The sequence below is a fragment of the Chiloscyllium plagiosum genome, unplaced genomic scaffold (genome assembly GCF_037043375.1).
Source record: "Chiloscyllium plagiosum isolate Xiang-an unplaced genomic scaffold, Cpla_swu_hap1 HiC_scaffold_13, whole genome shotgun sequence".
Taxonomy (NCBI): Eukaryota; Metazoa; Chordata; class Chondrichthyes; order Orectolobiformes; family Hemiscylliidae; genus Chiloscyllium; species Chiloscyllium plagiosum.
The window spans coordinates 71,412,298-71,556,476 of NW_028270151.1; the positions used below are offsets into that span (position 1 = coordinate 71,412,298).

Here is a 144,179-nt window from a genome sequence, read left to right on the forward strand (position 1 = left end):
GCAATACAGTCGTTGTTCCATTACATTAGTCAATATTATATGGGATTCAGATTAAGGCAGCAAGAACTAAAGGTTATTCTCAGCAACAAGTGAGTTCTTAAAGTCTGAAAATTTCACTAATATGGTACAATTGAAGATTTCCCCTGAAGACTGTAAGGCAGTTACTACTTCATCATCATTTGGAATCCATAGAGTGTTGTGATATTTTATGCTCTGTTGAGTATTTGAAGTATGAAGTAGTAACCTGGTATGCACTTAATGGAACACTATGCTACCATGGGATGGTAACATTCAGTGGCACACTAAATTGTGAAATCCATTTAAGAATGAATATGCTAATAAACAGGATATGGAACATGTGACTAGCAGCTATTGTCAATCTCATTGCAGCATGCACGTGTAAGGGTAATTGTCTGTAACATGTACTGAATTTCTGTAACAAATCTGTCTGCTAAGTTAACCTATAATTAGGTCCTCAAACAAGCACAGCCTATATTCATTTACCAGTCCTTGAGAGAGCTTGGAAACTTTGTTAGGAAGGCATAAAAAATATACGAATCAACCTTGAACTTACTAAATTCTGCAGATGCTGGAAATCTGAAGTGAAACCAAAATTCTGGAAATACTTAGCAGGTCAGGCAGCATTTACTGACAGAAATAGAGTTAACAACTCAAATGATGATGACCAGCTGAGGAAAGATAGAAATGGAGTAAGTTTTGAGCAAGTGAAAAGGGACAGGGGTAGAGTCGACAACAAAAAGGGAAGGTCTGTGCTAGGTCTGAAGGCAGAGACATGAAATGACAAAAAAAGTGTATGGCGGTTAATGGACAAACCCAAGAAGCAATAGGTTGTGTCCTGACAAGAGGTAAAGGGCTGAATGGAAGCTGTCTGAACGTAACGTGAAGGAACAAAGAAAGAAACGAGAAAAAGCCAGCCAACCCAAAATGAAATAAATTAAGAGCAGATCTAAAATTATTTAGCCCAGAAATCTGAAGAGTGTCACGTTGAAAAATGATATGCTACTCCTCAGGTTTGCGTGAGAGATTCATTGGAAAACTGCAGCAGGCCAAGGACAGAAAGATCAGAGCAGGGAATTGAAATGAGAAGCAACTGACAGCTCAGGGTTACTGTTACAATGAATTTAACCTAGAATTGAGATTTGGCAGGAATGAGGCTCATTTAGGTGATATGGTATGCAAATGTCAGGCATAAATCAACTTTGATAGGAAGTTAAAAATAGGACATGATTTTAGACAATTGGAACATGCTTCGTTCCAGTCAGGTGGATTAGGTTCAAATGATTCAAATTGTCACCACTCCTTTCAAGATAACTTCTGATAAAAAAGGTCAATGATGTAGAAAGTTAACTGTTTGTCTCATTCAAATACTGCCAGGCCTGCTGAATATTCCCAGCAGCTCCTACTTTCACAAGTCTTACAATTTACTATTTGCAGGTTTCAAATTGAGCTACCTTTCTTTTTCCACTTAAAATGATGTGTTCATCTCTGGACCGAAATACTTCACATTGCAGAGCAGCAGCAACACAATGAACATAGCAAGTGAAGGAACAGGCTTACCATTACTTTCTTAGGATAACCAAGGTGGGACAATAAATACATTATTGCCATCATCTACACCCCAAGCAGAAATGTATTAAAAAATACAAGCTTCTGCATCAAAATGTTTGATCTCCTTAATGATGATTGCAAAAATACAGAAAAAAAAAAATCACAAATTTAAAAGTATAACACGGCACAAATTTGTTTTTGCAAATGCAGAATTTCATTTTACCATTAACTCAATCAAGAATCTCAACTATGAAATAAGTCTGTAATTTAGATACATTCTTAGTAAGCATAACGTTTTCAACAGAGAAATGGAAAGGCATGTCTCAGAGAATGACTAGTCAAGACTAGCATGTGGTCCCTAACTTTACAGCCATTAATTCTTATGGTTGGAAAATCATGATCTTTAATTGTACAATTTCTCAATCCACACTTCTGATGAGTGCCACTCCTTACTGACAACAACTGAAGGGGGAAGGAGAAATTTCAGTAAATCACCTGAAGGGGAGAAGACTTTATTCATATGGAGATACATGGAAAATTAGGATTGTTCTTCAAACTGCAAAGAAAAATGAGAGAAGTGCTCAAAATGTTGTGTCCATTTATCCCTCATAAAATCTTAACTCTTCCACTCAGTTCTCTTCTTTAAATTGCATTAGGCAAATCTGCAACTAATGAAAGAAAGAAAAGAGACCATTCTCTGGTACATACAATCTATCAATACAGGTAAAAGACTTAACCTATTGTTGATGGTACTGTCACATAAGAGCAACAGCACAGTTATTCCAACTGTCACTGCTGCATTTCTTTGCAATGAATTATTGCTTCAGTTGCCTTCGTGTATATACATTCTAACAGCTTGAGCTTTTGTGGTTCTCATCACTCAGCACATTTAAACAGCTAAGCAAACATCAGCAACTTTAATTTCAAATGTTGTTAATATAGAAAGGCCACACAAATATGACTAGTCTCTGGGAACTATACAACTCTTGGACAATAGTCTCTTTTCCTCACTGATTGACTGACAACTTCCTTAACTGTTGACTTCACTAGATTACTGAACCAACATAATATCTGGTGTTACCTGAATAAATCCACCTCGTTAAGTTCACAATTCTCTGATTACTGACAAGTTGCTGCACAAATCCCTGTTGGAGTTTGATTATTTATGAGAACAGTGTAAATTGATCTCAGTTTTAAAACTTCTGTTATAATATAAAAGAATTAATTGAGAGACGTGGAAGTAATCCATCATTTTATCCATCACTCAAAGACAGCTATGTATATATACACACTGAAAGCAAACAATGCTGGAGATCACAGTGGATCAGACAGCATTCAGGGAGAGAGCAAGCTAATGTTGAGTCCAGATGGCTCTTCAGAGCATGCAAGTTATTTCTTTTATTATTACTCGACGTTGAACATTACTGCAGATATGGTAAACAGACCACAGAGACTTTCTAAATTGAAATTTTTGCTTCTTAAACACACATGTACTTAACTAAGTGGTAGTGCCAAATCTTTCCAAATATGCAAAGTTATCAACGTAATTCTATGTCTGCGACTGAGACAGACAGGTGAGGGTTGTCTCAGATTTTATTGCTGATCTGTGCAGATCTAGCCACACTCAGCTCAACTTGCCTCAGCACCTCAGGGTGATTGAGGAAGAAATCAAATCAGGCAACTGAATTAACTTTGTTGGAAGACATGGATCAGGTGAAGTTGAGATACATTCTATGATGAAATTACTTGCTTTCACTAGCTGTCCAGATTTGTGGATAAAAGCGATCATCCTGGGATGTGAGGATATATACAGCCAGGTGACAGATCAGTGGGACTGTAGCCACAGTCAGGAAAGGGTGAATAAAGCCAAACCTTCTGGAAAGAAAACCCCTTACTGTTTCCGATGTCAACAGCTTTAAATTCAAATGGTTTAGAAATAGAATTGCCAAAAATTTGATTTTCCTAACTTTTTCACCTGACAAGAACCTGGGAAGATTATGAAGACCCCAGGTAATTAGTATTCACGTGAAAGGTTTTCAATTAAGGTTATATTTGAAAAAACCCAAAAAAAAACAAAATTGCTGGAAGAACTCAGTCGACCTGGTAGCATCTGTGGAGAGGAAATGAAGTTAACATTTCAAGTCCAATGACCCTTCTGCAGAACTTTAATACTGAGACTGCTCTGTCATTTGATTATGGGCCGATGTGATCTCAACCCCATTCTCCTACCTTCTCCCCTAATCTTTAATGTACTTACTAATCAAGAACCTCTCTATCTTGATCTTAAATACACTCAGTGGCTCAGCTGTCTTCTGCAGCAATGCGTTCCACAGATTCACCACCCTCTGTCTAACGAACTTCCCCTCATCTCAGTTCTAAATGATCATGCCTATCCACCAGGCTATCACCACTCTTCATCACTACTGATTAACTGACAATGCAATCAAGGACAGGAAGTTCCTGCTACAAGTAATTCCTTTGTTGGTGGGGAAGTTGTGATAATTAATTTTATTAAATGGCAAAAATTGCAGTAAGTTACATGTGAAAATAATTCACAGGCCTATTTATTTTTACTAACAAGATCCACTTAACATTTTGAATATTTCCGATCTTCAATTACATCAACATTTTGCAACAAGCCTCCCCAATGAGAAAAAAACCTTATTTTATAAACAGGCAAGTCTTATATAATTCCCTTTCCAACAAACATTACACAATTGACTAAATCCATAAGCACTCTAATATGCTTTTAAAGCTGATTGAATGTCCTGCGGTTGTCATAAATCAATGCAAAAAATCATAACTTATTCCTCTTTGTACTGCTTTCCCACTTATAATTTTGGCTTGTAGTAATTGCTATAATGGAGCATAGTTGGTAATTGAAGACAGCAATCTAGAACATTTTTGTAATAATGTTGTTTTTAATGAATCTGTTTCCCTTAACATAGTGAGATTCATAATATCAGACATTGCATTTCATTTCCTGTGAATGTCAATGGTCATTCAGAAGCCAAGTGTCAAGCTCCAACATGGGGATAGCTTTAAGTGGAATCTAGTTACTCCTGAAGTTTGGTTTAAACTGAGATTTCCGCTGCTTATATTTATTCAATCTTTCATTCTTCATCGTTTCCACATAAATAGCTTCCTCACGTTCACTCTGTCAATTCCTGCCATTTGAGTTCATTGAGAAGTAAGCATCACCAGCAGGGGCAGTATTTTTTCCCCTTCCTGAACTGATCTTGCATTGTCTGTGTGGCTCATTTGGGGCATTTTGCAGTTAACCACGTAACTATAACTTCAGATCCACTGTAGACAGGTAAGGATGGCAGATTTCTCTTGAGCCAGATGGGGTTTTATGCCAATTGATGATTGTTTCATAGGCACCATTACTGAGACATGCTTTCCATTCCAGATTTTGTTTCCTTTTTAATTTGAATACTACTCAGTACTATGATGGGATTTGAACCCAGAGATATATCTGGCCTCTGATTTACGTCCAAGAACATTAACACTGCACCATTTCCTTAGGGAAGGGAAAGAGAGAGTTATATTCTTTTTTTACAGTTTACTATCAATTGTTTTGTGGATCACTACTCATTATCTTTTCTCTTCTGACCTCAGGCCAGGTGTTTTGTGGATGGGAGCTGGCATTTCTTTTCCTATTCGTGTTTTATGACTATGCAGCATCCAGGGAACAGGAGAATCGACGTTTCGGGCTATGCCCGAAACGTCGATTCTCCTGTTCCCTGGATGCTGCCTGGCCTGCTGCGCTTCTCCAGCAACACATTTCCATCTCTGATCTCCAGCATCTGCAGACCTCATTTTCTCTTCTTTTATGACTATGCCTCGAGTTATTGCATATCCCAAATGATCTTGAGGCGGTAGTAGTGAACCACCTCTGAAGATCCATCCACAGACTTGTTATTAGGGAGGGGAATGAGGGCCAGATTGAAGAGACTGGATTTAACTTGTATCTCAGGCTGGGCATCAAGCCATCATTCCTCTGTCATTTGGAACATTTTGGTTGCAGGTTAACTTTCTAAATGAGGACGCATCCAGGTAGTAAATGATTTCGAGAAGATGCGTTAAAATGTAATTGCTATGCTGCCTTTACTTGCTCACTCATGAGTTTGCATTCAATGGCTCCTCGAGCCTAAAATTTTTAATTGGCTTAAACTCGAATACTGGAACACTCGATTTTTGACAACGTCCTCATTAATAAACTGTGTTGTCTCTGCAGATGGTGCCTTACTAGGGCGACATGAAATATTAAGCCCAAGGTGTTTCTGCTGTAGGGCTTTATCGCTGACACAGATCTCTGGGCTGAATGGCTTGTTTCTGTGCTGTACAATCGGTGTTCCAGCTATTTCTGTTTTCCTGCCGGAGGTCTTTTCCCGATGCCTTTGTAACATTCACTGAGCCCGTTCCAGTGTTCTCTCGCAACCCCTATCACAAATACCAATGGAAAATCCGGCCTGAAAGGTTACACTGTAGAGCACTTGTTTGACAGAATTCAATTAGCGGGACCTCACCGAGTATTTTTGTTACATTGTATCCCAAGGCGCCAAAATTAAAGTTTCCCTGGTGCAGGCCCAGTCTTGCCGAGCATTGATTCCGCTGCCTAAAGGGCATTTAGTTTTCTAACGTCTTTAAGTCCTTTCCCTTCAAATTAATCTCACAAAAAAAAGTATCTGAATTAAACAAGAATAAGCAGGCGAAGGGGTGTAAAGAGAAATCACACAGAAGCTCTGTATCAGCTCTGCACTGGAGGCAGCATTGCAATATAACAGAATCATAACAGGCGCTCCTTCGATGAAACTATTTTTTTACAACTATGACACGAGATTAATTCAGATCAGACATTCCCTCACGAGAGATTCAACAGAACCGAGCGACAGTACAAAGATTTCTGGAGTTCGGCTTGTAGCTCCTCCCACTGGCAAAGACTACTCCCTCCTTACAGGTCCTGCACACACCATTACAACCACCAGGGTCCACATACACACACAGGGATATGGCACCAGCAGATAAAAGGCATATGGTCAAACAGATTGCAGCCCAACCACAGCATCCCCGATAACTGATGCACCCTGAACAACTGAATGCTTTTGAATAAAGAGTGTAGGTTCTTGATACGATAGGTTAACGAGCCTGTCAGGACCATAATTGGAAAAAAAAACACTGATGTAACAAGTCTCAGATCTCACGGATAGTTTTTCCATTGTTGTAAGAAAAACGTAGACAGCAAATCGTTTCCTCAGTAAAACCAGATTTAAAGACAATGTGAATGGGCAAAAAACTAGGAAGAGAAATCGAAGTGCCGGCAAATAATGAAAGCTAAATGTCCGATGTAGTTGTTAAAGGGGCAGTGTCATCGAGAAAAACGGAGAGGAATTGAAAGGAGTCAAAGTGTGTGATCGTTTCGTCACACCGATTTCACCTAAAATTGAGCGACCCAACCGGGGGGGAGGGGGAGAAAAGGAAGAGTTTCCCAATTTTTAAAAAAAAGATAAAGTCAATATCTCTTAAAGTATCAGACCTCAGGGAGTCAGATAAAGGCTACAATACTGGTACTTAAGCAAGGGTTTCAGATAACATTTATAAACTGCTCGGGCGACACTTACTTTTTATGATGCCATCTGAACTCCCTCGATTAAATTACACACAGTCTGGCCACTAGGTGTTCAACTATTTTATAAATACATCTAACAGACCCCCCCCCCACCACCACCAGGACAACATGCACTGTCGAGCAGTAAGAGACTTGGTCACGTGGATCCTGCTCACTGCCCTGTCTAACACTGTTTGATGCTGTGAGGCATCAGCTACACTTGTTTGTTTGTTGTCGCTGTAACTATATTGTGTAAATGGAGATAGCTCTCGGCGTGACACAGCGAAAGCGGATTTGATGGGACTGGGAGCGCGCGCGCTGGCAAGCAGAGCCATGCTCGAGGTGACACCACTTCAGAACACCCATCCCTGTAGACCAAACACACTTTTCAATGTCTCCAGGTAAGCAGATCGTCAGAGTAACTTCAATGCTGCCCATCCTGCTCAGCACGAAACTTATTTCTATACAATTTTGTGATAACAGCACCCCGATTACTCAGGATTCAACACAGCTCAAAGTATAACTAAGAGTGTTTACTTATACCTTTAGGAATCAGTAAACCTTTCTCCAGATACCCCTCTTCACTCTAAACGCTCTGATAGAAGCCCTATAGCTTCTAATTTCAATCTCATAATTACTTAAACACAAAACAAGCCGAGAGCAGTACATATAAATGTCATGCTACCGGGAGCTCTCTTTAACACATATTTTCACAAAAGGCTTTCATCATGGTTACAATAAGAACAATCAAAGCAGCACTGCTGCATCCAATTCATTTGAATAAATCAGTCTCCAAGACTCATTTTTTAAAAAATGATCATAAACGACAGTTTGCACAGAACATGTATACTCCACATACCCTTTAACTTTCAGTGATGTTCTTCTCGCTTAGCTGATGAAGGGACTACACAGTTTTATAAAAGAAAAAAGTCTTGAGACAGCTCCTGCTGTTTGCCTCGGGACTTTTACTTTCTTTTCTGGGTGAGGTGTCTGCAAAAAAAAAGGGAGGAACAGACTTCCACTGGCAAGCTCTGAGAGCCGACTACACAACCCTGCTGAAACTCTTTAACTTACTCCATTCTAACTGGGAGAGTCATAGGCAGGCAGGCAGATGCCGTAGAGGAGATTTCTCAGAGGAACTCAGGATTATGCTGGTGTTGGAGGGGGAACCTCTGAGGGAGTTAATGAGAGCCAATCAGAGTCTGGAAACTCTGGAGCGACACTGAGAGTACCACATGACTTGGCTGGAGATAGTGTACACACTAGGATTTAAAAACCAGTTCAGACTGATCTATTATAAACGTACTCTAAAAATGGCTTTCAGCAAATCAAACCAAAAGCAGCGTGCATGCTTGAAGTTTTTTTTTACTCTGAGTTTATGCGACATCTGTTTTCAGAAAGAATGCAAGTAACATCATGAAAAAATATTGAGTCAGGATCTGTTGAATAATTTGTAATTTTCCCTTTAAGTTTTTCTCACTCTTCGAGTTTACTAGGAGATGGGACAACTGCTGTTGATGAATACCTGTAACAACTATTCTTCAGCTCAAAGTCTAAATGGAAGGTGCTGATAGGCTGGTTAATCATGGGAAAGGGGTGGGGAGGGGGTGGGGAGGGGGTTCTCAATCCAGCCTCTGAACTGATGCCAACTTAGTGGGGGTCGCTGGTCACTGATTTGGAATTAAAATTATTGTCAATTGTATTTTTCATTAACTTAAATATTTTGGGGGGGATGCAGTCCTGAAATAAAACTAATGCAGGCTTGGATTTATACAGATAATGATCCTGACCACTGAGTGTTTCAAAGCTCTTTACATCCAGTGATGGACTATTGAACTTGGAATATATCAAATGTGGCAGCAAACCTCCACAAATAGCAATGTCATATAGCCTTACAATCTGATTTTTGTGATGTTGATTGAGTAAATGCCAACTAGGATAGCAAGGATAAAGCCAAAATTCACACAACACCAGATTATGGTCCAGCAGGTTTAATTGGAAGCACACTAGCTTTCGGACTATAACCTGATGAAAGAGCATCGCTCCGAAAGCTAGTGTGCTTCCAATTAAACCTGTTGGACTATAACCTGGTGTTGTGTGATTTTTAACTTTGTACACCCCAGTCCCAACACTAACATCTCCAAATCAAGGATAAAACTGATAGTGTCCAATTAGAGTCATAGAGGTGGACAGCACGGAAACTGGTCCAAATCATTCACGCCAACCAGATATCCCAAACTAATCTAGTCACATTTGCCAGCACTTGGCCCATATTCTTCTAAACTATTCCTACTTATATATCCGTCCAGATGCCTTTAAATGTTGTAATTGTAACAGCCTCCACTACTTCCTCTGGCAGCTCATTCCATACGTGCACCACCCTCTGCATGAAAAAATTGCCACTTACATCCCTTTTAAATGTTGCTCCTCTCAGCTTAAACCTATGTCCTCTGGTTCTTGACTCCCCATCCCAGGGAAAAGACCTTGTGTCTTTATCCATGCCCCTCATTATTTTATGAACCTCTATAAGGTCACCCCTCATCCTCTGATACCCCAGTCTATTCAGTCTCTCCCTAGAGCTCAAACTCTCCAAACATCAAACACCAAACACCATGGGTGGCACAGTTGTTAGCACTGTTGCCTCACAGTGCCAGAGACCCGGGTTCAATTCCCACCTCAGGAGACCCTCTGTGTGAAGTTTGCACATTCTCCCTGTGTCTGTGTGGGTTTCCTCCAGGTGCTCCGGTTTCCTCCCACAGTTCAAAAATGTGCAGGTTAGGTGAATTGGCCATGCTAAATTGCCCATAGTTTTAGATGAAGGGGAATAGGTCTGGGTGGATTACACTTCGGTGGGTTGGTGTGGACTTGTTGGGCCGAAGGGCCTGTTTCCACACTGTAAGTAATCTAATCTAATCATTGTAAATCTTTTATGAACCTTTTCAAGTTTCACAATATCCTTCCTATAGGAGGGAGACCAGAACTGCAAACAACATTCCAAAAGTGCCCTATCCAATGATCTGCACAACTGCAACATGACCTCCTAACTCCTATACTCAATGCTCTGACCAATATAGGAAAGCATACCAAACACCTTCTTCACTATCCTACCTACCTCCACATTCAAGGAGCTATGAACCAGCACTCCAAGGTCTCTTTGTTCAGCAACGCTCACCAGGACCTTACCTTTAAGTGTATAAGTTCTGCCCTGCTTTGACTTTCCAAAATGTAACACCTCGCATTTATCTAAATTGTTCTCCATTATAATGTGAATCTGTTTACTATTGATATCTGACTTTATTTGATTCCGTAAACCCAATGTGGACTCAGAACAAAAATGAACAAATTAGTAGAAGCTGCTGGAATCTAGAGCTGTAAGCATGGAACTGACATTTTAAAACAGTGTGAATAATTCTGCTGTGCGTACAAGTTGGTGTGTCACCGTTCACTGCTCAGAAATACTACATTTCATTTTCTCTTTTTGCTTTTAAAATAATACCATGAGATCATTTACATCCATTTGAGAAGGGAGCTTGGAGCCTTGATTTAAGATCTCAACTGAAAGATGGCACTTCCTCTAGCACAGAACATCCTCAGTATGACATCGAATATCAGTCTTGATTTTTGTTCTCACGTCCTGGAGTTGGGCTTAAACTGAGAGCCTTGTAATTCAGAGGTGACAGTGCTGTCAAGTGAGCCACGGCCAACATCTAAAAATATTCCTAGCCAAAACTTAGTACATTCAGCAAAGGTCAGAATCTCTGCCTGCAACTCTTTGGCTTTGATTGACTTAGTTTCAATAGCTGATCACTTCCTTGAATCAAACTCAATTGATACTGCCCTTCCACTCCCAACCATACTTCCTCTGCACCCTTGGAAAAAAGAACTTTTCCAATTCACCAACAATTGCACTTTCAAAATCCTAAATATCTTGCCATTGGCCCTCTGTTCATGACTACATCCATGCAAGTTATCAACCTGCTGAGCAATACCCTCAGCTCCACTTTTGATACCGTGGTCCCCGTGAACATCATTACTCTGTCATGTAGCCATTCCCCTCTGTTTGGTCCTCATCCCTATTCCCTTAACTCCAAGGGGCACAGATTTTACTGGATACTGCAAATAACTGGTTCAGCCATTCACTGCTTGATCTGCATGAACTGCATAAAGCATTATTGGGTCCTCTTCTCATGTGCTGAAATTGCTTACTGAACTCGGATAATATTGGAGTGTAAAGATGCCTCAACTTCTTTTATCTGCTGCCAACTCTCAGCTGAAACCCCTCAGCTGTCCTTTCGCTGCCCTTGCCTCCAACAATCAGGCAACTATAGATCAGTGAGCCTGACGTTGGTGGTGAGCACATTATTAGAGGGAATCCTGAAGGACAGGATGTACATGTATTTGGAAAGGCAAGGACTGATTAGGGATAGTCAACATGGCTTTGTGTGTGAGAAATCATGTCTCACAAACTTAACTGAGTTTTTTGAAGGAGTAACAAAGAGGATTGATGAGGGCAGAGCAGTAGATGTGATCCATATGGACTTCAGTAAGGCGTTCGATAAGGTTCCCCATGGGAGATTGATTAGCAAGGTTAGATCTCATGGAATACAGGGAAAACTAGCCATTTGGATACAGAACTGGCTTAAAGGTAGAAGACAGAGGGTGGTGGTGGAGGGTTGTTTTTCAGACTAGAGGCCTGTGACCAGTGGAGTGCCACAAGGATCAGTGCTGGGTCCATTACTTTTCATTATTTATATAAATGTTTTGGATGTGAGCGTAAGAGGTATAGTTAGTAAGTTTGCAGATAACGTGAAAATTGGAGGTGTAGTGCACAGTGAAGAAGGTTACCTCAGATTACAATGGGATCTAGATCAGATGGGCCAATGGGCTGAGAAGTGGCTAATGGAGTTTAATTTAGATAAATGCAAGGTGCTGCATTTTGGGAAAGCAAATCTTAGCAGGACTTATATACTTAATGGTAAGGTCCTACAGAGTGCTGCTGAACAAAGAGACCTTGGAGTGCAGGCTCATAACTCCTTGAAAGTGGATTTGCAGGTAGATAGGATAGTGAAGAAGGCGTTGATATGCATTCCTTTATTGGTCAGAGTATTGAGTCCAGGGTTGGGAGGTGATGTTGCGGCTGTACATGACCTTGGTTAGGCCACTGTTGGAATATTGCGTGCAATTCTAGTCTCCTTCCTATCGGAAAGATGTTATGAAACTAGAAAGGGCTCAGAAAAGATTTACAAGGATGTTGCCAGGGTTGGAGGATTTGAGCTATCGGGAGAGATTGAACAGGCTAGGGCTGTTTTCCCTGGAGCATCAAAGGCTGAGGGGTGACCTTACAGAGGTTTACAAAATTATGAGCAGCATGGATAGGAAAAATAGACAAAGTCTTTTCTCTGGGGTGGAGGATCCAGAACTAGAGGGCATAGGTTTAGGGTGAGAGGGGAAAGATATACAAAAGACTTAAGGGGCAACATTTTCACGCAGAGGGTGGTACGTGTATGGAATGAGCTGCCAGAGGAAGTGGTGGAGGCTGTTACAACTGCAGCATTTAAAAGGCATCTGGATGGGTATATGAATAGGAAGGATTTAGAGGGATACGGGCCGGATGTTGGCAGGTGGGACTAGATTGGGTTGGGATGTCTGGTCAGTATGGACAAGTTGGATCAACAGGTCTGTTTCTGTGCTGAACATTTCTATGACTCTGTGTGCTCGGAGCTCATCAATGTCTATGTTGTGAGAACAAACAGGCTGTTCAACAGACTCTCCAATTTCCCTCCCCTGCTTGTCTCATTCCATAAAGTAATTTATACCCCCCAACTCTGATTCAGAGCTAATTTAGATTGATATTTCCCTAATAACTTCTGCCTGCTGAGTTCAAGCCAGCCAATTCCAAAAACATGTAAAGTTTTGGGCTTCAAAGATTTACATAATCATCCCTTGGGTTCAAAACTGCCCAAGAGTGTCACCATCCTCCACGCACACTCTTTAATTTTAATAAACCTTAACTATGCTGTAAACATCATGGATATTTTAAAGATCTGGGATTTTTCTCTTCAGAAAATATACTTCCACATTTCAGAAAGCATCTTACGATATTAAGATCATTTCAGTTGCAATTAAAAACACTTAACCCAGACAATTGACTTCAGTTATTGTAATTGAGATGTACAGTACAGAAATCAACCATTCGGTCCAAATTGTTGATGCTGACCAGATATCCTAAATTAATTTAGACACATTTGCCAACACTTGGCTCATATCCCTTTAAAGCCTTCCTATTCATATCCCCATCCAGATGCCTTTTAAATGTTGTAAATATCCCAACTTCCACCACTTCCTCTGGCAGTCCATTTCATACACACACCACCCTTTGCTTGAAAAAAATGCCCCTTAGATCTCTTTTAAATCTTTCCCCCTCACTCTAAATCTATGCCATCTAGTTCTGGACTCCCAACCCAAAGAAAAGACCTTGTCTATATACTCTATCCATGCCCCTCATGATTTTATGAATCTATATAAGGTCACCCATTATCCTCTGATACTCCAGGGAAAACAGTCCCAGCTTATTCAGCTTCTCCCTATAGCTCAAACCCTCTAACACTGGCAACATTCTTGTAAATCTTTTCTGAACCCTTTCAAGTTTCACAACATCCTTCCTGTAAGAGGGAGACCGGAATTGCAAACAATATTCCAATTTTGAACAGAAACTCTCAGACAAATCACTTTTCACAAGTAACTTTGTACTAAAACTATTAAAAGATCAAATCTAACAGAATCCAGTTTGATCTTGATTTGGAGATGCCGGTGTTGGACTAGGGGTGTACAAAGTTAAAAATCACACAACACCAGGTTATAGTCCAACAGGTTTAATTGGAAGCACTAGCTTTTGGAGCACCGCTCCTTCATCAGGTGGTTGTGGGCTGCTCCTTCATTTGGCAGTGGTTATCCACAACCACCTGATGAAGGAGTAGTGCTCCGAAAGCTAGTGCTTTCAATTAAACCTGTTTGATTTTGTTTATAAATATTCAAGAATGTCTAAGAACATCAAGGAATAGCTAAGAATAGAATACCTATCAATATTTAGAGTTTTACCTTCAAGTCCCAAGCAAGTGTGATACCTTCTCTGTTGGGAGAAAATTTCTTCTGTGAAGTAATATCTAAGAGTTTCTAATACATCCCAATTTCAGCAAAAGGATCTTATTTTTGTAGTAATTTGATTTCTTCTGAGCAAAGATGGGTGTCAATGCTCTATATGGGTTTCTCCCAATTTGAAGTGGTGTTGTATCTATTAACATTGTACCAATTTCATTGTGTGAAGATTCCTGATTGTGTGAAGATTCAGACTACCACCTGATGAAGGAGCATCACTCCGAAAGCTAGTGTGCTTCCAATTAAACCTGTTGGACTATAACCTGGTGTTGTGTGATTTTTAACTTTGTACACCCCAGTCCAACACCGGCATCTCCAAATCATTCCTGATGAAGTTGTGAACTATTACCTAGTCAATTTATTTGTGATGTTTCATACACCTTTCACCTCTCCCTTATTTTTTTAAGCTTAAAAGAATCCTTTGTTAAAAGTTTGCCAATAAATTTGTTTTACTTTTGTAAAAGGATCTTCCTTTCATCTCTACCTTACTCTTTCAAGCTTAGAGTAATCATCATTAAATGATTATCAGTAAAGCATTTTAATTTCTCTCTCTCTTTGAGTTTTGTTTTAGCCTGTTTTCTAATGGAATTCTTGTGATAAGGATCTTTGCCATTCTTAAAATTTGATGGTCTCAGTATTTTATCTGTAATTAACATTTTACTTTTATGCCTGGGTGTGAGGTTGCCAAGTGTCTCTCTAGGCCTTTGTTAGCGATTAAATTATTGCTTGCTATGGAGCACTATTTTAACTCATAGAATGTGTTTATGCTTATTATGTTTATTTATTCTAATTGGTTATGCTTTTTCTCACTCAAATCTATGTTCCTAACCAGATATCATTAAATCTCCACTCTTTACCAGAACTGAACTTGCATATTTCTTGAGTTCCTCCCCTGTTACCCATCATACCTTCTTCAAGTCCTACGCTGCCTCTCCCAGGCATGAACGTAGTCACAGAGGAGAGAGAAATCAGTTTAGTTTTCGAATGCCCACACCAAATCACCTATTTCACAAATTAAACAATTAGTAAATTACTTTTTGTAAACACATTTCCTGTCGTGGGACAATCTAGAACAAGGGGTCATCGTTTTAGGATAACAGATAGCAGATTTAAAATAGCGACGTAGAAATTACTTTTCTCAAGGGATTGTGAATATGTGGAATTCCCAGCCAGAGTATCATGGTTGTCAAGACATTGAGTAAATTTTAAGGAGGAGATAGACATTAGTCAGTCATGGGTTAATGGATTATGGAGCGCGTGCACAAAAGTGGAGCTGAGACCAGCCATGATTGTATTGAATTGTGGAGCAGGCTTGAGGGGCTGAATGGCTACTCGTGCTACTAGTGCTTATATTCTTATGTATAAATACTGCCCAGAAGTGTGTCATAGCTTGTGTAAATAGTTTGCTTTTAAAATGAAAAAGAGCTGAGTTTCATTTACCCTTTATCATTTTTTTGATGATCAGATCAGCCATGTCTTCATTGAATGGCTGGAGCAGTCTCAAATAGGCTGAATGATCAATCTCTGCTCCTACATCTTATGGTCTCAATCCAACCCATTAATTTGACCTAAGGTCAGACAGAAGAGTGTTCCTCAGTTGCAGTTGATTCCCAAATGTATCATGACCGGTTCCTGGGTGAAGTTCCCCAATTTGTGATGATGCTGAAAATGAAAAAGAGCTGAGTTTCATTTACCCTTAAACATTTTTTTGATGATCAGATCAGCCATGTCTTCATTGAATGGCTGGAGCAGTCTCAAATAGGCTGAATGATCAATCTCTGCTCCTACATCTTATGGTCTCAATCCAACCCATTAATTTGACCTAAGGTCAGACAGAAGAGTGTTCCTCAGTTGCAGTTGATTCCCAAATGTATCATGACCGGTTCCTGGGTGAAGTTCCCCAATTTGTGATGATGCTAGGTGAGAAGAGATGCACAGGCTCTCTTTCTCTAACCAACTGCCTCCCTCTGTTGGCTTATCAAAGTTACCTTAAAATAAAGGATCCCTTCTTTTGCGGATACTTTTCCGAATTCTAATGTATATAAGTTTCCAAACGAATCAATGTAACAAGGCTTTCTTGAGTTAAAACAGAGTGAGTTTATTGCTTACTAAAACATGAATAAAAATTAAAGATAACACATATGCAAATATTAGAAATGAGAAGGGATTAAACAAAATACTTTAAAAGAAGTTCAAATCAGTCATTATGGAGTAGATGGTAAAACTTTGTGGCCATTAAGTAGGATAATTCCAGTAGCATTGACTTTTGCAGCTAAGCAGTCATTTTGGAGATTCTGTGGTCTTTACATCTTAAATTTTAGAAGAATCCCTACAGTGTGGAAACAGGCCTTTGGCCTAGCAAGTCCACACCGACCTTCCAAAGAGTAACCCACCCAGATCCATTCGCTTATTTTCCCTGGCTAATGCACCTAACACTACTAGCAATTTAGCATGGCCAACCCACCCTGACCTGCACATCTTTGGATTGTGGAAGGCAACCGGAGCACCCAGAGGAAACCAAGTGAGAAAAGTTGTCCAGTTTCCTCTTCAACTGTAGCTTTTGATGGGTGACGTGCTTCCAGCAATCAGAGAGAGAGAGAGAGAGAAAGGTTGTACATTCTTTTCCATTTTGCAAAACATATACAGGGAGTTTGTAGGTCTCCTTCAGCTGTAACCTTCACAACACTCTAACCTAGTAGGCTGGCACACACAGAGACCACTGGTGCATACGAATTTTAACCCCTGCTCTTGTGAATTGCTGGCAAGAGGAAACAGACAAGTCTGAAAACTAGACTGCTTTCTGTTCCAACACTGCCTAGGGATGAAACTGACACAAGGTGGCTCAGGTTTTTACATTGTACCCCTCCTGTAAAAGTGCCTCTTTGAAATTGCCTGACACTTTTCCAGATCCAACACTCCATGATCTCTCTCGACATGGGTGACAAGCACACAGGAATTTAAGAGACAGTCACTGAATTACATTCTTAGCCATCTCTGCCTCATATGCTTTTTTAGCCAAAGCAACCTATTTTACTTAACTATTTGATATGTCTGTATGTAATTCAAGGGCTCTGGTCCATTGTCATAACAATACAACACTCATTATTGCATTTAAGTTATCATGTCATCCCATGAGCGTACAATGGGGCCCTTTTGTGTAAGGCTTCTTACAAGATGCAACAGTAACTTTTCCTGTTAACTGGAAACCAAGATGCATTCTCAATTTAGTGATAACAGACAAAATTTACCATCATATTGTTAGAGAGAGCTGTTGCTATCTGTGTTGCCAGGTTCATGCTTCCAGCAATCAGAGAGAGAGAAAGAGAGAGAAAGGCTGTACATTCTTTTCCATTTTACAAAAAGCATACAGGGAGTTTCTAGGTCTCCTTCAGCTGTAACCTTCACAACACTCTAGCCTAGTAGCACTAGAACAGTAGACTAGCATAACAACACTAGAACATAAGGCTAGCACACAGGTTCAGGCTCTGGAGTGGCAGCGAGATCTCTTCATTACTCAATCTCCTAGAATTGATAACAGTATCATGGCATATACTTTGTTCCACAATGAAACCGAAAGCACGAGAACTGTGCTTTCTCAACACAACACTTGCAACTTGTATTCACATGGCCCTTCAAGTAAAATGGTTTAGGGTGTTTTACAGGAACATTATCAATATTTGATTCTGAGTCATACAGTGTTATATTGTGAGAGGAGATATAAAACTTAATCAAACAAGTGGCTTTTCAGCGGCAGTTAAAGGAAGAGAATGAAAGGTAAAGAGGTTTAGGGAAGTAATTCCAGAATTTAGGATCAAGAGACTGAACTGTGACTGCCTATTTTGTGGTGCAATTAAAATCGGGGATGCACAAGTTCCAGAAATGAAGCTGAGTAAATATCATGGAACGTTGCTCAGCAGAAGGAGGTTATCTGGATCAGGAGGGGTGAAGTCATGGAGGATTTGAAAACAAGGATTAAAGTTTCAAACTGAGGCATGGCTAGAATACCAGCCAATGTATGTCAGCAGACACATTGATCTGCACAATGAACTTTCTGCAAGTTAGAATGCAATTAGTAGACTTTTGAAAGAGCTTGAGATTGCAGAGGGTGGAAAATGGCAGACCAGCATGGAAACTGCTGGTATTGTGAAATCTAGAGATCAACAGATCAGCTGAGACAGGTTGAAGTCAGGTATTGGTTCAAAGCTGGAAATAAGCTGTCTTAGTGATTGTGTAGATGAAAGACTTAACAACAATTGAGGTTTGTTAAATATGTCATTTTACTTGCATGATACTGTAATCTTTAGCTGTAATTTTTGTGTACCATGGTCCTACTACACAACCATCTGAAGAAAGAGTGGCGCTCCAAAAGCTAGTGCTTCCAAATAAACCCTGTTGAACTATAACCTGGTGTTATGTGATTTGTGCCTTTCATTGTGTGGAAGCTCAGTTCAGGGTCAAATATGGCATTGAGTTGCAAACAGCCTGGGTTAGCCTCAGAACTTGCCACAGTGAGGTTTGGAGTCAGTGTTCGTGGCAGGGATCAAAGGCTTCAGTCTTACCAATATTTACTTGAAGTATGTGACATTACAGTTTGTCAAGTTAGTGCTAGATCTTAGTGGTGTAATAGGATAGCAGGTCTTGCTGCCTTTGTGTATAGAGGTACAACATATCTTAATCATCTATTGGAATGAGATATACTAAATGCTGTCTGCAGATGCAGATACACAGAAGTCATTGGGTAGGCACACACCAATGCTTATGCAGACTAGAATTCTCCATTGATTTTTCTTTCCAATGATCTCAAATAGGGAATTCCTATTGATGGCAGTATGTTGCTAGAACAAAATATATTTTTCATAACAACTGAGCAAACAAAATGAAGAAAAAATGAATAAGGTATGGTTGAATTATGTTTACATTACTGTCAGTATTTACTTTCCCTTAGCTTATTTTTACTCACTGGCCTTGAATGCCCATTTCTCCTGGATACAATTAGCAATGGAGGTCCTGCATACTGGAATATTGGGAAATAGTGTTCAAGGCATCTTTGTTCTCAGTTTAACATATGAATGGGCAACATGTTTGTTTGCGATAAGTCCATCTTACATATTTCACAATTACTTATGAAACATTAAGGAGACGTTCACCCTAACAAATCTTTCTCTTTCAATTTTCTGATCATGATTACACAATCTATGAGCGCTATCATTTCTTCCTACAATCAGGATGTTCAAGCTGATGGGTTTCATTTCCAATGAAGCTTCTTTTTTTTCAAAATTTGTGCAAATGTGCGAGTATACAGATTTAGTATCCTCACCACTAACACTGATTAAGCATAGAAATATGTTCTGGTCATTGCCTGATGATTAGACAACTTTGATTTAAAATTAAGACTTTGCAATTCCTGTATAATTTGATGAGGATACATGGTGCTGAAATAAATCATAAAAATAGGCTTGGATGTGGTTAAAGTAATTGGCTATTTTGTTACAAGTTTGTCTACAATCACACATTTGACATTGACAGTTTGGAGTGGATAGAAATCTGAAACAGATGTGTTTAACAGACACTCACTATCTTGGACACAAACATTATACATTTCCCTTATGTCGATTAAAGAATAAAAACTGATGTAGTTAGATTTTACACTTGTCAGCTGGGTGTATATCTGTGTGTAAGATTGGCTGCTCATTGGAAATATAATGGAAATGAAAATCTTTTTTATAGTAGGTGTCCAGTTTTACACCTGTTGGTGAATTATTAATGTATCTGCATTCCTGTCTACCCCATAAATAGATGAACTTTGAAACAATGGCAATTAAAAAATACTCAAAAATGTATCATATTTCCACCTTGGGTAAATATTTTTCCAGAATTATTCAACTATTTATTTTATTTGCTTGTTGTGCTTTGAGACTTGACAACTATTATTAACTAGATTGATAAGGAGAGTTGCTGGAAACAATTGAATGTCTTTTGTTCATGTGTATAAGTGACAAATGCAACATTTTGAATTGAGTAATTTTACAATTCAGTAATGACTTTAGGTATTGCGAAGATACTGTATCTTGTGCAATTTCAAAAGATTTTCCTTTAAGATACCACAGTGAGACTGGATGCATTGTTCAATGAAACAGATGCTTATTTTAATGACTGCAACTACATCTCACAATGGAGAAGCACTCCAGATATCAGGGTCACATGCTCCCCTACAAAGAGGGACAGGAAATTGAAGAGAGACTCCTTTTAAGCTACTCTTAATTATTATGCATGTATTTAAAGTGCATATATTTAATACAGGAAGGCGAAAGTGAGGCCATGTCTTTCACACAGACAGTAGTAGACACCTGGAACATGCAGTCAGGGGTGGTGGTGGAGGCAAATGTGATTGGGGCAAAAAAGGGGCTTTTAGTTGACTACATGTATAAGCAAGGAAGAGAGGGATATGGACCAAGGGTAGGTAGAAGGGATTAGTTTAATTTGGCATCATGTTTGGCACAATATTGTGGGTCGAAGAGTCTGTTCCTATCCTGTACTGTTCTATATTCTATTAATAATTATTAATTATTACTGATAGCTAGCAGAGGTCAAGGGGCATGCAAGTTAAGTGAAGCTTTACAAATAATTTTTTCACTTGTTACCTGAATAGAATTGAATATTATACTACATTAAGAATCAGAGACCAGCAGTGAAATGGTCACTCCCATCACCAGTGGAATATAGATAGCATGATTCAATGACTATGAATGAGCTACAGGGTTCAACACTACATTCTTTGACCTTATCCTAGGATTTGCATGTCCGAATGCCTATCTTACTCACTTGAGTTACTTGCGAATGCAATGTGATGGCTGATACAAGTGCTGAAAAGTGAGAGAGTACAGGCTCAAGAAGCCACTCCATTGACACACCAGCCATAAGGGTGCTGACAATAAAGGACACAGGAAATAAATGTGAAATGTTCACCATCATGACAAAGACCTGTAGCATTTTTGATCCTGGGGAGAGGGAGGTGTAAGCATAGGGGCACATCCGAAGACAGAGGAAGAAACATGGGAGCAAGGGAAGATGGCTGCCATGATATGTGGTGTGGGGAGTTGTGAGTGTGAGAGTAGAAAAACATAAAGAAAAACAGAAAATCCTAGTACAAACACATGTGCATAAAGAATGGATTCACAGGCTTCCCGAAGGCTTAGAAGATAAATACACCATGCAATGTGGTATTAATTCTCACAGGCTAACAACTCTCAGATTTGATCCTCATGTCTTAAATTAAGCTGTGCAAAGATTTGAATGCAAATGCCTTTTCCATTTGCTTGCTATTATAAGGAGTCACTACTTCTGTTGAAATAGCAGATAACGGGGGAAATTGCTTCGGAATGTAATAAGTTTGAATATTAATATACACATAGCAGAAGTTCAAGGACTTTTAATCTGCACTGAATTATCAAGAAAAACACCAGCCTACATTACTGCTCCCCCTAAGCAGCTCTCTGATCGACAACAGAGGCAGCTGGAAAAATGCATTGACCTAAAAGGCATTAATGCCAACAAGTTTATTTTCCTCTTTAAAAATTGGTTTTGCAGCATCAGGAAGATGGAACAAAGATCCAAAGTGTGCACTTAAATATATTAAAACTATTGTGTTTATTTAAAAATATCTGATTTGAAACTGCATGTGAAACATGTAATTATAATTTATCTGAGCTGGCCAAGCTCCAGTATAGCAAACAGCCCAGAGGATTAGGAAAATATTATCTTCCCACCACCAACTTGCCTTCATTTTCTTCCAGATTTGTGAACTGAAACTGTATCCATGACTGAGATGTCTGGTTACGACTCAGTTCCCTATCTCCTCTCTTTGTTTCATCTAAAAATCAAGATGTCCTGTAAGGTCACGGTGCATAATGATTTCACCATGCATTCACTGCTACAGCCTGGATAAATAACAAAACTTAGGGCAGAGTCGTATAAGGTCCTGAATGACACGGAGTATGACGGGAAATCTGGGAGAACTGAATAAGAAGTCTAATGAGACCTATCTTGATGTCACATTTTCCAGAAAGAAGTGATGAATGAGATGCCTATTTGCAGGGATTAATGCTCATTATCACCCTCACCAGTATCAATTCTTGCCTTAATGTACAGATTCCAGTTCTATCAGGGGCTGCTTAGAAACGATGTCAAGAAATCCCAACATGAGAGCTGGAGTGGGTACTTGATGATGCCAGCTCATGACTGCTCCTCTGGACTACCATCTTGGACACTGACACCAGCATCTCAGGGTACACTGTACACACCCCATATCCATGGGTCTTGACATCTGACACAAAGGCATGGCTATCAGCTGGCATCAGCTGAGTGAGTGAATGTGTTGGTGGATGGCCATCTGCTCCGTGAGTCTCACATCTGCAACATGTGCCACCAACTGATGCACCAGGCATACCATGTGTGTTTCAAGCAAATTGTCATGGGTCAAGGGAGATACTTTTCAATGAAGGGGTCTTGGCTCAGTTGGTCAAGGACAGACTCCATTACCAGTGCAAGGGCTTGGGCACTGTCCGGTACCTGCCCTGCCTCTTTCTGCCCTTTGTTCTATCTTCTCCTGTGATGAGACAAAGGGAGGGATTGAGTACAGTGGAAGTTGGTGCCACAGCTGTTAGGGCTGGTTGGGGTGGGGGAAAGGTGGTGAGGTGATCCAGTTGTGGTGGTTACGCTGCACAGAGCCCATGCAGTGATAGGAGTCAGGAGGATTGTGCAGCTGGGAGCAAGTAAGGAAGATGCTTCATGCAATAGTGAGAGTGATAGAGCATGAACCTTGGGAGGAGGTGGGTGCTGTAGCAGAGAAAGAGTGATTGTGAGGTAGCAGAGAGAAGGTGGTGGCACTTACCCCGGCCAAGCAGAGAAGATAATTGGCCTTCTTTCGAAACTGCTGGGCATTCCTTCACAAGACTGAGGCTTCATTGATCAGGTTGCAAGCCAGGACCAGACTGGCATGGCCTCCACTAGGTATTCCAGGTCCCTGTCTGCAAAGCAGTGCACCAAATACCCTTTTGCTGTTATGTCTGAGGCTGAGGTCACAAACTATATAGGGCAGCTCCGAACTGCTCGAGGCTGTCTGGGACACATCAGCCTTTTAAAGACGACAATATCACCAGTGTGACAGTCTAATCCAAGCCTTTCCACAGTGGCAAGTTCTTCTGGCTATGCCAAGTGTAAGAATCAGGCGAGCATTGGATGAGAGAAATGTCAGAGCGACATGGCAGATGAGGTGAAAATAAAGCTCCAAAATAGGGCAAGATTCAGCCCATACAGCCCATTCATATTGATAGGACCGGGCAAGAAGTGGCCATTGCATGTTTTAGTAACTTCCACTATGACTACGTCAGGCCAACCTTGAATGGGAAACTCCAAGACCAATTTCTCAAGTGGTTACAAAAATTATCAAAGAGAGGTATGTAACATTTGCTGTCTGAGTCATAAAGCACAGAAATATCTTCACATCCACTTGCCAGTCAGCCCTTTACTTGCCCTTTACAATGTTTGTAGTTATTTTATTGCGTTTAAAGTCAACAGTATATAATGTTTTTATTTACCTTTCATTTAATTAACTATCAACTTGTCTTGAACTTTTTTCTAGTTGGAAGATGAAAAACAGACCCAAATTAGATGTTGAAGATGATTAAATGAGTTGATAAGGAAAATAGAGCCATAAATTGTTTCCTTTGCTGGGGGAGCCTAAAACAGGGCTGTAATCTCAAAACTAGAGATAATTCTTTCAGAGGCAATGTCACATTATCACACACAATGGCAATTTCCCTCAGGAAGGTGTTGACGTTAGCTCAAATAAAAATGTAAAAAAAAATTGATTTTTTTTTGTCAAGCAAGGGAATCAAGGTGGGTGGATGGAGTTAAGATACAGAGCTACCATGATCTAATTGAATGCTGGAACAGCTTTGAGGTGATGAATGGGCTACCACTATTCCTGTTGTCCTTTCCTTCATCTCACATACTTTGGACCATATTCAATCAAATCTTGAAAGGTTGAAAGATGCAGTCCCAGCAACTGATCCTCTGAAAGCATTCATTGTGATAAATAGAAATCTCAGCTCTGATTTCCTGCCACTGTCTGTGAGGAAGAAGTGAGGGGTCTCTCTAGATTAATATGGCCAAGGTAGTAAAAATACTTGAAGATCAATCTCATTTGCTCTTGCAATAGCACTCCAGAATACTCCCTCATTAAAAAAAACCCTTCTTTATATCTGTTTCTGGTGACAAAGATTTCATTGGCTTATTATTTCACAGCACAGAGGATTTCTATAAGTAATGTTGTTGCCATGGAGACTCTATTGTAGCAAAATAATTTTTTTCCATGTTTTCATTTTATTTTTTGTGTGAGCACGCTTCCTGCTACTCTGAGCTTTCTCTTGATTGATATGGAATATACAGAGAAATATGTCATCTATTTAATCTATAGAAAATTGTTTGATGCACAGTCATATTTTTTGATACATCTTTTTCTCTTTTGACTTCAGGGGTAGGAGTTGGCATGATCTTCTTATTCAGTGCCCAGTTAAGGTGCCATGCCAAATCCAGGCAGCAAGTATGTCATGAGAATTGAAGCTATTTCCCGAGCTGCTGAGAGTTCCATTCCTGAACACTGTGGAGACAGCCCTGTGATTTGAGAGTCCTGGCATGACATAGCAGCATTGGGGAAAATACTTTAATCTGTGAAATTGATGAAATAGAGGTTTCTTTGACGGTATGGGATTCCAATGTGGTAAATCTTTGACTGTATCATTACAAGATCCAGTGGTGAAATGTTCCTTTTAAGGACTTGGACAGAATTCACCAGCAATTAATTTAAAGGTCAAGGGAGAAATGTATTCCATGAAGTGGATTCATAAATCTACTAAGAAAGAATACAATTTTTCACGTTCTGCAAATAGAAACAAAGAGAAAATCATCCTTTTATATTTTCATTGTAGAAATGATGTCAAATAACCATTGAGTGTAAAAGTTGGCATATGATGTTGATGTTGTACAGGATTATGTTGAGACCACTTTTGGAGTAATGTGTACAATTCTGGTCACTCTGTTATAGGAAGGATACTCTTAAATTGGAGAGAGTTCAGAAAAGATTTACCAGGATATCGCCAGGATTTGAGGGTTTGAGTTACAAGGAAAGGCTAGAACTTTTTCCACTGGAGTGTAGGAGGTTGGGGTGACCTTACAGAGATTTATAAAATCATGAGGAGCACAGATAAGGTGAATAGCAAAGGTCTTTTCCCTTGGGTAGGGGAGTTTAAAATTGGGGGCATAGTTTTAAGGTGAAAGGAGAAACATTTAAAAGGGACCTGACAGGCAACTTTTTTTATTGAGGATGGTCCATGTTTGGAATAAACTGCCAGAGAAGAATTGGATTAGATTACTTACAATATGGAAACAGGCCCCCACCAAACCTAGAAAGAGCAACTTTCTGCCACATCCACCCATGACTAATGTACCTAACATGATGGGCAATTTAGCATGGTCAATTCACCTAACCTGCACATCTTTGGATTGTGGGAAGAAACCCACACAGACACAAAGAGAACATACAAATGCCACACAGACAGTCACCTAAGATGGGAATTGAACCCAGGTCCCTGGCACTGTGAGGCAGCAGTGCTAACCACTGAGCCACCATGTCATCCTGACATTTAAATTACATTTAGATAGCACATGAATAGGAACAGTTTAGAGATGGCCAAACACAGGTAAATGGCACTGGTTTAATATGGGAAACTTGGTTGGCATGGATGAGTTGGAATGAAGGGTCTGTTTGCATGCTGTATGACTCTATAATTTGGCTACTGACCAATTTTAAACCCTTGAGTTAGTCAGTTCTTTTTTATGCACAGATTCTTTTTAGCCTATAGTTCAATTGTAGCCCTTTTAATTACATGGAAAATACTGCAAATGCCAGAGGTCTGAAAATGAAACGCACAATTCTGGAAAAACGGAATAGGTCAATGAGCATCTGTGGAGGGCATGTCTGACGTACTGCGTGTGTCTAGGCTATGAAGAGAGAGACTGACAAATCTGCTGCTTGTTTCCAGCTTTTTTTCCTCAACTAGCCCTTTGAGGCAGCCCGAGGCAATGCTATTTGTAGCTGCTGCTCATTAGGCAGGAAATGCGCTATGCATTTAGATTGGCTTATTTGAGTTATTGACTCTTCAATGTTGTAGAGTGAGCATCATTTAATAGTAGCCTGTGGTGAGCTGGACACCTGATAGAATTGCTTTTCAAATACTACAACACTAACCTATGCAGAGGGAAGTTTATCATTTACTTATTGAAAACAAAAGGTTATTTTGTATCTGTGCCTGTTTTACTTCTTCGACTTAAAAAAAATCTACCAAACTAATAACATGTATTGCCACACAAAAAAAAATCCCTTGGTCTTATATTGCTGAATGTATGCACTACCAGAAAAGAAAAGCTTTCAAGGTTAAAAATGAATTTGCGCAAGGAAAACCTACAAAGTAAAAGTGATTACTTATTGATAATGCTTGAATTGCTATGTCAAGTTATATTTCCAGTAGCAGTCACTGATTTATTCATATAAGGCAACACAAGAACAATAAGAGTAATCTAGCTCAGTGATGTTTGTTGAGAGCTCAATTTCAGATCAGGATACAGGGAGAAAATGCATTGCTTTTGTCCAAACTAATACTGTGGGATATTTTATACATTTTTAATCAACCCATTCAGACATGTTATGACACACCTCTGAACAAACAAGACTTGCATTTGGATTGAGAGGGCAGACATAGCCACATATGAATTAAGAAGCAGAAGTGGACTATTCCATGCTTTGAGCTTGCTCTGTCATTCAATAAGATCATGCGGATCTACTTGTGTTTCTAATTCCCAACTCCTGATAACCTTTGATTTCCTTGCAAAGCAATCATCTACCAACTGCTGCCTTAAAAGTATACATCCTTCAGATAGAGTGTTAAAAAGTCACACAATCTTCTGAGAGAAAAGAAAATCAACATTTCTGTCCTAAAACGGTAATCTATAATTTTAAAACGTTGCCCCTGGTTCTGGACTCACCCACCAGAACAACAGCATTTCCTTGTTCATCTTGTCAAGACTGTTCAGGACTTATATAATTCAATCAGATTACCCGTTGCTTTTCTAAACTTCAGTGGGAAAAAAACAAATCTTTCCAGTTTTATCTTAATAAAACTAACTCATTCCAGGTATCATTCTTATAAATGTCCTCTGAATCTTTTTCAACACATTTACATCCTTCCTAAAATGAGGAGACCAACATTGCACACAGTATTCAAGATGCAGTCTCACCAATTACCTGTATAACTGAAGAAGCACATCTTTACTTTTATGTTTAATTTATATTGTAATGCAGATTGCATAAAGATAAGCTTCTTAATTACTTTCTGCTTCTGCCTACTAACCTTTTATGATTCATGCATGAGACAACCTGGATCCCTCTGCATTCTTATACAAAAGTAGGCTCCTCCAATCAGTGCTGCACTCCCCCACTGATGCATTGAAATGTCAGCCCAGATTTAATACACTGGTGTGGATCTTGATCTTAACACACTCTGAATCAGAGATGAGAGTGCTACCACAAAGTTACAGTTGACATATGAAGTTAAAAATCACACAACATCAGGTTACAGTTCAACAGATTTTTTTTTGGAAGCACTAGCTTTCGGAGTGCTGCTCCTTCATCAGGTGGTTGTGGAGTATAAGATTGTAAGACACAGAATTTATAGCAAAAGTTTACAGTGTGATGCAACTGAAATTATACATTGAAAAAGACCTGGATTGTTTGTTAAGTCTCTCATCTTTTAGAATGACTATGTTGGTTTCAGTTCTTTCATGCACATATCCCAAATCTTTTTTAAGATTACATTTTCAAGTGAACTTTAACAATAGGCCCTGGATCAGTGGTGCTGGAAGAGCACAGCAATTCAAGCAGCATCCGACGAGCAGCAAAATCGACGTTTCGGGCAAAAGCCTTTCATCAGGAATAAAGGCAGAGAGCCTGAAGCGTGGAGAGATAAGCTAGAGGAGGGTGGGGGAGGGGAGAGAGTAGCATAGAGTACAATAGGTCAGTGGGGGAGGAGATGAAGGTGATAGGTCAGGGAGGAGAGGGTGGAGTGGATAGGTGGAAAAGAAGCTAGGCAGGTCGGACAAGTCCGGACAAGTCAAGGGGACAGTGCGGAGCTGGAAGTTTGAAACTAGGATGAGGTGGGGGAAGGGGAAATGAGGAAGCTGTTGAAGTCCACATTGATGCCCTGGGGTTGAAGTGTTCCGAGGCGGAAGATGAGGCGTTCTATGGTGGAACTGGTCCTCCTGGGAGCAGATACGGCGGAGGAATTGGGAATACGGGATGGCATTTTTGCAAGAGATTGGGTGGGAAGAGGTGTAATCCAGGTAGCTGTGGGAGTCAGTGGGTTTGTAAAAAATGTCAGTGTCAAGTTGGTCGTCACTAATGGAGATGGAGAGGTCCAGGAAGGGGAGGGAGGTGTCAGAGATGGTCCAGGTAAATTTAAGGTCAGGGTGGAATGTGTTGGTGAAGTTGATGAATTGCTCAACCTCCTCGTGGGAGCACGAGTGGCGCCAATGCAGTCATCAATGTAGCGGTGGAAGAGGTGGGGAGTGGTGCCAGTATAATTACGGAAGATCAACTGTTCTACGTAGCCAACAAAGAGACAGGCATAGCTGGGGCCCATACGTGTGCCCATGGCTACCCCTTTGGTCTGGAGGAAGTGGGAGGATTCAAAGGAGAAATTGTTAAGGGTGAGGACCAGTTCGGCCAAACGAATTAGAGTGTCGGTGGAAGGGTACTTTTGGGGATGTCTGGAGAGGAAAAAATGGAGGGCTTGGAGGCCCTGCTCATGGCGGATGGAGGTGTAGAGGGATTGGATATCCATGGTGAAGATGAGGCGTTGGGGGCCGGGGAAACGGAAGTCTTGGAGGAGGAGGGCGTGGGTGGTGTCTCGAACGTATGTGGGGAGTTCCTGGACTAGGGGGGATAGGACAGTGTCGAGGTAGGTAGAGATGAGTTCAGTGGGGCAGGAGCATGCTGAGACAATGGGTCGGCCAGGGTGGTCAGGCTTGTGGATCTTGGGAAGGAGGTAGAACCGGGCAGTACGGGGTTCCTGGACTATGAGGTTGGAAGCTGTGGGTGGGAGATCGTACGCCGTCTGCCTCACATAGGGCCGCTCACACCTTCAATGCATTATCTGAGCTGACATGGCACCTAATGTTAAAGTTCACTTGAGAATATAACATTTAAAAAATGTTCTGGGAATTACATATGAAAGAACTGAAACCAACATGGTCATTCTAAAAGATGAGAGACTTAACAAACAATTCAGGTCTTTTTCAATATGCTATTTCAGTAGTTAAAAATCACACAACACAAGGTTATAGTCCAACAGGTTTAATTGGAAGCACACTAGCTTTCGGAGCGTCACTCCTTCATCAGGTGATAGGAGTGGCGCTCCGAAAGCTAGCGTGCTTCCAATTAAACCTGTTGGACTATAACCTGGTGTTGTGTGATTTTTAACTTTGTATACCCCAGTCCAACACCGGCATCTCCAAACCATTTCAGTAAAGTTTTGTTCTAAATTCTGTGTCTTATGATCTTATACTCCACAACCACCTGATGAAGGAGCAGTGCTCTGAAAGCCAGTGCTTTCATATAAACCTGTTGCACTATAACCTGGTGTTGTGTGATTTTTAATTTTGTACACCCCAGTCCCACTCCAGCATCTCCAAATCTTGACCTATGATGTATTTTCACTCACACTTTAAAACAATTGTGGGCCATACCTTTGTACCCTACTGGCGGGGAAGAGAAATGTGTAAATGAATTGAAGCATCAGTGGGGGAGGGAATGAACATTTGTGGATGTGTTTTACCCACACCCTCCACCAACTCAAAGACTTCAACCTCGGTGAGACCTTTATCTAGGTTAGAACCAGGAGCAGAATCTGGTAAGCACATCACTAACATGTCTCTACAGCTGGTTGAGGAGGAAACACCCCAACTTGCTGGCACTTAGAGGACTGCTGGAGACCAGGCACCTGCTCAGGGCCAGGCAGCGTATCATGTCACGGTGCCAAACATTAATTACTTATTTGCAAATGCACAGAGAGGCAGAGGAATAACAGGCAGGTCTGCCTCAGGCGTTCAATAAACTTGACCAAACATTGGAGGAGCCCATCGATATGATGAATACTTTGTTTGCTCCTCATCTGGGCAGACCATTGTGGAAAGCCAGATCTAGCAGAATATTGTTTGGCTGTCCCAGCATCAATGGGGGGGGGTAAGAGAGGGAACAAGAAATGTCAATATTATTCCAGGTGCCCCTTCTGCTCAAATACAGCATGTGGTGCCAGCAAGCTCCCAGACTGAGGTGGAACCACGTCCAAGTCCTCCAGACTGTGATTCCCAACCCTGCAGAAGTTGTAGTCAAGGAGAAAGGGTCTACATCTGGAAAAGACACTGTCAGCAATTCTCAGAACTCATGGCAGAAATGACTCCACGCAGATACTCCAGGTTAGCCGCAGGGCAGACTGCCTCCTCTTTAGCTGCAAATCCCAAAACTGAACTTGGACTTCATGGGAGGGCAAGGAAGAAAAGAAAGCCATTGCAGATCCATTGGCTGATGGATTGCTAATTTAGCTGTAGATATCATGTCAGTGTTAAGCAGCCTCTTCATACATCTCAAGGTTGATAGAAATTGTGTTGGTAAATCATTACTCATCTCTGACAAGCATCGCAGATTACAGCAGATGTCAGGAATCCTTCAACCCTTGCATTCATGAGTGCAGATAAGGTGTTGTATTCTTTAATGAGGAGAGCACTGAGACCACAGTTAATGCGAGTGTCTTGTGACGGGGCCTAGCCGCAATTCACACTCCACACTTGTGGTCATCTTGTGTGTGTCATGATGTAATCATTCATAGTGCACACATCTCTGGAGGGAAGAATTTATTTGTTTTGCAAGGGCGTGTGCACATTCCTTCAAAGATGGGCGATGTCTAATGCCCCATTTACATCCAAACCCTACCTTGTAATACATTGTTCTGGTGGAAAAAGATGCTGAAAGTAACCTCTTTCTGAATGTCAATGCTGTGGCGTAATATACTGACGTTGTCATTGCCCGTTCAGCAGTGTATGTGAATTCATAAATGCTGAGGACTGAACAACAATTGGAAGGTCATAAGGGTCTGCCTCAAGATGCCTCAAACTGATAATAATCCATAGGAGAATTCACTTGGATTTAGTAACGTAAATGAAACCTTAAGAGTTAACTTTCCTCAGCACCATTCGATATTATCTTGTCTGAATGATAGTTTGGGAAAATGTAGCAGTCAACAGAACATACAATGTTTTCATTCTTGGAGATGGGAACAGCAGTTGATATAAAGTATTCAAGCAGTTTTATTGGAAACTTAAACTTAAATGTCCTCATCTTCATCCTCGGAAGACTGCTGCCATTTTCAGCATCCATAACACCTATTCTTTGCTTGTTCCAGCTGAGCACAGCATAGAATGCCAGGGCTATGTGGCATAATCTAGCTGCAGCGTACAGTAAAGCCCCACTGCAGGATTTCAGGCATCGGAACCTCAGCTTGAGGAGCCCGTTGGTCTGTTTCATGATGACTCTAGTGGAAGAATAGGTTGAATTACATCTCATTCTTCAAGGGTGGCTTGGGACATTAAATGCCAGTGATGCCATGAGTGAATAAAAAAAAACACCCTGCATTAATTCTTGGGTTCTGTAAGGCTGTCTTCAACTACGTCTCTCTGTAGACATTCATTTATAACATGTGGACCTTAGAATGAGGCAGGAATTTGAGAGCTATCAGGAATATAGGCTTCATTGTGGCTCTCAAGATACCTGAAGAGAACCTCCAAGGTGTGGCAGTGATGATCACAGATGAGTTGCACAATAACTGAGTGGAACACGTTTTCTGTTAATAAATTCTGTAGCATTGTAATATGGAGCTTTCAAAGAGACATGGGTACAGTCTGTAGTGCTCTGTACCCAGGGGAAACCAGCTACAGAGGAGAATCTCACAGCTTGGGAATGTTCGACTGACCTTATCATGGATTAATAAATTTTCTTCAGCATGCCAAGTCCTGCAGGCAGCATGGCACCATTCCATTGTGGTGCTACAGAGTCAGTACCTGCAGCAAGCTTCAGACATCTAAGATGACAAAAAAAACCATACAAAGTAGGAACAGAAGTTGGCTACTTGGCCCCTCGAGCCTGCTCTGCCAATCAGTAAGATCATGGCAGGACCAACATTCCTCACGCCCACTTTTCTGCCCTTCCCCATAACCCTTGTTTCCTGACTGGCCAAGAATCTATCTACCTCAGCTTTAAACATAAATAAGAACTCTATCCCCCACCGGGTCTCCGTGACAAGGAGTTACAAGGCTCTCAACCCTCTGAGAGAAGAGATTCTTCCTCATTTCAGTCATAAATTGGTGGAAGAAGTCACAGGAAGAACAGTAGACTCTGCATGTCCTCATCCTTGTCTGTATCCTAAGGGACTTTCTGCTGTAGCTTCTCCCAATAGAGGATGTGCTGCTATGGCTGGAAATTCCTTTTGGCTTACAATCCCAGCTAATGTTACTAATGGACAAATCATATCCCAAACTGAAATCTGGCTGGAGATATTAATTTTTTGGTTGATTTATATTCAGCCATGTGGTCTTTCACTGAAACACAAACACACAATATTTCAGATTTGCCTCCAACAACAAAACAGAAGCTTTTTGTACAAAAGAAACAAAGAGAAAAATGGAACCAACCAAGCTGTTTACATCTAACACAAATTGAAAGATTCCAAAACACACAATCTCATCTGTCCCAACTTCACTATTTTACAGTGTTAGCATTAAATAAGGTCTGAAGGGGTGAGAGAACAAGAGCAGGGATCTAATGAAACAAAATAACAGGTCATGGATATATTAATTACGGGTAAATTGGCTGAGTATTTGTGGTATAAGTGTTGGGAGCTGGTAATTATTGATCTGTGAGTTTTATGGAGTGTTATTACCTGAAATAAAACTCCCAACAGAAGTGTGGACTTGGACTCTATTTAAATACAGTTGTCTCCTGGTGTATAACATACGTTTCTCAAGTATAAAAGAAAGTAGCAGTAGTATGTTCTGATGAAATTATTATAGCTTACTATGGATTTGCTTACAGTTAACGTACTCCTTATTTTGTAGGATTTATAATTCTGTGAGGTAAAATGCAATCACTTGAGGTGAGCAATGTGAAGTGGAATTGCACCATATGGAATAGCAGATCACTTGGTTCAAAGTGCTATCCACAATATGGTAACTGATCCCTACAATTTCCACGGCCTTTGAAGAAAGAGAGGAACAAATTGAGCCAGAATTTCCAATCCTGCTCACGCCTCAAGTTAACTGTGCTGTAAAATATAAATGTGCAGGGTTGAGGGCACGATCAGTTTGCGAAACTGTCTTATTTTCGAAGTTCATTCCAACACACAAAATGCACGATTGCCCATGAAAAATAGCCTTTTTTATGAGAAGTATAGTGACAACCAATGGTTTTGAAATCACATGGGAAAGGGAAATCAAAAATAAAGTTCTTTGATGACACTCAGCGTGACATGCGTTCTTTTAATTTATTACAGAATTATCTAGCAACTGCTCCCGTTTACAAATGACCATTATTTCAACAGTTGCAGATTTGCTCTAAATTCCTAAGTGCTATGTTACCAAATAAGGGTTTGTGCTCATTCACTCATCTTTAAGACAGGACTTCCCAAAGTCAGGGTCAGAACACCCAAGTTGAATTTTTGGGATGGTCAGCTCAGAGCGAGTAATAGTGCCATGTACTGAAAACAACAAATGTTGGAGAGAGAGAGAGAGAGAGAGAGAGAAGGCTAATGTTTATATCAGAGCTCTGATGAAGACTCGAAAAATTAGCTTGCTCTCTCTCCATGGATGCTGCCTGACCCACTGTGACCTCCAGCATTTGTTGTTTTCAGTATTTATTCCAGTATCAGCAATAATTTGCTCCTACAATGGTGCCATGTAACTTTCCCCTCTCCTCACTCCCACAGGTCTTTGTCCCTTGTCCTTGCTCTCAAAAGTCTTCCCACCACACATCCTGCTCCCACAGTTCTTATAGAGGAGTTGCACAGTGGGATACTATAATGTGATTGAACGCATCTGCAGCATCCAAGCTGACTGCTTTTTTTCCCATTAACGGGCATAGAAATATTGTCATAGGTTCTTCTGATGATGGAATGACCAACCTCTATCTCAGGTTCATTTTAATTTCATGCTATGTTAATGAAAACCAGTGATTATGATGTAGTGAATTACTATCCAGCACTGTTTCGAAGACTAGCTTCAATATATCAACCGGCCTTGGATGGAGACTGTTCTTGGATGATCACAGATCGGCACAGGACTGGCAGGAATTGAAGCAGTGCATCCAAATTACTTCAATCGTGAAATGACAAAACCCCATCCAAATGTAAATGAGGAAAACAAAATCTGAAATGATTGGAAGAGCACTGATGCATATTTAATATAAGTAAGTCAGAAGAAAATCAGTTTTTGTCATACAACTTCTGTAGTTTATTACTTCAGCTGAACTCACTGTCCATCTGCCTCATTAGTCACTCATAACCACCTAAAACCATATGTTTTGAACAATACTGTTTAAGCAGACTGTCATCAATCTAAAAATGATAAAGAAGAGCTTTGAACAGACTTCAGTTTTTTTGTCTAAATAGTGCAGCAACAGTTTCCTCCTACTTTATCTTATAAATATATATGGTAATAGTTGTTTAGCCATTCTGTACCTATTTGTTGTTCAACAGCATGCGGAGCTTATTTAGTTAGATGGACTTTTAGGTCACCAAACCTTGACTAGAACAGGAAATTAAAGCAAGCTGTTTTCAGCTATCTGCAGCACTAGAATCTTCATTTGAGAGAAGAGTTCAGTTCTTATTGTGATAGTTTTTAGACAATAGACAATAGGTGCAGGAGTAGGCCATTCTGCCCTTCGAGCCTGCACCACCATTAAAGATGATCATGGCTGATCATCCTTAATCAGTATCCTGTTCCTGCCTTATCTCCATAACTCTTGATTCCACTATCCTTGAGAGCTCTATCCAACTCTTTCTTAAATGAATCCAGAGACTAGGCCTCCATTGCCCAGTGAAGTTTCTCCTCATCTCTGTCCTAAATGGTCTACCCCGTATTTTTAAGCTGTGTCCTCTGGTTCGGCACCCACCCATCAGTGGAAATATGTTTCCTGCCTCCAGAGTGTCCAATCCTTTAATAATCTTATACGTCTCAATCAGATCTCCTCTCAGTCTTTTAAACTCAAGGGTATACAAGCCCAGTCGCTCCAGTCTTTCAGCGTAAGGTAGTCCCGCCATTCCAGGAATTGACCTCGTGAACCTATGCTGCACTCCCTCAATAGCCAGAATGTCTTTCCTCAAATTTGGAGACCAGAACTGCACACAGTACTCGAGGTGTGGTCTCACCAGGGCCCTGTACAGCTGCAGAAGAACCTCTTTGTTAATACTTGCTAGGGATTGTAATGTGTACCAGTTTTGATTTATTCTATCATATTTCATTTCTTCCTTCAAACATCACTGTTTTCAGACTGCCAGAGAGGATTGAACAATTTGAGTCTCAGTTTGTTTCAAACTAAAGGCAGATTTAACCTGTGGATCCTCTGACCAGTAGGTACTGGCCCAGACTGATGGATTGCATTCGCTTTAAAGCTTATTATTCTGTTAATAGAAAATAAATCTTTGTTGCAATTACATAGCAACAATTGATCTCAGGCTGATATATGTGTAGTGGGATAGTTTTGCTGCTCAGTGCATATTGTAGTGGCTCAGCCACAGAGGAGTTATGTGCTTATGTGTTTCCGTATTGAAACTTTCTTCTGTTCTAGCATCTAATTTTTAATGGAAGGCAACATCTACTGGGAGTTTAAGCAAATGCCATTCTCAGATTTCAGATCTCCTCTGGTCCACCAAGCTGCTTTGTGCTTTTGCGATGCAGCTTACCATAAATATGTAGTTAAATTGAAGCTTGTGCAATTCAAACCAATAAGTGACAGTCTCTGGGAGACGAGTTCTGTGACAATAAACCATCTCTTTGCTAGATTACTTATTGCATTTTGTTTTTGGCAGATTATAACACAAGCAGAGTAAAAGTCACCAACAATTAGCTAATTTTTCAAGGTTAATTTTCAATTGAAACATCCTTATGTTATATAAGTCAATGTTGTGCAATTGACAGCACAGATCAGAGAACCAGCACTCTCAATTGTGCAACATTTCCCTTGCAACTCAACTATTTCAACAGGCCACTGGATTCTTGAGATCCCAGTCACAATGAAGAATGAGATTTGCTCAAATATCCATCAAAATACTGAAACAACTGAACCACAGGGGAAAGAATTCATGACTGACATCTCTGGGTCTCTGATTGATGCTGTCACCATGCACGATGTTTATTTACACCAAGTGCTAGCAACTTCAGCTATTGACATGTGAAAATGTCTGGATGGTTGACACTTCCAATGGCCTGTTGTGAAAGGAGTTTCTTTTGAAGAAAGTGAATTAAAGACTCTTTTTAAAGTTGTTGTGAGACACATCGTATTGTTATTAGTGGGTTCACTGCTTCTGCACAGAGGGTGCATGGGCATGGCAGTGGAAGGTCTGAGCAGCAACAGAAACTGAGTGGATGGGCAAGGGAAGTCATATAGGGGTGAGGATGTGTGAGAGATTAGAACTCCTACAGTTTGGAAGCAGGCCATTCAGTCCATACTGACCCTCCATAGTGCATTCCACCTAGAACCACTCCCCTAACTCTGCATTTCTCATGACTATTCCACACATCCCTGGACACTATGAAGCATTTTAGCATGCCCAAAGTACCTTTATACTGTGAGAGGAAACCCACACTGACACAGGGAGAATGTGCAAATGCCACACAGACAGTTGTCCAAGGTTGGAATTGAACCTAGGTCGCTGGAACTGAGAGGCAGCAGTGTTAATCAATGAGCCACCGTGACACCTCAGTCACTGAGACGAGCACTAGAGGATGTGGAATGATGTACCACAGCACTTAAGGGCATCAACAGCAATCTGCTTTGGTACCCAACCACCTTTGTAGCTGCCTCCTAACTCTTTTCTGGCTTAACTGGCTTCACTACAGCCCACACCTCAACTCCTTCAGTGGGAATTCTATCTTTTTCCATACTTTCTCCTGTGGCAGTTGAGATGAGCCAGGAAAATTTCTGAACCCGCCTTGGAAGATGGAAGTCTAGTTCTTTACATCACTGGCCTCTCAATCTTCATTTTGTTTGCTACTTTCATCCTTCACATTTCCAACAGATCCAGATGACTTTCTGTCTCTTCAGTTGGCAATTGTTTAGCTTTCCAGGGGCCTCACCATGATGTGGAAAACAAAACAAACCCTGTGGCAACACTCACATGTAGTTTATTAATATTGTATTAACCACAGAAGGCACAAATAAACTATGTGAAAAAATGTTAACTAATTAAAAAATATGTTGAAATAGAATTTGAAAAGCCATTTTTTATTCAAGGTTTGAGCCATGGGCTTTAAAATAAATCCTTACCTGCGCTCAGTTTTGGGAGGTGGATGGGAGAAGAAATTTGAAATGTATGCACAGGGAAAGCAACCCCAGCATGTTATGAGGCACCTCGTTCCGTGGCCATTTTAACCACAGGGGATATTGGATCATTTCAGAGACATTAAGTGCTTGACAAACATATCTAAATCAGGTTTCCATTGCTCTATTTTAAAGTTAACCATGAGTTTCTCAGAGGTTGTGGGATCCAACATGAAACGGTGATGGGAATGATTGGCTGCTGGGTCCAAAGGAGCAGGAGTGTCTCTGCTGATCCCTCAGTCAAATCTTCACTTTGTACCAGCCCCTCCTGTCCCTGCCCCCCCCTTCTCTTTTCCTGACTGCTGACCTCACCCCTTTCAGCTCTGATTGCTGTCCCCCACCACCACCTGCTGGATACCGACTCTCTTCCTTACAACTGCCTTATCCCATGCCTCAAACTCTGGCTCTGATTATTCACTGAGCCCCTCCTGTCCTCAATTGCTGGAGATATGACCCAGAGTCCTGCCTCACTGAAAATGAAACAAAAAAAAGATGGTAAACCCTGCCCTTAAATTTGGTAAATGTTCAGGTTCTTCAGTCACTGTCTACCTCCTTGTCACCCTGTAGTTTTTGAGGCCATAGTTTTCATGCACTAATTAAATTCCAGTATGATGGGATGGTGAATATGTCTATGGTGCACTAAGGGTTAAAAATATTCAGCAAACATCGACTGAAAATTCTATCTAGACTGAAAACGTATCTAGTCTGAGGATATTAAGGCTGTCTTGACGATGACTATGATAATTATTCACAGCTACCCATCTGACAGTTGAAATACTGTTTACTGCTTCCTCCCATGGTAATTTAAAGCTAATGGAAAATTAGACCATCCAATGAAACGTAATATGAAATATTGCAAATTAAACGTCAGTATATAAAGGATTTTTCGGCTTAGGAAATGCCACTCACCTAGACAGTTGTTTTTTGATTGATTCTGAGGCTACCTAATCAGCTTTAATTATCACCAGCCTTTCAATCTCCTAAATCTCTTTCTCTTTCCAGAAAGACATTGAGGTAGAAATTGTGATGCCTGTTTTGTGGGTTTAAAATGGATCTAATACATACCAGTGTAACATTGCAATAGTTTGTGCCTAACCTTCAGAAGCATTGATTACACTGCTGCCTTCATGGGGCTATGTTTGTAGGTATCTTCAATAGATGTCTAAACCTTGGCCCCTTAGATAAGAATTGAACATTTTTTAACCTATCCCTTTTAAAAATGTAACTGACACTGATAAATGACACAGAAGAATACATATGTGTGAAGAGATGACCAACGTCATTGGTAAGCAATGGAAAGCAGATGCCAGTCTCAAAGATGGTCAATATGAAATGTGCATCTAAGAACAGCCTTCAGATTTATTTTCTTTTATATATAAATACATAAGCAACTAATGCAAAAATTGCCCGTAGTGTTAGGCGAAGGGGTAAATGTATGGGAATGGGTGTGGGTGGGTTGCGCTTCGGCGGGTCGGTGTGGACTTGTTGGGCCAAAGGGCCTGTTTCCATACTGTAAGTAATCTAATCTAGTGCAGGTAAGTAATCTAATCTGATCATGTACAAAGGATGTCTCCCAGTGCTGGCCTTACTCATAGCCTGCTCCTGGAGCAGGCCTCTCCCCATTCCATGTTCCTGACACAGGCCTCCACACATTCCCAGTGCAGCTTTCACTCCTGGTGAAGACCACCCTTTGCCCTCGTGCCAACCTTCACCCCAACTCCTGCTGTGGTAATGCCAAGGGCACATGGTCCCCATGGCTTGTTCGGTTGAGGGCAAACTTACGTCATGGGCCATATCTGGGCCTACATGCCCATTTTGATGTTATGGATAATTGCTTTGTTAACAAATTTGACTCCAAAGGTCATCGATGCAAAGTAAGTAATGAAGTACGTTTTTGTAAAAAGAGAATTCTTTGTATGGAACTATGATGATACTGTGCCTTTAACAAGGTTATGTTCTCCTCTTTTATTTTCTCAGAGGGGTCATAAACACAGAGACTCTGGGAGGTCTAGGCTTGAAGGGTTTTAGGGCCAGTTTGATTATAGCTAACAAATACTGCCTCAGAAAAAGGCTTTCAAGTTTAAAAGGGAAGTGGTCAATTCTCTCAGCTCAGCTTTTCTCTGTTTTGGTTTGGTTTTAGTTTTAGCAAGCAGTCAGTTGTGAAGCTGCTGAACCCAATGAAACAGGTCTATGCTGATCTTCCCTCTCTCTGACATCTCTCCTGTAAGAACCTATGTTGCCAAGGGGTGTTTATGGGGATTGTCCCAAGTATTTGGAACAGCATCATTATGTTGGGATAACCTATTGGATTTTCGGATGGGTTAATGGCATTGGTGGAATCTTATAAAGGTCCAGATGGCATGGGCTAACGTGAGAACTGTGGTAGAGTCATGTGAGAAGTCCCAAGACGCCAATCTTGATATCAGGAGTGACATGATACATCTTGCAACTGAGATTCTTACTGGGCAACAGCCAGTATTAAGGGGGATTATTGCTTGCTGATGACTTCATTAACTGCACACTTCCTGTCAACTTGCAGATTCCTGTCCAACCACCCACTATGAGCAAACAGGATGCCAAAGATTCTCGATATAAGAGTTAGAGCGACTTCAGTCACCACTCCCCATGAATGGCCTCCATATCCCATGCCACACAAAATAACTCAGGAACAATCCATGGGCACCAATTTCATGCACTCCACATCCACAGGCATTGGCATCTAATAATTGCCAACCCCTCGGGATCTTTATGGAATCTCTCTGATCTACTGGCTAGATACTTCAGAAATTCAGACCTGTGCACTGGCAACTAGCATTGAAAGGTTGCATTCAGGATCAGACACTTAGTTCTCAGATTGGACTAGATTACATCTCAGGACTGCCCACTTGCTCTCTTAGCATTTGTTCACTTATTGTCTACCCACACGTTTTCGGTATCCATGCATTACCCGGTTATGCCTTGCCTGTTCATTTCAGCTGGAGTGTAAATGTAGTATTGCTGTAGTACTGCTGTACTATGATGTAAACTTTGGGAATCTGATTCTGGAGTCAGTAACCTGTGCATTTTCTGTACGGTTGAAGTTAATGTAACTATGGCAATTATGTATAAAACAGATTTCGAGGCTTGTTTGTGGATTGAATGGATGTCGTGTACTATCAATGGATGTTCAGATTATTTTAGATTGTTTTGTGTTTGTTAGAGACTCAAGGTTTGTTGGAGACTTCCGGAACTTGGTTTTTAAACTTAAGGGTATTGCCCATAACATACAGATGGTGACTTTTGGTATCCTGTATATACTTTTGTGCTTTGAGCACTCAAATGAAGTCCATGGAAAAGGATGGGCTGCAGACCAGAGTTCCTGAGAAGGGAAGGAGATGTTGTGAACTAAGTTACCTTAGAGTGGAGAGTTAGTGTTAGTCCTAGACCAGAAGCTTGACAATAAAGTGCAAAATAGGTTATTTAAAGCTGAGTGCATTTAAATATGTGTGTGATAGCTCCAGGAAGACATCATCTGTCATTCCTGTCTAAAAGTTGAAGTCACAAGTGACTTAAACCTGTTGAAGAGTTAGCTACAAGTGTATAGTGTGAGTGTAGTATGAGTGGTGTTTTGGGTACTGTACCATGGCTACATTTAGGGTACAATACAAAAGTCATTTTGTGTATTTTCAATTTATGAAGAATGTTTTAGGATTAATAAGACTATAACTTTACAGTGTATTTGAGATCTTTGAATTTGTATTATAGATAAATGATTTAGTTAATTCAATTTAAGTTTGATTTCTTTTGGAAACAAACCTCTGTTTTGTCGTTTAAGCAAAACTTGCAGCATTGTGTCACTATATGTAGCAAGAGAACCACTTCATTAAAACAAAACAAATCATAATATGATCAGGTTCTTGTGATCTGACTTTTCTGGTAATAACTTCAGCTGGGATTTGCTGCTTGGACTTACTCTTTTGTGCAGACACACAGAACGAATGCTTGCCAAAGGCGATCTGTCAGCTTGAAGGGTTGGGGGGGCATCCTGTTGTATAGGAAATCGAGACATCAACGTCGTACCCACAGCAGGTGCCAGCTGCTTGTGTGGAAAACAGACTGCATATTCATTTGACCAAATGGCCATGTTGGAAATTAAATGGGGACTGGTCCTCAGTCCGACCAAAGTTGGAGGGGGCCTGTGGTACTGTCAGTTACAGGCACAGTCTGAACACACTCCAGGGGCTTAACCACAGTCAGCCATCCACACGGGCCGGTCATGGTCAGGGGATACATCTGACTACATTCCAGGAAGCGAGCAACGTTCAGTCCCCTAGGGCCAGCATCAGCAGTCAGGGTTATCGCTTTTTATCAGTCAGCGAGTTGTAAAGATGGTGTTCAGGGATCTGGTCAGTCAGGTTTAGGTTCCTGTTGTTTGAGCCAGTCAGAGGTCCGGGGTGAATGCAGGCCTGGGGATCTGTGCATCTGCCATTGAGGAGTTTGTAAGTGGCAAGGCTGAAGAATCAAAGGGGAGGCAAAGCTAGGGGGAAAGTAGTAGGCGTGTGTTGAGGTGGGGAAATAGTTGGTGATGGGGGGAGGTCAATGTATAAAGGGAGCAAGCAAGAAAACATCAGAGGAAAATGGTAAGCTGCAGGAGGGTTGCAGGAAGAGCGTTGAGGAGCTGGGTAGGCACCCTTAATGTCTAATATTGGTCCCTTCTGAGGATGGCAACTACCCACATTGCTGCCACCATTTAGGCACTGATGACACTGAACCCCTCAGAAGCTCAGGGCCTTTGTAGGCTCCAGACCAAAGTTGAGTGTGGGTATGTGGGGATTCACAGATGGGGGATTGGGGCTGGACCAGGGGGAATCTGGGAAGCTGGGAGGTTGGAGACAAAGGCAGGAAATGGCATTCAGCAAACTGCCCACCCCACTTCAACTTCCTAATGCTTAAATCACCTGAAAATGAACAAACGCATTCCCAAACACACTGAGCGGAGCTGCTGAAACAACGTACAAAAGGGCATTGATACATTTTACACTGAACAAATAACTAGCAAATGAAGTTCACCGCTGATGTATATGAGGCTGTACATTTTGGTGAGAAGAATAGGGATCTCGTCACTTATTAATGGAAGGTGGATGGAGTAGAGGAACAATAGTATCTCAGTTACACATACAAAAAGCAAAAGTGGAATCAGACAGCAGGACAACAGTAAAGCTAAGCAAGCACTAACTTTTTTTATTTCTAGAGAGTTAGAACTGAAAGGAAGGAATATCATAGGTAAGCTGAATATCATATAATAACAGTCATTGTGGTCTACAGCACAGGAAAAGGCCCTTTGGCCCATTGTGTCTGCTCCAGTCCAAGACAATCATCTAACTATATTGAGCTTTTGTGTAAAAATGTTATGGAATCAATGGAGATGTTTCAGAGAAGACTTACAAGGATGAAACCAGAAATGATATCAGGACAGGTTTGATAGGCTGGGTCCCTTTTCTTTTGCATAAAGTGGTCTCATAGAAGAGCTAAGTAAGCCCTTTAAGATTCTGAAATGTTGTGATAGGCTTACATTTTCCAAACATCCATATCATCACTGTGTGTGTAGATTCTCCCAACCTACTGGTGCTGCACGTTTCTTCCAGATCCTCTCAAGGTCATCAAGGAAATGAATGTCCCATTGCAAGAATCTTTGTCAGGGTGGAGTAGTGCCCGCTGTATTGTGGGTCAATGTTTAAAGGTTCAGTTTTTAATAAAGATATTGGTTGATGATTGAATGGGTGAGCGAGTGAGTGCGTATTTAGTTTTGGAGTTATCATGTAGTCACAGGGGTTATTTGAGTCCTATTGGGGCAGGTCAGGGGGTAGTTAGGTTTGGATGGGGTTTAGTTGCTCAGAGGGTTTTCAGATACTGTCAGGCGGCAGACATATCAGGTTGATGCTGTAGTTGTGCCATGTTGGGGTAAAGCTAGATGGTCAAGATTGGTGGTCATGTTCGGTTCAGATGGGCTGGGGCAGGTGGGTAATTGATTGCTGTTTCTAATTAGGTCAGGTTGGCAGGAAGTGGCATGGGGGGGAACAGGGACATTGGATACTGAGAGGAGTATGATTGATTGGGCCAATATTCAGTCTTAGGGCTATTACGTTCATATGTAATATGCTGCTAGGGGTAGGTTGGGTTGGAACAGTGGTTAGGTAGTTGGGGTATGGGGAGAATTCAGGGGAGGGTGACTAGGGGTTTGGTTGTGCAATTACCGGCATCTAAACCAGGTTTTAAACTATCGAACATTGCCTGGTAACTATCCAAGTAAGTACTGTGGAGCTGGACCAGGGCTCTGATTCTAGCTCAGGGTCCTGGGTAGCAGGAAATTGTGAATCAGAAATTTAAATTTCCAGGGTGATTTCCACATTGGTCCATGCATCAGAATCTCAATTAATCCTGATGGAAGTCTGGTCTCAGAAACTGGAAGATTTGACCCAAAGAGTGGATGCAGAGAGAATTCTTCCTTTGTCGGACACAATCTAAATTGAGGTCAGCAAGAAATTCATAAGAAACTTCACTCACAACCACAGGGTTACAGAATGGACTGGTTGTGTGAATGATCTGTTCCTGTACAGTATACCCTTCCTTTTTCCTCCAAGGGGTCTCTGCTGAAGATGGCTCCAGCTCACAAGCTTGCAATTTCCATCACAAGCAGATTGGAGATCAAACCCGTTGCTGCCTTCCCCAAGTCTGCCCCAGGCCAAATATCCAGCCAACTGAACCACCCTCCTTGGCCACCAAGTCTTGGAGTGAGACTTGAATCTGAAGCCTCTAAACACAAGAGATGGGATGCTCCCCATTGTATCCCCAGATCTCCCTACTGTATAACCCATGCAATCCGATGTAATTAGGGAGACAAACAAAGCAAGGGAATACACAATAAATAGTAGGATTATGGAAATACAGAGAAGCCTTGGACTGCATGAGCACGGTAGCAGGAAAACATTTGTGGCACTTTCCATTGTCAGGGTGAAAGTGAGGACTGCAGATGCTGGAGATTAGAGTTGAGAGTGTGGTGGAAAAGCACAGCAGGGCAGGCAGCATCCAAAGAGCAGGAAAATCGATGTTTCAGGCAAAAGCCCTTCATCAGGAATGTGGCTGGGACCCTCAGGGATTGAGAGATAAATGGGAGGGGGGGTGGAGCTGGGGGGAAGGTAGCTGAGAATGCGATAGGTGCATGGAGATGGGGGCAATGGTGGTAGGTTGGAGGGGAGGGTGGAGCGGAAATGTGGGAAGATGGACAGGTGAGACAGTCATGAGGGTGATGCTGAGCTGGAAGGTTGGAACTGGGATAAGATGGGGGGAGGGGAAATGAGGAAACTGGCGAAATCCACATTGATCCAATGGGGTTGGAGAATCCCAAAGCAGAAAATGAGGCATTCTTCCTCCAGGCGTCGGGTGGTTAGGGAGTGGCGATGGAGGAGGCTAAGGGCATGCATATCCTTGGTGGAGTGGGAGGGGGAGTATAAATGTTCGGCCACGGGGTGGTGGGGTTGATTGGTGCGGGTGCCCCACAGATGTTCCCTGAAGTGCTCTGCGAACAGGCGTCCTGTCTCCCCAGTGTAGAGGAGACCACATCGGGAGCAACAGGTACAATAAATGACATTGGTGGAAGTGCAGGTGAAACTCTGATGGATGTGGAAGGCTCCTTTGGGGCCTTGGATGGTGGTGAGGGAGAAGGTGTGGGCACAGGTTTTGCAATTCCTGCGGTGGCAGGGGAGGGTGCCAGGAGGGGAGGGCGGGTTTTTGGGGTGGCATAGACCTGGTGAGGTAATCGCAGATGGAATGTGGAATGGTGTTTACGGAAAGCGGATAGGGGTGGGGAGGGAAATATATCTCTGGTGGTTGTAGGTGGCAGAAATGGCGGAGAATGATGGGATGTATACGGAGGTTGGTGGAATAGAAGGTGAGGACTGGGTGTTATGTCCTTGTTGCAGTTGGAGGGGTAGAGTTCGAGGGTGGAGGTGTGGGAAGTGGATGAGATGCGCTGGAGGGCATCATCAACCACGTGGGAGGGGAAATTGCGGTGTTTCAAGAAGGAGGCCATCTGGTGTGTTTTGTGTTGGAACTGGTCCTCTTGGGAGCAGATGTGGCAGAGGCGGAAAAATTGGGAATTCAGGATGGCATTTTTACAGGAGGTAGGAGGAGGTGTAACCCAGGTAGCTGTGGGAGTTGGTGGATTTGTAGAAGATGTCAGTGTTGAATTGGTCACCATTGAAGGAGATAGAGAGATCCAAGAAAGGGAGGGAGGTGTCAGAAATGGTCCAGGTGAATTGAAGGTCAGGGTGGAATGTGTGTGTGAAATTGATGAACTGTTCAACCTCCTCACGGGAGCACAAGGTCGCGCCAATGTAGCGGAGGGAGAGGTGGGGAGTGGTGCTGGTGTAACTACGGAAGATGGACTGTTCTACGTAGCTGACAAAGACATAGGCATAGCTGGGGCCCATACGGGTGCCCATGGCTACCCCTTTCATCTGGAGGAAGTGGGAGAATTTGAAGAAGCAATTGTTGAGGGTGAGGATCAGTTCACCCAAATGAATAAGAGTGTTAGTGGAAGGGTACTGTTGGGGAAGTTGGGAGAGGAAGAAATGGAGGGCTAAGAGGCCCTAGTCATGGCCAATGGAGGTGTATTGGGACTGGAAGTCCATGGTGATGATGAGGCATTGGGGGCCAGGGAAACGAAGGTCTTGGAGGAAGTGGAGGATGTGGGTGGCGTCCAAATGTATGTGGAGAGTTCCTGGACTGGGGAGATAAGACAGTATCGAGGTACTGTATTGAGGTAGGTGGAGATGAATTCGTTGGGGCAGGAGCAGGCTGAGATGATGGGTTGGCCAGGGTAGTCAGGCTTGTGGATCTTGGGTAGGAGGAAGAATCGGGCAGTGAGGCGTTCCCGAACTGGTTGCGCCTCAACCTGTCCACCCTTCCTCACCCACTCCAACCTCTCACCCTCACAACACACAGCTCTTCACTCCCTCTGCTCCAACCCCAACCTCATCATCAAACCAGCGGACAAAGGGGTGCAACGGTAGTTTGGCGCACTGACCTCTACACTGCCGAAGCCAGGCGCCAACTTGAAGCCACTTCCTCCTGCCGCCCCCTCGACCACGACCTCACCTCCCATGACCAAGCTAATCTCCCAGACCATACAGAACCTCATCACCTCAGGGAATCTCCCATCCACAGTTTCCAACATCATAGTTCGGGAACCCTGCACTGTTGGGTTCTACCCCCTACCTAAGATCCACAAACCTGACCACCCCGGCCGACCCATCGTTTTAGCCTGCTCCTGCCCCACCAAACTCATTTCCACCTACCTCGATATTGTCCTATCCCCTCGGTGCAGGAACTTTCCATGTATGTTCGGGACACCACCCACATCCTCCACTTTCTTCAAGACCTTCGTTTCCCTGGCCCCCAATGCCTCATCTTCACCATGGACTTCCAGTCCCAATACACCTCCATTGGCCATGACTAGGGCCTCTTAGCCCTCCATTTCTTCCTCTCCCAACATTCCCACCAGTACCCTTCCACTAACACTCTTATTCATTTGGGTGAACTGATCCTCACCCTCAACAATTTCTCCTTCGAATCCTCCCACTTCCTCCAGATGAAAGGGGTAGCCATGGGCACCCGCATGGGTCCCAGCTATGCCTTCTTCTTTGACGGCTACGTGGAACAGTCCATCTTCGGCAGTTACACTGGCACCACTCCCCACCTTTTCTTCCACATGTTCTACTTCCACACATGTCACTTACTGTATCCGTTGCTCTCAATGCGGTCTCCAGTACATTGGGGAGACAGGATATCTACTGGCAGAGCGCTTCAGAGAACATCTCCAGGACACCTGCACCAATCGACCCCAACGCCCCGTGGCTGAACACTTCAACTCCCCCTCCCACTCCGCCGAGGACATATAGGTCTGGGCCTCCTCCATTGCCACTCTCTAACCACCTGGAGGAGGAATACCTCATCTTCTGCCTCAGGACCCTCCAACCCCAGAGCATCAATATGGATTTCACCAGTTTCCTCATTTCCCCTCCTTCCACCTTATCCCAGTTCCAACCTTCCAGCTCAGTGCCACCCTCATGACTTGTCCTAGCTGTCCATCTTGCTTCCCACCGACCCGCTCCACCCTCCTCTCCAACCTACCAGCCTTACCCCCACCTCCATCCACCTATTGCACTCTCAGCCACCTTCCCCCCAGCCCCACCCCCTCCCATTTATCTCTCCGCCCCCGAGAGTCCCAGCCACATTCCTGATGAAGGGCTTTTGCCTGAAACATTGATATTTCCGCTCCTTGGATGCTGCCTGTCCTGCTGTGCTTTTCCAGCACCACACTCTCGACTTTCCGTTGTCAGCTGAGGCAGAGGAGAGATTGACGGCTATGCTAGAACTTTATTGTATTAAACAGTAATTAGATCATTGCTAGAATTCTGAGTACAGTAATGGTGACCAGGTAGTAATCATGCTCGGGAAAGTACAGAGAAGATTTACAGGAATTTTGCCAGGAATTGAAACTTTCAGGAATGAGGAAAGATTGGATGAGATTTTTCTTTTGGAACAGAAAAAGCTCAGATGAGAAAGTTGAGGTATATAGAAACGTACGAGTGGGTGGGAAGTAATCATTTCCCTTATCAATATTGTGGCATTGTTTTAATGTATCAGCTGAAGGGTAGCGTGTGGTTGCAGGGAATGTTTTTCAATAAAATTTGTTGGATGATGGAACTGATGGCCTAAAAGGTAGTTAAGATAAAAACTCTCATCACACCTGAATAAGTCTCTGGAGTGCTATAACCTCCAGGTTTGGTAGACTGAGAGCTGAAGAAACAGAAGGAGCTGTTTTTCTGCTGATACAGACACAATGGGCCAAATAGCCTTCTCCTTCGCTGTGAAATTTCGATGTTTCAATGTTTTATAATGTACAGGGATGATGAAGGAAAGCCATAATGGCACAATATGCTAATTTACCACCTTGTGCATTAGCAATCCACAGGAACATTTCACAGAAGTGGCAGTTTCCTTCAGATCCAAGATGTCATGTGGTCATATGTGCTCCCTTCGTTGATGCTATCAAGCATGTCAATAAGCAAGGGTTCTTGTCTTTCAACACACAACCAGTTCAAATGAAATTAACCCTGACAGCTGCCACGATGTTACTTCATTAGAGCATTCCACCTTTCCCACAATCCTAAATGCCTAACAGCAAGCTGCTAAATGTATTTCTTTATAGCCATGGCTAATAAAACACAAATGCTTTACCAAGAACATCTGTGTGATGTGATAACAAGGTTGTGACAATATTACGGGTTGAAGAGATGTATTGTCTTTTTGTTTATGAAGAGAGGTTGAGTCAGAGGCACCAAGTGGTCTGTCCCAAGCCAATAAAGTAAACACCTTGTGAGGTCTTGTTTTTTTTTTATAGTTGGAACAATAGAAGCAGCCTGAATGGGTAGAGTCAGGCTGTCACAGAACCAGGGTTTTAGCTTCACATACAGCAATTATTGGAAGCTGGATGTGGGTGCTGGCACTTCTCTCACTTTTATAATGAAGAGCTGGATTCTCTCAGCAACCAGAATCGCACATGAGACAATCTGTTTTACCCAATTTGTCTTTGTCAAGGGTGTGTTTATGTGGTGTTACTATATTAGAACAGTTACTGTTTAGTAGTTAAAAAGCAACTTTTCTGTTAAGTTTTCCAATAGAGTTAAAAGTTAGACCAATTCTTCTTTCTATAGTTTGTATTTTAACTGTAGAGTAAGAAAAAAGTTTAAAGCCGAGTTGTGTAACCAATTGAATTATATTTAGAACACAGCACCTTACACTTGCCTTTAAATAAGAAAAGTTAGGGTCGAGGCTATCTCTTTGATACATTTGAAGAGGATTTGGTCTGGTCCATAAGAAGGTCCATTTTGTCTGAGTTTTTCAGCTTTTGAAGTTGTGTTTCAAGTGTCTGGATTGATCTGATAGCAAGTTTAGTCCTGAAGGCCTTCGTGATAGCATGGAACATAAGATAGTCAAAGTCCCAGTTCATAAAGCAATCCAAAGTAATGATTAGGCAATCTTGATTGAAATGAATCACAGAATCTCAGACATAGATTTCGACTTAATTTGATAATATAAAATGGTGATAACACATTTTACTGATAAGCTCCTCAGCTTCCAATTATTAATCAGAATCAAACTATATTCTCTTAAAACCAGACTTATACATTTATCCTGGGTCTCTTTTTTTAACTGCATTGTGAGTATACCTGCACCAAATGGACTGCAGTGGTTCAAAAGGCAACTCATCACCTTCTCCAGAGCAAAGTTAAAAATCACACAACACCAGGTTATAGTCCAACAGGTTTAATTGGACTATAACCTGGTGTTGTGTGATTTTTAACTTTGTACACCCCAGTCCAACACCGGCATCTCCAAATCATGACTTCTCCAGAGCAATTAGGGATAGCAAGACAATACTATCCTGCAGAGCTGATATGAATTCTTAATAAAAGGCAAATGTGAAAAATGTCCGGGGCCAAGGGTCTAAACTCAGAAGATCAGACAAAGGGAAGACATTTCATTGTCCCGTCAATTTCCTGTCATTACAATCACAATGCTAACGATTGTAGAATTGAAATGATCTTCAGATCAGACTTTTATTTAGATGGAAAATCAGTTAGATTTCGATCTTTGACTGAAAGCATCAGTTCATGTTTCAGAGTTGAAAGATTTGAGTCTTGGAACCTTCTCAGAAGATACTTTTGGATATATTTTGTTGAGCCAGATCTGTGCAGCTTGCTGTGCTGTGGGGTTTCTTTACCAGGAGAGATTGAGATCTTTCTTTTTCCTGCCAACTTCCTGGAGGTTTATTCCTTTATCTGATATCCCTGGGTGCATACTGAAAAATAGCAACTTCAGTTCAGAGACTAGTTGCTCAGGGCACCTTCAGTACGTAGGCTCCCATCTCTTCCAAGCCAAGTTTGTCAAGTGATTAAAATTATAAAATCCAACCCTTGGCTGTCTTTAAATCCTTGTTTATTGCCTTTCCACAGTTCTTTTGGAATAATATCAAATTTCAAGCAATCAGATTCACTTACTGGAGAAAACATTGCTGATCGGTTGACAAGCTGATTCTGACTGGCAGAGTTAGTTTGAAATTTGATATTCTTGCATTTGTCCTGATGAGTCAAAGACAAAAATCATTGGCAAAATGTCTCTATTTTTAGTAATATTTTAATCTAATATGTTTATTTACATGAGCTGTTGCAGAGTAAAAGCAGACTTTACATCAATTCATGATAGTCTCATGGTCAAGATTTCACTTGCATATTTCTGACTTTCGATTCCATTAACTGACATGGTGGGATGTGAACCCAAATGAGCAGAGCATTAGCAAGGATCTCTCTATTGCTAGTCTCGTGACATTAACCATTACACTACTGTCTTCACTGAAACATAGTCTTATTAATGCACCCCCCCCCCCCCCCCCCCCCAAGAATTGACTGTTTCAGTTCAAGGTTAGATGAGATGTTGGAAAATAACTGAAGCCAATGGAGTAACAATACTGGAAGCTGAGACAGTTCCACTAACAACGTCTCAAATCTCTAGGCTTTGCACTTTCACCCTCGGTGGAAGGTTGAATTCATTTCAGGTCCAAAAGATCCGACCAATGAGAAAGTTTGAATTAAATTGGATCCTAGCTGTCGGAGAATTAGTGAACAGCTTAGTGCTGATTAAATATCTTAATTTACTGTCTGTGCCAAAGTGTGCTGTTGCATATCCTAAAATGTTGCATTCTGCCAGCTGTAGTTGAGAGCATTTACTGACAACATTAACAGCTGCCAGGCTCCATCTTGCTCCTTTCTCAAAGAAGTTCAGTACATATAGGGTTAATATGTTGGCGGTGACAATGTCGCACTGTGCTTTTGGAAGGAAGAACCAAATCAACTTTAATTAACGTCCTGTACAATGTGACTGAAAAGTCAAAGAAGTCATTACTGGTAAAAGGCATATTAGAAAGGCTGTAATAATTGTGGTCATCAGAGTTCAACGGAAAAGATTACGAAACAAAAGTAACAACTCCCCACTGATCTGATTAAGCTGCACTACAGGCAACCCTCAATACTTTGATGCAGCTTCACCATGTCAAGCACCCTGCTGATTTAAGTAGAAGTTTGCCTGTTGAAACTCATTTGAAGTAAACACTGGAAAGTAGCAGGTACAGAAATACTCGAGCAAACCCAGAACAGATGAGGTAATTTGTCCTTTTTTGATGTGTGTGTGTTCTGACTTGTACATGGAAGCAGTGCTGCGGCTTTATGATTTATGAACTTTGGATTTGCATTTATCAAGCCAGATTATGGACCTCCTTAACTGAAGAAAACACTCTGATGAAAAAACATGGGCCTGTCATATTTAATTATTTCAATACATATGACAGGCAAGTTGCTATTCTGTTGCCAGGAAATGTAGTGACCCTCTATTACAAAAAAATCAGCAAAATAAAATGTAATAAGAACAAAACAAAATCACGAATTGTATTGTATCTAAAACCTGGACCCTTCCATAAAACAGATTTGCTTAAACCTTACAAGGATAAGAACAAAAACAGTACAATCCAACTTTTTGACATCTTATTGAAGTAGGATCAAGAAGGGCTAAGATGAATAATGTTACAATTAAGGTTCATGATAGCCCTGAAATACGTGCTTTACCTCTGCTCAACCTCTTCCATGTTGTAAGAAGAATAGCCTATATAAGCATATCGTTCATCGCTACACAGAGAAAGGAGATAAGGGAGCCTGAAGGTGAGACAAGATGGTTGAGTTGCGATGGAAATGAGCAGATCCAATGTATATTAAAAAGAAAGTTTGTTTCCTTCAATCACACAAACTAAATAGTGGTCATTCCTCACCATGGGTGTAGCCAGCAGGGTCCTTGAGGCTCAGAGACCGACACTGGTTGAAATTCGGACATCAGATAACAGAGTTAAAAATCACACAACACTCGGTTATAGTCCAACAGGTTTAATTGGAAGCACACTAGCTTTCGGAGCGCTGCTCCTTCATCAGGTGGTTGAAGGAGCAGCGCTCCGAAAGCTAGTGCTTCCAATTAAACCTGTTGGACTATAACCTGGTGTTGTGTGATTTTAAATTTTGTATACCCCAGTCCAACACCAGCATCTCCAAATCATCAGATAACAGATAAGCATGGTTACTTGCCATGTTGCTTGTGAGAAGCATAAATGATGGTAAGAGTTGGTCCCAATGGCATGACAAACCTTATGGCTTTTATCACTCAATTCTGCCATGCATTCTACCACAGCACATGGTGCTCAGAACCCTGTAGTATTTTGCTTACCATGTCTGATAATAGTCTCCCATGCCTACTGCAAAGCCTAAAAAATTTCCCTAAAATGCACAACCCAAAATGAGATTTAGAAACATGACATTTTGGAGGCTGCTTTGTCCTGGATAGGGAATTAGAATCAAGAATCTCTACAGTGTGGAAACAGGCCCTTCAGCCCAATAAGTCCATAGCAACCATTTGAAGAGTAACCCACCTAGACCCATTCCCCTGACTAATGCACCTAACCTACACTTCCCTGAACACTATGGGCAATTTAGCATGGCCAGTTCACTAACCTGCACATCTTTGGATTATGGGAGGAAACTGGAGCACCCAGAGGAAACCTGTGCAGACACAGGGAGAATATGCAAACTCCACACAGTCACCTGAGGCTGGAATCAATCCCAGGTCCCTGGTGCTGTGAGGCAGCAGTGCTAACCACTGAGCCACTGGGCCATGGTGAGCTTCTTGGGTGCTCTTAGAACTGCACTTGTCCATGCACGTGGGGAGTAATCTATCACATCCCTGACTTGTGCCTTGTAGATGGTTGACAGACTTCTGTGAATCAGGAGGTGAGTTATTCACTGCAGGATTCTTAGCCTCTGACCTGCTCTTGTAGCCACTTTATTTACCTGATTGGGCTAATTCAGTTTCTGCTCAATAGTAATTTCCAGGATAATGATGGGGATTTCAGCAATGGTAATGCTATTGAATGTTAAGGGGGGTTTGTTAGATCCTCTCTTATTGAAGATGGTCATTGCCTGGCACTGTGTGACATGAATATTGATTGCCTCTTGTCAGTTATTGTCCAGGCCTTGCTGCATTTGGACAAGGATTGTCTCAGTATCTGAGGAGTTACAAACAATGCTGAGAAACGTGCAAATTTCAATGATTTGATGGAGCAAAATTCATTGATGAAGCATGAAGATAGTTGGCTACTCTGAGGAATTCCTGCAGAGATATCCTGGAGCTGAGATAATAATTTCCAACTCGCACAACCATCTTCTTTTGGACTAGGTGTGACCCAGCAAGTGGAAAGTTTTCCCCCCATTCCAATTTTCTTTTATTCACTCACAGGATGTGGGCATCTTTGGATAGGCCAGCATTTATTGCCCATCACTAATTGCCCAGAGGGCAGTTAAGTGTCAACTACTTTGCTGTGGGTCTGGAGTCACATGTAGGTCAGATTCAGTAAGGATGGCAGGTTTTTTGTCCTTAAAAAAACTTTAGTGAACGAGATGGGCTTTTCCTGACAATCAACAATGATTTCTTGGTCACCAATTCCAGATTCTTTTACTGAATTCAAATACCACCTTCTGCCATGATGGGATTTGCACTCGGGTCCCAAAACATTAGTTGAGTTTCTAGATTAATAGTCAACTGATAATATAACTAGGCCATTGCCTCTTCTGTAATTTGCTAGGGCTTCTTGATGCCACACTCAGCTAAATGCCTTGATGTCATGGGCAGTCACTCTCCCCTCCTTTCTGGAGTCACATTTGCAAATTGCCTGGTGAAGATTGATAAAATGCTCACCCAGTCAGTAAGTGTATTGAAGACTTCATTGTGATACAAGTAGGTTTCTAAATTGAAAGAATTAAATGTCATCTTTGGTTCTTCTGAGAAAATGTTTGGGCTATGCAAAGTATGAAGGAGATAAAATGCTTGATATTTCTTTAAATTGCCATTTACTCTCTTTCCTTAATTCCTTCTTCTCTTTCTTTCTTCTTGAATAAGATGCATTGCAATTCTATAACTTTCTTTTCTATAATTTCTTTTGGAAGGGCATTACTCTGAAACATTAACTCTGTTCCTCTCTCCCCAGGTACTGTCAGACCTGATGAATATTTCCAGCATTTTCTGTTTTTTTCCCATCCTGGTCTATATTGATTTTGTCCTTGTGTAGTAGAAAGGCAAGGCACAACTATTATTCCCACAGTAATATCACTTTCATAGATCCAGGACTACTGTAAATCTTTAAATTATAAAATTGCTTAAAGCATCATTTTTTGTAACCTGAGATTTATCAGTTATGTGATCATGTGTAATGTAAAATTTACAGTATGCCAGATACCAGACAGAAAAGAGTAAGGCTGAAGAGACAGCTGTAGTACAAATAGTCCCATACTAATCCTGTCTTTAACTCAGTCAGACAGTTTCGAAGTATCAGCATTTCTTCCGGTGTCGTAAATACGTTGTAAATTATTTAGAAATTGGATTGAATCAGAAATAGAACTATTTGCTTCACTCCTCTGGTTTAGCAACTATTCAGAATCAAGCTCTGTCAGTTTTGATTTCATTATCTTTATTCTCACCATTACTGTTTGACAGATCACCAATGATGTTCAATCATTTCATAATTTGGGAAAAAACGTCTCTAAGAAATACTGTAGATTTACAGCTACTCAGGAGGTCAGGAAACATCCATGGCTAGCCAGATCTCTATCTGACCTTGTTTCAGGCCTAAAGAATTGTCCTCAGCATTGGGAGATTTTACAAATGACCAGCAGTTTTAGAAAAAAACATAATTAAGGGATGAGGGGAAGAGAAAAAATTCTTAAAATGTTTGCCAAATGCTGCATTGTAAAACTTGCATTGAAATGCATTACAGACTTTTACGAAAAACCATTTGCTCTACAACTCACTCATGGCATTGCAATGAAAATACCTCACAGCTGTTTTTTTCCTCATTGACATGCTTCTCTTTACAACTTTGTAGAATTACCTGTTTCTACATAAAAACACATCTTTGTCAGTTGTATCTGTAACAGGCAATGAATCTCTACAAACACTGAATTGTTCAGCCTAAATTTTATGCAACCAGCAGCCAGTAATTCATCTTTATTAGAGAAACAGCCAAGATAGCAACAGAATGTCAGACCACAATAAACCGTTCTCAAAGATCAAAGGAGTTGAAGGCTAACGCTGATATACTTATCACTGTTGACTAGCCTTTTATTTCGTCTATGCCTGCTGACTAATACTGCAGGCAGGTCAGAATCAATCACAGTAGGAAGTACTTTACATGAGACAAATCTGTCATCATTCTGTACTACGAGGCTATGCGAGCTACACAACCTCCTAAAATATCTGCATCGTCTATTGGCAGAGTTAGCCATGATGCTTTAAAATAAGCATTAGTTGTAAATAGAGTATAGAACATGCTGCGATTCAATGGTTTCTATTTTGGTGAGTTATTAACTTCAAACCACCTTAACGTTGTAGGAGAGGAGGGGATTAATACAATATTAGAGGATTGAAAGAAGCTAATGGCAATTATTGGTTCCAATCTGTTTGGTGACAAACATTGTGATTTTTCAACAGGAAGATCCAGAAGACAGAAATTTAACTTTCAATGACACCTTTCACTGCCTCACCACATCAAAAATTGATTCCAAGCCAAGGAAAGACTTTTGGAGAGTAGTCGACATTATAATAGAGAAATGTGAATGAAGAAGATAGAACAGGTGCGACATCACATCACCTCTGCCTGCTAGTATTTCGATGCATGCTTCTTAGTTACACATGGTCATTACAGTGGTATTTAAATATTAATGAAAGAAGATAAATGCTGTGGCAGGGGTACAATATTAAAAGAAATAAAATTGATTTTGAAATGATTGCTTCCATTGGGCAGGAGACATGCAGAGTAGAGTTACCTTTTGGTAGTGGTCAAAAGCCTTGAAAAACACACACACACACACAGAGTAAATCATCAAGTTTTCCATGAAACCATGGTGAGCCAACTAGATTCAAGGGCAACAGTGTTGGTGACCTTTTTTGGGGAGTTTTTCTTCAGCTCCGTTTATTGGTTTTTCAAAGCTTCATCATGTCTTATTGACATCACAGGATCCTGAGTTTCACTGATTGGTGAGGCTCCTGGCAAAAATCCACTTCTTCCTGGGCCCTGAGGTTGGATAGATGAATGTTGGAGGGTACCTCCATCAGCCATTTAATGTTGTCCAACAAAATAGTGTCTGCAGTCCAGTGTACAATTTAAAGTGGGTACGGTAGGCATTGACAGCCCTGTCCATGTTCCAATGTTGACTACCTTGGTCTATGGTTTCCCCAAAAACAAAATTACAGGGTGTGCCATTAAAAATGTGTGTTTGACGGTACTTAACATGACCTTCAGTGATGAAGAGAGAGTGCCGTAACTGTGACCATAACTTTCTGTAGTGAGGGCAGAACCTTCTTACTGCCTACAAAGCTGCTTCTTGGTGTTTTCATTCAGCAACTGGCACCATCACTTACCTGGACATCCAAGAAATAATGGATCAGTAAGGGAGCAACTTGGAGCAGAAGAGTATAAATCGGGACATTGAAAGGCTGCCAGCAAGGATAGATCAGGACCCAGATCAAGGTTTGGACAAGAAAGCATCTCATGGTTGCTCACTTGCTTTTAGCTCTCACTCACTTAGTGCCGACCTGCATACTCATGACATTCCTGCTTTACCTTGTTATGCCTTGTCATGCCTGTCAGCCTTTGGCTCTGGCTAAGGTGCCAATAGGTTATTGTCATACAGTCATGAGTCATTCAGCATGGAAACAGAGCCTTTGGTCCAACTAGTCCATGCCAAACATAATCCCAAACTAAACTTGTCCCTCCTTCCTGCTCCTGGCCCATATCCCTCCAAATCGTTCTTATTCATGTACTTATCCAAATGTGTTTTAAACAATGTGATTGTATACATATCCACCACTTCCTCAGGAAATGCATTCCACATGCGACCACTTGGTATTGCTTATTTGGTCTGGCGAAATTCTGAGAGGTGTTTTGTGAACCATTTGTACCAGCCTAGTGACATATACCCCTTTCTCGATTCATTGGATGAGTGTTTATATTTTCCACTTGGGATCACACCAGTTGGAATGAATTATTGATTCAAGGACAAATGAATGGGATCCAAAGGGTGATGATCTAATCCCTGACTTTTAGAGAACAGTCAAGCTTGCAAGGATCACTGACAAAAATTTAGAGCTGCAATGTTGCACTTCAAATGTCAACCATATCTCTTGGTATTGCTCTTGCCTGAAAGTTAAACTTGGAGTTCATGCTCAACTGCAGGGACTTGAACCAATAAAATTTGAATAATAGGCCAATGCATTCCTGAGGGAGTGCTGCATTGGCAAAGGGGCCATCTTTCAGATGAGGTTTTAAACTGAGCTCCACATGCTTTCTCAGGTAAAGATAAAAGTTTCAACAACACTAATTCAGAGAAGAGATGGGGAGTTCTTTCCCAGGCCACGTTCAACAACATTAAAAAAAGATTTGATCCATTTGTTATCTTATTGCTGCATGAGATCTTGCCATGCATACATTGATTGTCAGATATCCCTATATTACAACTAAGACCATGTTTCAAAGGTACTTTGTTGGTGGTAAAACACTTTGAGATGAGAAGAACATTCAGTCACTGCAACTCCCCCTAGAAGCTTGAGATTGCAGAACCACCTTCAACTTCCTTCATTTTTTTAAAAACAATAAGAACAACTACCAAGGATTTTTCTTAACAGACGTGTGAACAAACTTTCCTGGCATGCCACATTCCTAAGTGTGACTGTGAGAGATAAATCTGTAAGTGGCAGTAGAAAGCAACGCTTACAGAAGCGATTCTTTTCACATACTTCGAAAGGTGCTAATGAGTCACTTGACCAATATAAAATTCGGAGACTCCCTAACAGTGGAATACAGAACAGAAGGGAGAAATGACAGCTAAGAAGACCAGCACAAAGCAAGTTTCAACAAAAAACTTCATAAGTATTGGCAAACACAGTCATAAGGAATACAAACACATTTTTGTTGGGCGCAGGTCAACAACAAGTAGAGTGTGGCAATGTGTTACTTCAGGGGAGTAATCACCAAACTCTCTCCAACTATTGGGGCGCTGAGGGTGGTGGTAAATTGGATCAATGGTTAGCACTGCTGCCTCACAGTGCTAGGGACCCAAGTTCAAATCCAGTTTTGGATGACTGTCTGTGTGGAGTTTGCATATTCTCCCCTTGTCTACATGGGTTTCCTCCCATAGCCCAAAGATGTTCAGGTTAGGTGGATTTGTCATTTTGATTTGTCCCATAGTCTTGAGGGATATGCAGGCTAGGTAGATTAACCATGGTAAATGCAGGGTTATGGAGATTTGGGGGTGGGTCTGAATGGGATGCTTTTCTGAAGTCAGTGCAGACTTGATCAGCCAAATGGCCTTTTTCCACCCTGTAGGATTAGATTAGATTAGATTAGATTAGATTACTTACAGTGTGGAAACAGGCCCTTCGGCCCAACAAGTCCACACCGCCCCGCCGAAGCGCAACCCACCCATACCCCTACCTTTACCCCTTACCTAACACTATGGACAATTTAGCATGGCCAATTCACCTAACCTGCACATCTTTGGACTGTGGGAGGAAACCGGAGCACCCGGAGGAAACCCACCCGGAGGAAACCCATTCTATGATTGAACCCTCTATTTCATGTCTATGGGTAGGTACTAAAACTTCACGATCATAGGACTTCAGCTTCTAGTCCTGTTGTGAGACTGCTGTGCAGTCCTTATTTCATAACTTGATCTGTTCAAATTGCAGCTTGAATTTGTACCTGCTTGTTGTCCAGACTGTGAGATTTTCCTCTTGCACTATCAGAGAATCTCTCTCTCCAATACGTCATTGTTTTCTGATGCAAATGTCACTTTAAAGCTTAGTATGAGTATTTGCACAGCACTTGCTTACTCTCCACTCTTTCACCTCATTCTACCAGTCCATAAGTACATTTAACAATAAGAAACAGGAGCAGAACCAAATCATATGGTCCTTGAAACTGCTGTACTATTCAATAAGGTTGTGTCTGTTTGTCAGTGTTACCTGACAGTGGGAGAAGATGGTATTATCACTGGGATTTGAATCCAGAGACCCAGATAATGTTCTGGGGACCTGGGTTAAAATTCCACCCTGGCAGATGGTGGAATTTGAATTCAATAAAAAAATCTGAAATTAAGAGTCCAATGATGACCATAAATCCATTGTCAATTGTCAGAAAAACCCAACCAGTTCCCTAATATCCTTCAGCAAAGAAAACTGCTGTCCTTACCTGATCTGGCCTACATGTGACTCAGGCAATGTGTTTGACACTTAACTGCCCTTTGGGCTGTCTAGTTCGTGACACCCTCATCCTGTGAATGAATTAAAAAACCCTCCATTTTCCTGTTTGCTCATCGTATCTCTTGATTACCTGGGAGAATGAAAATCTGTCTGTCTTACACAGCTCACTTCTGGCCATCATCCTGAACATTCAACTAATATTTAATCTTGCCAGTAGTGTTTTCTGTACACTCGACAATTGTCTCATTCTGACCATTAGCTAGATTCTTTTGGAATGTTTCACCGAGGGTGCTCAGACATGGTAATTGATCTGTGGATGTAATAACTTTGTTATGATCACTCACATAGTTCGTACTTCATTTTGTTCTTCAGCACTTTCATTCCTTGATCACTTGAGTTATGGAGGTGTGCCATTTACCTCTGCCAGCTAATTAAAATCTAACGTTTAGAAATGAATTCTGATTGATCATGATGAGCGAGTAGAACACTGATTGTTGCGAGTGATAAACATTGCTTTATAATCCTGACCTACTACATTACAAGAGCCTTTCCATTCCAAACCGCTATTGTAGAGTGTATCATGTCTCCTCAATGCAGCCTCAGGTGGTCTAATATGATACCTTGTGTGTTTTCCAAACTGAGGCTTCAATAAGACCCATTTCCTTGTGTGTAAAAGAATCAATAAGCAGAAGAAGTTGAGTAAATTTTAATGCTTTCTAGTGCAGGAGGACTTTCACACAGCACAGAAGGCAATGTGGGATTTCACTCATAGACTAATTAAACAAGGTTATATCCTCTAACAATCTGGAGTGAACTCTTTGCATGAATTTTCTTTGCCAGCTCGAGTTGTTGTCGACTGGAGGTCTGTTTGATCATTTTAAATTTCATGTCACATTTCATTGATCATCACATAATTTCTTTCACAAAGTTCATTGATAAAAGCATTTTCAATGCAGTACTCAGTACTCAACAATCATATTTTCACACATGCTTCTAAATCTGTCATTGATAATAGATGGGAATTTGTCAATCACAAACTACAACTGGCTTGACAAGTGGGGTAAGCAAACTGTAAATGTAACTTTAAGTCAATTCTATTTTTCTATCTGACTCTTACTACCTGATGCCATTGAATGGTTGTCTAATCATTTAATAAGAATCATCAGGTTTTGTTCAGGGGATATAATAATGAATTGTCTGGGTGAACTACAGATAAATTGACTATCGAAAATTTGTTGCCTTATCATAAACCATGCCAAATTTCTTTTGTGCTTTTTTCATAGATACCCAACAGCGTATGTATCTCACTCAGCACCAAGTCAGGGTTTACAGGATGGCTGAAAGCTACTTTGCATATGAGTTACAACTCTGCTTAGTGACTTCAATGTGTTGACATCAACAAATGTCAAGAAAGTAGCATTTTTATAACTTGTACCCTTATGTCAATCCTTACTACACCATGGATCTACACCAATCTAACCTACATACTATTGAATTCCAATCACTGGGGCAATGCACTGAAAATCAAGATCTGCTATTCCTGCAGTTATATGAAAAATTAATACAACTATTGAAACTTCCAATTTGGCTCTAACTAACTGTTCCCCTGGATAAGAGCTAATCACCACTATGTTTTTCAGTAACAGTAAAACTATATTTATTGTAATGCTCTTAACTTTAACAAAAAGAAGAAAAGAGCGTAATTTCTAATTTATATGAGAAAATCCAGCACAAGGAGTCATAGTTTAAAAATAAGCAGTCACTCTTTTTGAACAGAAGTGAGGAAATATTTTTCACTTAGAAGTTTGAGAGTCTTTGGAATTCTCTGCTCCGAAAGGCAGTGGTAGCAGAATCTTTAAGTATTTTAGTGGCAGATTTGTGATTACCAAGAGGATGAACATAAGGCATATATGAGAATGTAGATTTGAGCTTAAAGTCAGATCAGCCATGATCATCTTGAGTGGTGGAGCTGGCTGCAAGGGCTGAGTGGCTTACTCTAGTTCCTTTCTATGTCTTCATATTGTGAGTGGAAGGAACAAATTTAGGCAGAGGAACACAGTTCTGCATCACTAGTCCAAAATCAAAAACTACTAGATGGGCGGGTTTCACAGTCTGCAATTCGATGATCTATCTGCAGTTCACTGGTTGAGTGAATGAATCTGTGTGTTTAAGAGTCATTTCTTTCAGCATCTCTGAAGGTAGTTTGTTCTGTTGGTTTGACAAAAAAATTGCATATAGAAACTTTACTGAGAATGGGGAAAGAGAAAAGATTAATGCAGCTCATTTCAGGAGATCTCCTTGCTTCACTCTGTCTGATTCACTCCCTTCGCAGAATCAGTAATAAACTACAATCTGACCAATGGGAAGCTTGTTGCTATAATGAGCTCTCCTGAACCTGTAACCAATGGTGCTAATTGAAAAGCTAATAAAATCAACTGTCTCAGGGCCGTGCACACACACACAAGTGGTGCTATTTTGTTGAAGACAATGTTCCCAAAAAATAACATTGGTACATTTTCACTAATGAGCTTCACTTGTTTTGCCAAAGCTGTAAACACATCCCCGCATTGACCCCTTTTTATAATTGTGTCCTTTTTCTTATTTTCAGCCTCTCGTTCAAGAATAAAAAAAAAGTGAGTTTGAGTCTGCAACTATTACATTTATTGCTAGATTAAAACTTGTTGTGACCACATAAATTGTTCAGATACATTGTTGTCTTCATGATTTGGAGATGCTGGTGTTGGACTGGGGGTGTATGAAGTTAAAAATCACACAACACCAGGTTATAGTCCAACAGGTTTAATTGGAAGCACTAGCTTTTGGAGCGCTGCTCCTTCATCAGATGGTTGTACTGTACTCTAGAGTAAGCCACTCAGCCCTTGCAGCCAGCTCCACCACTCAAGAAGGTCATGGCTGATCTGATTTTAAGCTCAAATCTACATTCTTGTATATGCCTTACAATCGTTCATCCCCTTGGTAATCACAAATCTGTCTACCTCTGCCATTAAAGTACTTAAAGATTCTGCTACCACTGCCTTTCGAAGCAAAGAATTCCACAGACTCTCAAACTTCTAAGTGAAAAATATTTCCTCCTCTCTGTTCCAAAGGAGTGACTGCTTATTTTTAAACTATGACTCCTTGTGCACAATTTTCTCACATAAGTTAGAAATTCCGTTCTTTTCTTCTTTTTGTTAAAGTTAAGAGTGTTACAGTACAGTGTACAGTGTCATAACCACCTGATGAAGGAGCAGCGCTCTGAAAGTAGTGTGTTTCCAATTAAACCTGTTGGATTATAACCTGGTGTTGTGTGATTTTTAACATTGTTGTCTTCATCCTTTTCCTCATATCTTTGTCTTGTGTCATTTCAAAGACCCTATCTCTTCAATTGTGCAACTCAGCAATTGGAACATCTATTACCTGCTGTTTGGACCATCCTGGGATTCACTCACCTATTAATGCTGTTCCAATTCAGTTTTCTGCTGTAAACGCCAGGTCTGCTAAATGTGCCTTTACCTTCATTCTGTTTGTCTTTAATCATTAAGCATTGTAATGTCAAAGTTTGTGTGATAATTGGCTTGTTATTGAGTATCTAAGCTATTTCCAGTTGCAATTCTGGCAATCATTAATTCTTCTAATCTTTATTTAAATGCCTAATTTATTTCACGAAGACTGAAGGAAAGGATTGTTTCCCAGGATATTTTTTCAAGCATCAGATATTGGATACAAAGTCATGGCTGATCTGACTTTAAGCTCAAATCTACATTCTTGTATATGCCTTACAATTCTTGTATATGCCTCTCCAACAGCTGAACATCAATTACAACTAGTAGCCTGTCCATATGAGACAACCATGCAGATTGCAATAACTTAAACGCTAGAACCAATCCAGGAACCCTCAAGTTAAATTTTGACAAGCGTTTATACAATCTGTTAAAGTCCATGAAATATTCTTCTACAGAGTGCCATCTGTTTTTCAATATCCATCAAAATCTGACCATGTCTCAAAAACATTTAATATATCATCCTGCTCTTAGATTGCATATAGGTCTTCTAAACGAGAGTCTAGAATTTCATCACTAACCAATTGATAGGCAAATGTCTCACATAACACTTCTGTTTCTGGCTTTCTTTCTTGCAGAAATTGATAACCCCAAAACTATCCTTTGTTCCCTCTTTGGAATAGATGAGCCTGTCCACATGCACTTAATTCTTACACTGGGCCTGTAGTTCAGGCTCCAAGAACATTAAAGGGCAGTTTTAGCCTAACAATTTCCACTTGCTTTCTGCCATTCTTCACAAATAGCCACGTAAGGGGATAACAACCAGACAATGGCAATTCCAGAGCTGTAACACAGTGACTCCACTTGTTCCTCCAGACCTCCATTTTTCACCGACATCTCAGGGCACAATCCCCATGGCGGCGACTGCATGCATCTCCCATCCAACACGACAACCAGGACCCCCTCGGCAAAGCAGATGCCAACCACCCTGGTATACAACATGTCTGCATCTTGTTTTTTCACCTGGTTTCCAACTATCAGCTTTTGGCAACCATCTTCTGCTAACATTATAGATTCCAAATAACCAGAAAGTGAAGGATAGAACTGGCACCAATCTTCACACACTTTTTATAAACATTGATTTATGTACCTAGATCTCCTCGCACAATACCCATGGGCTTAATCTTACTTGAAATTGGTTTGGTATCATTTTTGGCAAATTTCAGGGAAACATTCTCTCCAGGCGGCCTGGAAAGTTTTCTCATGCTAGCCGTCCAAATTTGCCTCATCACCAATGCAATATGCACCTACAGTGCACTTCTCATCATAAACTCCCAGGTAGCACAGATGGACATACTGGCTACTGCTGGGGCTTCCTGGGATACCTGGCACTATCTTCCTAGTTGCTCACACAGTCAAGAGGTGGCAGTCAGCAGCTGCGCTGCATGGTTTGATTTACTCAATGCAGACATGGTGTACACCAGAGTGGTTGGCATCCTGCTTTGCCAAGGGGGTCCTGGTTGTCGTGTTGGATGGGGCATGCCTGCAGTCACCGCCATGGGGATTGTGCCCTGAGATGACAGTGAATAATGGAGGTCTGGAGGATCAAGCGGTGAGCTGGAGTCATCATGGAATTGCCATTGTCTGGTTGCTATCCCCTTAAGTGTGGGAGAACGGGAAACTACATATCAATGAGGTGAGATTACATCATAATGAGATTCTGATGCATGCCAGCAAACCTCTTGCTACTCACGAGTGAGAATCTTACCTCACTGTTCACCACTTGTTTGGAAAATATGACTTTTGGCTCTTGATGGGGAGATGCCCCTCAGTGATTCTCCCAACTTTTCACCAATGCCCACACAGTTCCATACTTGTGTAGATTCCCCTAACTTCCCTCTTTTATGTTACACCAGGGCACAAGTGAATCATCACTCAAAACCAATCACCTGTATATGATTAAACTCAGTTAATGTGCAGTTAATACCCTGACCCAGTCTTTGCATATATCGATGCCAAATCTTGTTCGGTAACTCTCCTGTGATGTGCCTTGGGACTATAGACTCTATGTAACTACAAGTTGCTTTTGTTATGGAAATGTCTGTTGCTGCTGTCATTGAATCTTTCACACTCTATATTTCGTGTGAGATTTATAAATGTTTCTACATTAGTTTTTGACATCCATCCACCAACAACTTCATCGAGTTTTAAATTAAGAGGTTTGAGTAATGTAGAAGAAAAGGGCCTCTCAGATGTGTCTGATGCTGTTGGAATATATATTCCAGCTGGATAGTTACAGTCTGCACATCATTGGTGCCTGCAATTGGATCCTTCTGCTTATATTTATTTTCTCGACTGCTTGGTGTTAATGATAAAAATGGAACTCTACAAGCTTTCTTATTTTTATCCATCTTTGCCAAGATTGAAATATAGGCTGCCCTACCGGAAACATATTATCAAGGATTAAACTGACATATTACTGTTGAAGTCTCGCTAGCACTAACTGCACCACAGAGATCTCCCTTCTGACAGTCTGTTGTTTATAATGCATACTGGACATATAAAATATAGTTAGTGCATTTTATCAAATTCAGACGTAGCTCTGGGATTGGAAGTCTTGTGAGGTAGAAAACTGACATAAGAAAGTCTTCCACTGGTTTTGTATCATTTTTGTCTGTTGAAGGTTCATTGGTCAGTAGATAAAATTATCTTAATCTTATTATCCGGGAGAAAGTGAGGACTGCAGATGCTGGAGAGTCAGAGTCGAAAAGGGTGGCACTGGAAAAGCACAGCAGGTCAGGCAGCATCCGAGGAACACTAGAGTTGACATTTTGGGCATAAGCCCTTCATCAGGAATGTGGAGGAGGGGCTAGGGGGCTGAGAGATAAATAGAGGGTTGGTGGTGGTACTGCCGGGGAAGGTAGGTGGGAAGGCGGTAGGTGGATGTAGGTGGGGGGTGTTTGTGATTGGTTAGTGAGAGGGTGGATTGGATAGGTGGGAAGGAGGAGGACAGGTGGTAAAGGTCAAGAAGGCAGTGCCGAGTTGGAGGGTTGGATCTGGGATGAAGTGGTGGGAGGGTCCACCGTCCCTGGGAGTGTCCACCCTCCCCACCTACTTATTACAATTACCTCCTACATACATCCACCTATGGCCTTCCCAGCAACATTCCCCCCCAGCCCCACCCCCTATCCACACACACCTTTTTTAGCTCTCAGTCCCCTTCACCCTCCATATTCCTGGTGAAGAGTTTATGTCTGAAACATCAACTATCCTGCTGCTCAGATGCTGCTTGACCTGCTGTGCTTTTCTAGCACCATACTTTTCTACTGTTAATCTTCCTATCCCTTAACCAAGGTTTGGCAGGAAAGTAGAGCAAGGAGAAAGTAACGTTTGCAGATGCTGGAGATCAGAGTCGAGAGGGTGGTGTTGGAAAAGCACAGTAGGTCAGGCAGCATCCGAGGAGCAGGAGAATCGACATATTGGCAAAAGTCCTTCATCAGGAAGGTAGAGCAAAACTTGCTTACAGTTTGAAGTGGTGTAACTACTTTAAATGTGATTCTTTTTAAACATTGCGATGCTGTTATTTCAAGAATAAAAACAGAAATTGTTGAAGAGACTCAGCAGGCCAGGCAGCATCTATGGAGAGGGAAACACAGTTACCTTTTCACGTCAAGAACTTTTTGCATCAGGACCTATTGAGCTGAAATGTTAACTCTCTTTCTCCATAGTTGCTAAGTGACCTACTCCGTATTTCCAACCTTTTCGGCTTCTGTAACAGATTTTCAGCATCCATAGTATTTTGTTTTTGTTTTTATTGTTTTCTAAATTCAGTTTCTTGAACTCTTGTGGATTGTTGTGTTAGTCTGACATTACACTTGTCAGAGGGGCTAAAGGATTTCCAGATAATATGATTGCAATTATATATGGTAACATACTGTCGATTACAGAGAATTAATATGAATAATAAATATTTTTAGCTATTCTTTAACTATTATAGCTATTGTCTATAACCATGCATCCCAAAATCTCATGGAAGTAATGTATTCAAGCAGTACTTTTGCCTAGGCTTTAATGCAACATGGTCTGTTCTGGCATTTGCTTTAACCATGTCAATGCAGATTCTGAATTGCTGACATAATGGTACTGGTCACATTCATTACTGTGTAAAAATACATGATGATGGAATTACTGTTCCTTCTTTTAAGGCATTGAATCATGATGCACACTGCTTTATTTTAATAATACAGAATAATGCAGATTGGTATGACTGGTTGGCGCAACATCGAGGGCCAAAGGGCCTGTATTGCACTGTAATGTTCTATGTTCTATGTACAGCTTGCAACATTTCACACAGCGTCCTCTTGATCGGCAACCCATCTACTCACTTAAACATTCTCGCTCTGCACAACTGAGACAATATGGCTGCATGTATTATCTGCAGGATCCATTGGCAGCACCTCCCTAACCAGCAAAAGGTTGAGTTGACTCAGAATCCATTCCACTCTCACAAAGGTAAATTTAGCACCCTAGTTGTTACTTTGCTATTTTATGTGGTGAAAACCTGATTCAGACAACATAGTATTACAGAGTGGAATGGGCAGAGATATGAAAGAAACCATTATACATTTAAAAAAAAACAGGTGACTAAGTTTATTTGATGCCAAGCTGTTAAAGTTTGATAAAGTTGTCCTGAAGTAGTAGTTAATTAATAACAGGCTTGAAATTTGTACAAGGAAGTCTTTGAAGAAATCCTTGAACTTTCAAACCATTTTTTAAAGTGTCTCCAACAATCCAAATAGTGCAATTGGTAGCTTTTGGTTGAATTGTTGACTCTGCAGAAGCCTTTGATCCTTCAGGAGCTCCGATACCAATTTATGGTGATCACAACGAGAGATAATATATTTTCATAAGGAATGGAAAGGAGCTTGAGTTGCTTGTTTGAATAATGTAATGTTTCTTATCTGCAAGTATAGGAAGTATATGACTTCTACACTAAATCTTTCTAGGTTTATCCTGAAAGTGATCATAAGCAAACACTCCATGCTTCCAACTACTTAAACAGTACTAAAAAAGGATGGCAAAAAGGAATTTAGCTGAATCAACTTCATGTAGATTGGGATAGTCAGATTGGCAGAGTAAGCCATGAGGAAGGATACACTCAGGTCAGTTTCCTAGAATAATATGAGGAGGATTCAACCAGGGATTGGACTCTTTTGAATCTGATGATGTGTAATGAGACTGGTTTAACAATTTATGCCAGATTAAAAGATCCTCAGAAACAGTGGTAATAATATGTTAGAATTTAGCATTCAATTTGAGGGGGAGAAACTCGGGTCAGAAACAACGATGCTAAGTTTAAATAAAGATAACTGCAAAAACATGAGGACAGAGCTGTCTGGAATGGACTGGGGTAGGTGTTTAACAGCAAAAGTTGTTAAGGATCAATGGCATATGTTTAAGAAAATAGTTTATGGTTCTCAGCAAAGATACATGACAGTGAGAAAGAAGAATTCCAGCAAAGTGAAAAGCCAAGCAATGTTAACCAGAGAAGTTAAGGATAACATCAAATTGAAAGAGAAAACATACCATGTAGCAAAAGTAAAGCAGGAGGAATGGAAAAGTTTTAAAAATCAGTAGAAGACAACCAAAAATGAATAAAGGGGGAGAAAATAAACTTTGAGGGTCAACTTGCAAATAATATCAAGACAGACAGCTTTAAAAATATAAAAAGGAAGAGAGAAGGGAAAATGAATATAGACCTCTTAGAGAATGAGGTTATGGAAAAAAAGTGGAGAACCAAGAAATGATGGAGGATTTGAAACAACCTTTACAGTAGAAAACACTATTAGATTCCAAAATTACTAAATATTCAAGGAGCAAAAGAAGGAGAGGAAATAAATGGAATAACTATCATGAGAAAAAAAGTAGTAAGGAAACTCTAATAGTGCTAAAGACCAAAAAAATCCCCTGGACTTGATGGACTGCAACCTAGAATATTAACGGAAGTATTTACAGAGATAGTGGATGCACTGGTAGGAATCTTCCTGGAATCCTGAGATTCTGGTAAAGACCCAGAAGTGTGGAAAACTGCCAATGTAAAATCTTTACTTAAAAAGGGAAGGAGGCATAAAACAGGTCACTGGGTAGGTCAATTGGACTGAATGCCTATTGTCAGAAAAATGTTCATTACTGATACAATAGATGTAATGATGTGTCAGGAAATGTGTAAAGGCCAGATGCATCAGCAGCACTCACAAGGTAGACCAAACATCACCCAATCACAAGGCAATGCCATCCATGCTCTCAAAACCATCGCAACATTGTCATCAAATCAGTAGATAAAGGAGAAGCCATCATCATTCAGGATAGAACGGACTACTGCAAGGAAGTGTATCAACAGCTGAACAACCAGGAACACTACAGGCAACCAACCAGAACACACCTGTGAACTGAACAGATTGATCAAGACTTTTGATCCAGTCCTTCAGCGTTCCCTACGCACTCTCATCAAGCTGTCTGTCTTGATATTATTTGCAAGTTTACCCTCAAAGTTTATTTTCCCCCCTTTATGCATTTTGTACTTCTCATGTGAGGGAATTCTACTGCGTTCTGAAGATACACAAAGTCTACACACCTGGACATCCCATTGTATCAAGCAATGGGACCCTGTGTGAGAACCTCTCTGGCTATGTCAAACTCATTGTAGAGGGGACCCCAGCTTCTGTCACGTCACTAATGGATGTAATGGCAGAGCATATAGAAATATTATCAAACAGAGTTCTCTTTGAGAATTTTTAAAGAATTCTTTGAGGACAGAACATGCAGGATAGATAAAGTTGAAGCAGTAGGTGTATCATATTTAGATTTTCAAAAGACATTTGATAAGGCACCACACATAAGGCCACCTAATACGATCAGAGCCCACTGTGTTGGGGGTAATATAGTAGCATAGATAGAGGATTAGCTATCTAATAGAAGCCAGGGAGTTGGGATAAAGGGGGGCATTTTCAGGGCACTAACCTGTAACTCGTGATGTGCCACAGGTATTAGTGCTGGGATCATCATTATATACAACATACATTAATGACTTGGATGAGGAAAGTGAACGTACTCTATCCAAGTTTGCAGATGACACAAAAATAATTGGGAAGGCAAGTGGTGAGGATGGCACAGACAGTCTGCAGAGGGGTCTAAACAGGATAGGTGAATGATGGATTATAATGTGTAGAAATGCAAGGTTATACACTTTGACAGAAAGAACAGCGGAGCTGAACATTATTTAAATCGAGAAGGAATGCAAGATGCTGCAGGATAGAGGGATTAGGAGTCCCTGTCCATAAATCACAAAGAGCTTGAATCCAAGTTCAGCAGCTAATAAGGAAGGTAACTGAAATTTGGCCTTTATATAGAAGTATAAAAGTAGAAACCCTTTGCTAAAACTCTACAAGGCATTAATAAGATTATAGGAGGAGAAAGTGAGGTTTGCAGATGCTGGAGATCAGAGCTGAAAATGTGTTGCTGGAAAAGTGCAGCTGGTCAGGCAGCATCCAGGGAACAGGTGAATCGACGTTTCGGGCATAAGATTATAGCTGTAATACTATGAACAGTCTCCTTATTTAAGGAAAGATATTAGCAAATTTGCTGATGGCACAAAGCTGGGTGGCAGGGTAAAATGTGAGGGGGATGTTACGAGAATACAGGGTGACTTGGACAGGCTAGGTAAGTGGACGGATGCATGGCAGATGCAGTTTAATGTGGATAAATGTATGGTTATCCTCTTTGGTGGCAAGAACAGGATGGCAGATTACTATCTAATTGGAGTCAAGTTTGGTAAAGGGGAAGTACAACGAGATTTAGGTGTTCTTGTGTATCAGTCAGTGAAAGCAAGCATGCAAGTACAGCAGGGAGTGAAGAAGGCTAATGGCATACTGGCCTTCATAACAAGAGGAATTGAGTATAGGAGCAAAGAGGTCCTTCTGCAGCTGTACAGGGCCCCGGTGAGACCTGGAATATTATGTGCAGTTTTGGTCTCCAAATTTGAGGAAGGACATTCTGGCTATTGAGGGAGTGCAGCAAGGTCAGTTCCCGGAATGGAGGAACTATCATATAGTGAAAGATTGGAGCGACAATTGAGTTTAGAAGGATGAGAGGGCATCTGATTGAGACATATAAAATTATTAATGGATTGGACACTCTGGAGGCAGGAAGCATGTTTCCACTGATGGGTGAATCCAGAACCAGAGGACACAGTTTAAAAATAAGAGGTAGGCCATTTAGAACAGAGTTGAGGAGAAACTTCTTCACCCAGAGAGTGGTGGATATATGGAATTCTCTGCCCCAGAAGGCTGTGGAGGCCAAGCCGCTGGATACATTCAAGAAAGAGATGGATATAACTCTTAAAGATAGTGGAATCAAGGGTTATTGGGATAAGGCAGGAACAGGATACTGATTGTGGACGATCAGTCATGATCATATTGAATGGTGGTGCTGGCTCGAAGGGCCAAATGACATACTCCTGCACCTATTGTCTATATAATTGCATTGAAAGTAGTCAGGGGAAGGCTTCAAACTTCTGCAAATAGATGAGTATAATATGAAGAGCAGGGACCCCAAATATGAGGAATCTAGACTGATATTCGGTATACAGGGACTATCTTATGAGGGGAAATTGAGTAGGTTGGGCCTGTGCTCATAGGATTTTAGAAGAATGTGAGTTCACCTAATTCAAACATACAAGATTCTTAGAGGACTCAACAGGACAGACGTGGAAAGGTTGTTTCCCCTGTGAAAGACTCTAGGACCAGAAGGCATAAGCTCAGAGTAAGGAGTTGCACATTTAAGACAGAAGTGAGGAGAAATTTTCACTCTCAGCAAATCGTTTTTAGATTAGATTCCCTACAGTGTGGAAACAGGCCCTTTAGCCCAACAAGTCCACACCGACCCCCCCAAAGAGTAACCCACCCAGTCCCATTTCCCTCTGACTAACATACCTAACACCATGGGAAATTTAGCATGGCCAATTCACCTAACCTGCACATCTTTGGACTGTGGGAGGAAACCAGAGCACCTGGACGAAACCCACGCAGACACTGGGACAATGTGCAAACTCCGCACAGAGAGTCGCCTGAGGCTGGAATCAAACCTGCAACCCTGGTGCTGTGAGGTAGCAGTGCTAACCACTGAGCCACTGTGCAAATCTGTTGATTTTATTGCCGCAAAGGCTTGTTGAGGCTGTGTTGTTAATGGTATTCATGGCCAAAATAAACAGATTTTTTATTATTAAGGGAATCAAGAGATATAGAGAAAAGGCGGAAGTGTGGAGTTGAAAACTATCAAATGAGCTTTGATCTCATTGTAGACTTGGTGGACTAAATTGCCTACTTGTGCTCCTGTGTCTTACGGTCTTGAATCATTGTTGAATTTTGTTGATTAAATATGAATGTCAAGCACACAAAACTAAGTAAAATTAATATTACTGAAAACATTTAAGTACTTATCCTCTTCACACAGACAATACATATGGAATTTGTGGCTCATTAAAGTCTATTGTAATGTATACCTTCCTATTCCTCCAATATCATGTTTCAGTATAACTTTCAAAGCAGGTGTTTCTTTTTTAAGATAGGTACTGCATATAATTTCCAGATTCCATTGGGAATTTTGTATATAAATTCAAGAAGTTGGCAAGGTTTTAATCCCAAGGGAACGCATTCCTTTGTGTTTGCATAAATTGTTCTGAGGAGGGACAAGTAAACCAAAATGAAAACGTGTTCTTTTCTGAATGAGCAGGAATGTTGAAGTATTTTTCACTCATTGCCACTATATTGCACAGCACTATTGATAAAATGTACCCGATTGCAAATACCAGAACTGACAGTAGAACAGACTCATGCCCTTTTTTCATGTGGCATATAAATTTGGAGTGAATGCTATGTTGTCAGGAGATGCATTTTATTTATTTTTTACTGCATCACACCCTGATTAGTTACTATTGTGGCTATGACACCGCAAAATCAAACGAATGAGATGTGTAAGAGCTTCTGGCTCTGTATCAATGGGGCTCTGGCTACAAGAGGGTGAAAATGGTCAAAATGTAATTTAATATTTATACCTGTACAGCAAAGCATTATATTACGTGTCCTGTTCCAAGCATCTGCCTGGTTACATTCAATGCCAAATGGCAACGAAGTTGGGAAAGGCAAAATAATTAGTAACAAGAAAAAAATGTGAGCCATTTTCTTGCTATGCACTGTTAAGGCTCTATATGGTTCTGGTCAAACCACATTTGGAATGTCGTGCTGTTTTGGGCCACATATCTGAGGAAGGGTGTGCTGGAGTTGTAGGGGGTATTGAGGGGTTTTACAAGAATGACCCTGGAGATGAAGGGCTTGTCGTATGATAAATGGTTGAGAAGTTTGGGCCTGTATTTGATGGTGTTTGGAAGGATGAGGGGATTTGACTGAAATGTGCAGAATATTGAGAAGCCTGGAGAAAGCGAATCAAGAGAAGATGTTTCCACTAGGAGCAGAGACTCAGCCTCAAGGGCACAGCCTCAGAGAGAAGGCATGGCCCTTTAGAACTGAGATGAGGAGGACTTTCATCAGCTAGAGGGCAGAAAATATTGCTGCAGAAGGCTGTGGAGGCCAAGTTGTTGAATGCATGCATATAGTGTCAACAGATACGATCTTTGAAATCAAATACCTTGGACTCCTTTGAACAGAGTTTTTTTCCCAAAGTCTCTCGCAATAATTAGTTGACCATCTTCTCAGTTTATTTCTGCCTTTGTCCTGAGTGCTAATTATACTTGAAATTATTAGCTTCAAGAACACAGCTCTGTAATACAAAAGAATCTGGGAGTCCTTGCGCATGAATCACAAAATATTGATATGCAGGTACAGCAAGTAATCAGGAAAGTTCATAGAAGGTTATCATTTATTGTCCATGGAATTGAATATGAAAGGAGAAAGGTAATGTTTTAGTTATACAGGTCATTGGTGGGGCCATATCTGGAGTAATATCTACAGAATTGATCTCTTTATATAAGGGAGGATATAAATATGTTGGAACCAGTAAAGTTGAGTTTTATGATACTAATACTGGCCTGGGCAAGTTATGTATGAGGAAAAACTAGGCCTGTATCCAATAAGAAGAGTAAGTTAAGAAAAGGAAGAAGTGAATTGATTGAAATGTATAAGATCCTGAGGGAGGACTCTTGTAGTGCAGTGGTAATGTCCCTAACTCTGAGCCAGAAGGTTTGAGTTCAGGTCTCACCACTCTAAACACATCTGAATAAGTTGATTAAACATTTCTATGATTAGGAGGGGCCTTGATAGGGTAAATGTGGAAATGATGTTTCCTATTGTGGACAGAACTCTGTTTAAAAAGAAGAGTTTGTCCATTTCAGAGATGAGGAGACTTTTTTTTGTATGGGTTGTGAGTCTTTGGTACTCTCACCCCTCAAAAGGTGGTGGAACGAGAGTGCTTGAATATTTTAAGGCAGAGGTAACTAGATTCTTGTCAAACAACTAAATGAAAGATTTGGTAGTCAGGAAGCTGGAATTGAGGTTGATATCAGATAAGTCATGACCTTATTGAAGGGCTGAATGGTCTACTCCTTTTCGTAAATCATATAGTTTTTATGTTTCTCTATTGAGTGACTTCAATTCACAAAGTGAGGATTGTCTAAAATCAAAATTGATGTCACTATAACTATTCTGTACACGACTTTGTGATTACCAATGACTCAATCCAGCCAGCTTATTGAAATAACTGCCAGTATCGTATCACCAAGTCGCCCTTTATTTATAGAAGCACAATACACTGGCTGTGGTCAGCCAGCTCAGAGCCAGTCCCTGAAATCAGGAGACCCTCTGAATCCCCTGTTTATATCTGTCAGCCTGGGCTCCTTGATTGAATTAGGTTAACAACCTCAAACAATAATCACATAGTCAATTAGATCCACCTGGTTCAAATCACTACACTCGTATTTCGACTAAAGACAAATTTAAATCTCTTTTAAACTAATTGACTAGCTTGCAGGATCATCAAGAAGTATCAGGTGACATGCCTGGCCAACATTTGGAGTGGCTTTTCTATGGTGTTTTGAATAGAATATCAAGTGTAAAGTTAGTTATGGGAGAATGCTAATCTCGAGCCGAAAGTTATTATTTCAGGTTGGCATTTCATCTTCTGGTCTGGCTTCAGACCAAACAAGCATATTTGGAACCACAGAATACAATGGTCTATTCAGGCAGCTATGTACTCATATCGTATCACAATTCAAATTTCATGAAAAACGTACTGCAGCCTTGGCAAATAAACAAGAATGTTCTGGTAGATGGGGAAGATAGAACTACCATAATGACAAGAATGTATGCTGCTTATTAAATCCAACTTGCTAAAATGCTATTATTATCACACCAGAGCTCGAAGATAGCTGCAAGCTAACGTCATTTTCAAATAAATTCCGGTGACCCATAGAAAATTGTCAAGTCCTTATTCAACATCAAGCCCCAATCCTATCATTACATCCCTCAGCAATGCATATCAAGCAGGTTGCTCCCTGCAGTTTCATTGGCTCCTCAGTGAAACAGCAGTAGACAGGAAAGAAGAATCAGCAGGGGAACTATTTCACTATCGCCATGCTATGGGATGCTAGTATGCAATTTCCTGTTGAAAACAAATGGGATGAAACTTAACTTTCAAGCATTCTTGGGTTTGGTAGATGGTAGTGGTAACATGGAAATTGACAGTGAGTAGAAAGCTTGTTTCAACCCATTGACTTCTACATTTAATTGCAATGTTAAACTGTGTGGGAGGAATTACTTGGGAGAGATTGATTATTAGCTTCGGTATGTTCATCATTCAGTGACAGTGATATGAGCATTGCCTTTTGGAATTTAGTTTGTCACTGGTTGGGTTTATTGGGCATCCTCGAACTTGCCACTTAACACAGTTAACACAGCTCAGTGGCTGGAGATTGTTAAGAGTGTGGTGAGAGATTAATTCCACAACTTTGGATTTTGTACCTCTATTCTGCACTTTGAAGCTGTTTTACTTTGAATTTCAAAAGGTTTAACCTAACCAGCAGCAACAATATATTCAGCAGAAGCTGGAGCAGAGTGTTTGCCTCAGTCCACAGGAGAGATGGGACAGGCAGAGAGCTAATAGGAAGTCATATCTTCAACACAGGGTTTACAAGGATAGGATACATTTTGTACACCAACAGAACACCAGCAATCAGGAGGACTCCCTGCATCTCTCACCAGCAAGTGGCAGGCATTGGGAGCCTGTTGGAACAAGACCTATTGTTAATATTGAAATTAACAATATTGAAATAAACAACTTGACACACCAAAATCTCCATTTCTAGCAAACTGCTTAAAATCTATTGGCCATACTTTATGAGTGGCTATCCAAGTCACCACTATCCTCAATGGCTTTTCCTTCAGCTCCCTCCAGGCCTCGAAAAGTAAACTGAACAAAAACATTCCAACATTGTGTAACTCAGCTGTACTTTTGAGCAGATACATTTTTTTTTCTCCTGCTTCCTGGTTTCAACAGATGTAGATGTTCAGATCCTTTCTCTGATTAGTGGGGTACCCTTGGCCATTAACCTCTGGGCTTTGAACCCCATGAGAGCTTTGCCAAAAGCAGTTCCATCTTTACTTGTGCAGAGGCAGACTCAACTGTCAGCACATGAAGTAACATGAGTGTTCCTGACTGAGGGAGAAGCAGCGTGTGAATAATGCATTGAGTTGAGACCCCAACTCCATGCCCTCTTTCATTGCCATCTCTCTCATAGCCCAGCCGCACTGTTAGTAAGGAGCTAGAGTGCACTTCTCAGTGGAATGCTGAACAGACAAGGCTAGGGTTTCATGAATCTATTTAAGGCAGAATCTGGAGTTTACAGGCCATTGGAAAGAGTAGACAGGCACTCATTTTATTGGAACATTTGATGCTACATCCAAGTGATCACTCTTTCCTTGGAAGAAGACATCTCCTAAAAGCCTGTGAATGTATGCCATTCATTGTTAACACAGACTCATCCCGTTTCACTCTGTGTACACCACTGGCTGGAACACCTGCCAATAAATGGCATGTTTTTGGTGCTCTTTAACCAGAAGCATCCTGCTTGCTGACAGTCACCAAGATTTGGTATCCCTGTCAAGTAGAGCAGAGCTTGGCATATCCTTTGATCTCAGATGCCAATTGCTGCACGTGTCCCTTCTCCATTGCCTGCATGTATGTCAGACACCAAGTGAAAACCAACAATCTTCCTTACTAAACCCTTTGAAGAGTGAATATCCGAACTGGTGCAGGGCCTGCATGTTTCCTGTGCTGATATACTCTCGAAGTGAGTGACTGCCTCTGAAGGAGCATTATTGTACTACTGGACACAGGCCAAATGCCCCACTTCTGCTCCAAGCTTTCAGTTAGCAAACTGAGGACTGATATATCAAAGACTGGTGTTACAACTATTTTGTAGCTAAGGACTCCATTCAGTCAGCTCATTTTTTGACTGAAGGTAACATCCATTTTGAACTACTATTAACCATCTCCCAGGATTATCATTAAGTGCCAAATGAAGCCCTTTGGAAGTTTAAAGATTTGTATTAGGTAAAAATGTTTTGAGGGATCATAGAATCAATAGTATCCCTGGATTGCAGAAAGAGGCCATTTGACCCATCAAGTCTACATTGATCCTCTGAACAGCATCCCACCAAAATATCTAAATATTAGAGGTGAAATTAATTGATGCTGTTTGGCATGAAAAAACAGAAGAGAAAGTGAGGACTGCAGATGCTGGGGAGTCAGAGTCAAAAAATATGGTGCTGGAAAAGCATACCAGGTCAGGCAGCTTCCGAGGTGCAGGAGAGTCAATGTTTCAGGCATAAGCCCTTCATCAGGAATGTGATGCTTCCTGATGAGTGGTTCATGTCTGAAACAGCGACTCTCCTGCGCCTCAGATACTACTTGATCTGCTGAGCTTTTCAAGCGCCACACTTTTTGACTCGTTATAAATCATAAACCATGGAAGAAGAATTGGGCTATTCGACCGATCAAATCTGCTTCACCATTCGATTGTAGCTGTTTGTGTTCGCTCAACCTAACTGGTCAAGACATCTCTCAAGTTATAAATCAATACAGTAGCGAAGTTAAAAAGCACATGTATTTTTCTGCATGCAGCCAGAAATTCAACCCCAGTTAGGGTCACAGTCACTGCAAGATTATCCTGTTCCAAAGTCTGAATCCAGAAAACTGATATTTTCTTCTATCCAGTGTCGAACTTCTTTCAATTCTCCAAGATGGCAGAAATTCTAATTCTAAACTAAACTACAAAAGTCATACTTAAAAATGTTCATTTTTAAGTATTTACATAGCAATTGAATTTTACGACTTGTAGCAGGCGAGCAGATACTCATCCTTAACAATTTATTGCTGTAGGCTACAGATTTAAATTATATATTCTTACAAAACTGATCTTAATGACATATTTTAAAGATAGCATTCTAACTTTACAAGTTCTTTTATGAGTGTCATTTTTACTGGATATAATTGAGAATGATGTATTAGAGAGATTAAAATTAGCTACCCTCCCATTCTTTGAACAACACAAACCGGGTTACTGTGTAAATTGGGCTGGTTACAACGCTCCTCTATTTCCCAACTCCTCGCTTACCTTAGGTACAGTGTGATGATGTTGGGTCAGCAATCTGTCTCCAATGTTACGGAAGATGAGCAGGCACTGGAATTGGAAGCTCACCCGCCATTTTTGGAGCAACAATTAACAAGCATTTGATGTTGATAAAACATTATTGACTGCAAGTGTTTTGTTGCCCACTCCATTTTACAGTAAGACAAGTAAAAGGATGGGAGTAATTTACACCTGGCATGAGGACACAGTTCAAGAAAGAAAACCTGCAAACAGGAGGATGGCGCTGAGTGCTGCTGCTTGCTGCAGCATTTGGCCATTATAAGGCTTTATATCTTCACTGTTTTTAGGCTGTTCTAACAACGAAGTAGAGAGCAAAAGGGCAGGGCTCATTAAAATGGTGGCCATGACCAAATTCTGGTTAACAATATAACTCTTCCCCATCTTGAAATACTTCCCCGTCTTGAAATACCTTTTATTTTAGCCTGCCGGACACACTTTCCTCATTCCTGAAGAAGGGCTCATGCCCGAAACGTCGATTCTCCTGCTCCTTGGATGCTGCCTTACCTGCTGCGCTTTTCCAGCAACACATTTTCAGCTCTGATCACCCAGCATCTGCAGTCCTCACTTTCTCCTCCATAGAGCTCCCATTCTCAAAGGAAGCTAATTAGCTTCTGACTAGGCTGCTGTTAATTGGCTACCTGATGTTGTTAAGGTGTGACAGGAAGTTGGGGGTGGTATTTGGAGAACTTCCCATTCTGGCTTCATTTTTTTTATTTCAAAAATATACTTTATTCATAAAATATTTTGATGATCTGTAGTCAATTGGTCATGCCATACATATTTAAACATTCCATTTCTTGGCATACAGAGACAGAGTAATCATTCATATATACAGGTCTGTACAATTACTATCCAAATATTTAGCAGGGGGGGTTTGCGGAGCCCCCTTACTGCGTCGGACCCCTGTGCTTAGGCAGGCAGATGTTACACGGTGGTCTTTCCCCACCGCACCTTGGCGGCAGCTGCCCCAAGCTTCAGCGCGTCCCTCAACACGTAGTCCTGGACTTTGGAATGTGCCAGTCTGCAACACTCAGTCGGGGTCAACTCCTTCAGCTGGAAGATCAACAGGTTACAGACCGCCCAGAGAGCACCTTCACCGAGTTGATGATCCTGCAGGCATAGTTGATGTTCGTCTCAGTGTGCGTCTTGGGGAACAGTCCGTAGAGCACAGAGTCCCGCGTCACGGCGCTGCTTGGGACGAACCTTGACAAACACCACTGCATTCCTCTCCAGACTTCTTCTCCATAGGCACATTCCAGAAGGAGGTGTGTGACAGTCTCGTCCCCCCTGCAGCCGCTTTGTGGGCAGCGTGCGGTGTGGCTGAGAGTCCGGGCGTGCATAAAGGATCTCACAGGCAGAGCCCTTCTCACCACCAGCCAAGCCATGTCTTGGTGCTTGTTGGAAAGTTCTGGTGATGAGGCATTCTGCCAAATGGCTTTGACAGTCTGCTCAGGGAACCGCTCATTAGGATCCGCCCTCTACTTTTCCCGAAGGGTTTCAAGGACACTATGTGCTGACCACTTCCTGATGGACTTGTGGTCAAAGGTGTTTTTCTTCATAAACTTCTCCAAGAAGGACAGGTAATAGGAAACAGTCCAACTACTCGGAGCGTTCCGCGACAGCGAGGCCAGGCCCATCCTTCACAACACCAGGGACAGGTAGAACCTCAGCTTGATGCAGCCACACACAAAGGTGGCCATCAGGGTGAGGGTGGCATTGGGTGTATTTTTTCTCCCGTTGTCCAGGTCTTTATACATCGAGTCCCTTCGGATCCGGTCCATCTTTGACCTCCATATAAATTGGAAGATGGCCTGGGTGACTACAGCAGCACAGGTTCTGGGAATAGGCCAGACCTGTGCCACTTATAATAGCAATGACAGTGCCTCACACCTGATGACCAGGTTTTTTCCCACGATGGAGAGCGACCATAGCTTCCATCTGCCCAGTTTCTACCTCACTTTGCTGATACGCTCCTCCCAAGATTTGGCGCACGCCCCAGCCCCCCTGAAACAAATACCCAGCACCTTCAGGTGGTCGGTCCTGACAGTGAAGGGGATTGAGGATTGGTCGGCCCAGTTCCCGAAGAGCATGGCCTCGCTCTTGCCTCGGTTTACCTTGGCCCCCGAGGCCCGTTCGAACTGGTCACATATGCACATGGGTCTGTGTACGGACAGCAGATCCGAGCAGAAAACGGCGACGTCATCCATGTACAGGGAGGCCTTAACCTGCAGGTTCCCGCTGCCAGGAATAATCACCCCTCTCAGGCTCACATCCTTCCTGATGGACTCCTTCATTACCCTGCTGGAAAGCTTTGTAACCAGCCCATTTACTGAACCCTTCTGCAGGTAACTCCAGAACAATGCACAAAGACATATCATTCTACAGTGAGATACTGAGGGATGCAGATCACATGCTGCCTACAGCCAATGTTCTGCATTTCCTTTACAGTGAAGACCTTTGTGAATCTGCTTTTGCCCTGAATTCTTTTCTAGCCTGCCACAAGAAACATCAATAGGCTTAGTTGGAATGTGGTCCATGCAAGTATAAAGAAGACAATTCACATTTGGCTTGCAACTTCTGACATTTTTAACACTTTCTACAAGTGAACTCAGAAGCAGAAGGTGGACTTCGTGAGAGTTAACATTTAGGCACTGACCCCGAATTAAATAAATTCTTGACAATTGAATGTGCAATGCATTTGCTATCTCACTAGCTAAATATTTTAAGATTTTAGGATGGAATCCATTGGCACAGGGTCTTGTCAGCCCAGAGCTCCAACATTTTACTCAGTACCACTACTTTGGTGATTATATTTTTCTTGACTTACTCTTTCACATCAATTTCCCGATTCATCAGCACTTATTTATATATATTATTTATATATTTTGACATGAAAATAAATGCAAAATACATGTCACTTTTTTAGTTTGCTTTTTTAGTTTCCAATTATAAGTTCTCTAGTCATAGCTATTGTGATTAAAAGCTCAAAAGCACACTGTTAATGTGTTTAATAACCGATCGTACTCAGATAGTAGTCCTCTTTTAAAAACTGAAATTTTGTGGCTCAGTGGTCAGCACTGCTGCCTCACAGTGCCATAGACCCGGGTTCGATTCCAGTCTTGGGTGACTGTCTGTGTGGAGTTTGCACATTCTCCTTGTGTCTGTGTGGGTTTCCTCCGGTTACTCCAGTTTCCTCCTACAATCCAAAAATGTGCAGATTAGATGAATCGGCTATACTAAATTGCCCATAGTGTTCAGGGATGTGTAGGTTAGGCGCATTAGTCAAGGGTAAATGTAGAGTAATAGGGTAGGGGAATGGGTTTGGGTGGGTTACTCTTCAGAGGGTGGGTGTGGACTTGTTGGGCCAAATGGCCTGTTTCTGTGATCTATGTGTTACCATCCTGTTCAGCAGAAAATGAAAATGATCTGTTCTTCTAGAGATCTGATGTGTTTTCTTTATTTGTCCCAGCCATTATCACCTCTCATGAGTGCTCTTTTAGCACTTAGATCACTCTACTCAACATCACTGTCTCAATAGTACATTATTAATACTGTTGAGCAGGTGCTCAGCTAGGATTAGAATAAGTGTCAGTACCAGCTCTTCAGCCTTGGCACCTTCTACTTTCTTCAAACTGTCTCTGCCGGCGATTGAGAGGATATGCTTTTATAAGAGGAACAAACATTTAAGGAGTCCTCCTCGTATGTGGCATCGCTCGCTTTTATTTTGGACAGTATCTCCCTGCAATTAGAGTAGAATAGATTCATAAATGATGCTGCCAAATATGCTTGCTTTCATCCTTCACCATGTAATTTCCTTCTAACTACAGTGTGAGATGATGGAAATGAGCAATATGCAGTCTTATTGAATGGTAGGAGTTGCAGGATGTGCAGACGTTCAAATTGCAAATTAAGACAGTAAAATAAAGCTTCTTGCTACCTAACAATCAACAATTGAAGTGTACCAGGAAGTGACAGAGTGCCAGAAGGCAATGAGGAGTGGAAACAATGAGACCTGTAAGTGAGATATCTAAGAACATCTGGTGAGGGCATTTAATTTCTTCCTGCATTGCCATCAGCACAGAATACATTCTCATAACATTATCATGGTTGCTGTCTTCCTAACAAACCCCTTCTCCAGTTCTCCAGTGCTATATCCATCCAAGAGAAAGGCGGTATTCCAGTTCTGGTCCACTTAAAATATTCCACCCTGCCCTGAAGTTGAAGTGGTATTTCTTGACTTGACCCTTGGTGTTTCAGCATTTTCCATTCTATTCTGGGGTGAAGGAAGAGTGTAACAATCATTTAAGCTGCTGCAGACCCGAAATTTTCTGACTGGATTGGCAAACTGCCAGGATTATAGTTGCACCTGCAATGTACCTATAATATGCGAATGAAGCCGGTCCCCAGAATTTCAGACTGGTGCTAATCTCATCACGTCTGACTCTTTCTGGATTTCAGCCAGAAAAATAAATGGAATCATATAGTTTAGTTCTCATAGCTTTATGATCATTAGCCGAGAAATTGCTGTCGGCAGTCTCAGTAGGTGATTGCTCAGACATTTATATAGGATTCTTTATATAAGATTTTAGAATAGAATGGAATAGAACAGAACAAAAAATTATTGTCACATGTGCATTTACATGAAACATGCAGTGAAATTATTTATCTGTGTCCCCACCATGGTGCCTACATCAATGACAGAAGTCATACCTAATAATAAAAAGAAGGAAAATTAAGGCAAAGTTCAACACAGTTCAGTTAATGGCTCCTGGGCTTGGAAAAAGCCAATTAGGGAATGATGGACAGTCAGTTCTTCTATAACACGATGGTTGCATTCTTGTGTAAGCCCTATATTATGGAAAAAACGCACTTTAGAAACAGCGCTTAAAGTATTGGTGATGTAATCGCATTACATCCAACACATATTTTGGAACTACGTCCCCAATTCATCAATTGCATTTCAGTGAATTTGTGTTGACGAAACATGCATTATAGCAGAATGACCTGTATCCTGAAAATGCAACCAGGATGAGACCGTCGAGCTGGGCTACTGGAACACTGGGCTGGAAACCTCCAAAGATGATTGCCATGCCAGGCCCAAGACTGCAACTCCTGGTCGAGCCTGCCTGCTGGGCCCATTGAATACCTGGACACTGAAGACAAAGAAGACCTCCACACCAGACCGTTTCTCTCCTCCTGCCTGGGCATAGCTGTGGAGCTGGAGCTTCGGCCTAGAGTCTGGCTTAAAGTGAAAATTAATTTCTGGACTGTTATTTTCATAAAATTTAAAGAAAATATACTACAAATGTAGAGGTTAGGAACATGGAGGGATAAAAACTTTTGGTTACTCATTTTGAGCATCATTAAGCGACAGCTTTTGAACTGTTTTCATAGAGACAGTGAGGATAACTTATTTTTAGAAATGCTGAGTAGGTGGTTGAAAGGGAAGAAATTCACAGTGTTGAACGCAGGAGCAGGGAAATGGAATGAAGTTGCTAGGTCCAGTTGAAGAGCCAGCAGCAGTAGAAGAACAAAGAATCAAAATGTTTGCTCCTTTGGCATAAATTCACAAATTCCATGAGAGCCTGGTCAGTTTTTGGAAACTTAGCCAAATGGCTTGCACAAGGTGTTAGAAAGAATCCTACAGTATACCTAATTTGAATAATTCCATATCAGAAATGTAGAGACATTTTGAACAGCTAAAATCTGTAACAGTAGTGGCCAAATTAGACATTTAACTGAGGGGCAAAGTGTTGGCTCAATTTGAAAAGCTATCATTAAATTACTGAATCATTGCAGGTCACCATGATTTCTCATGACAGCTTGTATCTGTTAAGGATTTGAATCATAATGTGCTCTTAAGCGGAACAGAGCCCAAAATAGAAATTACTCACCAGTTTGGGTGATGGAACCATACAGAAGTTTGAAAGAGAGACATCTGGAAGTGGATCCATTCTCCACTGCATTATTCCTGATTTAATATAATTGGGAAAGACACCGAGCTGCTACTGCTCATTAAATCACCTAACGGAAAATATGTTTTTGCAATTTGGCAGCTAAATCAATTCAAATGTGGGTAAATTCTTTCCATGATAGCCTTGATAGGTCATGGACTCTGCCATCTCCAGAATTCAAGTCTTTTTCCTTAACTAAGGAAGAATTGATGTAATTCACTGAATGTCTGACAAGTGACGTTATCTGTCAGGAATATTCAGTCAAGTACTTTACAATGCAATATTGTTCCACTTTGGTTTATGCTTCTGACATTCCCCATCAGCATAACATTGGGCAAGGCTCAGGACTGAGCATTTCTTTCTGCTCAGCTTGATCAAGAGTCTCAGGTCACAAAGGCTTGAAAATAAACAAAAAATGGTTACAGTAATTTAAAGAAAGAAAACACAAGTGCACATTTGGCTGTTGTCAAGAGCACACAGCTGTGTGGAGTGAAGGAAAAGCAACGTTTGAAATCCAAGGATTAGAATAAAATCGCACATTCATTGAACATCTGCATCTGAAAGAAAGTGAAACTTATCTGAGGTAAGCGCTGTGGTGAAAAATGATCATTGTCAAGGAAAAAAAAACAACTTTATTTGAGCATATGCAAAAAAGATCTCAGTCGCCCAATGAATTTCTAAAAAACAATCAGCGCACATTTATAATTCTTAACTTCATGTAGCTCCCTAATGTCTCAAACTTCAGCTTTGGCTCTTCTTGTTTCCATAGAAACTCAACCATCTTTGCCAATCATTCAGGCTCCCTTCTTTCCATGCTCCTTATGGCAATGAATAATATGCTGACACAGGTTGTTACTGTTACTGTTACAATATGGAAGGAATCAAACATAACTGCAGCACGAATTTCAAGACTCTCATTCACATTAATTTTGACTTTACTAATATTTAAACTTCTCATCCCTGCTTTCATCTCTCCTTTTCGACCAATGGCCAGGCACAATCAGACCCAGATGGAACATTCCCAATTGGTCTACCCATCAATAGCTCCAAGAGTGCTGCTGGGGAACAATGGGCTTCAGATATTCAAATTTACCATTCTCCTAAGACTTCACAGAACTCAGATCAGGTCCAGAACTGCCACAACAAATTCCACATAAATGTCTCCAATTTTCTGGGGTCCCTGGTGTGGGAATTCAGATTTGGTGGATACTGGAATGCATCCTTAATGAACCAGTATTACCATTGTCACATTCTGGAAAGCTGTCAGTCCCTGTCAATCAGCTTAGGAATAAATACTGATGACAGCCAACAGGACCATAATGGACACAATGGCTGCTGCCACCCTTCCTCCTTCTCACCAGTCATCCGGCATTCTTGCTGCCTTGTTAATAACTAGCCAAGTCCTCCATTGGCTGCATTTCTGTGTATCACACTATCTAAGATTGCTTGTTAACTTAGTTCAACAAACTCCTTGATGGTGGCTTGGGCCCACAGCCATGTCTGGCCCCTTTCATGCACTTTGGCCCTCACCCTTTCTTTTCCCTCCCACAACATCGATAGGGTCCCCTGGTCCTCACTTACCCACCCACTAGCATGTAAAGGATGATAACTTGCTATTTCTGCAATCTGCAGCAGGATTCCACCACCTGACACATATTCCACCTCCTCCCCACCCCACCCCACCCCCCGCACCCCTCCCCCACCCCATCAGCATTCTGCATGAATCGTTCCCTCCAGGATGCCTAGGTCCACTCCTCTTCCACTCCAAACACCTACCAACATATCCATGGCACCTTCCCATTCAATCACAGAATGTGTAATATCTGCCCATGAATCTCCTCCCTCTTCACCATTCAAGGTCCCAGATACACTCTCCAGGTGAAGCAGTGATTTACCTGTAACTCATTCAAACAAGTCTCCTGTATTCACTGTTCACAATGTGGTTTTCTTTACACTGGGGAGACGAAAATCAGACTGGTTGACTGCTTTGCAGAACACCTACATTCTATCAAAAATGATCCCAAACTTCTGGTTGCCTGCCGCTTCAACACACCAATGTGTTCCCTGGCCAACATCTCTGTCTCAGGCTTGCTGTAGTCCTCCAGTGAAGCTCAGTGCAAGCTGGAAGTAAAGCTTGGAGGGATAAAAAAATGAAATATGTCAAGATGCTGCCCAGAGAGAGAGAGAAAAAGAGAAAGAGCGAGAGAGAGTGAGAGAGAGATAGAAAATGAAAAAGAATAGACAAAAAGAGATTGCTGATGATAAGCCAAGAAAGAGAATTGCTATGATGGTGCTAAGGAGGAGTGATTGAGGGAGGAGGAAGAAGGTTCACGGGCAGATATTACACCTTCAGCTTTCAGGACTCAAAATTGAATTCAATAATTTGTAGAGCTTGAACACCTCCTTCCATGTCCTTTATCCATCGCTACACCTCAGGCTCTGTCATCACATAGATTGCTTTCACCATAGCCAGCCCATGTTTACCAACTAATGGTCTGTATTACCAGCTTTTCTTTCTCACTGGCTCACCATTGTTCATTCTTTTGCCCAACTGCTGCTCTCTCTGGGTTTCATCTTGATGCAAATGTCAGTGGAGTTGTGGATAGAGTAGAAGGTTGTCAAAGGATACAGTAGGATATAGATCAGTTGCAGATAAAGGTGGAAAAGTGGCAGATGGAGTATAATCTGGGTAAGTGTGAGCTGCTGCACTTTGGGAGATCAAATGTTAAGGAAAAAGGTACAGTTAATGTCAGGACCCTGAATAGCATTAATGTACAAAGGGATCTTGGAGTTCAAGTGCGTACCTCTCTGAGAGTGGCTACGCAAGTAGATAGGGTGGTAAAGAAGGCGTATGGCATGCTTGCCTTTATTGTTGGGGAATTGAGTACACAAGACAGGATGTCATGTTGCAGCTTTATAAGACTTTGGTTAGGCTACACTTAGAGTATAGAGTTCACATTATAGAAAGGATATGAAGGCTTTGGAGTAGTGCAGAAGAGATTTACCAGGATACCTGGATTAGAGGGTATGAGCTTTAAGGAGACTTAGAAAAATTTGGGTTGTTTTCTCTGGAGTGGCGGAGGTTGAGGGGAGGCTTGATAGAAGTCTATAAAATTATGAGATGCTTTGATAGGGTTGACGGTCAGAATCTCTTTCCCTGAGTTGAACTGTCTAATGCTAGGGAGCATGTATTTAAGATGAGGGGGAAAAGTTCAAAGGAGATGAGAGGGGTAAGTTTTTTTACACAGAGTGACAGGAGTCTGGAACGCGCTGTCAAGGGTGGAAGCAGATACAATGGGGGCATTTAGATAAGCACGTGAATATGCAAGGAATGGAGGGATATGGACCAGAGGCAGGCAGAAGGAATTAGATTTATTTAGTGTGACGTTCGGCACAAAATCATGTGCTGTACAGTTCTATGTTCTAACCACATCTCGCTTACCCTTTTACAACCCTTCCCCTCACCCCACTCCTGTCTTCAGCATAAACACCACATTTTCCTTGCTACCATCAGTTCTGAAGAAGGTTCACTGAACCCGAAACGTTAACTCTGCTTTCTCTCCATGGACGCTGCCAGACCTGCTGAGTTTCTCCAGAAAATTCCAGTTTTGTTTCAGATTTTCAGCTTCCTCAGTTCTTGGTTTTTGTCTATGTACCTTACAGCCTTTGGGAATCAACATCGAGTTCAACAATTACACAAACCTAACACTCTCTCCTTGTTTGTTACCTTCCCTCTGTCCCCTAGGTCTTGTTGCATTTGGGCTGCTCCAGCACAGCCAATCCATTTCTAACCATTTATCACATTCCGAGCAATTATCTTGCTCAGCTTATCATCAGCAATCTTTTTGTTTTGCCTTCCTTTTTCATTTTGTATTCCTCTCTCTCTCTCTCTCTCTCTCTCTATCTATCTATCTCTCTCTCTCTCTTTATCTCTGGGCATCAACTCTACATATTTTATTCTCTATCTCTCCAACAGTCTCCCAAAAACCAAACCCATCATCAACATAAATACCAACCTTCCCCAGCTATTTTTAGGTCTGACGAAGGGTCACTAGAGTCAAAATGTTAATTCTCACCCTCTCTCTCTCTATAGATACTGCTGAGTTTTTTCAACATTCTATCTTTGTTTCAGACTTCCAGCCTCCACAATCCTATGATTTTAACTTAATTCACAGCTTGATTCCTGTTGGAGGGCTTATGCTCGAATCGTCGATTCTCCTGCTCCTTGCCTGACCTGTTGTGCTTTTCCAGCACCACTCTCTTGACTCTGATCTCCAGCAGTCCTCGCTTTCTCTTAATTCACATCTTGTCAACACAGAGACCAGTGGAGATGTCAATAGAATGATATGCTTCATTATTACAACATACTACAGACTACAAGACTATTTTAAGGTAGACTACAAAGGGGTACTGGAAGACCAAGGATATTTAGGGCAACTGTGGCAACTAAGTCACCTTGCGAGGTTCACAAATAATTACAGAACAGTATGCGATGTTCATACCCTCACCTGAACTCTAATAAGACACTATTATCATGCTATGGCAATGATTGCACCACATAATCGACTGGAGAATCCTCCATTTAACCATTAGGTTGGAGGTAAGGGTGGTACCACTGAGCCACAGCCTGTAACATTAATTGCCTAATGAGTAACAATATTTGCAAGGTTCTCTGTCAACTTGCCACCTCCCGTAAAATAACCCCCTGATTTACCAGTGGGAGTAGCTCTGCCTGACCCTTGGGTGGCCGATAGTAAAAATACACATAAACATCAGGCAATTGATGTTCTGTCGAAAAGAAGCCAGTGAGACAGCTGCTTTCCTCTAATATCTCACCCACCCTAATGTTTACTAACACTTGTAGAACACGTCAAAAAGTCAGCTGCATTTTGTTTTGCAGTTCAAGTATTTGATATGAATCCTTGGTCCCTCATCCTGAATTAGCTCAAAAACTCTTCAAGACCATGTTCTCCATTATCTACTGATCTTGTAGAAGCCCTGAGCTAAAAAGAAAACAGTTAAAGAATGATCGACCATTTCTGGGGGAATGATACTCAGAATAGTGTTTCACAGCTTCAATTGCCTAGCAAATACATAATTGCAAGTTCATGTTTCATCTTTCTATTCCCTACAGGCCAGTATATTTAGTGTGATTCAGACACAAGCTCAACACAACTGGAGTATAATTTTAGTAGCTTATATACACGGGCTTGGGATACACCAAATGTCACCCTGGAAATATACACAGGAAAATAATTGGTGTCCAGAATTGCTAACATTTCAGACATTAAAGATTAATCCAGTATTTATTCTGCTGAAACACTGTAAGTGTTCTTTATTAACAGATATATTAGGTTCCCTGAAAACAGTGAATGCAATTGAAAATGCTTTGATTCTTATTTATCAAAGTTATTACTAATTTCTATCCAAAATTGTCACTCAAGGTTTCAAGTTTAAAATCCACCAGTGAGCTCATGCTGCATTCTCATCTATTCAGTCTTGCAGTCAAAGAGCCTGACAAATTTCTTAGAAGAATCCCTACAGTGTGGAATCAGGCCCTTCGGCCCAACAAGTCCACACCAACCCTCTGAAGAGTAACCCACCCAGACCCATTCCCCCACCCTATGTTTACCCCTGATTAATGTACCTAACCTCCACATTCCTGCACACTATGGGCAATTTCCCATGGCCAATTTCCCATGTCATTATCTAATGATCTGAAAAGCTGAGAATAATGTTGAGATATAGAAAGCTGGAGATTAAAACTAGATTAAATGACTTTCAAAGAAATCAAAAGTATCTCTATTTTTTTAAAAAAAGATGTGGCTGTCTGACCTTTTCAAAAATTGCCTTTGTGGATGTATCTTCCATTACAAGTTATTCCAAAATAGACACCTTGACAGTCATTTTTTAAGATTGACAAATATGTTTCTAAGGAGAAAGTGAGGACTGCAGATGCTGGCAATCAGAGTTGGGAGTGTGGTGCTGGAAAAGCACAGCCGGTCAGGCAGCATCTGAGGAGCAGGAGAATCAACGTTTCGGGTATTAGCCCTTCATCAAGTTTCCTATTTAAGGGCTTCTGCCCGAAACATTGATTCTCCTGCTCCTCGGCTGCTGCCTGACCTGCTGTGCTTTTCCAGCACCACGCTCTCAAATATGTTTATAATGTTCAGATTATGAGAGAATGAAGGGATTAGGGCCTTCTCACTATAACTCTGGTGTTTGAAATGTTTGGGGACATAATTTATTGCATAGGTACATCCACAAACACACATATATATGGTTAATTGCATAGTTCTTTCAAACCAGGTAGAAGGGCAATAATCTTGTAATGCTTTTAAAAGTGCCAATTAATTTTGTTCACATGGAGCTAGCATACACATTTGCACCAGCTGATGGTGTCTGCTGGAGTCTGCAGAAGCAGTTTAATAAAGGAAGCCAGTTTTTGCTTGTGTAATTTTAATTCTGAGCGCCTTGATTCCAAAATCTTCACACTGACAATGTGGATTATGAAACGTTTGAAGCATACCTCAAGACATGATCTTTTTGCAGGGTTTTGCTAACTCTCCTCAGAGGAGGTAACAATTTAAATAATAAATCAGGAGATGCATTTCAGCTGTGTTCGGTACACACAAGCTCAGGGGTAACAGGGAAAGCTTTATAGAGAATTTTAATTAGTGTTGCTGATGAATATAATATTGTGCACAATTTACCATCTTTTTGACTACGTTTTGGAAAACAAAACCTTTTATTGGCAAAAGTAGCTGTGACATATTAATGTTACAATTGGTTTCGAAATCATAGGTGACAAGAGAACGAATGACCCTGTTTATCCATCAAGGTGGTGAAGAATTGTTGAAATGCATACAGCTGAGCAAAATAACTGCAACCAAGCTATAAATGTCCTAACATCCTAGTTCCTGTCCCCAAAAATACAACAAAAATTATTATCTGTCTTCCAAGGGTTTAATCAAGAAGCCGATGAGAAAATTGATTCAAGGCAACTAGCAACAAACCGTGAATTTTGTGATTTATCGAATAGGAAATTAAAACATTGATAATCAAAAGTTATTTCTGTAGTCAGCTATACTGACTTGAGAAAGATAGTAAACTGTCAGAGGTTGGGAGTTGGGAAGATCACTTTTACTTTCGGAGTCTAGAGCTACTGAAGTTGAGGCTGCCAACTGTAACTATGTTAAAAATCACACAACACCAGGTTATAGTCCAACAAGTTTATTTGGAAGCACTACCTTAACTACTGCACTCTTGAGTTCAAATCTTTTGAACACTTTTCTCTCTACTACCTCACCCTCTTCAACCTCTGCTACTATACCCATCTTGTGCCAAGACTCATGTTCTACAACTCTCACTTTTGTTTGTTTTATAAACAGCTCTCACTGTTACATGTACAATTTTCCAATTTCCTCGCCATCTTTCCCCACCTGCACCAGCACTAGCTATGCCATCCACTTTCATCTCACTCAACCTTACCCTTGTATTAATCCTGAGGAAAACAGCACACACTAGGGCAGTAAGAGATGTATGTATTATGGGATGCCTAATGTTTAGCTCCCCAACCACTACAAGAAGAGGATCCTGAATCTAATCACCCTCAGCAAACTGCCTATACTGGAATGATCACTTATATCCAAAGACATCAAAACCAAACAATTCAGTCAGTGTCAAGAAAGTTGCACAATCACAAATGCATGATAATTTCACATATTAGGAGATGAAAGGCAAGTTAATCAGCTCAGAAAGAAAATGGAGCAAAACTCCAGAATACAGATTCAAACTATATTTCACCACTTTGAGAGGTGACTTAATTGACAACAATGAGGGGCTTAGACAACATGGACAGGGAAGACCTGATGCACTTGGAAAGAGGTGAATGAGAGTGCATAGATTGTATGTAACTGCGGGAAGAATTAAGGGGGGTAAGAAGAAGAAAAGCCTCTCCACCCAGAAAGTGGTGGGCATCTGGTAGTCACTGCCCAGTTTGGTGGTTGAGGCAGAAGCTCTCAACTCATTTAATAGGAGTCTGGATATTCACCAGGAGGGCTGTAACCTGTAAGTCTATGGACCAGGTTCTGCAAAGTGGGATGAGAATCAGTGCTAGCTTTCTCAGCTGGCATAGACACTAGGGGCTGAATAGCTTCCTTCTGTGCCAGGTTTAAGCACAGGTTCTCATTAGCATCATCTAACATTTGAATAGTTCCCAAAATCCAGGGAACAATGCCCGAACTAAATGTAAATATGAACCCGCCTCTTCAGAGTGGGTTTCTCTGACATACTCAAATCCACCATGCTAAGCTGTAGGGAAGTACATTCGCAACTAGTTTTGCTTGGAAAAATTCACCACTTGAATGCATCTTCAGGTTGATTCCCAACAACACTGCACAACACATAATTCAAATTGTGAAGAAATGGTCTATTTTAAGTAAATATTTGTTGCTAGATTGCCTCAAAATGAATTGAACAAAGAGAGCTATAGCCATAAAAGGCACTACTTAGAATACTGGTGAGCTACCTTCGTAAACACTGCAGTCCATCTGGTGTAGGGCTACTTACAGAGATGTTACCAAAGGTGATCCAGGATGATCCTGTACATTTGAAGGAACATTGAATGTGTAGAAGTTGACGTGGAGACCCGACTTTACCAGTGTCAACATTTCTATTTAATCATGTAATTGGTGTACACATTGAGGAGCCTTCCTTGCTGCCACTTCCTGTTAAAAAATGCAATACTTTCTGTCAGAGTGAACCTCAATGTTTTACACACCTGATAAATCAGTGCATGGGAACCAAGCAAATGATATGGGGGTGTTTGCCAAAAAGATAGGCAACAATTTAAATCATTCCCACGCAAAGAAGGCAATGTATTGTAAATGCATGATTTCAGTAAGGCGTTCAACAAGGTTCCCATGGGAGACTGGTTAGCAAGGTTAGATCTCATGTAATACAGGGAGAACTAGCCATTTGGATACAGAACTGGCTTGAAGGTAGAAGACAGAAGGTGGTGGTGGAGGGTTGCTTTTCACACTGGAGGTGTGTGACCAATGGTGTGCCACAAGGATCCACTGCTTTTCGTCATTTATATAAATGTTTTGAATGTGAACATATAAGGTATAATTAGTAAGTTTGCAGATGACACCGAAATTGGAGGTATAGTAGACAGGTTACCTCAGAGTACAATGGGATCTTGATCAGATGGGCCAATGGACTGAGGAGTAGCAGATGGAGTTTAATTTAGATAAATGCGATGTGCTACATTTTGAGAAAGCAGGACTTATATACTTAATGTCAATATTAGAGTGGTGCTGGAAAAGCACAGCAGGTCAGGCAGCATCTGAGGAGCAGGAAAATCGACGTTTCGAGCAGGAGCCCTTCATCAGGATTCTTGATGAAGGGCTCCTGCCCGAAACAGCATAGAGCACTACTCTAATCTTGACTCTGATCTCCAGCATCTGCAATCCTCACTTTTGCCTTATACATTTAATGATAAGGTCCTGGGCAGTATTGCTGAACAAAGAGAACATGGAGTACAGGTTCATAGCTCCCTGAAAGTAGAGTCGCAGGTAGATAGGATAGTGAAGAAGGCATTTGGTATGCTTTCCTTTATTGGTCAGAATATTGAGTATAGGAGTTGAGAGGTCATGTTGCAGCTGTACAGGACATTGGTTCGGCCACTTTGGGAATATTGTGTGCAATTCTGGTCTCCTTCCTATTGAAAGGATGTTGTGAAACTTGAAAGAGTTCAGAAAAGATCTACAATGATGTTGCCAAGATTGGAGGATTTGAGCTATAGGGAGAGGCTGAATAGGCTGGGGTTGTTTTCCCTGGAGTGTCAGAGGCTGAGGAATGACCTTATAGAGGTTTTAAAATCATGAGGAGCATGGATAGGGTAAATTGACAAGTTCTTTTCCCTGGGGTGGGGGAGTCCAGAACTAGAGGGCATAAGTTTAAGGTGAGAGGGGAAAGATATAAAAGGGACCTAAGATGCAACTTTTTCATGCAGAGGGTGGTGCGTGTATGGAATGAGCTGCTGAAGGAAGTGGTGGAGACTGGCACAATTACAACATTTAAAAGGCATCTGGATGGGTACATGAATAGAAGGGTTTGGAGGGATATGGGCCAAATGCTGGCAGGTGGGACTAAATTGGGTTGGGATATTTGGTCGGCATGGACGAGTTGAATCGAAGGGTCTGTTTCTGTGCTGTACATCTCTATGACTCTATCAATGACTCTAAATGGTGAACAGAAGTGAGTCCTCCCGCAAAAGAAAATGAAGCTGGTTTCAAGCTCAATGTTGTAATTTCTGCCAACTTGGCAATTAACTGGGCTTGTAGTGGGGAATTTCAATATTGGAGAATAGAAGAGGAAGGAATATGCCTTGAAGAAGATGTCTGAAACCAAATATACTGTCAGAAACAAGGCGCAGCCAGTGGCCTGATCTTGGGAAGCATAATTCAGAATAGCTCCTCAAATATTGTTGGAATATTTATTTAGTCACAGGAGATACAATGTCTCAAAACACACTTAAATGGGTCAAATCAAGTTACAAATTTTTGAGCAGTAGTTAGTTGGTGTAGTTTTTTTATGGAAGGAAAGTGTCTTATTGCAGCAGAAGACCAAAATTGTCCAGGCAATACCAAAAGGTATCGAAGCCAAAATCACCAGTTTCTCAGGATTAATTATTAGACAGCAATGACCACACAATGTGCCCATTGTGTCACATTGCAGTTACACCAGCTAAAAGCTATAGTTCAAACTTTAGGTATGAATCTTAACATTCCATTTGAGAATCATGTTCATGCCAAATGGATGTTTGCTGGAGAGAATGTCTTTGAAGAACAAGTGCTGCCTCACTTGAAACAGAAATTGCTGGAGAAACTCAGCAGGTCTGACAGTACTAAACTGGAGTCGAAATATTAACTCTGCTTTATCTCCACAGATGCCCCGAGACCTGCTGAGTTCTACCAGCTGATTCTCTTTTTGTTTCAGATCTTCAGCAACAGCAGGTATTTATTTTATTTTACTGCCTTACTTAATGTTTTGTGTGGTTTTATTAAGAATTGGTGGGATGTTTCTTTCAGATGGGAGTCCCCATGTCTCCCTCCCACCTATGCTTTAGAACTGGGTACTGGCTATCAGCAAATCTGGGGAAATGCTTCCATACTTCCCAAATGTAATTGTGACAAAACACACTTCATCAGTCATGCAGATACTAGTAAGGGTGTGCTCCAGAGATAAAACAATGGCCTTATGGTTTTTATGCTAGCTTGTTAATCCAGAGACGCAGGGTATCTTCCGGGAATCTGTATTCAAATCCCACCATGGCAGATAGGGGAATTTGAATTCAATAAAAATCTGGAATTAAGGGTTTAATGATAACTCTGAAATGGTTGTTGGAAAATCTGGTCTGATTTGCTCTTTTATTAAGGGAAGGAGCTTAACTGGGCTGACCTCGAGGACCACAGTAATGTGCTGACTCTCAATTCCCCTTTGTGAAATCAGGGTTGGGCAATAAATGCTGGCCGAGTCCGAGACACCTACATCCCGTGAATGAATGCAGAAAAAAAAGCATGTGGCTTATTTGAAATACACGTAAGTTATGTATCCAAATTTCAGTTGATTAAGATGTGCGTGTTGTACGCCTGGATGTGTTCTCTCTTGTGTTCTTTTGTACAAATTGAAGTTGGAGGTTGTGTGTTTCTAGCCATACCCATGTTTAAGTTTCTGTGGAAATGAACTTTTCTAGATGAAGGCAAGTTAGCCCTTCTTTTTCCCTCCCTCTTTCTCTGTCTTTGCCTCTCTCACTGCCAGAGTTGATTGTTTTTACAGGTAGGGTTTTTCTATTCTTGCTGGAGAAATGGTCCCTTTTATTCTGTTGATTTCCAGTCTGTCTTGCTTCAGGTTGCTTTTTGGCATAATACGATTTGTATTCTGAAGTCAATTTCAGTCATGTGACTGACCACATGATCAATACCTCTATTGTCCACACAAGCAATTTGAAGATAGAAATGATTGCTACACAATGGAAGATGAATGGTGCCTGTTCCCACCTGCTTGTGGTATTGATTTCTTCTCAACTCTTTATGTTTTGTGTTTAGTTCACAGACACTGCATCAGGAATGGTTATTGATGTTGAATCCTGGTAAATACCCAGTCAACAGGGGCTCTAAATTCACAAGAGATTTTGCACTGTGATTATCTATTGAAGGGAGGGCATTTCCCTATAGTTACTTTTTAATATATTTTTGCAAGCATGTTCAGGCATAAGTTAATTCTGTGTTTATGCAGAAAGTCTCCTGGTTTTTGATATCCAGCATTTAGTGCATGCTGTCAGTTTTTAAAAGCAAATTTTAAAGAGTTCACATTGAGTAGAGTCCATGTCTTGAAATTTAGGAATATTATGTATTTACCAGAAATGACATGGCATTAATGTATAAACCTTGACACACAGCCAACAGAACTCAAAAGGGAACATTGCTGCTGTTGCTGCAAAAGCAGGTCAGAGGCTAGGAATTCTGCCTGTTCAAGAGGCACGTATCAGGTGTGCGATGGAATACTCACCACTTGCCTGGATGAACATTTCTCCAACAATACTTAAGAACCTGGACAACATCCAAAACAAAGCAACCAGCTCGATTGGTAGCACATCCACAAACATTCATTCCCTGCATCACTGGTGCTCAGTGGCAGCAGGGTGCACCGTTTAGAAGACGCACTGTGGAAATTCTCCATGGGTCTATAGGTAGCACCTTCAATAATGCCCATATCCCATGAATGGATGAGAAAAAGATTACTGTATATGAAAGCACCACAACTCGGTCCCAGCCATTCTCCTATACATTATCTATTTGTAATGCTTGATTGTGTTACGACCTGTTCCTGGGCAAGGTTTCACAAATTGTGACAGTTCCAGGTGGGATACCTCAAACCATGAATTTCTAGATGGGTAGAGGCAAACTGCTTGCAACAAAAAAAACAAAGCAAACTAAAAGAACCAAATTGCCTTTGACTATTCATCTGCTGCCCTTTGGTTGGTCACAACAAGATTTATTTTAAGAATCACATCTTTTTCCCTCAGACCTGAATTACGTTACGTTTTAAAAGCAAACAATTTAACTACGCTGTCTTCAAATAACAGAAATAGAGAGTTTATTAGTTACTAACACAAAAAGAAGTAGTAATGCAGCACAAAAATTAGAAAGGAGAAGTAAGCCCTCAAAAAAATTAAAAGCTATACATTTCAATTTCTGAGTCACTTCTGAAGATTGGATAGTAGAACATTATGGCTGTTAAAGTCAATGTTCCTGGTGGTGTTAATGTTGGTAGTTGAACAGTTGATTTCACGACTCTTTTCTTTGTAGTTCATTAAAAAACAACTCTTTTATCTTGATTCCTTTCAGCAGCGGCTGACCGGTAGCACTTAGAAGGTCTTTTCCATTTTCCTTACCTGTAGTCCCGGGATATTTAAATGCAGTTCTCTGAACCATAACCATCACAGCACATGAGTTTACACATAAGCATGTCAAGCCACTAACACACACACACAGACCAAGATTGAAGCGTACTTTTAACTCCTGCCATTTCATCATTTGATGTTGAATTCCTATCTGTTCTTACTTGTTTTGTTCACCTAGTGATGTTAGTGCCTGAACAAGTTCAGTTAAAGATTGATTAATGAGCACAAGTGTGGTGTACTGCTCATTCCCTTTCTCTTTACCCGTATCTTCTTACAAACTTCCTTGGTGTTTGTCACCTGAATTTCTTCAGAAGTGACAGAAATGTTTTCCAGTTCTGACAATCATATGTAATTGCAGATTTCACGATCAGTTACAAGATCTTTAAACTCTCTTGAGATCTTCAGCTCCCACACTGCTCACTAAGCCTTGATTATATACCCAGTAATCCCAAAATGACCCCAGTATTGTCTTTCCAGGATATCTTCCATGAAGCTGGAATAACCTGACTTCTGTCAAAGTAATCGATGATAGTGAAATGCTGTAGGTGCTCAAATAATGTGTTCTTAGCTATAAAATGCACTCTGATCGGGCAATCCTTCAGCACAATAAAAGTGTATGGTGGCACATATTTGTGTAATCTTTTGTTTTTCTGAAATTTGCTTGAGCCTAATTTGGTTTGCTGGCCACCGGTTCTTCTTAGCCATCTGAAACATATTTCTTATGCCACCTCAGAAATCTCAATGCTTCCATTCTTCCTTAGCCTTAGCCTTAACCAAGGCTTAGTGTTCTTCTTCTTGGGTTCCATATAACGGAGGTGATGGCCAGTGGTATTATCTCTAGACTATTAATCCAGAGTCCCAGGTAATGTTCTGGAGACCTGGTTTGAATCCCACCTTGTCAGATGGCTGATTTGTGGGGAACAACCCATCCAGTTCACTATTGCTCTTTGGGGAAAGAAACTGCCATCCTTACTTGGTTTGGTCTGCATGTGATTCCAGACCCACAGCAATGTGGGTGACTCTTAGTTGCCTGCTGGGCAATTAGGGATGGACAATAAAAGTTGGCACAGCCAGTGATTCCCCATTCCTGTGAATGAATAAGGAAAAAAGAAGCTCAGTGAAATGTTTTACTGATTGTCCTTTGACTGTTGTTCCTGAACCAGTTATTATCTGACTGGCCTGTCTTTGAACAGACTTGGCACAATTTGGTCTCTTTTCACTGGTTCATGGCCCATTGTACTTTGTTCAACTCCTTTTGTTACTGCAAGAAGTTGATTTGAGAACTTGTTTGCATATTCAGGTGTGAAGTTCCTTGATTATGAATTCTTTATACATTATCTACTGTCTTATCCCTTTTGTTATGTAGTGTTTCTTATAGCATATCTTTAATCTTGAGAGCTGTTTTACCTGGATGATGTAGTTTTATCACTATAGGTTGTAACTTCTTCACCCATTGTAAATGATCCAATAAGATAATGTCCCTCACTTCCATATCAAGATTAAAATGAATGAAATGTCCATTGACGTATATTGTTCTGTCTAATTAGGGTCGGTTGGATCACTGAATTCTGCGAGTAGTACATTATCATTGCTAATGCTGGTGGTTGTACTACATTAACATGTTTGTATGAGAAGGACTTTTACTTTTTGCTGTCCATTTGGCTTAGCAGCAAACCTCGCTGTGAGCCACCGGTACTCCTTTTTAACTCTGTTTGCAGCCTGTTTTGCATTGTGAATTTGTAGTCTTTACTTTGCTCAGTAGAGACGTGTAACTTCACTCACAGAGTTTTAATGGCTATTCCCAGATACTGTATTGATGGATTCTGTAACTGCCAGGTGTGACTAGCATTGACCTCACATTTGCTTTTGCGCTGCCTACCAGTAAAAGACTGTTGATTGTTCCAAGGGTATGTCAGCACATTGTTGATAGTTCTGCTGCTAGATCTGCTGCCTGTCTGAAGGGGTTACTCTTACATGCTTAAAAGCTTTAAGATTATGAATATTCCTGGGCCCACTGGTATTCTCAGCTCCTGGATCCATTGGATTTCTCACTGTTGGTACCTTGTTGCATTCAGCAACAATGCCCACCAGTTCTACTATAATTGTATGCAACACCAACCAATACCAGTTTGTTTTGGAGAAACTTATTAACTCCAACCCTTTCCCTAACGAGACCTAAGTGTCTACTTAGTTTACAATGGTAGAGGAACCAGGTAGTGGGTCTAACTGAAAAAAGACTCTTAATTAAACATGATATAGTTTCAGATTAGATTAGATTAGATTACTTACAGTGTGGAAGCAGGCCCTTCGGCCCAACAAGTCCACACCGACCTGCTGAAGCGCAACCCACCCAGACCCAATCCCCTACATTTACCCCTTCATCTAACACTATGGGCAATTTTGCGTGGCCAATTCACCTAACCTGTACATTTTTGAACTGTGGGAGTTTATTGAATGACAGGAATCAAGTTCTCGTTACATTAGTAAGATAGACACAGCTAATAAGACTGTGGGGAAAGCAAGACAACAGGTCTATCCTATTTGAGGTCCCAAGCCTTTTCTACCCAAGTGCTTTCAACATCATCAGTTTGAGTGGACCTCAATGCAATCTCCACATTAACCTTTCCAGAGTTATTAGCTGGAAAATAATTAACACATTTTTCTTATCCATATCACAATTATTTCTCTAGTAAGAGGTCACCAGGTAAGAATATTTAAAAAGAACACCATTAATATCCTGATTCATTCCCTTTGAAATCTGCCTTTTCCCTGGGGTGGAGGAGTCCAGAACTAGAGGACGTAGATTTAGGGTAAGAGGGGATAGATATAAAAGAGACCTAAGGGGCAACCTTTTCACTCAGAGGGTGGCATGTGTGTGGAGTGAGCTGCCAGAGGAAGTGGTAGTGGCTAGTACAATTGCAACATTTAAAAGGTTTCTGGATGGGTATATGAATAGCAAGGGTTTGGAGGGATATGGGCCAAGTGCAAACAGGTGGGACTAGACTGGGTTGGGATATCTGGTCGGCATGGACGAGTTGGACCAAAGGGTTTGTTTCCGTGCTGTACATCTCTATGACTCTATAACTTGCAAATGTTTGTCACAAATTGCTAATTTTAAAGAAATTCTTTAAAACTGACATTGACATGAGATGAGATGTTTGGACAGTTTTTGTATTTTATAACACAGATTTCAAATATTAAATAGATCCTCTTTCTAATATACTGTAGTTAACTAGAAACAGAGGGCAGCAGAGTAACGTTAAGAGGAAGCAATAAGAAGAAAATGAAAATGAAAATGAAACAAACAAGTTCAAGAATGTGGCATTTTTGCTTTGAAATGGTTTTCTGAACTCAAAATTTTCAATGTATTCACTGTGCAATAGTACTTTAAATCCAGAAACTGCAGGATAATTGGTTTGGATTGCTTTTTGCAGACACCTCCCCACCTTGTTTGGTCATCAACAGATAGTAAAGCACAGAGTTTAGGAAAGCTCATCAAAATTCTTCTGCTCTTTTTAATTTTCGTTGTTAAATATGTGCAAGTTTGAATATCTTTAATGTTGTACAGCATCTTTTCTCAGCAATAAATTAGGAGTTTTGGATGCAATCATTCTGGGTGTCAAGATTGTGATACAATGCAACTAAATCTTGTCAGTCAGAAAATTGGTTTGTCAAACTCATCTGTTTGATTGTGGTCCACGTTTCTGTAACTTCAGGGATGGCTTCCACTTCCTAATGTGGCAAACAGGCTCTGTATTCTAAATCAAGGTGGAGGTGAGGCAATCTGCTTTTACGTAAAGGCAGGGTGTGTCTTAAATGGAAATTGGAAAACTAGATTGGTGCAATAGAAATTCTTGAAAAATGAACCTCAGAGCAACAGAAGACTCTGGACAATTGAAAACATTGGTGGCACCAGTGGTGGAGATTAACAGGAGGCCTCAAGAATGATGCAAAGGATTATAAAGAACAATCTTTAGGAGGGGATGATAACCAAGAAAGTCAATTTCCGAAGTCTAGATTCAAGAATTTGGCAACTGGGCCATGGGAATTCTCATGACTGCACATCAGTGGTCCAACACAGTGAATACATCTTCAAGACATTTTCCACTCAGTGTCCCAACAGTCTAGAATGTCCACAATGCATCACACCTTCATCACCCACTCGGCAATACTTTGAAGCTTTCAAGACACAGGTCTACCATCCAGATACTCTAACCTCACACATTGGCCAATGCTACTAGCCTCAATGCCACCTCTCACTATCGACATATACCTCCAGCTATTCAGGTATATCCCCTAAACACGGTGTTGCAGAATCACTGGCATTCTGATTTCCATCTTGCAAGAACGGGGGCCAAGTCAATGGAGGCCAAGAATGGCTTCATCTCCAGAGTTGAGAGGAAATGGTTTCCCTCATCATTACATTGACTGCAATGGAGCCTGCAGCTTGTAATATCAGTAAACAAAAATGAAGGTGAGAAATCTTCCAGTCTAACACCTCTTCTCAACAGTATGCTCTCTGGCATGGTCTCTTATTTTCCATTCCATCCTCCTTCTCTCATCATTTTTTCCCTTAGGTGTTCCTGCTATAAGACACTTGACATCTGCCACCGACCCAGCTTCTGCAGCTCCATAAAGTAGGGATGCAGCAACTGCACGATGAAGAGGCAATGACACTTAGTCTGAAACCTATAGCCACCACCTCGTTGACAGACCCTGTATTTCTTTTGGAGGAGAGCATGCAATTGGAATTGAAAGCTGTTGAGTCACAGCATGAGTAGATTAGGTCCAGGGTAAAGGATGGTTCATTTGGTTAAGGAGCCCAGTGGATTGGCACACAGGAGAAGGTTGAATGGGTATTCACACCGTGATGTGGGTTGTGTTAGTTAGATGCCAGATTGCCTCCTATCTCTATCTGGAAGCACAGAGGACTCCAGCTTCATCATGACAAGACACAAGGCATGATGCGGAACTTTCCCTTTCCACAGCTTCTGCTTCATTCCCTATCATGCTGTAGATCCAGCAGCATTGGCAATGTTACCCCAATATCTGTTACTGTCTTTATGTCACATACTTTGCCATCCCAATAAAGGTGCAGAAACGCTCAATGACAAATGTGCAAAAATACCTTCATAACCAGCCCCGAGTACTTTCAGACAATTCCCAGCAGAAAAAGTTCCATGAATTTAACTCGGCTGCAATCATGGTGCCCGGCCATTTAAACAACTCTGCAGCAGAACCCATCTTGCAGTATTGTGTTTCTTTTCTCTTCACTGAATAGGTGTTGCCCGAATCTGCATTATTACCAAGCTTCACATCATCTGGCTGGCTGTGTGGAGACAGGATATTACCATTTACTGTTTGGGCATGTTTAGCTGTGTACACCCATATCAGTGAGGAATGTCACACAGACTGTGCAGCAGCAGCATTCTCTGCCGTTCACTTGTGTCAAATTGCTAAAAAGTAAATAAATGCAGTGGCTCACAGTAAGTCCCCACCACCATCTATTCAAGGGAATTATGGATGGATGATAAACACCAGAAGCACCAAGATCATCAGGATTATTTGAAATTATTTGAGGAAAGCTTTATGAAGGCACGTGTTGTTTGTTCAAGGCGTGGTGTTATGTCAACAGGATTCAGAGGACTCGAGCAGCTTTGGATTGTAATAGAGTCATAGAGACCTACAATATGGAGACAGGCCTTTTGGCCTAAAATGGTCCATGCCGACCAAAATGTCCATCCATGTTAAGCCCATTTCCCTGCACTTGGCACATATATAGTCACAAAACTCTCAGTCAGCACCTGATACAAAAGCAATCCATAAACTAATGATAAATAAGGGTTTATTAAAAATGTGGAAAGAAGTTCAAAAACCAGGCTGCTACTCTGAAATGAGCAAAGTGGGCTCGAAAGTTATGTTGAGAAAACTTAGTCTCATAAATCAGTCCCACGATGTTCATTAATACTGGGCAGAAAGGATAGTTTCAGTGGCCTACCAATTTCATTTTTAATTGTTACTCAATTTGTAGAACTATGCTCAGACAGTCCTGAACACAATTTTATTGCATTTTCTTCTGCACACTTCCTCTCCTTGGGCCCCATACACATAACTGCTTATATGAATCAATAGATTCCAATTTGTTTACCAGATTCTAAGTTGAGCAATGAATGGAACCTGTGGCATTGCAGCTGGTGGTTTCCTTCACACATTTAATGTTACAAGTTTCAGCACCGTGGGAGGTTTCTGTACAGTTGGGTGCTAGTCAACAGATAGACATTTATTTGCGGAAACTCCACCATTTCGCTGTAGGTGCTGTGGGTAGCAGTGTTACTTCTGAGTCAGAAGGTCCAGGGTTTAAGTTTCATTTCTGAGGTTTGAGCACAAAATCTAAGCTAACAATCCAGGTCTGTATTGTAGGAGTGCTGTACTTTCTGTGCTGTCAGGTGCTATTTCTTGGGTAAAACTTTAAGCTGATGTCCCATCTATTCTCGTAGGTGAGCTTAAAAAAAACACGTAGAAGTACATTGAGAAAGGACAGGAAAGTTCTTGTCATTATGTTGTTTTTGTTGGGATAGTGCTTAGTCAAATTGGCACAGTGTTCCTTACATTACAGCATTTCAAATTTCACTGATCATAAATCATTTTGAAACGTCCTGATGCTGATGTTGATAGAGATGCTATAAAAATGCAAGCTTTTCTTTTCTTAACTGTACTGCCATATGTCAGCAGAAAAATTGATGCTGGGACATGGGGTGAGTGCCTTATTTGACACGTGGGCAATGCATTTCAGTCCAATCATTTCTCATGGGTCAGATGGGTCATTAGTTGAGATTTACCCATTATAACTTTAAGTATCTGGCCCAAAATTGCAATGTGATATAATTTTCCAACTTCATCTTGTTTATGCAGGAGTCATCGACATTCTAAAGAGTGGAGTCAGAACTATCCAACTCAAGCTGCCGTAATGAGTAAGTCCATGTAAATCGTATTGGTCACTCATTTACTATGTCACCACACCCCAATCCTCCACAACTGTTTGGGATGTCTTTCTACATTACAGTATTGAAGGAAACTACTCAGACATGAAAAGAATTGCTCGAAGTGGAAGCTTAATGGCTTTTATCAATTCATCTAAAATAATCAGTTCTTTAAAAATGGAAGGTAGAGACTAGTCGGGTAACTGCACTTTAATGAACTGAAAAGATGTGTATTGAAGTGCCTAAGTTAGCTGAAGTACTTAATATCTTGTGAGCAATGCCTTTGCAGCTGATTTCTTTGTTGATGGAAGAGGATTGGTTATGATAAATATAGTTGCTGAAGTACATTAATTATATTTTGATTACATCAGTTTAACTAATGTTATATGGCAGCTCAGACTTCATAGCGAGGTGCAGAAGGTGTCAGGTACTTCATTTAATTACATGATTGCCTTAGAGTTGGAAGAATGTGTATCCAAGTCTCACTCCAGGACATGACACAAAAACATAGGCTGACAATCTACGTGCAGTATTGAGAAAGAACTACAGAGGTGCTGTCCTTCAGATGGAGGTGGAATACTAAGGCCCCACCTACCCTTTCATACAGATGTAAAGAATTCTATGGCAGTATTTGAAAGAAGAGCAAGGGCATGATCCTTGATGTCCCAATCCATGTTTACCCTTCAATCAAATCACAAAATCAGATTGTTTGGTCATTATCACACTGCTGTTTGTGACAACTTTCTGTGTGCAGATTGGCTAGGGCATTTAGATTAGATTAGATTACTTACAGTGTGGAAACAGGCCCTTCGGCCCAACAAGTCCACACCGACCCGCCGAAGCGTATACCACCCAGACCCATACTCATACATTTACCTCTTCACCTAACACTACGGACAATTTAGCATGGCCAATTCACCTAACCTGCACATTTTTGGATTGTGGGAGGAAACCGGAGCTCCCGGAGGAAACCCACGCAGACACGGGGAGAACGTGCAAACTCCACACAGTCAGTCGCCTGAGGCGGGAATTGAACCCGGGTCTCTCTCGCTGTGAGGCAGCAGTGCTAACCACTGTGCCACCGTGGTCTTACATTACAATGGTGATTACACTTCAGCAGGATTTCATCAGCATTAAAGTGCTTTGAAACTTCTGGTGGTTATGAAAGACATTATACCTTTCATGCTCCTTTTCATACCATAACTGCTACTGCCAACCGGAACACTGTCAGCAATGGTTGCATATGCAGCTGTTGAAGTATGCGCAACCATTCCTGATGCCTTTCCAGTTGGAAGAGCATTCACAAAATTTTTTTAAAATTGCTTTAAAAACTCTGAAGACTGCAAAGAACTGTGCGGCAACTATCGTATTTCCTTGCTGTTGCAGCAAACAGTTTGTTAAGTTTTAGAGGTAATGCAAATGTTTTAGTGCAGTCAAGGCTTTGTGAAGCAAGTTCTGACACAGCCTGATGGAACTCTTCATCCCAGTGTCATGGCAGGGAGCCCCATACTTAGTGATAATTTGCTTTATGTCACATTTTATTTAAGATGATAAGTAATTTTGAATGAGCCAAATTTTTTTTTTGGTAATGTAGTTTGAGCACAGTTCCTTGGCTGATATAATTTGTGCCATATTGAAATGTTGTAGCTGACAGATTCACATTTATTGGAAGGCATCTGGAGTTAACACCTTGGAAACTGTTATTGTCACTGGTTTTGCAGCTGTTTTCTCATCAGCATTTTCCTACTTACTTCATCATGGCTTTACTATCCTCGTATTCATTTTTAGGTTTGTTTTTACACTGGAGCAAGTAGTCGATGCAACACTAAGTGTTACCACTGTGACAGTATCCATGGTAACACTGTAACATGCACAGAATGAGCTCCTCTTTATCACTATTGTTGTCAGCAGTCCATTGATTCTCAGCTACCTTCCCCTCAACCCCACCCCCCACCCATTTATCTCTCAGCACCCCTGGCCCACAAGCCTCATTCCTGATGAAGGGCTTACGCCCGAAACGTCGATTCTCCTGCTCCTCGGATGCTGCCTGACTTGCTGTGCTTTTCTAGCACCACACTTTTGATTTGAGGATAGTGTCGACTCTGAGGATAGTATCCACTCTAGTGTCTACTCGACTCAGTCTTTATGTGACTGATAGGGCACTGTTCGACACACAGGCACATGGAGCAGGATGACCCAGTAGAATTAGGTGAGTGTGATTTTCTTCCTTCTCTTTCCTTCTCTCCCTCATATTAAAGTGTTTGGACACAAATCATGATGCACCTTGATGAATAAATTGATGTTATTTTGTACTATTAGTTGAAAGCTCTCCCCAACATCCATGCTTCTGTTATCTCAAGTAGAGCTTCAGAATGTCTTTGGAACATTTTATTTCTGCTTCCTTGAAATCTGGCCATTTGAAAGTTGAGAAAACAAGAGCTGGTACGGGAGATGCTTTACAACTATCGAGACACTACTCCATAGTCTTGTGGCATAAATAAATATAATCTTCTTCCTGACCTCTCCGCCCCCACCCCCACTCCGGCCTATCACCCTCACCTCATCACCCTCACCTTAACCTCCTTCCACCTATTGCATTTCCAACACCCCTCCCCCAAGTCCCTCCTCCCTACCTTTTATCTTAGCCTGATTGGCACATTTTCCTCACTCCTGAAGAAGGGCTCATACCCGAAACGTCGATTCTCCTGCTCCTTGGATGCTGCCTGACCTGCTGCGCTTTTCCAGCAACACATTTTCAGCTCTGGTACGGGAGATGCTTTACAACTATCTAGACACCACTCCATAGTCTTGTGGCATAAATAAATAAATATAATCTTCTTTTCACAGTGTGGGATGAGTTATAATATAGTACTGTGCTGGTTTCCACAAGCTGCATAATTGAAGGTGTGGCTCTGCTGTATTTTTGAGTATGTTAGGTGGAGGAGAGACATTTTTCCAAGGGAGGCCCTCAAGGTACACCTGAGAGGGAAATGGCAGCAGGTGAGCAGGGAAGTCAACTCATGAAATCTCATCCCATGGACATTCCTTCTGTGTTGGAGCACGTTTAGTGATTTCACATGGTAGTCAATATTCGTCAGTGCATCTTCAACCACCATGTCACCAACTTCTCAATGCTCCTCAGTGCTTCACAGTCTCATTATTCACCGAACAGCAAATAGGACTCACCCATAATATCCAGATACTTCACCTTGTCAAGACACGTTTCTGAAAGCTGCTAGGGTCATACTAATCTCTTCGTGTTTCTGTGTTCCAGCCCTTCATCTAGGGCAGGAACATCAGCCATCTATATTGAAATAAATTACTGACTTTCCTTCTTCTCTCTTGCAGGTCAAAACTGCACATAACTCCAGTAGAACCAATGGATAAAAGATCTACCTTAGCTCTCCAGGATTTAAAAGAAAGCTGTTATGTTTTTCTTCTAGCAAGCACTCACAAGGATTGGTGAAACAATAATGTATGTTCTTTCTTGGAAGAGAAGACTATACAGAGTTTATGGTTGCTGGGAGACTATGTACAGTACATCTGACTCCTATCACTACTGCTTCAGATTGTCCAACAAGCCATGGAACTGATACATCCCTTCCAGCTGAAGTAGATAATGATTGACCACAGTTTAAGCTATGGCCCCTCAAGGCAAATACACATCATATCACAACAGGAGCAAGGTTCAGCATCATGCATCATGGAGCCATCTAGCAAAACACGTTACAGAGTCCTTTATGCAACTGAGCATGTTTCCTGTATAACTGACTATGTGCTTAATTGGGAATGGTTGAGAGAGATCATTAAAAGAGTTAGAATAGAATAGATTCCTTAGAGTGTGGAAACAGGCCATTTGGCCCAACAAGTCCACACTGACTGTCCGAATAGTATCTCACTCAGACCAATTCCCCAATTACTCTACATTTCCCCTGACTAATCCACCTAGCCTGTACATCCCTGAACACTATGGGTAATTTAGCATGGCCAATTCACCTAACCTGCACATCTTTGGAAACCCATGGAGACATTGGGAGAATGTGCAAACTCCACACTGACAGTTGGCTGAGGCTGGAATTGAACCAGGTCCCTGATACTGTGAGGCAGCAGTGCTAACCGCAGCCCAAAATGGCAAATTATACACTAAATCAGAGTTAAATACTGTTTGATATCACATTAACTCATTCTACATGCTTCTGACACATGCAACACATGTCCTTGTTAATGTCCTATTAGTCAGGTGCATTGTATGGTCTGTACTAGATGTAATCGAAAGACTTGGTGCCAATATTTTACGAGTTTCAAGTTTATGCAGCACAAGTGCCAAAGGTTACCTTCCTCCATCCAACCATTTCCGAAAATGTCGCTATCATTTGAGGACTGCAACTAATTATTGATTTCCTAAACAAAAATCAATTCCATTTTTATTTGAATGAATCAATAAGAATTGATTTTACAGACTTCCTTCAGAGTCCATTGAATAGATTAATGACACACTCACTGAATTACTGCTTCTGCAAGCTCATTTTAAATTTGCACTCTGTTCTAGCATATACCATTCCCCACTCTTCTAAATAAAGTTTCTAATGGGTTATAAAAACACCAATCACATCATTTCTGTGCTACCAAGGCTACCCCTTCAGGCTCAGAAATTGCCTCTTTCGAAAGCTGTATTGGTGCCTGGAGATATATGGGAGAGGGCATTGTCCTGTCTTGTTCGTGCTTTCTGCTCTTTTAGCCTAGCAATGACAAAAGATAGACAGACATTAAAGCAGTTATTGCAATGAAAATACTGACCATGTATGCTGCCTATGTAGTTGTGTACTTCTGTGGCACTAGATGAGATCCAGATCCAGATATGAAGGAATACTTTCTCAATGACAGGCATACACTCAAAGCCTGTAGTTCAATAAATGACACCTTAACAAATAGCAAAGGTGTGATATGATTTAAACAGTTCCTTGAGGATCTAAGTGTGCTAAGAAAATCAGTTGTAAGTTTCGATTTGAAAGGTGACCTATTGGAACATGAACTTGCAATAGAAGCAATGTAAGGTCTGCGAAGATCTGTTGGTTGACAAAAAAAAGTAGCAGCAAACTGACAACAAATTGATGGGGAGGGCTTGCATTATATACCTGGGTAATCCATTTCTAAATGGATTTAGTAGATAGTCTTACCTAGGAAGCTTTCTATGCCATCATTTCTAAAGTTTCTTCCAGATGGTAAGGGAGTGTGTACACATTAATCATTATTACCTGCTCCTACTTAACAAGTGATGCTGCTGTCTTCTGGGAAGGCATACTGAAGTGACAAATAGGGCATGTTTCCCTGTAGCTTTCTCAAATTGAATCACTTCCAAGGTACTGAACAGCAAAATAGCTATGTGGAGCTGTGAGTTGGACTTAACCAGTCTACTAGGGATGGGCTCGGAGGCAGAGAGGCCTGTAAAATGGTGAGGGAAGGTGAAGGGAGTGAAAAGATTATCACCTTCATGCTGTCCTGCCATTTTAAAGTGTGTCTGGTGTGGCTTCTCCACAGCCACATGAAGAAGGTAGATGGGTTACTGTCAGGGGTGAGAAAGTGAACTGGCAGGCAGTGCACGGACATCCTGTGGTGGCTCCCCTCAACAGCAAGTATACCGTTTTGGATACTGTTGGGGGGTGGGGGGGGGGGGGGGACTTACCAGGTGAGCAATGGGGCACAGGTCTCTGGTGCAGAGTCTGTCCCAGTTGCTCAGATGGCAAGGGGGGAAAGGAGCAGAGCTTTAATCATTGGGGACTCCATAGTTGGGGGGGCAGATAGGAGGTTTTGTGGGAATCAGAGAGGCTCACAGTTGGTGTGTTGCCTCCCAGGTGCCAGGGTTCGTGATGTCTCTGATTGTGTTTTTGGGATCCTTGACGGAGAGTTGGAGCAGCCCCAAGTCATGGTCCACGTAGGTACCAATGACATAGGTAGGATGAAAGGTGGGGATGTAAGGCAGAAATTCAGGGAGCTCGGGTGGAAGCTTAGAGCTAGAACAACCAGAGTTGTTGTCTCTGGTTTGTTGCCTGTGCCACGTGCTGGTGAAGTGAGGAACAAGGAGAGAGTGGAGCTGAACACGTGGCTGCAGGGATGACGCAAAAGGGGGGGTTTTGAATTCTTGGATAATTGGAGCTCTTTCTGAGGAAGGTGGAACCTCTACAAACAGGATGGTCTTCACCTGAACTAGAGGAGTACCAATATTCTGGGGGGGGGGATTATTTGCTAATGCTCTTTGGGGGTGTTTAAACTAATGCTGCAGGGAACCTGAATTGTAGTTACAGTGTACAGGAGGTTGAGAGTAGCGAGGTCAGGGATAGGTTTACAAGGTCGCAAGAGGGCACTGGCAATCAGGGTATTGGTTTGAAATGTGTGTACTTCAATGCCAGGAGCATCCAGAATAATCAGTGGGTAAACTTGCAGCATGGGTTGGTACCTGGGATTTCGATGTTGTGGCCATTTCAGAGACATGGCTGGAGGAGGGACAGGAATGGTTGTTACAGATTCTGGGATTTAGATGTTTCAGTAAGAACAGAGAAGATGGTAAAAGGGTGGGGGGTGCATGGTGTGGCATTGTTAATCAAGGGTAGTGTTACAGCAGCTGAGGACACATCCACTGAGGTAGTTTGGGCTGCGGTTAGAAACAGGAAAGGAGAGGTCACCCTGCTGGGAGTTTTCTATAGGCCTCCGAATTGTTCCAGGGATGGAGAGGAAAGGATAGCAAAGATGATTCTTGATAGGAGGGAGAGTAACACATTAGTTGTTATGGGGGTCTTTAACTTCCCCAACATTGACTGGGAATTCAAGTAGTTTAGATGATCAGTTTTGGTTCAATGTGTGCAGTAGGATTTTCTGACACAGTATGTAGACAGTCCAACAAGGGACGATGCCATATTGGATTTGGTACTGAGTGTTAGGTGTGGAGGTAGGTGAGCACTTTGGTGATGGTGACCACAATTTGGCAATGGGCATGGATAGGTATATATCACAGGGAAAGGTATAGCTGGGGGAAAGGCAATTGTAATACAATTAGGCAAGATTTAGGACTCATAGGATCAGGAAGGAAACTGCAGGGGATGGACACACTTGAAATGTGGAGCTTATTCAAGGAATAGCTACTGTGGGTCCTTGATAAGTATATACCTATCAGGCAGGGAGGTAGTTGTCGAGAGAGGGAGGCATGGTTTACTAAGGAAGTTGAAGCTCGTGTCAAGAGGAAGAAGAAGGCTTATGTGAGATTGAGATGGGAAGGCTCAGTTAGGGGGTTTGAGAGTTATAATTTAGCCAGAAAAGATCTAAAGAGAGGGCTAACAAGAGGCAGGAGGGGACATAAGAAGTTGTTGGTGGATAGGATCAAGGAAAACCCTAAGGCCATCTATAGATATATCAGGAATAAAAGAATGACTAGAGTAAGATTAGGGCCAATCAAAGATAGTAGTGGAAAGTTGCGTGTGGAATCTGAGGACGTAGGGAAAGGGCTTAATGAATACTTTTGGTTAGTATTTACATTAGAAAAGGGCAACATTAGGGAGAATAGGGAGATACAGGCTACTAGATTAAATAGGATTGCAGTTGACAATGAGGAGGTTTTAGCAATTTTGGAAGATTTGAAAATATATAACAACCCTGGGCCTGATTAGATTTATCCTCAGATTCTCTGGGAAGTCAGGGAGGAGATTGCAAGCCTTTGGCTTTGATCTTTATGTCATTGTCAACAGGAGTAGTGTCAGAAGACTGGAGGATAGCAAATGTTCCCTTGTTTAAGAAGGGGAGTTGAGACAACCCTGAAAATTATAGGCCAATGAGCCTTATTTCGGTTGTAGGTAAGGTGTTGGAAAAGGTTATAAGAGATAGAATTTATAATCATCTGAAAAGGAATAATTTGATTAGAGATAGTCAACACGCTTTTGTGAAGGGTAGATCATGCCTAACTAACCTTATTGAGTTCTTCGAGAAGGTGACAAAATAGGTGGATGAAGGTAAAACAGTTGATTTGGTGTATACGAACTTCAGTCAGGTGTTTGATAAGGTTCCACGTGGTAAGCTATTGCACAAAATATGGAGTTTCGGAATTGAAGGTGATTCAGTGAATTGGATCAGAAATTGGCTAGCTGAAAGAAGACAGAGGGTGGTGTTGTTGGGAAATGTTCATCCTGGAGCTCAGTTACCAGTGGTGTGCCACAAGGATCTATTTTGGGGCCACTGCTGTTTGTCATTTTTATAAATGATTTGGATGTGGGCGTAGAAGGATGGTTTAGTAAATTTGCGGATGACGGAAAGGTAGGCAGAGTTGTGGATAGTGCGGAAGGGTGTTGTGGGTTACAGAGAGACATAGATAAGATGCAGATTTGGGCAGAGAAGTGGTAAATGGAGTTTAATGCGGAAAAGTGTGAGATAGTTCACTTTGGAAGAAATAACAGGAACGCAGGGTACTGGGCTCATGGTAAAATTCTTGGCAGTGTAGATGAACAGAGAGATCTCGGTGTCCAGGTGCATAAATCTTTGAAAGTTGCCACCCAGGTTGAAAGGTTTGTTCAGAAGGATTGAGTTTTGGAGCCATGAGGTCATGCTTCAGCTGTACAAGACACTGGTAAGGCTGCACCTGGAGTATTGCGTACAGTTCTGGTCACCACATTATATGAAGGATGTGGAAGCTTTGGAAATGATTTACTAGGATGTTGCCTGGTATAGAAGGAAGGCCTTATGAGGAAAGGCTGAGGGTACTGAAGCTCTTTTTGTTGGAAAGAAGAAAGGTGAGGGCTGAAGGGGCTGTACTGCGCTGTAACATTCTATGTTCTATGTTTTATGGTAGGTCCTGTGACACATGCGATGCCTTCAGTTAGATTCTGCTATCCTTCCCTCACAATATCCCCTGCTCTCATTTCTCTGGCTGTCGATCTACCAGATCCTATTTACCTGCCTGAGAGAGTGGCATTCTGCTGTGGCATTCTCTTCTTCCAGAGGTAACTTATGGGATGGAAACATATCAGTTTCTTAAGGGGCTTGACAGGGTAAATGCTGTCCAGACAGCATGTTACTAATTGCCTGATGCTTGCAAAATGTGATTGGTTGTCTCCCAGTAGGTGCAGGTGCGGTCACCCCTGACTTTCTGTTTCATTGGTGGGACATCTCTGCCAGAAAAATCTACCTTGTGGGTAGAATTGACCTTGTAGGAAAGTGCAATATGCATGATAATGAATTGGCAGCCCCTGTGGAATATAAAGTACAAATTACCCACTGTCACTCCTTCACAGTCTCTATGTTCCATTTAGCAGTGTTATTTTTGTTAGCTATTTTGTATTATTCAACACAGCCTTTGAAAATGCTCCAGAATTTATTGTCTTTGTAAAGGCTAATGATTTTTTTTCCACGTATGTGATCTCTTACTTCAACGTTTTTGTGCCAATTTTTAAATTGATACACAATTTTTCTGACCTCCTCCCTTTACTCACAAGCCCCATTGGTGAGATTACTTCAAATGATTAATTAGAGCCAGCTACAGAGAATCCTGAAAGCTTGCCCTAAGGGGATGTTGCCCCATGATTCAGTCCCATTTTGGATCTGCTAGTACCAGAGCATTTAAATTTCTGTATGCAATTTGTGTGGCATTCATTTAAAATGATCCCATGCTGGGCAAGGGCACCTTTGAGTGTGCTTATATCTAACATAACAACATGTTTCTCAGGAGAACAAAGGGGAAAAACAGGCAGACAGATCAATCCCACCTTAATAATATTCCCTGCCAATGTGTTTCATTGCATTACATTCCCCTGAGCAAATTATTGCAAGTCTGCACGAAACCTTTAAGAAACGTCAATCTCCGTATCGTGCATAGTCCATTTGATGTACATTCACATATTTAAAGTAAGAGTGTTGTCATTACTACACTACCTTGTAAGATAGTAAACAGTTCTTTAAATTGGGCCACATATGCTGGCAAGCTGAAACAGGAACAGAAAACTCTGAAAATACTCAGTAGGTCAGGTTGCATCCATTGAGAAGAAACTGGAGCCAATGCTTTGGATCTGTTCTGGTGAAGGATCCCATATCTTATGCATTTGTTTTGTATATTTATCCACAGATACTGGCTAATCTTTGAGTATTTCTGACATTTTCTGTATGTATTACGTCAAATTGCAGATGTGGAATGATAAGTTTTTGTGTTGCAGTTCCTTTTGTGTGTTAATATGATTTTAGATTAAAGAGAACTTTCAATTATGTCGATCCTTTCACAAACCTAACATTTCAGATAGTTTCAGAATCAATGTGTACCCTTAAAGGTGCAATCACTGTTTAAACTAGGAAACACGACAGCTAATTTACACAAATAAGATCTAACAAATATCAGTGTAACTCAGAGATAGAAATTGATGTAAAAACTCAGCAGGTCTGGCAAATCCATGAAGAGAAAGCAGAGATAATGTTTTAGGTCCAGTGACGAGTGATCATATTTCTATTTGTTCTAAAATAGTTATGGCAAAAGATAAGCCTTCCATAAAAATCAAAGTTTTCAACTGGAGTAAGGCAAATCTTAATGATATGAGACAAGTACTTTCCAAAAAGTGATTGGAGTAGACTATTCACAGGTAAAGTGATGTCTAATAAGTGGGAGGTTTTCAAAGTGATATCTAATAAGTGGGAGAGTTCAGAGTCATTGTGCTCCTGTTAGAGTGAAGGGTAATATCAGTAGGATTAGAGAACAGTGGATGAATAAATTGATGTTCTATTTTATATATTTTTGATTTTGATTTTATTAGCACATGTATTTTACAGTAAGAATACAATAAAATACAGTGAAAAGCTTTCATTTGTCATGTCAAAATGGTGTCATTTTGAATAATTTAAGAATTAGGAAAAAAGAAAAAGGAAGAAGGATACAGTTTAAAGAGAGTTCGTCAGTTCTGAGCCAACTCATCACCATCAATGACGCCTATACTGCTATCCATTATCCCTTTGTCACTGCTTTGCCGCATCTACACCAGACTCAACCAACATCAAAGCTACTGATCCTCAGGCGCTATCTTTGCTGCTTTCTCATCAAAAATATAAAAGAATCATACATGAGATATGAACAACTGGGTTCAAATGAGGGAGATTAGCAAGGCACAGAGACAATATGAGCTGGCCTTGGGAAATAAGGTTGAGGATAATCCAAAGAGATTCTACAAGTACATGAAGAGCAAGAGAGCCACTAGAGAGAAGGGGTAGGGTGTCTAAAGATCAAAGAGATCATCTTTGTGTTGAACGTTAGGAGATAGGAGAGATATTAAATGAATATTTCATGCTTTTAACTTTACTGTGGAGAAAGAAATGGAGATTAGAGAACTCGGCTAAATAAATATTGATGTTTTGAAAACAGTTCAATTACAGAGGGTGAAGTGCTGGATGTCATAGAATATAAAGGGCTGGAATATCTCTGGGACCTGATCTAGTGTATCCTAGGACATCGTAGGAAGTAAGGAGGAAATTGTCAGGCCTCTTGCAGAAATATTTGGATCATCTATAAATATGGGAGAGATGCCAAATGACAGGAGAGTGGCTAATGCTGAGCCTTTGTTTAAGAAGGGATGCAAGAAGCCTGGGAACTGTACACTCATGAGTTTGACTTTGGTGATGCTAAGTTGTTGGAAGTGATTCTGAAAGATAGGATGATATGCGTACGGAGAGACGAGGAATGATTAAGGATCGTCAACATGGTTTTGTATGAGGGAAATTGTGTCTCTCAATATTGATTGAGAGTTTTGAGGAAGTGACCAATATGATTGACGAGGACAGAATGATAGACATTGTTTATGTGGACTTTAGTAAAGCCTTTAACAAGATTCCACATGGTGCACTAATTAATAAAGTTACGTTACATGGGATTCAGGGTGAGCATGCCAATTGGATACAAAATTGGCTTACTAGCAGGAGTTAGAGAGTAATGGTGGAGGATTGCTTTTCGGACTGGAGGCCTGTGAGCAGTGGAGTTCCACAGGGATTGGTGCTGGGACCACTTTTGCTTGTCATTTACATACATTTATGTGAAAAAAATGATCAAGGATTACAAAGACATCTTGATCAATTGGCTGAAGGGTGGAAACAGGAGCTTAATATGGATAAATGTGAGGTATTGCATTTTGTTAAAACAAACATGGCAAGACTTATACAATTAAAAGTGTAGTGTTGTACAACAGTGAGACTGAAGGGTTCAGGTACATAATTCTTTGAAGATTGCATCACATATACATAGGGTGGTTAAGATGCCGTTTAGAAGAGTCCACGCTGAGGCAGGGAATCTGGGCTGAGGCAGGGTGTACGCGCTGAGGCTGGGAGTCCATGCTGAGACTGGGAGTCTGTGCTCAGTCTGGGGGTCCGCGCTGAGGCTAGGGGTCCATGCTAAGGTCGGGAGTCTGCATTGAGGCAGGGAGTCCGTGCTGAGCCTGGGAGTCTGAGCTGAGCCTGGAGTCATGCTGAGGTTGGGGGTCTGTGCTGATGCTGAGAGTCTGTCCTGAGGCTGGGAGTCTGTACTGAGGCCAGGAGGGTATGCTGAGGCTGGGGGCCCGTGCTGAGGCTGGGAGTCCGTGCTGAGGCTGGGAGTCTGAGCTGAGGCTGGGAGTCTGAGCTGAGACTGGGAGTCTGTGCTGAGTCTAGGGGTCTGTGCTGAGGCTGGGGGTCTGAACTGAGTTTGGGGGTCTGTGCTGAGGCTGGGAGTCTGAACTGAGTCTGGGGGTCTTCCTGAGGCTGGGAGTCTGTGCTGAGACTGGGAGTCTGTGCAGAGGCTGGGACTTTGAGCTGAGGCTGAGAGTCTGAGCTGAGACTGGGAGTCTGTACTAAGTCGAGGGGTCTGTGCTGAGGCTAGGTTTCTGTCCTGAGGCTGAGAGTCTGTGCTCAGGCCAGGGGTCTGAGCTGAGGCCGGGAGTCTGAGCTGAGGCCGGGTGTCTGTGCTGAGGCTGGGGGTCCATGCTGAGGCTGGGAGTCTGTGCTGAGGCTGGGAGTCTGTGCTGAGGATGGGAGTCTGTGCTGAGGATGGGAGTCTGTGCTGAGGCTGGGGGTCAGTGCTGAGGCTGGAAGTCTGTGCTGAGGGTGGGAGTCTGAACTGAAGCTGGGAGTCTGTGCTGAGGCTGGGAGTCTGAGCTGAAGGTGGGAGTCTGTGCTGAGGCTGAGAGTCTGAGCTGAGGCCGGGTGTCTGTGCTGAGGCTGGGGGCCCATGCTGAGGCTGGGAGTCCGTGCTGAGGCTGGGTGTCTGTGCTGAGGCTGGGGGTCTGTGGTGAGGCTGGAAGCCTGTGCTGGAGATGGGAGTCTGAGCTGAGGCTGGGAGTTTTAGCTGTGGCTGAAAGTCTGAGCTGAGGCCGGGAGTCTGAGCCTACGCCAGGAGTCTGAGCTGAGGCTGGGAATCTGAGCTGAGGCTGGGGGTCTGAGCTGAGGCTTGGAGTCTGAACTGAGGCTGGGAGTCTGAGCTGAGACTGGGAGTCTGTGCAGAGGCTGGGAGTTTGAGCTGAGGCTGAGAGTCTGACCTGAGACTGGGAGTCCGTGCCGAGGCTGGGAGTCTCTGCTGAGGCTGGGAGTCTGAGCTGAGGCTGGGAGTCTGTGCTGAGGCTGGGAGTCTGTGCTGAGGCTGGGGGTCTGTGCTGAGGCTTGGAGTCTTAGCTGAGGCTGGGAGTCCGCACTGAGGCTGGGAGTCTGTCCTGAGGCTGGGAGTCCGTGCTGAGGCTGGGAGTCCGCACTGAGGCTGGGAGTCCGCACTGAGGCTGGGAGTCTGTGCTGAGGCTGGGAGTCTGAGATGTGGCTGGGAGTTTTAGCTGAGGCTGAGAGTCTGAGCTGAGGCCGGGAGTCTGAGCTGAGGCCAGGAGTCTGAGCTGAGGCCAGGAGTCTGAGCTGAGGCCAGGAGTCTGAGCTGAGGCTGGGAGTCTGAGCTGAGGCAGGGGGTCTGAGCTGAGGCTTGGAGTCTGAACTGAGGCTGGGAGTCTGAACTGAGGCTGGGAGTCTGTGCAGAGGCTGGGAGTCTGTGCAGAGGCTGGGAGTTTGAGCTGAGGCTGAGAGTCTGACCTGAGACTGGGAGTCCGTGCTGAGGCTGGGAGTCTGAGCTGAGGCTGGGAGTCTGAGCTGAGGCTGGGAGTCTGTGCTGAGGCTGGGGGTCTGAGCTGAGGCTTGGAGTCTTAGCTGAGGCTGAGAGTCTGAGCTGAGGCCAGGAGTCTGAGCTGAGGCCAGGAGTCTGAGCTGAGGCTGGGGGTCTGAGCTGAGGCTTGGAGTCTGAACTGAGGCTGGGAGTCTGAGCTGAGACTGGGAGTCTGTGCAGAGGCTGGGAGTTTGAGCTGAGGCTGGGAGTCTGAGCTGAGGCAGGGGTTCTGAGCTGAGGCTTGGAGTCTGAACTGAGGCTGGGAGTCTGAGCTGAGATTGGGGTTCTGTGCTGAGACTTGGAGTCTTAGCTGAGGCTGAGAGTCTGAGCTGAGGCCGGGTGTCTGTGCTGAGGCTGGGGGTCCGTGCTGAGGCTGGGGGTCTGTGCTGAGGCTGGCAGTCTGTGCTGGAGCTGGGAGTCTGAGCTGAGGCTGGGAGTCTGTCCTGAGGCTGGGAGTCTGTGCTGAGGCTGGGAGTCTGTGCTGAGGCTGGGAGTCTGTGCTGAGGCTGGGAGTCTGTGCTGAGGCTGGGAGTCTGTGCTGAGGCTGGGAGTCTGTGCTGAGGCTGGGAGTCTGCGTTGAGGCTGGGAGTCTGAGCTGAGACTGGGAGTCTGTGCAGAGGCTGGGAGTTTGAGCTGAGGCTGAGAGTCTGACCTGAGACTGGGAGTCCGTGCTGAGGCTGGGAGTCTCTGCTGAGGCTGGGTGTCTCTGCTTTCGCTGGGAGTTTGAGCTGAGGCTGGGAGTCTGTGCTGAGGCTGGGAGTCTGCGCTGAGGCTTGGAGTCTGTGCTGAGGCTGGGGGTCTGTGGTGAGGCTGCAAGTCTGTGCTGGAGATGGGAGTCTGATCTGAGGCCGGGAGTCTGAGCCTAGGCCAGGAGTCTGAGCTGAGGCTGGGAATCTGAGCTGAGGCTGGGGGTCTGTGGTGAGGCTGGAAGTCTGTGCTGGAGATGGGAGTCTGTGCTGAGGCTTGGAGTCTTAGCTGAGGCTGAGAGTCTGAGCTGAGGCCGGGTGTCTGTGCTGAGGCTGGGGGTCCGTGCTGAGGCTGGGAGTCTGTGCTGAGGCTGGCAGTCTGTGCTGAGGCTGGCAGTCTGTGCTGAGGCTGGCAGTCTGTGCTGGAGCTGGGGGTCTGAGCTGAGGCTGGGAGTCTGTCCTGAGGCTGGGAGTCTGTGCTGAGGCTGGGAGTCTGTGCTGAGGCTGGGAGTCTGTGCTGAGGCTGGGAGTCTGCGCTGAGGCTTGGAGTCTGTGGTGAGGCTGGGTGTCTGTGCTGAGGCTGGGGGTCTGTGGTGAGGCTGGAAGTCTGTGCTGGAGATGGGAGTCTGAGCTGAGGCTGGGAGTTTTAGCTGAGGCTGAGAGACTGAGCTGAGGCCTAGAGTCTGAGCTGAGGCCGGGAGTCTGAGCCTAGGCCAGGAGTCTGAGCTGAGGCTGGGAATCTGAGCTGAGGCTGGGAATCTGTGCTGAGGCTGGCAGTCTGAGTTGAGTCTGGGGGTCTGTGCTGAGGCTGGGAGTTTGAGCTGAGGCAGAGAGTCTGACCTGAGACTGGGAGTCCGTGCTGAGGCTGGGAGTCTCTGCTGAGGCTGGGAGGCTGAGCTGAGGCTGGGAGTCTGTGCTGAGGCTGGGAGTCTGTGCTGAGGCTGGGGGTCTGTGCTGAGGCTGGAAGTCTGCGCTGAGGCTTGGAGTCTGAACTGAGGCTGGCAGTCTGTCCTGAGGCTGGCAGTCTGAGTTGAGTCTGGGGGTCTGTGCTGAGGCTGGGAGTTTGAGCTGAGGCAGAGAGTCTGACCTGAGACTGGGAGTCCGTGCTGAGGCTGGGAGTCTCTGCTGAGGCTGGGAGGCTGAGCTGAGGCTGGGAGTCTGTGCTGAGGCTGGGAGTCTGTGCTGAGGCTGGGAGTCTGCGCTGAGGCTTGGAGTCTGTGCTGAGGCTGGGGGTCTGTGGTGAGGCTGGAAGTCTGTGCTGGAGATGGGAGTCTGAGCTGAGGCTGGGAGTTTTAGCTGAGGCTGAGAGACTGAGCTGAGGCCGAGAGTCTGAGCTGAGGCCGGGAGTCTGAGCCTAGGCCAGGAGTCTGAGCCTAGGCCAGGAGTCTGAGCTGAGGCTGGGAATCTGAGCTGAGGCTGGGAGTCTGTGCTGAGGCTGGGAGTCTGTGCTGAGGCTGGGAGTCTGTGCTGAGGCTGGGAGTCTGTGCTGAGGCTGGGAGTCTGCGCTGAGGCTGGGAGTCTGCGCTGAGGCTGGGAGTCTGTGCTGAGGCTGGGAGTCTGAGCTGAGACTGGGAGTCTGTGCAGAGGCTGGGAGTTTGAGCTGAGGCTGAGAGTCTGACCTGAGACTGGGAGTCCGTGCTGAGGCTGGGAGTCTCTGCTGAGGCTGGGAGTCTGAGCTGAGGCTGGGAGTCTGTGCTGAGGCTGGGGGTCTGTGCTGAGGCTTGGAGTCTTAGCTGACGCTGGGAGTCCGCACTGAGGCTCGGAGTCTGTCCTGAGGCTGGGAGTCCGTGCTGAGGCTGGGAGTCCGCACTGAGGCTGGAAGTCTGCGCTGAGGCTGGGAGTCCGCACTGAGGCTGGGAGTCCGCACTGAGGCTGGGCGTCTGTGCTGAGGCTGGGAGTCTGAGATGTGGCTGGGAGTTTTAGCTGAGGCTGAGAGTCTGAGCTGAGGCCGGGAGTCTGAGCTGAGGCCTGGAGTCTGAGCTGAGGCCAGACGTCTGAGCTGAGGCTGGAAGTCTGAGCTGAGGCAGGGGGTCTGAGCTGAGGTATGGAGTCTGAACTGAGGCTGGGAGTCTGAGCTGAGACTGGGAGTCTGTGCAGAGACTGGGAGTTTGAGCTGAGGCTGAGAGTCTGACCTGAGACTGGGAGTCCGTGCTGAGGCTGGGAGTCTGAACTGAGGCTGGGAGTCCGCACTGAGGCTGGGAGTCTGTGCTGAAGCTGGGAGTCTGAGATGTGGCTGGGAGTGTTAGCTGAGGCTGAGAGTCTGAGCTGAGGCCGGGAGTCTGAGCTGAGGCTGGGGGTCTGAGCTGAGGCTTGGAGTCTGAACTGAGGCTGGGAGTCTGAGCTGAGATTGGGAGTCTGTGCTGAGACTTGGAGTCTTAGCTGAGGTTGAGAGTCTGAGCTGAGGCCGGGTGTCTGTGCTGAGGCTGGGGGTCCGTGCTGAGGCTGGGAGTCTGTGCTGAGGCTGGCAGTCTGTGCTGGAGCTAGGAGTCTGAGCTGAGGCTGGGAGTCTGTGCTGAGGCTGGGAGTCTCTGCTGAGGCTGGGAGTCTGTGCTGAGGCTTGGAATCTGAACTGAGGCTGGGAGTCTGAGCTGAGACTGGGAGTCTGTGCAGAGGCTGCGAGTTTGAGCTGAGGCTGAGAGTCTGACCTGAGACTGGGAGTCCGTGCTGAGGCTGGGAGTCTCTGCTGAGGCTGGGAGTCTCTGCTGAGGCTGGGAGTCTGCGCTGAGGCCGGGTGTCTGTGCTGAGGCTGGGGGCCCGTGCTGAGGCTGGGAGTCTGTGCTGAGGCTGGGTGTCTGTGTTGAGGCTGGGGGTCTGTGGTGAGGCTGGAAGTTTGTGCTGGAGATGGGAGTCTGAGCTGAGGCTGGGAGTTTTAGCTGAGGCTGAGAGTCTGAGTTGAGGCCGGGAGTCTGAGCCTAGGCGAGGAGTCTGAGCTGAGGCTGGGAATCTGAGCTGAGACTGGGGGTCTGAGCTGAGGGTTGGAGTCTGAACTGAGGCTGGGAGTCTGAGCTGAGACTGGGAATCTGTGCAGAGGCTGGGAGTTTGAGCTGAGGCTGAGAGTCTGACCTGAGACTGGGAGTCCGTGCTGAGGCTGGGAGTCTCTGCTGAGGCTGGGAGTCTGAGCTGAGGCTGGGAGTTTTTGCTGAGGCTGAGAGTCTGAGTTGAGGCCGGGAGTCTGAGCCTAGGCCAGGAGTCTGAGCTGAGGCTGGGGGTCTGAGCTGAGGGTTGGAGTCTGAACTGAGCCTGGGAGTCTGAGCTGAGACTGGGAATCTGTGCAGAGGCTGGGAGTTTGAGCTGAGGCTGAGAGTCTGACCTGAGACTGGGAGTCCGTGCTCAGGCTGGGAGTCTCTGCTGAGGCTGGGAGTCTGTGCTGAGGCTGGGAGTCTGTCCTGAGGCTGGGAGTCCGTGCTGAGGCTGGGAGTCCGCACTGAGGCTGGAAGTCTGCGCTGAGGCTGGGAGTCCGAACTGAGGCTGGGAGTCCGCACTGAGGCTGGGAGTCTGTGCTGAAGCTGGGAGTCTGAGATGTGGCTGGGAGTTTTAGCTGAGGCTGAGAGTCTGAGCTGAGGCCGGGAGTCTGAGCTGAGGCTGGGAGTCTGAGCTGAGGCTGGGAGTCTGAGCTGAGGCTTGGAGTCTGAACTGAGGCTGGGAGTCTGAGCTGAGACTGGGAGTCTGTGCAGAGGCTGGGAGTTTGAGCTGAGGCTGAGAGTCTGACCTGAGACTGGGTGTCCGTGCTGAGGCTGGGAGTCTGAGCTGAGGCTGGGAGTCTGAGCTGAGGCTGGGAGTCTGTGCTGAGGCTGGGGGTCTGTGCTGAGGCTTGGAGTCTTAGCTGAGGCTGAGAGTCTGAGCTGAGGCCAGGAGTCTGAGCTGAGGCTGGGGGTCTGAGCTGAGGCGTGGAGTCTGAACTGAGGCTGGGAGTCTGAGCTGAGATTGGGAGTCTGTGCTGAGGCTGTGAGTCTCTGCTGAGGCTGGGAGTCTGAGCTGAGGCTGAGGGTCTGCGCTGAGGCTTGGAGTCTTAGCTGAGGCTGAGAGCCTGAGCTGAGGCCGGGTGGCTGTGCTGAGGCTGGAGGTCCGTGCTGAGGCTGGGGGTCTGTGCTGAGGCTGGAAGTCTGTGGTGGAGCTGGGAGTCTGAGCTGAGGCTGGGAGTCCGTCCTGAGGCTGGGAGTCTGTGCTGAGGCTGGGAGTCTCTGCTTAGGCTGGGAGTCTGTGCTGAGGCTGGGAGTCTGTGCTTAGGCTGGGAGTCTGTGCTGAGGCTGGGAGTCTGAGCTGAGGCTGGGAGTCTGTGCAGAGGCTGGGAGTTTGAGCTGAGGCTGAGAGTCTGACCTGAGACTGGGAGTCCGTGCTGAGGCTGGGAGTCTCTGCTGAGGCTGGTGGTCTGTGCTGAGGCTTGGAGTCTTAGCTGAGGCTGAGAGTCTGAGCTGAGGCCGGGTGTCTGTGCTGAGGCCGGGTGGCTGTGCTGAGGCTGGGGGTCCGTGCTGAGGCTGGGGGTCTGTGCTGAGGTTGGAAGTCTGTGGTGGAGCTGGGAGTCTGAGCTGAGGCTGGGAGTCCGTTCTGAGGCTGGGAGTCTGTGCTGAGGCTGGGAGTCTCTGCTTAGGCTGGGAGTCTGTGCTGAGGCTGGGAGTCTGTGCTTAGGCTGGGAGTCTGTGCTGAGGCTGGGAGTTTGAGCTGAGGCTGAGAGTCTGACCTGAGACTGGGAGTCCGTGCTGAGGCTGGGAGTCTCTGCTGAGGCTGGTGGTCTGTGCTGAGGCTTGGAGTCTTAGCTGAGGCTGAGAGTCTGAGCTGAGGCCGGGTGTCTGTGCTGAGGCCGGGTGTCTGTGCTGAGGCTGGGGGTCCCTGCTGAGGCTGGGAGTCTGTGCTGAGGCTGGCATTCTGTGCTGGAGCTGGGAGTCTGTGCTGAGGCTGGGAGTCTGTCCTGAGGCTGGGAGTCTGTGCTGAGGCTGGGAGTCTCTGCTGAGGCTGGGAGACTGTGCTGAGGCTGGGAGTCTGTGCTGAGGCTGGGAGTCTGTGCTGAGCCTGGGGGTCCATGCTGAGGGTGGGAGTCTGTGCTGGAGCTGGGAGTCTGAGCTGAGGCTGGGAGTCTGAACTGGGGCTGGGAGTCTGTCCTGAGGCTGGGAGTCTGAGTTGAGTCTGGGGGTCTGTGCTGAGGCTGGGAGTTTGAGCTGAGGCAGAGAGTCTGACCTGAGACTGGGAGTCCGTGCTGAGGCTGGGAGTCTGTGCTGAGGCTGGGAGTCTGCGCTGAGGCTGGGAGTTTGAGCTGAGGCTGAGAGTCTGACCTGAGACTGAGACTCTGAGCTGAGTCTGGGGGTCTGTGCTAAGGCTAGGTTTCTGTGCAGAGGCTGGGAGTTTGAGCTGAGGCTGAGAGTCTGAGCTGAGTTTGGGAGTCTGAGCTGAGGCTGGGAGTCTGAGCTGAGGGTGGGAGTCTGAGCTGAGACTGGGGTTCCGCACTGAAGCCGGGAATCTGTGCTGGAGCTGGGGGTCTGAGCTGAGTCTGGGGATCTGTGCTGAGGCTAGGTTTCTGTCCTGAGGCTGGGAGTCTGTGCTGAGGCTGAGAGTCTGTGCTCAGGCCAGGGGTCTGAGCTGAGGCTGGGAGTCTGAGCTGAGGCTGGGAGTCTGAGCTGAGGCTGGGAGTTTGAGCTGAGGCTGAGAGTCTGACCTGAGACTGGGAGTCTGTGCTGAGGCTGGGGGTCTGTGCTGAGGCTGGCAGTCTGTGCTGGAGCTGGGAGTCTGAGCTGAGGCTGGGAGCTTTAGCTGAGGCTGGAAGTCTGAGCTGAGGCTGGGAGTCTGAGCAGAGGCCAGGAGTCTGAGCTGAGGCTTGGAGTCTGAACTGAGGCTGGGAGTCTGAGCTGAGACTGGGAATCTGTGCAGAGGCTGGGAGTTTGAGCTCAGGCTGAGAGTCTGACCTGAGACTGGGAGTCCGCGCTGAGGCTGGGAGTCTCTGCTGAGGCTGGGAGTCTGAGCTGAGGCTGGGAGTCTGTGCTGAGGGTCGGTGTCTGTGCTGGAGCTGGGAGTCAGAGCTGAGGCTGGGAGTCTGTGCTGAGGCTGGGAGTCTGTGCTGAGGCTGGGAGTCTGAGCTGAGGCTTGGAGTCTGTGCTGAGGCTGGGAGTCTGTGCTGAGGCTTGGAGTCTGTGCTGAGGGTGGGAGTCTGTGCTGGAGCTGGGAGTCAGAGCTGAGGCCGGGAATCTGAGATGTGGCTGGGAGATTTAGCTGATGCTGAGAGTCTGAGCTGAAGCCGGGAGTCTGAGCTGAGACTGGGAGTCTGTGCTGAGGCTGGGGGTCTGTGCTGGGGCTTGGAGTTTTAGCTGAGGCTGAGAGTCTGAGCTGAGGCCGGGTGTCTGTGCTGAGGCTGGGAGTCTGTGCTGAGGCTGGCAGTCTGTGCTGGAGCTGGGAGTCTGTGGTGAGGCTGGGAGTTTTAGCTGAGGCTGGGAGTCTGAGATGATGCCGGGAGTCTGAGCTGAGGCCAGGAGTCTGAGCTGAGGCCAGGAGTCTGAGCTGAGGCTGGGAGTCTGAGCTGAGACTGCGGGTCTGAGCTGAGGCTTGGGCTCTGAACTGAGGCTGGGAGTCTGAGCTGAGACTGGGAGTCTGAGCTGAGGCTGGGAGTCTGAGCGGAGGGTGGGAGTCTGAGCTGAGACTGGGGGTCCGCACTGAAGCCGCGAATCTGTGCTGGAGCTGGGGGTCTGAGCTGAGTCTGGGGATCTGTGCTGAGGCTAGGTTTCTGTCCTGAGGCTGGGAGTCTGTGCTGAGGCTGAGAGTCTGTGCTCAGGCCAGGAGTCTGAGCTGAGGCTGGGAGTCTGAGCTGAGGCTGGGAGTCTGAGCTGAGGCTGGGAGTTTGAGCTGAGGCTGGGAGCTTTAGCTGAGGCTGGGAGTCTGAGCTGAGGCTGGGAGTCTGAGCAGAGGCCAAGAGTCTGAGCTGAGACTGGGAGTCTGAGCTGAGGCTTGGAGTATGAACTGAGGCTGGGAGTCTGAGCTGAGACTGGGAATCTGTGCAGAGGCTGGGAGTTTGAGCTGAGGCTGAGAGTCTGACCTGAGACTGGGAGTCCGCGCTGAGGCTGGGAGTCTCTGCTTAGGCTGGGAGTCTGAGCTGAGGCTGGGAGTCTGTGCTGAGGGTCGGTGTCTGTGCTGGAGCTGCGAGTCAGAGCTGAGGCTGGGAGTCTGTGCTGAGGCTGGGAGTCTGAGCTGAGGCTGGGGGTCCATGCTGATGGTGGGAGTCTGTGCTGGAGCTGGGAGTCTGAGCTGAGGCTGGGAGTCTGTACTGAGGCCAGGAGGGTATGCTGAGGCTGGGGGTCCGTGCTGAGGCTTGGAGTCCGTGCTGAGGCTGGGAGTCTGTGCTGAGGCTGGGAGTCTGTGCTGAGGCTGGGAGTCTGAGCTGAGACTCGGGGTCCGCACTGAAGCCGGGAATTTGTGCTGGAGCTGGGGGTCTGAGCTGAGGCTGGGAGTCTGAGCTGAGGCTGGGAGTCTGTCCTGAGGCTGGAAGTCTGAGCTGAGTCTGGGGGTCTGTGCTGAGGCTGGGAGTTTGAGCTGAGGCAGAGAGTCTGACCTGAGACTGGGAGTCCGTGCTGAGGCTGGGAATCTCTGCTGAGGCTGGGAGTCTGAGCTGAGGCTGGGAGTCTGTGCTGAGGCTGGGAGTCTGTGCTGAGGCTGGGGGTCTGTGCTGAGGCTGGGAGTTTGAGCTGAGGATGAGAGTCTGACCTGAGACTGGGAGTCCGAGCTGAGGCTGGGAGTCTGAGCTGAGGCTGGGAGTCTGAGCTGAGGCTGGGGGTCCGTGCTGAGGCTGGGAGTCCGTGCTGAGGCTGGGACTTTGAGCTGAGGCTGAGAGTCTGAGCTGAGGCTGAGAGTCTGTGTTCAGGCCAGGAGTCTGAGCTGAGGCCGGGAGTCTGAGCTGAGGCCGGGTTTCTGTGCTGAGGCTGGGGGTCCATGCTGAGGCTGGGAGTCTGTGCTGAGGCTGGGAGTCTGTGCTGAGGCTGGGGGTCTGTGCTGAGGCTGGGAGTCTGTGCTGAGGCTGGGAGTCTGAGCTGAGGCTGGGAGTCTGAGCTGAGGCTGGGAGTCTGTGCTGAGGCTGGGAGTCTGAGCTGAGGCTGGGAGTCTGAGCTGAGGCTGGGAGTCTGAGCTGAGGCTGGGAGTCTGAGCTGAGGCTGGGAGTCTGTGCTGAGGCTGGGAGTCAGTGCAGAGGGTGGGAGTTTGTGCTGGAGCTGGGAGTCAGAGCTGAGGCTGGGAGTCTGTGCTGAGGCTGGGAGTCTGATCTGAGGCTTGGATACTTAGCTGAGGCTGAGAGCCTGAGCTGAGGCCGGGTGCTTGTGCTGAGGCTGGGAGTCCATGCTGAGGCTGGGGGTTTGTGCAAAGGCAGGGAGTCTGTGCTGAAGCTGGGAGTCTGTGCTGAGGCTGGGAGTCTGTGCTGAGGCCGGGAGTCTGAGCTGAGGCCGGGAGTCTGAGCAGAGGCCAGGAGTCTGAGCTGAGGCCAGGAGTCTGAGCTGAGGCTGGGAGTCTGAGCTGAGGCTGGGGGTGTGAGAAGTGGCTGGGAGTTTTAGCTGAGGCTGAGAGTCTGAGGTGAGGCCAGGAGTCTGAGCTGAGGCCGGGAGTCTGAGCTGAGGCTGCGAGTCTGAGATGTGGCTGGGAGTTTTAGCTGAGGCTGAGAGTCTGAGCTGAGGCCGGGAGTCTGAGCTGAGGCCAGGAGTCTGAGCTGAGGCCAGGAGTCTGAGCTGAGGCTGGGAGTCTGAGCTGAGGCTGGGAGTCTGAGCTGAGGCTGGGGGTCTGAGCTGAGGCTTGGAGTCTGAACTGAAGCTGGGAGTCTGAGCTGAGGCTGGGAGTCCGCGCTGAGGCTGGGAGTCTGTGCTGAGGCTGGGAATCCGCACTGAGGCTGGGAGTCTGCACTGAGGCTGGGAGTCTGCACTGAGGCTGGGAGTCTGCGCTGAGGCTGGGAGTCTGCGCTGAGGCTGGGAGTCTGTACTGAGGCCAGGAGGGTATGCTGAGGCTGGGGGTCCGCATTGAGGCTGGTAGTCCACACTGAGGCTGGCAGTCTGTGCTGAGGCTGGGAGTCTGTGCTGAGGTTGGGAGTCCGCACTGAGGCTGGGAGTCCGCATTGAGGCTGGGAGATCGCACTGAGGGTGGGAGTCTGAGCTGAGGCTGGGAGTCTGAGCTGAGGCTGGGGGTCTGAGCTGAGGCTTGGAGCCTGAACTGAGGCTGGGAGTCTGCACTGAGGCTGGGAGTCTGCGCTGAGGCTGGGAGTCTGTACTGAGGCCAGGTGGGTATGCTGAGGCTGGGGGTCCGCATTGAGGCTGGTAGTCCGCACTGAGGCTGGCAGTCTGTGCTGAGGCTGGGAGTCTGTGCTGAGGTTGGGAGTCCGCACTGAGGCTGGGAGTCCGCATTGAGGCTGGGAGATCGCACTGAGGGTGGGAGTCTGAGCTGAGGCTGGGAGTCTGAGCTGAGGCTGGGGGTCTGAGCTGAGGCTTGGAGTCTGAACTGAGGCTGGGAGTCTGAGCTGAGGCTGGGAGTCCGCGCTGAGGCTGGGAGTCTGTGCTGAGGTTGGGAGTCTGTGCTGAGGCTGGGAGTCCGCACTGAGGCTGGCAGTCTGTGCTGAGGCTGGGAGTCTGTGCTGAGGCTGGGAGTCCGCACTGAGGCTGGGAGTCCGCACTGAGGCTGGGAGTCCGCATTGAGGCTGGGAGATCGCACTGAGGGTGGGAGTCTGAGCTGAGACTGGGAGTCTGGGGTGAAGCTTGGTGTCCACGCTGAGGTTGGGATTCCACAGTGAGGCTGGGAGTCTGCGCAGATGCTGGAGGTTTGTGCTGAGGTTGGGAGTCTGTGCCGAGGCTGGAGTCGGAGTTGAGCCAAGGAGTTATGCTGAATCTGCGTATCCAAGCGGAGGCTGGGATTACGTCGCTGAGGCTGGGAGTCTGCGCTGAGGCTGGGAGTCCACAATGAGTCTGTGAGTCTGCACTGAGGCTGGGAGCCTGCACTGAGGCTGGGAGTCTGAGCTGAGGCTGGGAGTCTGAGCTGAGGCTGGGAGTCTGAGCTGAGGCTGGGAGTCTGAGCTGAGGCTGGGAGTCTGAGCTGAGGCTGGGAGTCTGAGCTGAGGCTGGGAGTCTGAGCTGAGGCTGGGAGTCTGAGCTGAGGCTGGGAGTCTGAGCTGAGGCTGGGAGTCTGTGCTGAGGCTGGGAGTCTGTGCTGAGGCTGGGAGTCCGCACTGAGGCTGGGAGTCCGAGCTGAGGCTGGGTGTCTGTGCTGAGGCTGGGAGTCTGAGCTGAGGCTGGGAGTCTGTGCTGAGGCTGGGAGTCAGTGCAGAGGGTGGGAGTTTGTGCTGGAGCTGGGAGTCAGAGCTGAGGCTGGGAGTCTGTGCTGAGGCTGGGAGTCTGATCTGAGGCTTGGATACTTAGCTGAGGCTGAGAGCCTGAGCTGAGGCCGGGTGCTTGTGCTGAGGCTGGGAGTCCATGCTGAGGCTGGGGGTTTGTGCAAAGGCAGGGAGTCTGTGCTGAATCTGGGAGTCTGTGCTGAGGCTGGGAGTCTGTGCTGAGGCCGGGAGTCTGAGCTGAGGCCGGGAGTCTGAGCAGAGGCCAGGAGTCTGAGCTGAGGCCAGGAGTCTGAGCTGAGGCTGGGAGTCTGAGCTGAGGCTGGGGGTGTGAGAAGTGGCTGGGAGTTTTAGCTGAGGCTGAGAGTCTGAGGTGAGGCCAGGAGTCTGAGCTGAGGCCGGGAGTCTGAGCTGAGGCTGCGAGTCTGAGATGTGGCTGGGAGTTTTAGCTGAGGCTGAGAGTCTGAGCTGAGGCCGGGAGTCTGAGCTGAGGCCAGGAGTCTGAGCTGAGGCCAGGAGTCTGAGCTGAGGCTGGGAGTCTGAGCTGAGGCTGGGAGTCTGAGCTGAGGCTGGGGGTCTGAGCTGAGGCTTGGAGTCTGAACTGAAGCTGGGAGTCTGAGCTGAGGCTGGGAGTCCGCGCTGAGGCTGGGAGTCTGTGCTGAGGCTGGGAATCCGCACTGAGGCTGGGAGTCTGCACTGAGGCTGGGAGTCTGCACTGAGGCTGGGAGTCTGCGCTGAGGCTGGGAGTCTGCGCTGAGGCTGGGAGTCTGTACTGAGGCCAGGAGGGTATGCTGAGGCTGGGGGTCCGCATTGAGGCTGGTAGTCCACACTGAGGCTGGCAGTCTGTGCTGAGGCTGGGAGTCTGTGCTGAGGTTGGGAGTCCGCACTGAGGCTGGGAGTCCGCATTGAGGCTGGGAGATCGCACTGAGGGTGGGAGTCTGAGCTGAGGCTGGGAGTCTGAGCTGAGGCTGGGGGTCTGAGCTGAGGCTTGGAGCCTGAACTGAGGCTGGGAGTCTGCACTGAGGCTGGGAGTCTGCGCTGAGGCTGGGAGTCTGTACTGAGGCCAGGAGGGTATGCTGAGGCTGGGGGTCCGCATTGAGGCTGGTAGTCCGCACTGAGGCTGGCAGTCTGTGCTGAGGCTGGGAGTCTGTGCTGAGGTTGGGAGTCCGCACTGAGGCTGGGAGTCCGCATTGAGGCTGGGAGATCGCACTGAGGGTGGGAGTCTGAGCTGAGGCTGGGGGTCTGAGCTGAGGCTGGGGGTCTGAGCTGAGGCTTGGAGTCTGAACTGAGGCTGGGAGTCTGAGCTGAGGCTGGGAGTCCGCGCTGAGGCTGGGAGTCTGTGCTGAGGTTGGGAGTCTGTGCTGAGGCTGGGAGTCCGCACTGAGGCTGGCAGTCTGTGCTGAGGCTGGGAGTCTGTGCTGAGGCTGGGAGTCCGCACTGAGGCTGGGAGTCCGCACTGAGGCTGGGAGTCCGCATTGAGGCTGGGAGATCGCACTGAGGGTGGGAGTCTGAGCTGAGGCTGGGGGTCTGTGGTGAAGCTTGGTGTCCACGCTGAGGTTGGGATTCCACAGTGAGGCTGGGAGTCTGCGCAGATGCTGGAGGTTTGTGCTGAGGTTGGGAGTCTGTGCCGAGGCTGGAGTCGGAGTTGAGCCAAGGAGTTATGCTGAATCTGCGTATCCAAGCGGAGGCTGGGATTACGTCGCTGAGGCTGGGAGTCTGCGCTGAGGCTGGGAGTCCACAATGAGTCTGTGAGTCTGCACTGAGGCTGGGAGCCTGCACTGAGGCTGGGAGTCTGAGCTGAGGCTGGGAGTCTGAGCTGAGGCTGGGAGTCTGAGCTGAGGCTGGGAGTCTGAGCTGAGGCTGGGAGTCTGAGCTGAGGCTGGGAGTCTGAGCTGAGGCTGGGAGTCTGAGCTGAGGCTGGGAGTCTGAGCTGAGGCTGGGAGTCTGAGCTGAGGCTGGGAGTCTGTGCTGAGGCTGGGAGTCTGTGCTGAGGCTGGGAGTCCGCACTGAGGCTGGGAGTCCGAGCTGAGGCTGGGTGTCTGTGCTGAGGCTGGGAGTCTGTGCTGAGGCTGGGAGTCTGTGCTGAGGCTGGGAGTCTGAGCTGAGGCTGGGAGTCTGAGCTGAGGCTGGGAGTCTGAGCTGAGGCTGGGAGTCTGTGCTGAGGCTGGGAGTCTGAGCTGAGGCTGGGAGTCTGAGCTGAGGCTGGGAGTCTGAGCTGAGGCTGGGAGTCTGAGCTGAGGCTGGGAGTCTGAGCTGAGGCTGGGAGTCTGTGCTGAGGCTGGGAGTCTGTGCTGAGGCTGGGAGTCCGCACTGAGGCTGGGAGTCTGAGCTGAGGCTGGGTGTCTGTGCTGAGGCTGGGAGTCTGTGCTGAGGCTGGGAGTCTGTGCTGAGGCTTGGTGTCTGAGCTGAGGCTGGGAGTCTGAGCTGAGGCTGGGAGTCTGTGCTGAGGCTGGGAGTCTGTGCTGAGGCTGGGAGTCTGTGCTGAGGCTTGGAGTCTGCACTGAGGCTGGGTGTCTGAGCTGAGGCTGGGAGTCTGAGCTGAGGCTGGGAGTCTGTGCTGAGGCCAGGAGTCTGAGCTGAGGCCGGGAGTCTGAGCTGAGGCTGCGAGTCTGAGATGTGGCTGGGAGTTTTAGCTGAGGCTGAGAGTCTGAGCTGAGGCCGGGAGTCTGAGCTGAGGCCAGGAGTCTGAGCTGAGGCCAGGAGTCTGAGCTGAGGCTGGGAGTCTGAGCTGAGGCTGGGAGTCTGAGCTGAGGCTGGGGGTCTGAGCTGAGGCTTGGAGTCTGAACTGAAGCTGGGAGTCTGAGCTGAGGCTGGGAGTCCGCGCTGAGGCTGGGAGTCTGTGCTGAGGCTGGGAATCCGCACTGAGGCTGGGAGTCTGCACTGAGGCTGGGAGTCTGCACTGAGGCTGGGAGTCTGCGCTGAGGCTGGGAGTCTGCGCTGAGGCTGGGAGTCTGTACTGAGGCCAGGAGGGTATGCTGAGGCTGGGGGTCCGCATTGAGGCTGGTAGTCCACACTGAGGCTGGCAGTCTGTGCTGAGGCTTGGAGTCTGTGCTGAGGTTGGGAGTCCGCACTGAGGCTGGGAGTCCGCATTGAGGCTGGGAGATCGCACTGAGGGTGGGAGTCTGAGCTGAGGCTGGGAGTCTGAGCTGAGGCTGGGGGTCTGAGCTGAGGCTTGGAGCCTGAACTGAGGCTGGGAGTCTGCACTGAGGCTGGGAGTCTGCGCTGAGGCTGGGAGTCTGTACTGAGGCCAGGAGGGTATGCTGAGGCTGGGGGTCCGCATTGAGGCTGGTAGTCCGCACTGAGGCTGGCAGTCTGTGCTGAGGCTGGGAGTCTGTGCTGAGGTTGGGAGTCCGCACTGAGGCTGGGAGTCCGCATTGAGGCTGGGAGATCGCACTGAGGGTGGGAGTCTGAGCTGAGGCTGGGAGTCTGAGCTGAGGCTGGGGGTCTGAGCTGAGGCTTGGAGTCTGAACTGAGGCTGGGAGTCTGAGCTGAGGCTGGGAGTCCGCGCTGAGGCTGGGAGTCTGTGCTGAGGTTGGGAGTCTGTGCTGAGGCTGGGAGTCCGCACTGAGGCTGGGAGTCCGCACTGAGGCTGGCAGTCTGTGCTGAGGCTGGGAGTCTGTGCTGAGGCTGGGAGTCCGCACTGAGGCTGGGAGTCCGCACTGAGGCTGGGAGTCCGCATTGAGGCTGGGAGATCGCACTGAGGGTGGGAGTCTGAGCTGAGGCTGGGGGTCTGTGGTGAAGCTTGGTGTCCACGCTGAGGTTGGGATTCCACAGTGAGGCTGGGAGTCTGCGCAGATGCTGGAGGTTTGTGCTGAGGTTGGGAGTCTGTGCCGAGGCTGGAGTCGGAGTTGAGCCAAGGAGTTATGCTGAATCTGCGTATCCAAGCGGAGGCTGGGATTACGTCGCTGAGGCTGGGAGTCTGCGCTGAGGCTGGGAGTCCACAATGAGTCTGTGAGTCTGCACTGAGGCTGGGAGCCTGCACTGAGGCTGGGAGTCTGAGCTGAGGCTGGGAGTCTGAGCTGAGGCTGGGAGTCTGAGCTGAGGCTGGGAGTCTGAGCTGAGGCTGGGAGTCTGAGCTGAGGCTGGGAGTCTGAGCTGAGGCTGGGAGTCTGAGCTGAGGCTGGGAGTCTGTGCTGAGGCTGGGAGTCCGCACTGAGGCTGGGAGTCCGAGCTGAGGCTGGGTGTCTGTGCTGAGGCTGGGAGTCTGAGCTGAGGCTGGGAGTCTGTGCTGAGGCTGGGAGTCTGTGCTGAGGCTGGGAGTCAGTGCAGAGGGTGGGAGTTTGTGCTGGAGCTGGGAGTCAGAGCTGAGGCTGGGAGTCTGTGCTGAGGCTGGGAGTCTGATCTGAGGCTTGGATACTTAGCTGAGGCTGAGAGCCTGAGCTGAGGCCGGGTGCTTGTGCTGAGGCTGGGAGTCCATGCTGAGGCTGGGGGTTTGTGCAAAGGCAGGGAGTCTGTGCTGAAGCTGGGAGTCTGTGCTGAGGCTGGGAGTCTGTGCTGAGGCCGGGAGTCTGAGCTGAGGCCGGGAGTCTGAGCAGAGGCCAGGAGTCTGAGCTGAGGCCAGGAGTCTGAGCTGAGGCTGGGAGTCTGAGCTGAGGCTGGGGGTGTGAGAAGTGGCTGGGAGTTTTAGCTGAGGCTGAGAGTCTGAGGTGAGGCCAGGAGTCTGAGCTGAGGCCGGGAGTCTGAGCTGAGGCTGCGAGTCTGAGATGTGGCTGGGAGTTTTAGCTGAGGCTGAGAGTCTGAGCTGAGGCCGGGAGTCTGAGCTGAGGCCAGGAGTCTGAGCTGAGGCCAGGAGTCTGAGCTGAGGCTGGGAGTCTGAGCTGAGGCTGGGAGTCTGAGCTGAGGCTTGGAGTCTGAACTGAAGCTGGGAGTCTGAGCTGAGGCTGGGAGTCCGCGCTGAGGCTGGGAGTCTGTGCTGAGGCTGGGAATCCGCACTGAGGCTGGGAGTCTGCACTGAGGCTGGGAGTCTGCACTGAGGCTGGGAGTCTGCGCTGAGGCTGGGAGTCTGCGCTGAGGCTGGGAGTCTGTACTGAGGCCAGGAGGGTATGCTGAGGCTGGGGGTCCGCATTGAGGCTGGTAGTCCACACTGAGGCTGGCAGTCTGTGCTGAGGCTGGGAGTCTGTGCTGAGGTTGGGAGTCCGCACTGAGGCTGGGAGTCCGCATTGAGGCTGGGAGATCGCACTGAGGGTGGGAGTCTGAGCTGAGGCTGGGAGTCTGAGCTGAGGCTGGGGGTCTGAGCTGAGGCTTGGAGCCTGAACTGAGGCTGGGAGTCTGCACTGAGGCTGGGAGTCTGCGCTGAGGCTGGGAGTCTGTACTGAGGCCAGGAGGGTATGCTGAGGCTGGGGGTCCGCATTGAGGCTGGTAGTCCGCACTGAGGCTGGCAGTCTGTGCTGAGGCTGGGAGTCTGTGCTGAGGTTGGGAGTCCGCACTGAGGCTGGGAGTCCGCATTGAGGCTGGGAGATCGCACTGAGGGTGGGAGTCTGAGCTGAGGCTGGGGGTCTGAGCTGAGGCTGGGGGTCTGAGCTGAGGCTTGGAGTCTGAACTGAGGCTGGGAGTCTGAGCTGAGGCTGGGAGTCCGCGCTGAGGCTGGGAGTCTGTGCTGAGGTTGGGAGTCTGTGCTGAGGCTGGGAGTCCGCACTGAGGCTGGCAGTCTGTGCTGAGGCTGGGAGTCTGTGCTGAGGCTGGGAGTCCGCACTGAGGCTGGGAGTCCGCATTGAGGCTGGGAGATCGCACTGAGGGTGGGAGTCTGAGCTGAGGCTGGGGGTCTGTGGTGAAGCTTGGTGTCCACGCTGAGGTTGGGATTCCACAGTGAGGCTGGGAGTCTGCGCAGATGCTGGAGGTTTGTGCTGAGGTTGGGAGTCTGTGCCGAGGCTGGAGTCGGAGTTGAGCCAAGGAGTTATGCTGAATCTGCGTATCCAAGCGGAGGCTGGGATTACGTCGCTGAGGCTGGGAGTCTGCGCTGAGGCTGGGAGTCCACAATGAGTCTGTGAGTCTGCACTGAGGCTGGGAGCCTGCACTGAGGCTGGGAGTCTGAGCTGAGGCTGGGAGTCTGAGCTGAGGCTGGGAGTCTGAGCTGAGGCTGGGAGTCTGAGCTGAGGCTGGGAGTCTGAGCTGAGGCTGGGAGTCTGAGCTGAGGCTGGGAGTCTGAGCTGAGGCTGGGAGTCTGTGCTGAGGCTGGGAGTCTGTGCTGAGGCTGGGAGTCCGCACTGAGGCTGGGAGTCCGAGCTGAGGCTGGGTGTCTGTGCTGAGGCTGGGAGTCTGTGCTGAGGCTGGGAGTCTGTGCTGAGGCTGGGAGTCTGTGCTGAGGCTGGGAGTCTGAGCTGAGGCTGGGAGTCTGAGCTGAGGCTGGGAGTCTGAGCTGAGGCTGGGAGTCTGTGCTGAGGCTGGGAGTCTGAGCTGAGGCTGGGAGTCTGAGCTGAGGCTGGGAGTCTGAGCTGAGGCTGGGAGTCTGTGCTGAGGCTGGGAGTCTGTGCTGAGGCTGGGAGTCCGCACTGAGGCTGGGAGTCTGAGCTGAGGCTGGGTGTCTGAGCTGAGGCTGGGTGTCTGTGCTGAGGCTGGGAGTCTGTGCTGAGGCTGGGTGTCTGAGCTGAGGCTGGGTGTCTGAGCTGAGGCTGGGAGTCTGTGCTGAGGCTGGGAGTCTGTGCTGAGGCTGGGAGTCTGTGCTGAGGCTTGGAGTCTGCACTGAGGCTGGGAGTCCACAATGAGGTTGTGAGTCTGCACTGACGCTGGGAGAGTGCAGACTCAGTGTGTCTGCGCTGAGGCTGGGAGTCTGTGGTGAAGCTTGGTGTCCACGCTGAGGCTGGGATTCCACAGTGAGGCTGGGAGTCTGCGCAGATGCTGGAGGTTTGTGCTGAGGTGGGAGTTTGTGCTGAGGCTGGGAGTCTGTGCTGAGGCTGGAGTCGGAGTTGAGCCAAGGAGTCTATGCTGAATCTGCGTATCCAAGCGGAGGCTGGGAGTCTGCGCTGAGGCTGGGAGTCTGCGCTGAGGCTGGGAGTCTGCACTGAGGCTGGGAGTCCACAATGAGTCTGTGAGTCTGCACTGAGGCTGGGAGTCTGAGCTGAGGCTGGGAGTCTGAGCTGAGGCTGGGAGTCTGAGCTGAGGCTGGGAGTCTGTGCTGAGGCTGGGAGTCTGCACTGAGGCAGGGAGTCTGCACTGAGGCTGGGAGTCTGTGCTGATGCTGGGCGTCTGCGCTGAGGCTGGGAGTCCACACTGAGGCTGGGAGTCTGCGCAGATGCTGGAGGTTTGTGCTGAGCCTGGGAGTTTGTGCTGAGGCTGGGAGTCTGTGCTGAGGCTGGAGTCGGAGTTGAGCCAGGAGGTCTATGCTGAGTCTGCGTGTCCACGCTGAGGCTGGGATTACGTCACTGAGGCTGGGAGTCTGCGCTGAGGCTGGGAGTCCGCACGGAGGCTGGGAGTCCGCACGGAGGCTGGGAGTCTGCACTGAGGCTGGGAGTCTGTGCTGAGGCTGGGAGTCTGTGCTGAGGCTGGGAGTCCGCACTGAGGCTGGGAGGCCGCACTGAGACTGGGAGTCCACAATGAGTCTGGGAGTCTGCACTGAGGCTGGGAGTCTGCGCTGAGGCTGGGAGTCTGAGCTGCGGCTGGGAGTCTGCGCTGAGGCTGGGAGTCGCACTGAGTCTGGGAGTCCACAATGAGTCTGTGAGTCTGCACTGAGGCTGGGAGTCTGCACTGAGGCTGGGAGGCCGCACTGAGGCTGGGAGGCCGCACTGAGACTGGGAGTCCACAATGAGTCTGGGAGTCCGCACTGAGGCTGGGAGTCTGCACTGAGGCTGGGAGTCTGCACTGAGGCTGGGAGTCTGCGCTGAGGCTGGGAGTCTGAGCTGAGGCTGGGAGTCTGCGCTGAGGCTGGGAGTCCGCGCTGAGGCTGGGAGTCCGCGCTGAGGCTGGGGGTCTGCGCTGAGGCTGCGAGTGTGTGCTGAGGCTGGGAGTCTGTGCTGAGGCTGGGACTCTGTGCTGAGGCTGGGAATCTGCGCTGAGGCTGGGAGTCCGCATTGAGGCTGGGAGTCCGCACTGAGGCTGGGAGTCCGCACTGAGGCTGGGAGTCTGCATTGAGGCTGGGAGTCTGCATTGAGGCTGGGAATCTGCGCTGAGGCTGGGAGTCCGCACTGAGGCTGCGAGTCTGCGCTGAGGCTGGGAGCCCGTGCTGAGTCTGTGAGTCCGTGCTGAGTCTGGGAATCTGTGCTGAGGCTGGGAGTCGGCACTGAGGCTGGGTGTCTGTGCTGAGGCTGGGAGTCTGCGCTGATGTTGGGAGTCTGTGCTGAGGCTGGAAGTCTGCGCTGAGGCTGGGAGTCCGCACTCACGGTGGGAGTCTGCGCTGATGCTGGGAATCCGTGCTGGGACTGGGAGTCCGTACTGGGGCTGGGAGTCAGCACTGAGGCTGGGAGTCTGCGCTGAGGCTAGGAGTCTGCGCTGAGGCTAGGAGTCTGCGCTGAGGCTGGGAATCCGCACTGAGGCTGGGAGTCCGCACTGAGGCTGGGAGTCCGCACTGAGGCTGGGAGTCCGCACTGAGGCTGGGAGACCGCACTGAGGCTGGGAGTCTTCGCAGATGCTGGAGGTTTGTGCTGAGCCTGGGAGTTTGTGCTGAGGCTGAGAGTCTGTGCTGAGGCTGGAGTCGGAGTTGAGCCAGGGAGTCTATGCTGAGTCTGCGTGTCCACGCTGAGGCTGGGATTACGTCACTGAGGCTGGGAGTCTGCGCTGACGCTGGGAGTCCGCACTGAGGCTGGGAGTCTGCACTGAGGCTGGCAGTCTGCACTGAGGCTGGGAGTCTGTCCTGATCCTGGGAGTCTGCACTGAGGCTGGGAGTCTGCACTGAGGCTGGGATTCTGTACTGAGGCTGGGAGTCAGTGCTCAGGCTGTGAGTCTCCGCTGAAGCTGGGATTCCACAATGAGTCTGGGAGTGTGTACTGATGATTGGAGTGTGCACTGAGGCTGGGAGTGTGCTGAGGCTGGAGTCGGAGTTTAGCCAGGGAGTCTATGCTGAGTCTGCGTGTCCACGCTGAGGCTGGGATTACGTCACTGAGGCTGGGAGTCTGCGCTGAGGCTGGGAGTCCACAATGAGTCTGTGAGTCTGCACTGAGGCTGGGAGTCTGCACTGAGGCTGGGAGTCTGCACTGAGGCTGGGAGTCTGCACTGAGGCTGGGTGTCTGAGCTGAGGCTGGGTGTCTGAGCTGAGGCTGGGAGTCTGCGCTGAGGCTGGGAGTCTGCGCTGAGGCTGGGAGTCCGAATTGAGTATGTGAGTCCGTGCTGAGTCTGGGAATCTGTGCTGAGGCTGGGAGTCGGCACTGAGGCTGGGTGTCTGTGCTGAGGCTGGGAGTCTGTCCTGATCCTGGGAGTCTGTGCTGAGGCTGGGAGTCTGCACTGCGGCTGGGATTCTGTACTGAGGCTGGGAGTCAGTGCTCAGGCTGTGAGTCTCCGCTGAAGCTGGGATTCCACAATGAGTCTGGGAGTGTGTACTGATGATTGGAGTGTGCACTGAGGCTGGGAGTGTGCTGAGGCTGGAGTCGGAGTTTAGCCAGGGAGTCTATGCTGAGTCTGCGTGTCCACGCTGAGGCTGGGATTACGTCACTGAGGCTGGGAGTCTGCGCTGAGGCTGGGAGTCCACACTGAGGCTGGAAGTCCACAATGAGTCTGTGAGTCTGCACTGAGGCTGGGAGTCTGCACTGAGACTGGGAGTCTGCACTGAGGCTGGGAGTCTGCACTGAGGCTGGGAGTCTGCACTGAGGCTGGGAGTCTGCACTGAGGCTGGGAGTCTGAGCTGAGGCTGGGAGTCTGAGCTGAGGCTGGGAGTCTGAGCTGTGGCTGGGAGTCTGCGCTGAGGCTGGGAGTCTGCGCTGAGGCTGGGAGTCTGTGCTGAGGCTGGGAGTCCGCACTGAGGCTGGGGGTCTGCGCTGAGGCTGCGAGTGTGTGCTGAGGCTGGGAGTCTGTGCTGAGGCTCGGACTCTGTGCTGAGGCTGGGAGTCTGCACTGAGGCTGGGAGTCCGCATTGAGGCTGGCAGTCCGCACTGAGGCTGGGAGTCTGTCCTGAGGCTGGGAGTCTGTCCTGAGGCTGGGAGTCCCTGCTGAGGCTGGGAGTCTGCATTGAGGCTGGGAATCTGCGCTGAGGCTGGGAGTCTGCACTGAGGCTGGGAGTCTGCACTGAGGCTGGGTGTCTGAGCTGAGGCTGGGAGTCTGCGCTGAGGCTGGGAGTCTGTGCTGAGGCTGGGAGTCTGTGCTGAGGCTGGGAGTCCGCACTGAGGCTGGGGGTCTGCGCTGAGGCTGCGAGTGTGTGCTGAGGCTGGGAGTCTGTGCTGAGGCTCGGACTCTGTGCTGAGGCTGGGAGTCTGCACTGAGGCTGGGAGTCTGTACTGAGGCTGGGAGTCCGCATTGAGGCTGGCAGTCCGCACTGAGGCTGGGAGTCTGTCCTGAGGCTGGGAGTCCCTGCTGAGGCTGGGAGTCTGCATTGAGGCTGGGAATCTGCGCTGAGGCTGAGAGTCCGCACTGAGGCTGGGAGTCTGCGCTGAGGCTGGGAGCCCGTGCTGAGTCTGTGAGTCCGTGCTGAGTCTGGGAATCTGTGCTGAGGCTGGGAGTCGGCATTGAGGCTGGGTGTCTGTGCTGAGGCTGGGAGTCTGCGCTGATTTTGGGAGTCCGTGCTGAGGCTGGAAGTCTGCGCTGAGGCTGGGAGTCCGCACTCACGGTGGGAGTCTGCGCTGATGCTGGGAATCCGTGCTGGGACTGGGAGTCCGTACTGGGGCTGGGAGTCAGCACTGAGGCTGGGAGTCTGCGCTGAGGCTAGGAGTCCGAATTGAGTATGTGAGTCCGTGCTGAGTCTGGGAATCTGTGCTGAGGCTGGGAGTCGGCACTGAGGCTGGGTGTCTGTGCTGAGGCTGGGAGTCTGTCCTGATCCTGGGAGTCTGTGCTGAGGCTGGGAGTCTGCACTGAGGCTGGGATTCTGTACTGAGGCTGGGAGTCAGTGCTCAGGCTGTGAGTCTCCGCTGAAGCTGGGATTCCACAATGAGTCTGGGAGTGTGTACTGATGATTGGAGTGTGCACTGAGGCTGGGAGTGTGCTGAGGCTGGAGTCGGAGTTTAGCCAGGGAGTCTATGCTGAGTCTGCGTGTCCACGCTGAGGCTGGGATTACGTCACTGAGGCTGGGAGTCTGCGCTGAGGCTGGGAGTCCACACTGAGGCTGGAAGTCCACAATGAGTCTGTGAGTCTGCACTGAGGCTGGGAGTCTGCACTGAGGCTGGGAGTCTGCACTGAGGCTGGGAGTCTGCACTGAGGCTGGGAGTCTGCACTGAGGCTGGGAGTCTGCACTGAGGCTGGGAGTCTGAGCTGAGGCTGGGAGTCTGAGCTGAGGCTGGGAGTCTGCGCTGAGGCTGGGAGTCTGCGCTGAGGCTGGGAGTCTGCGCTGAGGCTGGGAGTCTGTGCTGAGGCTGGGACTCTGTGCTGAGGCTGGGAGTCTGCACTGAGGCTGGGAGTCCGCATTGAGGCTGGGAGTCCGCACTGAGGCTGGGAGTCTGTCCTGAGGCTGGGAGTCCCTGCTGAGGCTGGGAGTCTGCATTGAGGCTGGGAATCTGCGCTGAGGCTGGGAGTCCGCACTGAGGCTGGGAGTCTGCGCTGAGGCTGGGAGCCCGTGCTGAGTCTGTGAGTCCGTGCTGAGTCTGGGAATCTGTGCTGAGGCTGGGAGTCGGCAGTGAGGCTGGGTGTCTGTGCTGAGGCTGGTAGTCTGCGCTGATGTTGGGAGTCTGTGCTGAGGCTGGAAGTCTGTGCTGAGGCTGGGAGTCCGCATTCACGGTGGGAGTCTGCGCTGATGCTGGGAATCCGTGCTGGGACTGGGAGTCCGTACTGGGGCTGGGAGTCAGCACTGAGGCTGGGAGTCTGCGCTAAGGCTGGGAGTCTGTGCTGAGGCTGGGAGCCTGCGCTGAGGCTGGGAATCCGCACTGAGGCTGGGAGTCCGCACTGAGGCTGGGAGACCGCACTGAGGCTGGGAGTCTGCGCTGAGGCTGGGAGTCTGCGCTGAGGCTGGGAGTCCACACTGAGGTTGGGAGTTTTCGCAGATGCTGGAGTTATGTGCTGAGCCTGGGAGTTTTTGCTGAGGCTGAGAGTCTGTGCTGAGGCTGGAGTCGGAGTTGAGCCAGGGAGTCTATGCTGAGTCTGCGTGTCCACGCTGAGGCTGGGATTACGTCACTGAGGCTGGGTGTCTGCGCTGACGCTGGGGGTCCGCACTGAGGCTGGGAGTCTGCACTGAGGCTGGGAGTCTGTCCTGATCCTGGGAGTCTGTGCTGAGGCTGGAGTCGGAGTTGAGCCAGGGAGTCTATGCTGAGTCTGCGTGTCCACGCTGAGGCTGGGATTACATCACTGAGGCTGGGAGTCTGCGCTGACGCTGGGAGTCGGCACTGAGGCTGGGTGTCTGTGCTGAGGCTGGGAGTCTGTCCTGATCCTGGGAGTCTGTGCTGAGGCTGGGAGTCTGCACTGAGGCTGGGATTCTGTACTGAGGCTGGGAGTCAGTGCTCAGGCTGTGAGTCTCCGCTGAAGCTGGGATTCCACAATGAGTCTGGGAGTGTGTACTGATGATTGGAGTGTGCACTGAGGCTGGGAGTGTGCTGAGGCTGGAGTCGGAGTTTAGCCAGGGACTCTATGCTGAGTCTGCGTGTCCACGCTGAGGCTGGGATTACGTCACTGAGGCTGGGGGTCTGCGCTGAGGCTGGGAGTCCACACTGAGGCTGGAAGTCCACAATGAGTCTGTGAGTCTGCACTGAGGCTGGGAGTCTGCACTGAGGCTGGGAGTCTGCACTGAGGCTGGGAGTCTGCACTGAGGCTGGGAGTCTGCACTGAGGCTGGGAGTCTGAGCTGAGGCTGGGAGTCTGCGCTGAGGCTGGGAGTCTGCGCTGAGGCTGGGAGTCTGCGCTGAGGCTGGGAGTCTGCGCTGAGGCTGGGAGTCTGCGCTGAGGCTGGGAG

At 44.9% G+C, this 144,179-nt stretch overlaps 1 long non-coding RNA gene across 3 annotated transcripts; it reads left to right on the forward strand.

Annotated features, from left to right (window-relative positions):
- Positions 1-7,376: 7,376 nt before the first annotated feature.
- LOC122555794 (uncharacterized) lies at positions 7,377-111,749 on the forward strand. Of its 3 annotated transcripts, none has more exons than XR_015759214.1 (5): positions 7,377-7,581; positions 96,663-96,729; positions 97,152-97,315; positions 106,092-106,150; positions 109,508-111,749. It is a non-coding gene; the product is annotated as an uncharacterized LOC122555794 (long non-coding RNA). The 3 variants fall into 3 exon arrangements; XR_015759213.1 differs by having other exon boundaries at positions 97,226-97,315; XR_006313367.2 differs by lacking the exons at positions 96,663-96,729; positions 97,152-97,315; positions 106,092-106,150; positions 109,508-111,749 and adding exons at positions 56,769-56,911; positions 61,820-62,311.
- The last annotated feature ends 32,430 nt before the right edge of the window (positions 111,750-144,179 follow it).